At 43.5% G+C, this 144,179-nt stretch overlaps 1 protein-coding gene and 1 long non-coding RNA gene across 2 annotated transcripts in view; both read left to right on the top strand.

Annotated features, from left to right (window-relative positions):
- BRINP2 (BMP/retinoic acid inducible neural specific 2) overlaps positions 1 to 22,737 on the top strand; it is a 141,269-nt gene extending 118,532 nt beyond the window's left edge. Inside the window, exons 4-8 of the mRNA XM_040263916.1 lie at positions 1,533 to 1,741; positions 13,586 to 13,691; positions 16,435 to 16,671; positions 19,352 to 19,574; positions 21,410 to 22,737. Of these exons, the coding sequence (XP_040119850.1) occupies positions 1,533 to 1,741; positions 13,586 to 13,691; positions 16,435 to 16,671; positions 19,352 to 19,574; positions 21,410 to 22,526 (1,892 nt within the window). The 3' untranslated portion in view covers positions 22,527 to 22,737. The remainder of the gene's footprint in view (positions 1 to 1,532; positions 1,742 to 13,585; positions 13,692 to 16,434; positions 16,672 to 19,351; positions 19,575 to 21,409) is intronic.
- A 25,297-nt stretch (positions 22,738 to 48,034) lies between these two features.
- On the top strand, positions 48,035 to 93,915 carry LOC120880538. The gene is made up of 2 exons (XR_005725054.1): positions 48,035 to 48,296; positions 93,715 to 93,915. It is a non-coding gene; the product is annotated as an uncharacterized LOC120880538 (long non-coding RNA).
- The last annotated feature ends 50,264 nt before the right edge of the window (positions 93,916 to 144,179 follow it).

Raw genomic sequence — 144,179 nt, 5'->3', positions numbered from 1 at the left:
CACCTGTTGACTACAGCTTTGACACTCGTCCTGGATCTTTTATTCTTCCTGTCATTTTTTTTGACTGGGAAATGTTCTCATTCTGGTGCATTTGTCAGCAGTGTAATCTCTTGACATCCAATTTCATTGCCAGAACATGGCTCTTTGCTTTTAAGTATCCTCCTGGGGAGGAGTTTGTGGGGTAAGGAGGTTGGGGTACAGACGTCTACTAAGCACTTGCCAGCAGGGGACGCTCCAGTTTTCTTCTGGCTGAGCCGTCTAACCCTGAAGTTTCTCCATATCCTAATATTGGCTGTGGCTACAGTAGTCAGTATGTGTGTTCAGTCGTGTCCAATGCTCTGTGACTCCATGGACTGTAGCCTGCCAAGCTCCTCTGTCCATGGGATTCTATAGGCAAGAATACTGGAATGAGTAGCCATTTCCTCCTCCAGGGGATCTTCCCAACCTGGGAACTGAACCCACATCTCCTGCATGGCAGCCCAGGTGGCACTCGTGGTAAAGAACCAGCCTGCCAATGCAGGAGACTTAAGTAAGACCTGGCTTCAATCCCTGGGTCAGGAAGATCCCCTGGAGGAGGAAATGGCAACCCACTCCAGTATGCTTGTCCAGGGACAGAGGAGCCTGGCTGGCTACTGTCCACAGGGTCACACAGAGTTGGACATGAGAAGCGACTTAGCACCCATGGACTCCTGCATTGCAGGTGGACTCTTTACCGTCTGAGCCACCAGGGAAGCCCAGACACATAGGTAAAAAAGTAAATGTTCGTTACGTTCCTGATCTCTCTGCTTCCACTGGTAACCAGCCAAACAGATTCCAATGATTCTGGGCTGGATGGAGGCAAGGGTGGGGTGGTACAACCTCTGGCCTCTGGATGTAGAGACTGGTAACCAGCCAAACAGATTCCAATGATTCTGGGCTGGATGGAGGCAAGGGTGGGGTGGTACAACCTCTGGCTAGGACCCAGAGCAGAACTGAGAGCTGGAAAGAGGCAGAGTTCTCTCTGTCCTGGAAAGAAGAAAGCAGGCTTTATTATAACACTTAGCTCACTGTCTTATGGACTACAAAGGAACACTCCAAGGTTTCAGGCCAGCTGCTGACATGTCGTAGGTGTTGAGCGTTTGAGGGGGAGAAGGGAGGGTGAGCTTCAAGGCTTTTGCCCTTTCTTAGGGAGCAGAAATATCCATGGTGATTCTTTATAAACAACGTGAGAGAGAGAATTTTATCTTCCCCGTAGAGGTAGATTGCCTGAGACAGAGATCAATAGAGGATGTTAAATGGATGAGCTGGAGGGGCGGGGGATGAACTTTGGGAGATTACAGAAGTGAGGAGGAGGAGGCTGGCCTCTCAGGCAGTGGTGCCCTTATCCTGTGGTGCAGTCTCATGAGAGTGTTCCGAGCATGGTACAGATGGGAAAAGGCTGTCAGCAGGAGCCACAGGCTCCCTCTTAGCTCAGTCTGAGGGTTTCACATTCTTATGGGTAGGGGCTCGGGGAGCTGAAGCCCTCACCAGGACGCCCATGTTGTTTGCTGTAGGAGAAGAGTCCCTGACCATCTTTGTGGACAAGCGGAAACTGAGCCGGAAGTCAGAGACGGCAGGAAGTGCCTCTGTGATCGGGGGCAGTGGGAACAGCTCCGCCGTGTCCCTGGAGACCCTGCACCAGCTGGCAGCCTCCTACTTCATTGACAGAGAGAGCACTCTGCGGCGGCTGCACCACATCCAGATAGCCACGGGGGCCATCAAGGTAAGGGCCTGAGAGGTCCTGGGGGCGGCAGGCAGAGACACCAGGCGGAGACACCAGGCGGAGACACCAGGCGGAGACCTGGGTCTTTGCCAGCTCCACCTCAGCCAGGCCTGACTGAGGGTAGTGGGAAAGCAGCTTTCTGATGTGGGCACAGCCCTAAACCAGCCCTAAAGTCTGGGCAGGCGCTTCCTTCTGCAGCAAACAGCCACATGGCATCTTCCCTTAGGCAGGCTCCAGCTGAGGGAACCTCAGTGAAAGGCAACCAGGACCACTGCTTTCCAGAAGTCACATTGTAGTGGGGGAAGGAACATAATAAACTTGTGAAAATCAGCAGAGTCATTCCAGGCTATGATATAAGGGGGAAACTGAGTCATAGGTGCAGATTTCCTGAGGCAAGAGGGGCAAGGGGAGGGCACTTGGGGTTTAGGCTAGGGTCTGAATCCTTAGAAGCCAGCTGTGTGTAGATCTGAGGGAAAGGTGTTCAGGAGGGGGGGGGGATGGTAAGTGCTAAGGCACTGAGGCAGGAACCAGTGTGGTGCCATGGTGAAACCCAGGACTGCTGTGACTGCAGAGAGGTGAGCAAGAAAGATGCTGGTGCAAGATGACGTTCAGAGGTAGGCTGGAGCTGCTTACATGGCTGTGATAAGACTTTCAATATAAGTCAAAGCACAGTAGAAAACAAGCAGAGGAGTGATGGGGTTTCATGTGTTTTGAAAAACTCAATATTTCCTGTGATTTAAATAACTATAATGTCCATCCCATGTTCTCTAGAAGATTTCTAGGACAGTTCATGTTGTATAAGGGAAGAGTAGTGGTGATACTTGGGATCACTGGAGATTCTACTTCTAAATATAAAGTGAGGCTGTTGAGAATCAATCTTATATTCTGCTTTTATCCCACCTAAGACTCACAAGGAAGTTTTGTTCATTCATTCATTTATTCAATAAGTATTAGAAAATCTTTAAATTTTATATTATAGTTGATTCACAATGTTGTGTTAGTTTCAGGTGTACAGCCAAGTGATTTAGTTATACACATTCAGATATCTATTCTTTTTTGGATCCTTTTCCCATATAAGTTATTCCAGAATATTGAGTAGAGCTCCTTGTGCTATACAGTTGGTCCTCTTTGGCTATCTGTTTTACATACAGCAATTTGCATATGCCAATCTCAACCTTATTGAACACCTATTATGTGTCAGGCGCTCTTCTGGGTACACTGAGTATCCAAAAGTGAGTTACAACATATAAGGTCCCTCCCCTCATGAAGCTGAAATTCTAGTGGTGGAGACATAATTAAACACATAGATAATGTCAGGTGGGATTATTGGTAGAAAGACACAAAGTTGGGAAAGAGTATAGAGGGTGATGGGAACATGGTACTTTAGGGAAGACCAGATCAGAGATATGAGTGAAGTGAGGGCGTGAGTCACAAGGGTATCTTGAGTGACTACATTCAAGACAGAGCAGGGAGGGAGTGCGACTGCCCTGAAGCGGGAGTGTGCTTGGTATGATCCAGGAGCACCCGTGGTGTAGGTGGAGTGGAGTCAGAGGAGTGAAGGGGCAGATCATGAGGGCATTGCTGATGAGAGAAGGGGGTTCCTGCAGCCCAGTGTACCCATTACTGCACTGGCCAAGATGAACAACAGTGACTCGGATGAAGTTGGTGCAATAGTGCTGATGTGAAGTTCCCAGGTCCATGTTATACTTGATGGTAAAGCCTATCCAGGATTAGCTAAGAAACTGGAAGAAAGGAGTCAAGATTAACCACACGATTTTTGGCCTGAGTAACATGATGAACAGTGATTTCATTAACTGAGATAACATTGGCGTGAGGTGCCAATCTGAAAGAAATGAGAAGTCAAGGGTTCAGTTTTAGACATACTGGATTTGACATTCCTATTAGATATCTAACAGGCAATTGGCTATACACACCAGGATTTCAAGAGAAAGGTCGATATTGGAGATGTAAGTTTGGCATGCAAATATATCCACATGTGTAGTTGGTATTTAAAACTATAGGAAAGGATGAAGTGAGATCACTTGAGGACTGAATGCTGCTGATAAACTGGACCTAGGGCTTTGGATCATGAAGGACATCAGTTTTCAGCAGTGGGCTAAATGAGGAGGATTCAACAAAGGAAGCTGAGACAGAGCATAAAGGTAAGAGGAGAACCAAAGTTGGATTACAAAGCCATGTGAAGAAAGGGCTTTACAAAAGAAGGAGCAGGCAACTGGAGCAGTCAGATTGCAAATATGACCTTCAACTTGGCAATGTGGAGGTAACTAGTAACCTAGATAAGACTAGTTTCAGTGGCATGAAAGGTATAAAGGGCTGAGTGGAGAAGGTTCAATAGAGAGAGTGGAGTGAGCATTAGAATCGTGGAGACAGCCCTTTAAAAGTTTTGCTATAAAGGCAAATAGAAAAATAGGTGATAGCTGGAGAGTGATGTGGGATCAAGGGAGCTTGTGTTTTTGTTTTAAAAATGGGAGATAGGCCAAGATATTGGTATGTTAATTACAATGACTCAGTAAATGGGGGGGAAATCATGGTGGGGAAGAGACAGGAGATGATTGCAGAAGCAGTTGAGGAGGTGAGAGAGGTGGCTACTCCAGGCATGAGTGGCGTGGCAGGTCTCACATAGGAGCACAGACACTTCATCCTTTGTAGCACAAGGCAGTACAGAGCACACAGCATACATGCAGTGAGATGACAGATGTGATGGTGGGAGGATACGGATATTCTCTTCCAATTGATTCCATTTCCTTGAAACAAGCAATGTCTGTGGCTAAATGGAAGAAGGAATTGCTGAGAAAAGAATGTATGAAGTGGTTTTTTCAGAGAGTTAAGGTTATCAATTGACTAGATAAATGGAGCCAATTGTTGAGGGGCACAGAAGGCCCATTCGAGGCCCATGGTCATAATTATTACATGAGGCCAGTTAGCAGAGTTGTGAGTTTTATCAGCTATATTCAGCCCTTCATGTTCAGACAAGCATGAGATAGATGGAGAGTTGAATTAAACCAAGATGTGTGTGTGTGTGTGTGTGTGTGTGTGTGTGTGTGTGTGTACAAGATGAAAGAAAAAATAGGCAAGAGAGTTGAGAGTATATAGAAAAGAGTGATTACAGTGATGGATCAAGGGATTTGAAACCATTAGGGGATGATAGAAAGTGAGAAGTTGACTAGGTCAAAAGATTGGAAGTCTAAATAGGTTTGATGACTTGTTACAGGGAAGAGACTAGAGGAGGTACAAGTGTGTGATGTTTAATATAGCAGTTACAGAGGGTCAGGTTCTGGAGCACGACCATAGGCATGGGAGCCAAGATGGGCTTCACGGGAGGACAAGATGAGGAGGTGGGGAGGGCAGGGTGTTAAAGGATCACCTATGTGGATGCTGAAGTCATCAGGAATGATTCAGATCTGTTTGTGGTAAGAGAGACGGTGATAAGCAAGCTAAACTCTGAAAATCCTTAGTGAGGGACAGGGAGTAACCAGAAAAATAGACCGTGACGTGGAGCGGTAGTGAATGAACCTGAGGGTTCTGACTTCAGAGGGCCCAGAGAAGGTTAGAGAGGAAGGAAGACCATTGGTCCTAGAGAAGACTGTTGGGGAGACATGTCCTCAGAAGCTGCTAAGTTGTGCTTAGGACAAAAAGGTGAGGCGGACTCTTGAGAAAAGATTGAGGTTATAGATGTTCTTGCTGAGGACTGATCATGAGATTCAGAGGGCATGATGGAGCATAAGTGGAGAGGAGGGGTCAGGTTAGGGGACGTCCAGGGTCTGGGGTGAGAGTCTGAGAGAGGAGGAAGACGGATGTTCAGGCAGACTTAAGGTACATTTTGGAGGCTGGTATCTTAGCTTAAACTGATGAAAGATGGACTGTAATAGCACGGAGTGGGTTTTACTAAGAAGACAGAACCATGTAGAAGCCCCCTCTCTCTTCAGCCCTCTAGTGGGCTGTGTTAAAGTTGAAGAAGAACTTGTCTTATCCATTCATGAAAGGTAGGCCTAGATGAATAACTCCATGGTCCCATTAATGTCCCTTTCTAGCCTCTGACCTGACCAACTTTTCTCTTTCTATCATTCCTCCAGGGCCTTCTTGCCCATCTTAGGTCTCTAGATCCATCACTAGAAACATTCAGAATGTCATCAACTGTTACCTGATTTTCTTGCATAATTAGTCTTCCCATCCTCATTCTCCACTCTGCTCCCTGATTCATCATCTCTGCTGCTTGCATGAGTACAAATCATATCGTCCCACTGCTTAAAATCCTTCAGTGGTTGGCTCAAAACCACCATCTCCCATTCAGGGAGGCAGTGTGATGCACGGGAAAGAACCCAAGAGTCTGAGCTCTGCTCATGGCAAGGCTTTGAACAACTTACCAAACTTCTCTGAGCCCCAATTAGTTCCCTCTAAAATCGTTGAACAATTAGAATAATTTCTACTGTGAAGGATTTCTGGGAAGATCTAGTAAGAAAATATATAGAAAGCATGAGCAACTGGACCTTGAAAAGGAATAATTCTTCTGTTTAACAAGATGGGAAGGCAATTGAAGACCTACTATGCCTGTTGTCTTCTTAGTTTTAGCTCCAAGCAATCCTTTTAGACTCTTCTCAACCCTTGCTTCCCTGCCCCCACCCCCCAACCCCCATACCCCAGCTCCTGTTGCAACCTTTCACTTACCATTTATACCATTCTCTTATGTCTCCCTTCCCCAGCACCTGCTCTTTTTTGCCTGCAATGGTTGTCTGTTTACCTGAGTGGCTTTTCATACCCCTTCTTTGTTTGGCTCAAAAAGGTAACTCTTGAAGCCATTCCTGACTCCCAAGGTAGTTAAATGACCCTCTTCTGTATTTCAAGCCTGCCTCCTTTATAGGGATTGTCATTTGAACTGAGTGCTCATTAACAAGAGGACCTCTGAGACTCTGAGGTCCTTATGGGAGGGACTGGGTCTTAGGCATCTTTGGTTCCCAGTAGAAGTACAGAGCTTGCCACATTATGGGTCATGAATCAAGGTTTGAATGAGTCACGGACCCTACTTTTCACAAAGGCTGGGCTCTTCTCAGTGTATGTGCAACTGCATGTAAGCATGCTCAGTTGAAAGAAAAAGGTAGCTTGAATGTCAGGATTGTCTGTTAAGAAGATTCTGGTGAAGGATAACAGAGCTCTTAAGAACAAGATACTAGACCCATGGGCATTGTAAAAGGACAGTAACCCCCCCAGGATGCTCTGTTTCTTGTTGTAACACATCTCTACATTTTCATCTCTACCTGCTTCATCTTCCTGCTTCTCTAGTTCAAGTTCTTTCCTCTGTTTATTCTAGCCTTTCTGTATACCGGGACTTCGGCCTGCATTTAGCTTTGTCTTGCTCTGAAGCTGGCCCTGGCTGAACGTTACCTTTCTGTTTTGTCTCAGCCAGTGCCATCAGGACAGAGACCCCTATCTTGTTCATTGCAGCAGTCTCAGTTCCTGGTACATAGTAGGTGCTTTAGTTACTCTGAATTTCATAAGTCTCCATAATCACCCCTTAAGTTTCCCCTCTCCTGCCCAGTATCATAGTTCTGAATTCCCCAGAGAAAGAACCTGGATCAGGATCCACCTTAGTCCAGCACAAAGCCTGGGAGTTATGTAATCTCAGCCATGGCTTCCTAGACTCACCTTTTTAGCAAGGACTGTGGGTGACAATGACAGGTGGGCAGGCACTCAAGTCCTGTCTGTTGTAATGCCTGTAGATGTACGTCCTAGAATTAGAGTTGCTGTCCATCTCCTCCAAAGAGGGGCCACCATCCTCAGAAGCCTATTCTTGGAATTCCTCAGTCACAGGTGGGAAAATGACTGTTCAGCTTGCACTGGCCTTCTTGACCCAGAGTTATTTCTGTTTGGGAGCACCATGGGTGCTCCCCATGGGCTATATAGTTCAGAGAACCATGAAAAACAAGGCATTTAGTGTCTTATTCCACCTCTCAGTATAACCCACAGTCCTTGCTAAAAAGGGCATACCCTAGACTAGAGAACAAAGGGAGGTGTTGGCATCCTATCCCATGGCTCTGCTCCCTCCATATGCTTGACCTGGCCATTCCATCCTGATAGTAATGGTGTCCCACCAGAGACCACCTCTTTGCTTTAACACACAGCATTTGCAAATCCAGACAGCACCCCCTCCCACCCCCAGTAGCACACCCTTGCGAGCTCAGACTCTGCTGCTGGTGCTGCAGCCCCTGCCACATGCTTCCTCTACTGAAGGCTGCTTTACAGAGGATGAGCTGGCTTCCAGCACAGTCAGTATTCTGGGTGGAGGTAGGTGGAGGTGAGAGGGTCTGCCCACCTGCTCAACTTTGGTGAAGAAAAAGCCCTTGAGTAAATCTGCCGGTTTCTTGTTTCTCTAAGCAAAGGCGCTCTTACTTTCTACCCTTTGTTAGCAACTTCTTTTCACTAACAGCAAGAAAGGGGCACCCTACTCCCTTTTGTTAATCCAACACATGCCCGAGACCCCACTGAATACCCCCTCTGGTGCAAGGTTTGCCCTGGGCAGTACGTATCTCTGTTACGGGATGTGTCGCATTAGACTGCAGCTGTTTCTACACCTGTCTCCACCTCCCCACACACAACATCGGGGCTTAGGCAGCAGGGACTGTCATACGCATACAGTTCCAAGTCTCTTCACAGTGTTGGGTGTGTGGTGAGACACTCACTAAAATGCCTGATAGGGGATGGCAGGTATCTGGCTTAATGGGAGACGAACTTCCTCAAGTGAGAAGACCAGGGACTGGGTTTCTGCCTTGATACTTAACTATTCTTGTGACCTTGAGACGTTAGTTATTAAACTTGATGACCTGGATTTACCAACTATTTGACTCACCTGTACAGGACTAAGATTCAGCTGACTTGGCCACCATACAGAGTGGTGAGTCATCTTCATGTAGTCTGCCATGTGCCACTCTAACCACCTTTATCCCTCCCCTGGAACCCCAGGATCTCCCCAGATAGTAACCAGAGGACTGATGTACCTTGGGATCATTGCACCTCACTATGGCCCTATAGCTGACACCTCTTCTGATTAGTGAGCACACCCCTGTCCTCCCTGCTGAGACACACTGTGAATAACAGATTGTGAATATCACCCCTTACTCCACTGTAGGATCGGGTAACACCAAATGATATGGTTTACATGAAAACACTTTGCAAACTGGAAAGGGCTGGATATAGATTCATCCTATTCATAATTCCTGGGAAGGGATAAAAGCCCAGAAGAGGGCAGGGGCATATTTTGTATTTGTAGCTCATGTGTGCGTGCTAAGTCACTGCTGCTGCTGCTGCCGCCAAGTCACCTCAGTCGTGTCCGACTCTGCGCAACCCCATAGACGGCAGCCCACCAGGCTCCCCCGTCCCTGGGATTCTCCAGGCAAGAACACTGGAGTGGGTTGCCATTTCCTTCTCCAATACATGAAAGTGAAAAGTGGAAGTGAAGTCGCTCAGTCATGTCTGACTCTCAGCAACACCTTGGACTGTAGCTCACCAGGCTCTCTATCCATGGGATTTTCCAGGCAAGAGTGGGGTGCCATCGCCTTCTCCGCTAAGTCACTGCAGTCGTGTCTGACTCTTTGCAGACACTATGGACTGTAACCTTCCAGGCTCCTGTGTCCTAGAGATTCTCCAGGCAAGAATATCAGAGTTGGTTCCCAAGTTCTCCTCCAGGGGATCTTCCCCATCCAGGAATTGAATCTGTACTTCTATCTCCTGCACTGGCAGGCAGGTTCTTTGTCACTAGCGCCACCTGGGAAACCCCAGTTGTGACTCATCCTCTACTTAATTGAAGACTGAGGAAAGGATTGGTGGGGGGTCTGAGAGGCTCCTGAGCTGCCTGAAAAGAACCCCCACACAAGTTTGCATAGACCTCAGGATGGCAAGAGGGAGTGGTTCTCATAAGCATCCTTAAATGACTTGTCCAGATTCCTGCCTGCAGCAGCCTGGGACTCAATTTGCAGCTCTTTGAATCCCACACACTCTCAGCCGTGCTTCTCTGGCCAGCCCTATCGCTCACAACTAGAAGCCCAATTTATTGGAGCTTAGCGGTGCAGCAAGCCAGCCCCCCTCCCCACCAGGTAAGATGGGAGCAGCCAGATAGTGAAGGGCAAGGGGAGGAGAGCAGGCTCACCCGAATGAGGCTTTGCACAATCCAGCATTTATGGAAAATTGGGTGTGCTAATGAACCTGAGATCCATCAGGGCTTTCTGAAGGCAGGACCATTTCTGTCAACAGACCAATTAGCACACAATTATTTTCTCTTTCTGAAAGCTTATCTGAGGCTCTCTTTGAGCTGCACTTTCCATTACCTCCGTCGGCCCTCTTTATAATCCACCAAAGCTGTCTGCCTCTTCTACAGGGAGAGACACAGGGTTTCCTGGACCAACCTGCCAGGGACTCTGGGACTTTCATCACTCTGCAGGTTCGGGGGTCCTTGGCTCATCCCGCTTGTCAAGTCAGTACTGGGACCTGGTAAAACCTGAGTGAGCCTTCCTCACTCGTGGAGATCTGGCTTGAATCATTCCCTCTAACAAGAAATGAACAGGGGGATCACAGTTCCTGTCTCTTCCTTGTTCCCATCCTTGTGCTGCAATTAACAAAGTAGAGCTATGCACACCCTTTCAATGACTCACCTAATTGATTGTTCTCTTTAGAACTGACCTTTGGCAATGGGCAAGTAAAGGTCAGAAAATTGCACGGGAGCCAGTCCTAGAATGTTGAACAAGATGGTGGTGGGGTTGGGGAGGGGGCAGATGAATCAGTGGTAGGGAGGGAGGGACGGGGTGGAATGAAAGAGCAGAAAGTTGCTGTGCTCTGTTCGCCCCCTTAGGAGTTGTCCTACTTCTGCATAAGGTGTGTAGCTTTCTCCCTGCATGGACCTGATGCTGGTGAGTGTTCAACTGGGGAGTGGGTGGATAGAGAAGCCATGCAGAACTCAGTGACAGTGTGGTGGCCAGCTTACCTGGAGGCGGGGACAGGCAAACCTCCCAAATACCACACACCCGCATCCCACTCTGTCTTTCAGCCCACACCATTCCAAGAGAGACAGGCTTCCCCGAATAGCTGGGCTAGTCCTTGGCCACACCACCCATAGGAATTTTTGCACCATATAGATAAAGAAAGCTTTACCTTGAAATAATCCTGGTTCTGCCTTCCCACTGCAGTAGCCAAAGTCACCAACTCACTCAGTACAGAGACATTATTCAGCACCAAGTGCCCACCTGTGGAGGGAGGCAGGCTCCTGTATAACACTGGGATTATGTCAGTATAAACATGTTTCCACTTGCCTGTAAACTCCTTATGGTAGGAGTTTTGGATTCACTGTGAGTTTTGGATTCTCCTGGAATATTTCATAAATGAATAAATGAATGAAAGAATGAATGAAAGAGTCAAATGAATCGTAGCCCTGCAGCTGACTGTGTGACCTTGAAGAAATCACTTAACCTATCTGGTCTTGATTGCCTCATCTGTAATCCTAATATCTAAAGTCTTCTGATACAATGCATAAAATAGATGACTCATGAGAACCTACTATATAGCACAGGGAACTCTATCCAATGCTCTGCGGTGACTTAAATGGGAAAAGAATTCCAAAAAAGAGGGAATATGGGTATATGTATAGCAGATTCACTTTGCTGTACAGTAGAAATTAACACTGTGAAGCAAATATATTCAAATAAAAAAATAAGTCTATACAATTTGTCTTAGGCCTTGTTCACCTTCTGCAAAGAGGGTAGATCACTAAAATGTTTTGGATGAGCTGGTCTGTTGACACTTGTGTTTTAGAGTGATCTCGTCTACATGGGTTTAACTCCATTTTCTGCAGCCCTTTGATATGCCCTCGCAGGAGACACTGGGGCCAGGAACTGAAGTCTGAGGATTCAGAAGTCAAAATCCTATCTCATCGACTCAATAGCTCTGAGTCTTTGGGCCCAGTATCTTCCTAAACCTTGCATCTTTCCCTGAAACATGATAGTAGTGCCATCTGTCTCAGAGTTGGTTGAAGGTTAAATGGGATGATCTTGGAGGATGAGCTTGGAAACTGTAAAGGGTTTCCTGCTTCTGTCATGGCCTTGATCCTATTCCCCATCCAGGCTGGGTCTTGCTGCTTCTCATCCACAGGGTCTATTGCTTGTCCTGTAGTCTTTCTCTTCCAATTCTCCTCTTTGCTCTTATCCTTTAAGATCAATTTATGGATCACCTCCTCCATGAAGCCTTCTCATACTACTTTAAGCAACGTTTTTTCCCTTCTCTCTCTTCACTGTATTAGTATCACACTATCTCTCATTTACTCTTTTCCATGTGTAGTTTTCAGGACTAACTATACTAAATTCTCTTTAATGATGTCACTTACACTTTGGAATTCACTGTGATAACTGGCAGAGTGGCAGACACATTACTTCTCACACTATCAAGCCCATATGTTGTAGATCATGCCGCCCCTTCTTTTTCTGAGAGTACTTCCCCTCCATTCTCTTCCTGTCCATATTTTAGTCATCTTGAAGGAACAACTCAGTTGCTTCTCCTCTGAAACTCCTTGCCTTGCTTAGAACTGCGCTTTCCTCAGGGCTCATTATGACATGTTGCCTCTTCCCCACCTGGAGGTGTATCAATCAGTTGGACATGTACCTGTCTTCCCATAGGTTGTAACCTCCTGGAGGACACACAATATAATCTGTACATCTTTGTGCCCACCTCTCCACCCCTCAAATCCTGAAACATATTACACACACTCTAATTTACTGAGTACGTATTAGGTGTCAGCCACTGAGTTAATTGCTGTTGACAACCTCATGAGCAAAATAACTATGAGCTCACCTCTGTGGAGCCTTTCATGTGTGGAGGACTCAGGCTTTAAACACTTGCAGGAAAGGCTGGAAAACACCAAGTCATGTGCTTGCTGCAGAGTAGAGGTGCCTGGAGCTAGGCGAGAAGGTCAGAGGTATTAGAGCCGACTTCCTTGAAGAACTCTGAGAAAGGCACTCTATGAATGTTTGATAAATTGCAGGGAATTGAACAGTGGCTGCCCAATAAATACCAGTTGATTGGTTGATTGATTGTTGGCAGAGCCTCCAGAGATCCTGAAAAGAAAAGGCCTCAGGTCCCCATCAGTCTTATTACATAATTATTTCAGTGCATTTAAAGCTCCCCATTTTTCATCTTATACTTTAAACATCAGGGAAAAACTGATAGTCCAACTTTATAATATTTTAAAATGACTCTGTGGTGTTTTGGAATATTACATAGCTATAAGAGATTATGTATATTTAATATACTTATTAAAATATTCAGTAAGCCCACGGCTGATTTTCTCTAAGGACGTCTCAGTGCTGAGGTGGGACTTAAATGTTTAATATTAATACTCATAACTCATGTTTCTCTAGTGTGTTTCATCTTTGGGATCCCTAAAGCCTGTGAGCACCACATCAAGTGGCTACAGCTGGGCTGGCCAGTGGGCTGACAGCATCCGCATCTGGCCTCCGGTCTTCCTCTTGGGGAGGAGATGGGGAAACTCCAGTGTGGAGGCTCAGCTTCCTCTTCCTACACTGAGTTTCTTTTTTTTCAGACACAAAGTCCCCCTGGCTTCTCTGAAAGGCTTCCACTTCCAGACAGCTGCTGCTGCCAGCCCTACACCACTGATACTCCCTGTCTCAGAACAAGGGGAAAAGTGGCTTCATGCTCCCAGGATAGGAAGAGCCATGACCTTCCTTGGGCCAGTCCAGGACAGGACACAGAGCCTGAGAATGGCTGACCGGAAGAGGGCAGTGCAAAGGGAAAGTCTCGGCTTGTTGTCTAAACCTGCCCTTCCTTCTCTAGGTCACAGAGACCAGGACCGGCCCCCTGGGCTGCAGCAACTACGACAACCTGGACTCAGTCAGCTCTGTTCTGGTACAGAGTCCGGAGAACAAGGTGCAGTTACTCGGTAAGGTACCCAGTGATGATTTTCATACTTTTCATAGCTGGTTAAAAAAAAAAAAGTTTAGATTACCCAAATGAAAAGGTCCCGTCTGCCCCATTTGGCTAAAGCCTTCCAAAGACAAGAACTACCCCTAGTTCTGGGACCTGTAATTAACAACTTCCCATCACTCTTTGGAGAAAACTTCTGACATGGTTTACTTTACACCTCAACCATTGCTCAAACCACTCGACACCCGAATCCTACCTCCCAGTCCTGCCCAAGATCTCTGTCACTATCCTACTGCAAGAGCACACCCATCCTTCTATGCCTTGATCTAGCTGGGCAATCTCTCTTGTTGTCCAAAGAACCCTCTGCTTTATCCTAAGGACACAGTGGGGAACAGCTGGTCTTTGCAGAGTGATCATGGGACATCGTCTCTAGCTCGACTAAGAGCTACACAAAATGTAGGGCTACTGGTTATCCTGAAAATGGTCCCTGCTTTTTGTTACTAGTCTGCATCCTTCCATGGGAGATCAAAGCCAGGAGAAGAGTTTGAAAGGAATGGGAGCCTCGACCAGGAACAGAACAAGCAGAAACAGAAAAGTAAAAGGAACAGGAATGACCCTAGGTCTGGAAGCTGGGAGATAAGGGGATACACTCAGGTGTCCCCCCAGCATCCCAGGGGAAGAGCTATGTAGATGGAGTCAGAGCTGTTTGGCAGTGGGGAACGTTCATTCTTCTTAAGGCCTAACGGAATTGAACTCTGTTTAAGATATGATTGTCTTGGTATTATAAAATCAATAGCCCTCACCCAGGATCTACGATGACAAATTCCAGCCAACCTAAGTCAGATGCAACCCCTGAATGCTTTAGGCATCAAGAAACATAATAAAAAGGAGGAAAAGCCTCCTTTCTTTAAAGCCTCACAATGCAATTAGCATCCCTCTTCTCCTAAGTCCCTGGATGGACTGGGTTTGTGTCTGGAAATTAGCGATGAGTGAAGTTCAGAGTGTCTGGTGGTTCATTTGGAATAGTTTATGCCATTTAATTTTATAGCCCATCACTCATGCAGACATTGCTCAGGGCACTTATTTTATAGCAATAGGAAATGTTATGGGGAGGAGGAGGGAGCTAATGGGGGAGGTGAAAGGAAAGGGCTTGGAGAGGGTGAGTGTGGGAAGCAAGCCCATGTGGACAGGGTACAGGGGGAGGGCTGCTCAAGTGCCACTGCAGGGACATCGTCAAGAAAGAAAAATGTAGGAGCAGTCCTGAACAGGAGTAGATCTCAAACAAGAGCAACGAACATCTACTGCAGCTGCAATTCTAAGTTTTGTTTTAAGGTCTGCTGACACCAGGATACATCCTTTGACTCTCTGATTTCCTGCCAAGGTCAAGGGTGTGATGATAAAGAGCTGGCAGATATTTGATGAAAGGAGAGGCCATCCCATCCAGAAGTCCTCTGATCCCTTACTCTCCTGGCACAGTGTCTCCTAGGGTCCCTATTTAGGGAGCCTCCTGCAGGTCTGACCTCGAACCTGGCCAGCTTGCCTATGATCAAGGCATGCCTGTGATTCATTCACTTCTTCATAGGCTTCCAACAGCCACCCTGTCTGGCTAGAAGCCAACTAGGAGTCTATCCTGCTGCTGATAAACCAATATCCACCACTCCAGTGGTGCTAGTGGTAAAGAACCTGCCTGCCAATGCCAGAGACACAAGAGACATGGGTTCAATCGCTGGATTGGGAGAAGGGCATGGCAACCCACTCCAGTATTCATGCCTGGGAAACCCTATGAACAGAGGGGCCTGGTAGGCTACAGACCATAGGATTGCAAAGAATCAGACATGACTGAAGTGAATTTGCAAGCAGACACCACAGATGGGTAGGGAAGCTGAATCTTGGAGTAACTGAGTGGATTATATTCAAGACCAGAGGCAGCTAATTAGAAAGGAGCTGAGAGGCATTTATATCTAACTTGGGGCATCTACCACCACCTTGCTTTCAAATCTCCTCAAGAGTGAAAGCCTGAGATGGGCAGCCAGTCCCAGTTGTGTAGTAGGACCCGAGGGGACAAGGGCACAGTCTGACACCAAGCTGGCTTCAGTAGCACTGTGACTTGGGCAGACCTCATGCAGATTGGACTTCCTCATCTGTAAAAGCCTCGGCATGACCACAAGTGTTACCTGCGGTCATATATGGGAAGTATTACTTGGTGTCGTACCTGGCCACTACATGCCCACAACACCTGTCCCTACCTCCTAAGCAGGGCAGCCTCCTTGGTCTTCAGGGCTAAGGCGGGAGGCCTAGGAGGGTCAGCACTTAGTAATATCCTAGGAGGCTCGCTGCTCATCTCAGAGAAGTTAGAGATAGAATGGCTCTTGGAGGCAGAGCCGAAAGTCCAACAAGCCTTGATGTTTTCCCCCATGAGGACTCTAAGCTCTTCCTTTATCTGAAACACCGTTGCATTTCCATCCTAGAAATGCTGACGTATAGCCAAGAAGCCCGTTCATTTGATAGGCACGTTCTCAATTTGGCTGATGTGAGGGTTCAACTAAGCCTTGAGCTTTGATGTACCCCATCTGTCACAGGGGTAGCAGTAACCCTCTGTCCCAACCAGCTTAGCAGGATTGGGCCTGGGGTGCCCATCCTTGGACCCAGGATGCACAAGTCATCAGAACTCCAGCCGGGGACTCTGCAGCCTAGGGTGTGGGAAAGCAAGTACCTACTGGTCCCACCTGGCAGTTTTCCCTGATACATCTTTTCCTTAGGCCTGCAGGTGCTGCTGCCTGAGTACTTGCGTGAGCGCTTTGTGGCCGCTGCACTCAGCTACATCACTTGCAGCTCCGAGGGCGAGCTCATCTGCAAGGGGAATGACTGTTGGTGCAAGTGCAGCCCTACCTTCCCAGAATGCAACTGTCCTGACGCCGACATCCAGGCCATGGAGGACAGCCTGCTGCAGATCCAGGACTCCTGGGCAACTCACAACCGGCAGTTCGAGGAGTCAGGTGAGCAGTGGGTTGGCCCAGATTTCCTCCCTGTGAATGGGAGGAGGCCATGAGGTACTCCACGGGACACTCAGCTTGGTTCCTGACTAAGCCACGTCACTGGCCTGTGACATCCAGCAGGTTATATCACCACCCCAAGTCTTAGTCGTTTTCTTTTGTTGTATATGCAAATAGACCTAATACCTACCAAAGAGATGCATTTCAAGGACCTAATAAGCTAAGGTAAATATAATCAAGGCCATAGACCTCATCTATCTTGTTTCCATAGATTCCACAGTACCTGCACATTAGGTGTACAGTGAATATTTGTTGAGTGAGTGAGGTGCGTAGCATGTTTCTAGGAGTCACTAGTTCATGCTGATGACTGCTTAGTGCAAGTATAACTGATATCAGTGTCACCTTGAGACTTAGATTCAGAGGACTGGGTTTTGAGTTCTTATTCTGTGTTATGGATTGAATGTTTGTGTCTCCACCCCCCAATTCATATGTTGAAAATCTAATGCCCAAGGTGATGGTATTAGGAGGTGCGGACCTGGGGAGGTGATTAGGTCATGAGAGCAGAATCCTCATGAATGGGACTGGCACTCTCATATAAAAGGGGTCCCAGGGGATCCCTTACCTTTTCCACCACGTGAGGACCCAGCAGGAATTCGGCCATTTTCAGCCCAGGAGAGGACCTTCGCCAGAACCTGGCCGCAGCCTCTTGACCTTGGACTTCCAGCCCCTGGAAGTACATTTTGGTTGTTTATAAGCCATCCATTCTGTTGTATTTTGCTGTAACATCTTGGGAAAACCTAATACTCTCTATTACTGACCCTTTGTATGACTTTGATTTAGCCATGCAGCCACTCAGTGCCTCCATTTCTTCATCTGTAAATGTAGGAAAATGATAGCAATTGGTGGATGGAAGACTCATATGGAACAATGTGGGTAAAATTATAAAGAACTCTGCATGATATACATTTCACTCCTACGTGAATAATAGTTATGTGGATATGTCTCAGAAAACAATATTAGATAAAACAAGGCAAATGAAAAAGGCTATGTGTTACATACATATTTATATTTATGTAATACTATATATAATACTATAATATAATAAAGTATTAACATAATGCATATTTAGTACTATTTATTTGATATTTAAAAACATACTAGCCAACACTTAATATTTTCATGGATAAATGTATTCAGAGAAAATGTTAAAAAAAATATGATAACAATAAAACATTTAAGAAAGTAGTGACATCTAGATAAAGACAGAGGGGAAGTTTAGAGCCTTCAAGTATATTTGCTTTGCCTATTTCTTAAAAAAAAAAATCTGAATTCAATATAGCAAGATGGCAGATCTAGGTGGTGGACTTGCGGGAGTTTATTTTGTTATTCTCTGTGCTGTTGTGTATACTTAAGTGTCTTATGAGAAGAAGTATGCACATACTAGTTGTTAATGTCATTACTAGGTGTGATTTTTCCAGTCATCTGGGTGGGGGGCGAAGAACCAGGGGCTGGAGAAATCAGAATCAGAGTGGAGGACCCAGGCACTGCCAGCTCAAGTCTTAGACGAGGTATTCAGTAGCTGAGGAGAATAGCAACCCTGGCTGCATTGGACCGGGGTGGTGGCATTGGGATGGTAGTATGGGAAGGTAGTTCAGACGGTAGTGGGATGCTTGCATATGTAGGCAAGGACTTTGGGCTCTCAGCACTATGAGTTACTGCTAATGAGTGAAGGAGGGCTATTCGGACCGCTATCAGGAGACCTGATGGCTTCAGGTCCTAAGTGAAAGCAGATTTGTGGACAGAGATCTGAGCATGACTTCAGAAAACACATTGTTCCCAGGAAGCTCTGAGGAGAACTCAGACTTGTAGTAGGAGCTAAGAACCAGAAAGCACTCTGCTTCTGGACTAACTTCAAAAAAGTATGGATATCTAGCCAAGGTGTGTGTGTTCGTCGCTCAGTCACATCCGACTCTTTGCAACCCCACAGACTATAGCCTGCCAGGCTCCTCTGTCCATGGGATTCTCCAGGCAGGAATACTGGATGGTCTGCCATTCCCTTCTCCAGAGGATCTTCGCGCCCTGGTCTCCTGCATTACACGCAGATTCTTTACTGTTTGAGCTACAGGAAGCCCTTAATCTGGTCAAGGGGTGAATCTCAAAAGAGAGGAAGGATGTGCTAGAGTCAGAGAGTAGGATGTTGGGTAGAGAGGCTGGTCTCAGGAACTGAAAGCCTTCTAAGACTGCTGAGGTGGGTGTTCTGTCTTCTGTGCCCACATTTGCCAGTCTTGCCCACCCTCACCTTAACCAGCGTCCCTAAGGGGGCTATGGTGTGATCCAAGAAGGTTGTGCATAATTTATAAGGAAGTATTAATGCCAAAAGAGATGCGTCCCAAGGTTACTGGCCACATGGGTGGTGACAGAGGTGTGTTTTGAAATTCAGAAGCATATTAGAGAGAGGATGGAGGGGAAAGAATCCTGGAGCCTTATCTTATGGTATGTCAATCATTTCTCAATAAAGCTGTTTAAAAAGAAAGAAATCAAAAGTCCTGGGAGAATGGCGTGAAGCCTCCTGCCTCATACAGTGATGGATAGGCAAGCTGGGTCTTGGGGGTAGAGGGGCCTCTTGCCCAGCCAGGGTCTGAAGGGCACCCCCTCAGCTCAGCCCATGTGTCCTTACCCACAGAGGAATTCCAGGCCCTGCTGAAGCGGCTGCCGGATGACAGATTCCTGAACTCCACAGCCATCTCCCAGTTCTGGGCGGTGGACACCAACCTGCAGCACCGCTACCAGCAGCTGGGAGCCAGCTTGCGAGTGCTGTTCAAGAAGACGCATCGCATCGTCCGCCGGCTCTTCAACCTCTGCAAGCGTTGTCACCGGCAGCCCCGCTTCCGTCTGCCCAAGGAGAGGTGAGCACCCCTGTGTCTGAGCCAGAGCCACGCCGCCCACGACAGTGGCTGAGGCCCTGGAGGGCCCCTGTCCAACACGGCAGAGCTGGGCGTGCTGACCCACATGTGGCCTTCCAGAGGCTCCCGTTATCTTGACCTACTTGCACTTCAGTCTCAATTATGAGATGTGTCTGAAGTGGAAAAAAAAAAAAGAGAAGCTAATTTTACTTTTATATAAATTATAGTCAATTCGAATGTTGCTCTAATAATACTCTAATTCTCACTCACTCATTTCCATTTTAATAAGTCTTTGAGGAAACGAAAGGGTGGAGTTAAAGCTCACACACTGATTATGTATGATGAGAAACACACACAGTAGATCATTTCCAACAGCAACTCTGCTCTGAGTCACAGGAGCGAAGGGAGCTGAAGCCCTGTGCCCTTAGGAACAGAGGGGGCTGGGTCATCACTGGCCTTCAAGCATCCATCACTCATTCACACATGCATTCAACAAGCCTTTGTTGAATCTACCTTATATGGCCTAAGATTAACCCGTGAGAGCATTTGTTAATTGGAAAGATATAATAAATATATAGGAACATCAAAACTAGAAAATTATTACTATGCAGCAGCTACTTAATTTCATGGTGCATGCTTAGTTGCTTCAGTTGTATTCAACTCTTATGACCCCATGGACTGTAGCCCACCAGTCTCCTCTGTCTATGGGGATTTTCCAGACAAGAATACTGGAGTGGGTTGTCATGCCCTCCTCCAGGGGATCTTGCCGACCCAGGTATTGAAGCAGCATCTCTTATGTCTCTTGCATTGGCAGGCAGGTTCTTTAACACTAGCACCACCTGGGAAGCCGAAATTCATGTTGGTAGAACATAAATCAAAGACATGTCCTAATAATAGCAAAGGTCCAAGAGAAAAGCCTCCTGGGAGAAGGACATCTTGACCAGATTGTCCAGGAGGAGATGAAAGTGGGCTGGTGCTTGTGAGCCAGAGCCTCCCAGGAGAGGGTGCTGCCCTCACAGGAACCCAGAGGCACACCTCTGACTGAGGCACAGGTGACAAGGGGCACACGAGTGGAGAGGACAGACCAGCAAGGGCTTTTGAGAAAGGTTCTTTTTCTCCCAAGAAATAGTTAAGAAATGCTTACCAGGCCCCAGAAACAAGCCTAGTTTCTGAAGACACGTTGGTGAAGAATGCAGTTTCCCTGCTGTCGTGGCATTTGCAGGGGAGCCGTCTGTGAACAAGTCAACGGTAAACAAACACAATCCATTTTGATACTGATCGTGGCTGGATCACATCAAAGCAGCGTGATATGAGAGAGGGGCTGGGTGGTGCTTTTGAGGGGAATCACGGAAGACCTCTTTGAGGAGGTATCATAAGAACTGAAATTTAAATCTTGAGAGAGGGAACCAACCATAGAGAAGTCCTGTCCTTGACAGGAGAGTTCTAGAAAGGACAGATCTGGATTGTGAAGAGGGAAAGAGGTGGGCACATCGTTGGGAGGTTTGGAGAGCCAGTTGTTGGAAGATCTTACGTAAGAGGCTGAAAACTGGATACGGAAGACGCTGAGCTCTTCTGTAGGCTTTTGAATGGGGGAATGAGGTGGTACTTGGGAGGATGAGTGCACGTTTGATGTCAGACCTTTCTGATGCTCATCCATTGGACACCCAGCTCCAGGCCTTGCTGGTCATCCCAAAGTGGTACAGTAGGGTTCCCGCATTCAGAGAACCTGGGGCTTTTATCTTCCTCATCAACTTCCCTATTAGCCTCCTGGCACCTCAGGGAAGCAGCAGTGTGTGGCTTCCTGTGACTCTTGGTTCATTTCTGTCTCCCTCCCACAGGTCCTTGCCCTACTGGTGGAACCGTATCCAATCCCTCCTCTACTGTGGGGAGAGCACCTTCCCTGGCACCTTCCTGGAACAGAGCCACAGCTGCACCTGCCCCTATGACCAGTCTTCCTGCCAGGGCCCCATCCCCTGTGCCTTGGGCGAAGGGCCCGCCTGTGCCCACTGTGCCCCAGACAACAGCACCCGCTGTGGGAGCTGCAACCCGGGCTATGTGCTCGCCCAGGGGTTGTGCCGCCCTGAAGTGGCCGAGTCCCTGGAGAACTTTCTGGGGCTGGAGACGGACCTGCAGGACCTGGAGCTGAAGTACCTGCTGCAGAAGCGGGACAGCCGCATCGAGGTGCACTCCATCTTCATCAGCAACGACATGCGTCTGGGCACCTGGTTCGACCCCTCCTGGAGGAAGCGCATGCTGCTCACCCTCAAGAGCAACAAGTACAAGCCTGGGCTGGTGCACGTGATGCTGGCCCTGTCCCTGCAGATCTGCCTCACCAAGAACAGCACCCTGGAGCCTGTCATGGCCATCTACGTCAACCCCTTTGGGGGCAGCCACTCCGAGAGCTGGTTCATGCCCGTGAATGAGGGCAACTTCCCTGACTGGGAGAGGACTAACGTGGACGCAGCCGCCCAGTGCCAGAACTGGACTGTCACCTTGGGCAACAGGTGGAAGACCTTCTTTGAGACGGTCCACGTTTACCTGCGGAGCCGAATCAAGTCCCTGGACGACAACTCCAACGAGACAATCTACTACGAGCCCCTGGAGATGACCGATCCCTCCAAGAACTTGGGCTACATGAAAATCAACACCTTGCAGGTCTTTGGTTACAGCCTGCCCTTTGACCCGGATGCCATCCGGGACTTAATTCTCCAGTTAGACTACCCATACACACAAGGTTCCCAGGACTCTGCCCTCTTGCAGCTCATCGAGCTTAGGGACCGGGTCAACCAGCTTTCTCCACCTGGCAAGGTCCGGCTTGACCTTTTTTCCTGCTTGCTCCGGCATCGGCTCAAGTTGGCCAACAACGAGGTGGGCAGGATCCAGTCTTCTCTGAGGGCTTTCAACTCCAAGCTGCCAAACCCTGTGGAATACGAGACTGGCAAACTCTGTAGCTAATAGGGGACCCACTCCAGCACTGGGCAGGGAAGGGAGCCACAAATCCGGGGTGCGGAGATCATCCAAGCCCTGACCTTAGTGCCAACAGGGTGCTCCCTGAAGACTGTCAGCACCCAGAAGATGGGACCTTGGGGCTTGGACTGAAGCAGGCAGGAGAGAGAGAAACAATCACTGCACACATGCACAACACACGTACCCACACACACACACACACACACACACACACACACACACACACTCTCACACCAGGAGGTGACCACTCAGCAGCCCTGAAGCTGTAAAGTCGGTGCTTTCTCAAATGAATGCAGTTGAAGGAGAGGAGCCAAGGGAGAGATTCAGTAAAAGAACCAGCCAAACCCAGCAACACACAAATCCTTGAAAGTGATTCTTATCATTTAAGAGAGCAAGACAGAACAACAACGAGAGGGGTAGGAACACCGCCCCCCGCCTCTGCGGAGTCATTTTTGTATTCTTTTTAACCAGATTTCTTAAAATGGCGCTGTTTCGTGATTCCCCCATGTTGGTTCTTACTCTTTTGTATGCTGCCTACACTGAGCTCTCCAGACACGGACTGCTCCTCAAGCTGGCTCCCTTGGGAAACAAGTGTCACCCACAGAGGACTGCTCAGGGCAGGCAGGCAGCCGAGTTTCCCACCCCTCCCTTAGCTCCTCTGCTTCCTTGACCTCCCCAGTTTCAGGGCCTGGCTGCCTCCATGTTCTGCTCATGATCCAGCCAGAGCGTCTCTTCTAACAGCATCTGTTCTGTCCAAGAAAGCAGCTCTGTCAAGTTAGAGACCATGTATAGGGAAATTTTTTTTTTTTTTAAGAAAAAAGAAAAAACAAAAATATTCATTTTGTGATTGTTTTTCTTGTCAATCAGCTCCAGCCACATGAACATATGAGGTAAAACTGATCCGGTTTAATACATATATTTTTTAAAAAGACCTTTTTTAGGGGAAAAATGAGAGCGGAAAGAAGAAAACGATAGTTTCCTGGGCTGCTTGGATTTTTAAAAATTGCTCTGTGTGTGACATGTGGGCGCCCCATGGATGGAGGATATTGCTGTGTAGGAGGCTGGGTGATTAGTGAACACGCAAGTGAAGGCATGTCTGGCTTGACTGTGTGTGTGTGAGAGAGAGACAGAGACAGACAGGTTGGGATGGACATTCGATAAAGAATGGAGTGAGGCAGAACTCTTCCAGAGAATTATCGGCTCATCCCACACCTTTTATCCCAGGTGTGAGGGCTGACACAGGTCCTAGAACCAAGACCACCTACCATCAGGAGAAGAGTATGAAAGCTCTTACTCTTTCGGAAAACTGCAGCCATTGGTCTAGGGTAGATGCCTGCTGAGGGTGGGGGTGGGGGGGGGCTCCCCTTGCCCACCATGCTGCGGACATCAGGAGCATTTTCCATACTCTGCATCTTGTGGTGTGGGATCTCCCTTTGCTAAAATTGGGAACCATGCAGCTATGGCCTTGGTTTTCTCCCTTCTGTCTGATGACTACTTCCCCAGCCTTAAAAGCAGGCTTGACATAAGCCACACAGAATAATTCATCCTTCTCCCTTAGTGCCTCCCTCAGGTGGTATGAGAAGCATTTCATAGCAAATCTTTTGGAGAACCAATTCCCTGTCTATTCTCCACATGATCCAAGTACAATGCGTAGGCATGACAACCCCCATTTTATTCAGGCAGAAGTCACCAGGTACATACTAAGTACCTCATTCCCTACCTGTGGTACATCTCGGTTGGTACAAAATGAACTGGGAGACAGAAAGGATGGTCATGTGTCTCTGCCCAGGGCTGTCTACATTTATTGTTGTATAGAGAGAAGAATTCAGCATTCTAATACTATACCATCAATCCAAGACGACTTGAAATCCTTGGTAGACATAAGCAGCCTAGGGCATTTCTTTCTTTACAACTCCCCTAAAGGCTTTTAGTGTAGAAATCTAGAGTGATGGAATGATGTGGGGACGAACGCAGGTATTGGGTGCCTATTAATGTTTCAATCACTGCTTGCTTCAGGGAGTATCAAGTTCCTCTTCTGTGGAACATGGAGCCAGCAGATGTCATTTTCATCGGTGGGGGTGTTGATGTGCCAGAGCAGTGTGCTTTTGTTGAGAAAGGGATTGCAACTAGTTGTAAGGCTTTGATAGCTTTCCTGGATGGGGTTTGAGAGGTGTAAGACAGGAGAGTCTGGTTGTCTGCATGCCATCGGATTGGGTGGGCAAAGGGTTTCACCCACAGATGAAAGGCACATCGTGCATAGCAATGTTCAGAGTGTGGAGGACAGCAATCGAGAAAGTGTTGTGCACAAAATTAGCAGTTGGATCCTCAGCACCACGAAGGTCATTGGCCCAGTGGGAACTGAGTCAGTACATGTGGGCTCACGTCCCTCCTGAGCCAGTGTCCCAGCTGAGGGTGGGGGAGATTTCAGCTGTCAGTCTCTGAATTGGAGAGCAGACCAGGGAAGAGCCCACCTACAGGGTTATTAGGAAGGATGCTACATCTCCTTATCTCAGACTCTCTGTCTTAGGAAAGCTCTGGGAAGATTCTGGTGTGAAATGGTTTTGAAAATATGTGCATTCGGTTACAAAAATTTTCACATCTTGCCTGCTTCAAGGTTTAAACCATGAAGCTGAGTGTACCAACTCCATCTAAAAGTAGTATTTGTTTTTGTTGTTTGGTTGCTAAGTTGTGTTTGACTCTTATGCGACCCCATGGACTGTAGCCCACCAGGTCCCACTGTCCATGGGACTTACCAGGCAAGAATACTACAGTAGATCGCTATTTCCTCCTCCAGGAGATCTTCCCAACCCAGGGACTGAACATGCGTCTCCTGCATTGGGAGGTGTATTCTTTACCGCTGAGCCACCAGGGAAGCCCAAAAGTACTATTATAGGTTGGTAAGTATTTAGGAGTGCCCATCTGAGCCAAGAAGTAAGCACCATTTTGATAGAAGGCCTAAAAGACATTACTAATTATAGTAGTAGACAAGTTTATATTTGACCTACTCACCTGTTATCTGTGATGGATGCCTGACACCTCTGTTCTGAGACAGTGATGGGGTAGCTGGTATAGAAGAGCTTAGATCAAAGCAGCAGACCAAAGACTCAGGTTCTAGAAGAAGAGGGAGAGTCAAGGATGTGTAGGTTTTCTTATGAGGCTTTTAAAGGCTTGAATTCAGTATGTGTTTCTCAGACAGCTAGGCTGAGAAATGCCATAATAAGGAAAGGCCATCCCCAAATGTTTGCCTAAAGATTCTACAATAATCAGAAGATGTGACTTACCCATTCTCAGACAATTGCAAATAAAGAATCGTCACTAATCAGTATTAGGTTGTCAATGTTGGTGAACTCATTGTGGAATTAAAAGCCAAATCATAATTCAGTTAGTGGATATAACAATTGGAAATTCAAGCTTTAATTGTAACCCCTGAAGAACTAATACATCAAATGCTAATCTGCCCTAATACTTGAGACTAATACCACTAATACTAAATTATATATTTAACACCTTCTACTGATAATATGGAGAAGGCAATGGCACCCCACTCCAGTACTCTTGCCTGGAGAATCCCATGGATGGAGGAGCCTGGTGGGCTGCAGTCCATGGGGTCGCTAAGAGTCGGACATGACTGAGCGACTTCACTTTCACTTTTCACTGTCATGCATTGAAGGCAATGGCACCCCACTCCAGTACTCTTCATTGGAGAATCCCATGGATGGAGGAGCCTGGTGGGCTGCCATCTATGGGGTCGCACAGAGTCAGACATGACTGAAGCAACTTAGCAGCAGCAGCAGCTGATAATATAATACATACTTATGCATTCATAGCCAAAAACAGAAATGAAGATTGCTCCTAATACTGAATATCAGATACAGTTCAGATCTGGTTCCTGATATGAAAATGGTGAAATTTTTCTAAATTTCACTAAATATGAAAATAGTGATCATGATGGGCAGAACTGCCTTGAGTGGACAGAAGACATTGCCTACATGATGTCTTGCCCCAAAATAGCACTTCTAGTGGCTGTAATTTCATCATGTAAGTTTATTCTCTTGCATACAAAAGAGACCTTTTTGCTATTATATTTTGTTTAAAAAATATGCTGAGGAAGAAATAGTCAAGTTTAGCTCAATGGCAAACTGGAGGATTACATTTTTGGAACTAGAAGTTTTTTAGAGGTCATCCAGTCTACTGATTTCTGACATGAGGAAGAGGTAACGGAACTTTGCCAAGGTTGTATCTATTAACAGGACTAGGAATGGCAGTCGAATCTGCTTTCTCTACCTCTTTCTCTGCCAGTAAATGACATCTGCATCTTGGGAGATGACAAGGACCCAGTTCAGGGCTTGGAAGTATGAGGGTGGAGAAGCAAAGACCATTTTCCAGAAAGCAGAAGAGGACTACTAAAGAGGCAAGAATGGGACTTCCCTGGTGGCCCAGTGGTTGAGATTTGTCTTGTTAATGCAGAGAACACAGGTTCGATTCCTGGTCAGGAAATTGAGGTCCCACATGCCACAGGGCTACTAAGCCCATGCACTGCAACTAGAGAAACCCCTGTACACTGCAATGAAGACCCAGCACAGACTAAATAAGTAAATAGGTGAAAGAATCCTTACATCTTTTCTTGGGATTTTTTTCTAGCAAAAATAATCAGTGGCTATAACAAATAAAAGAGAAAAGACTTAAGTTTCTCCCGTGGGAAGCTCTAAACACAGAGTAGACATGTTTCCATCTGAGATGGAGGGATGAACTTTCTAGTTTCCTGATGACTCTATCAGTTCAGTGGTTTTTAATTATAGCATCCTGTCACTAATTAGACTTTGAATATCTTCACAAATCTGATAGTTTCTGCAAAACATCTTCCATGTAAAGGTTAAAGGCATCTGGGTACCACTAACCTCCAAAGGCCTTAAACTATATAATCACCATGGCAACACTCTGCTGTGCACTAAGAGTCCTTGCTTCTTGCAGAGGAAGAGCAAGAGTCTGTGGACTGAAGGAGCCATCCAAGACACAAAGCTAAGGCCTGCACTCCAGATCCGGAAAGATAAGATGGGGAAATCCAGGTGCTATGACTAGGTTGAAGACATATACCTTTCTTCTGGTTTCTTATTCTGGTTCTGCCACCAGCCAGTTCTGTAACTGTGGACAAGTCACTCCACCTCTCTGGGAGTTTGTATCCCTGTGGATGAGGGAGTTGGGTGTGCTCTGTGGGTACTGGAGAAAACTTCTAGGGCTATCCTTTTATGATATTCAAAGCAGGGTGATACCGAAGACACATAAGCCATCCATCACACAGACCTGGATTCCCATGTTGGCTCCACACTTATATTTAAGTGACCTTAATTCTTAGTTTATTCTCTTATCTCTAACCCAACAGCTTCATTCCTACCTCCCTAAGGTATTTTTTTTTCCTCTCTCTCTCTGAACACTCACTTCTCAGCATACTTTCAACATATTTTCCAACATCCAGGATATTTGTGTACCTTCAGTTCTCTAAAACTCAAGTCCATTACTTCTTTCCCTCTCTCCTTTCTTCCTTTCCTCCTTCTTTTATATATTCATCTGGGTCATGAAGAGTTGTACAATATAAAGTGAGGGATGGGAATGCATAAACCAATCACAGTGGTGCGTTCTCTAGCAGAGATGTGCAGTCTTGATGGAGCACAGGAAGGGAGCAAATCCCTTCCTGGATGACACATGGGTGACATCAGTTATGAACCTTCTAAGAGCTATGGAAGCAACACTCCATGTCTCCAGATGACCTACATAGTTATGAGGCAAAGACTGAGCACCTAACGTGTATCTCCCCTCCCAGAGGGCACAGAAGAGCAACGACAGTAGCAGAGCCTCACTGAAGGCTCACACTTCATCTGGCTGGTACCCTTATTTACAGCTCCTGAGCCCCATGTCAGCAGCTTGTAATGCACTCCAAGACACTCATAGCACCGCCCTGGGCGATCTGTTTGGTGGAGGAGATGCCTCCTCCCCTGGAGGGTGAAGAGTTCTAAAATCAAGGCTCCCCAACTTTAATGTGTATATGATTCACCTGTAATTTGAACTCAGCTGGTCTCTAGGCATCCAGATTCTGTGTTTCTAGGAAGCTCCCAGGTGCTGCTGCTGCTGCTGAGCTGAAGATCACACTTGGAGGAGCACTCTTTTAGAGAGGATGTCTGTCATCCTCCTTCAGTGCTCAGGACTCAAAAAAAAAAAAAAAAGCCTCCAAGAAAGAACAGGGGCTAAGGAAGCAAAGGGTCAATGGTGTGATGACTTGCTTATGAAAATCTTGGAGTTCCCTTTGCCTTTAATCTCTCAACTGGTTAGGGGGCAGATGCCTGACCTATATATACCAGTAGTCTAAGAAAAAGAGAGAGAGAGAGAAAGGAGAAAGGAAACTTAACTAAATCAAAATCCTATGGGCTGAGAGCTAGCCTGCTTGTGAATGTGTTTACAGGTAAGCAGTCTCACAGACTGGCTGAATCATGCTGGCTGAGTAAAAGGCTTTTCCCCCCAAGCCTATCAGAGTAAATCTGTTCAGAAGTGGGATAGGGAGTACCTGTCACTCTACAGAAACATACATCAGATGAGATGATTAAATCTGCAGCAGCAATGTGCAAGCACCCAGAGGCCCCAGACTTCAGACTGCTAAGGTGCCATGCCACCTCCAGGCACCTAATCTAAGAAATAAAATGAATTATTTCTGCTTTTCAATTCTGTCCTCCTCTCTTCCAGTCTGTGTGATTACTGCCCTTGCATCATTAATAAAAACAGCCACCAGGATTTATGTAGGGTCATTCTTCCAAGGATCTCAAACTTGGAGGAATACATCAATCAGTGTTATTTATTGAGCATTTTCAGATAGGAGAACTGGGGAGCTAAAAACACCCATGTATTTAGTATGTACATTCCCTTAATTCAAAAATTTTGCAGGTGAATTATAGAATGAAACGTAGGAGAGGCTGTACAGCTAAGTGAAAGCAGAAGCTGGATTTAGCATGCTTTCGGTAGTCAGGCTGCTTTGGTTCAGATCCCATCCCTGTCATTTACAATTGTGAAGGGCGGGATATGTCATTTCATCTGTTTTAGCCTCAATCTGCACATCTGTAAAAGCGGGGCGATAACTCTGTGTATATCATAGGATGTTGTGATGGTCAAATAAGGTCAGTCCTGGAAAGGGTAGAGTAAGATTTAGTTGCTAAGTCGTGTCCTACTTTTTGCAACTCCATGGACCATAGCCCCCTAGGTTCCTCTGTCCATGAGATTTTTCAGGCAAGAATACTGGAGTGGGTTACCATTTGCTCCTCCACGGTATCTTCCTAACCCAGGGATTGAACCTACATCTTCTGTATGTTCTGCATTGCAGACAGATTCTTTACCTGCTGAGCCATCAGGGAAGCGCAAGCTCACAGCACATATTATATTAGATAGTTTCCACGTTTAGAGGAAAGAAAAGGAAAGGGAAGCAAAGGAAAGGGAAAAGAAATATTCATACTACTCACAGGCAAACTTCGTCCTCGAAACAGAAAACTTCTTCATCTGGGGCCCTTACATCAGTAGAAAGGTCTTCAATGACAGTTTTGTGGCAGACATAGATAAGTCATTCAAACAGATATTTCTTAGATAAATCCTCTAAAAAAAAGCAGAGAATATAATATTATAACATCACTTATCAAAATGCCCGTGTCTGACTAGGTTACATGGCCCAGGTACATTGTTTCTGATGATATAAATTATTAGAATGATAGAGCTTGAAGCATCCGAGAGAATGGCTAGTTAACATTCCCATTAGACCGTCTCTTTCAAAGATGTGTGTCTTTTTCAAGAGTGCACATCTTAAGTGCACTTCTAGCAAGTACCGGATTGCAGGCAATTCCTAGTTGAATTCCATGATGGAAAACCAGGATATTTTTAGATACAGACAGAGGGAGGCAGAGTGTCTCCTCCAGTTCCATTAGAAGTAGAAGACATATGTGAATAGACAGAAAGGTGGGGAAAGTGGTACCTAAGAAGTGGTAGCACCATGAGCCTAGGCACATATTCCTAGACACAGTGACAAGTCAGCCTGATGTTCACATTCCAGACCCATCCTCCTGCCCTCCATTCTTTTCTTTTTAAAACACCAGTTCTGGGACTTCCCTGGTGGTTCAGTGGCTAAGACTCCATGCTCCCAATGCAGGAGGCCTGGGTTCGTTTCCTGGTTGGGGAACTAGATAGATCTCACATGCCACGACTAGAAGATCCTGCATCATGCAATGAAGATCAAAGGTCCAATATGCTGCAACTAAGACCTGGCACAGTCAAATAAATAAATATTAAAATAAAATACTAGCTTTATTGAGATGCAATTCACATACTATGAATTTCACTTCTCGAAAGTGTACAATTCAGTAGTTCTTATTCAAAAATTTGTGCATCAAGCACTACTAATTCCAGAACATTCACCTGACCCAAGAAAGAAATCCTGTAACTACTGTCAGCAGTCACTCTGCATTCCTCACTGATCCTCAGCCCCTGACAACGACTAATCTCTTTTCTGTTTCAGTGGATTTGCCTATTTTGAACATTTCATATAAATGGAATCATATAATATGTATGATTTTCTTTTCACTTGCTTGAGAGAACCCTTTGAAGCACACACTTTAAAATTTTGATGAAGTCCAATTTGTTTTTTTCTTTTGTTGCTTTGGTGTCCTATCTAAAACTCTACTGCCTAATCTAAGGTCATATAGATTTATACCTGTGTTTTCCTTTAAGAGTCTTATAGCTATTACATTTAGACTTCTGATCCATTTTGAGTTAATGTTTGTATATATTTGAGATGGGAGTCCAGCTTTATACTTTTATATGTGTATATCCACTTGTCCCAAAATTTGTTGAAAAGATTTTTTCCCCCATGGAATTGTCTTAGCACATGCGCTAAAAATTTATTTATTGACCGTATATGTATAGCTCAATTCTATTTGATTGATCTCTATGTTTATCTTAATGCCAGTACCACACTGCATTCATTACTGTAACTTTGTACTGAGTTTGGAAATCAGGAAATGTGTGACCTCTAACTTTTTCTTTGTCAATATATTATGACTATTCTGGTTTTTTTTGAAGTTCACCTTGTCATTTTCTATAAAAAATACAGCTGAAATTTGATAGGAATTGTGGTGAATCTGTAAATCAATTTGCCCAGTATTGCCATCTTAACAACATTAAATCTTCTGGTCTATAAATATGGAACGTCTTTCCATTTAAATTTTTAATTTAATGACATTTTGTAGTTTTGGTATTAAATTCTCACACTTCTGCTAAATTTATCCTAAATATTTTATTCTTTTTGATGCTGTTATAAATGGGGTTGCTTCCTTAATTTTGTTTTTGGATTGTTCAGTGTGTGTACCATATATAGAACTAAAATAGATCTCCATACATTGATCTTACAACCTGAAACCTTGCTGAACTAATAAGTTCTAATTTTTTGTGGATCCTTCAGAATTTTCTATTTACAAAGGCATATCATCTTCAAACACAGTCTTATTGTGCCCCTTATTTTTAATGACTCTTCTTCAGCCAATGCATTCTTGCTTTTGCTGTCAAGGTGCATTCTTGTTGCCTCCTGTGAAGGCAAAAGAATTTTTTCTTTATGATCCTATTGGGAGCACCTGAGAAAATTGTTTTACTGCAGGGTCAGATTGGTCTATAGAAAAATATATCACTCTTAGCACTATTTGTGAGCACACAAATGCATCCAAAGGGCTTCCCAGGTGCCTCAGTGGTAAAGAATCTGCCTGCCAATGCAGGAGATGCGGGTTCGATCCCTGGGTCAGGAAGATCTCTTGGAGGAGGAAATGGCAACCCAATCCAGTATCCTTGTCTGGAGAATCCCAAGGACAGAGGAGCCTGGTGGGCTTCAGTCTGTGGGGTCACAAAGAGTCAGACCCAACTGAGCAACTGAGCACACCTACACAAATGCATCCAAAAGCTAACATGATGAAAAAGTGAGAATAATCAATACTCTTATCCCATCTCCAAAGTTCTCAGCTGCCTCCAAGAACCATTCAACAGCAGCAGTGACCAGACCAGCATGGGAAACCACACACACAGCCTCCATGCTTATTCCCATGACTGTTTAGTTCATGCAGCCACTGTGCCAGCACTAGAGTGACAAATGACAGATATTGGCTTTGACCAGCTGACCAATTCATATGTCTAAATGTTTAGTATCTCTTCCAGAGTAGAACCTCTCTGCTGAGCATTAATACGTAGTTCAAAACCCTTCACACTTCCTGTTCACTTCTACAGATCCATCCACACACCTTTTTTCTAGACTTCTTTGTCTCCGATCTTTCAATCTTTCTCCTTCCAGGACCGTGACCAACCAAGCATGCCATTCATGACTACCCATGATTTTCTCTATATTTTTATCTCAGACCTATTGACTGCACCTGCTATCAAAATTCTTCTCACTAAGAGGATTTGCCCTCATCACCATCTATCACCACCACCCTACAAATTAAGGTTGGCCTTTTAATTTCTCTGCTATCTGGTTACAAAGGCCTCCCATTAGGCCACAGATGTGAGCTATGGGAGGTACACTAGTGCAACACGGATGGATGCCACTTGGGTCTGGACACCTACTCAACTGGTTTACTTGTGCTCTCTTAACTTTGCTTGTTCCCAGTCTTGGAGATACCACATCCACGTTAGAGTGGACTGCTGTGGGACTAGGCAGCTTTGACTGAATCCAGCTCATGATGGATACTCTGGTCACAGTGTCTTTGGTATCTCATAGTGAGAAGCTATCTATTTGCTAAAGTCAATTAGCACTTCAGAAACTGCTTCCTAAGGCTGACAGTCCTCTGCTGTAGATGTTAGGGACTCTCTTCAGAACCCCAGGGGTCCATATTGTGATTCTTCTATTTAGGTTTTCTATAAACTCTACACACTATCTTCACCCACCAGAGATGCTGTTAGTCTTATAGGGTCTCCTGGGTCATATGGCTCAGGGTCAAGACCAATGTACACGGCCTGGCCCTTCTGATGAGTTTTCCTGACTGAGACACTATTCTAACGTCACTCATTAGAAGGGAAGCAGTGCTGCCAGGGACGGAATATGCTCCCTCGAGAACCTGAAGAGGCTACTAACATTTATGCTTAGTAGTGGGAGATATAATATCTTGTTGTTTAATTTGGAGAGGATGGTCTAGCTTTCTTCAGATCCAAACGTTTGGATCCCTCAATAGTTCATTAATGTGCTGGGGTTCTGAAGTTTGAATCTCCACCCTCCAGCGCACATCTGTTTTGCCAAGACTTCCAACATATCTGCTATTTCTTGCTCATCTGGTCTGATTAGCATGGCACTGTCAATATAATGGGCCAACATGCTATCCTGTAGAATGTCAGACACTTCATTTCCCTACCAGCAATATTACAACACAGAGGGTCAAAGTATTAATATGAACTGACATAATAACTGTATACTTTTGACCGTCTCACATAAATATGAACTGTATCTGGTCTTCTTCCTACAGGGATAGAAAAGAATGCACTCATCAGATCAGTGGCTACTTAGTGTGCGCTGGAGGCTACATTAATCTGCTTTAGTGAAATCACACCTGGGGCAGCAGCTGCATGCAATTGGAACCACTGCATTTGCATTTTTGGAGCTATTTGCATTATTCAGTTGCAATTCATTCTATTTTTGTGGGGGACATTCTAGTGAATTAAATGGGGATTTGTCACAGACCGTCACCCTTGTATTCCTTACTTCTTTTAAGATAACACTAATGTTTACCATTCTCCTCAGGTTGCAATATCATTGTTTTATTTACTATCTTGGCTTGATTGGAAGTTGCATCCAGTTTTTACTACTATATTTCATTGTTGTTGTTGTTGTTCACTCATTCAGTTGTGTCTGACTCTTTGCGACCCCATGGACTGCAGCATGCCAGGCTTCCTTGTCCTTCACCATCTCCTGGACCTTGTTCAAACTCATATCCATTGAGTCAGTGATGCCATCCAGCCATCTCGTACTCTGTCATCCCCTTCTCCTCCTGCCTTCACTCTTTTCCCTATATTTCTTACTCTATGGATTAAAGAATGAGTGCCAAATCCAAATTTCTGCCAAATGCCAAGCATGCTAATTTCAATTATACCAGCAGATGACCATCAGGTGTATCTTTAAATCCTGTAGACCCATTGTGAGCCAGACCAAGGATTCCAGAATTTCATTTATTTTCTGGCACATACAGCATCACTGTATGGCAATACTTCCCAAATTGACCTCTGAATTCAACTCTAACAGAAAGGCTCTTTTGCCATATTGAAGACTTTGGGTATTCTCTTCTACCAAATGCATGTCAATAAGTAAAACAGTTATGGTCCCTCAGAGAAGGACTAGAGGAGGTTTCAACTGAACACAAATGCATGATTCCTTTTCACAGGGAACCAGAATCTCTTTCTGCCTTTGGTGTTCTTGTTCTGAGAACTGACTCCAGTTTGGAAACTTGAGGATTTCTCTGGTAGTACAGTGGATAAAAGTCCACCTGCCAGTGCAGTGGACACAGACTTGATCCCTGGACCCAGGAAGATTCCACATCCTGCAGAGTAACTAAACCTGTATAACTTAACTACTGAACCCACACTCTAGAGCCCACCAGCTGCCACAACTACTGAAACCCACTTGCCCTAGGACCCACGTGCTCTAGGACCCACAAGCCACAGCTACTGAGCCTGCATGCTGCAAGGACTGAAGCTCATGCACCTAAAGCCTGTGCTCTGCAACAAGAGAAGTCACTGCAATGAGAAGCCCGTGCACAGCAATGAAGAGTAGCCCCCACTTGCCACAACTAGAGAAAGCCTGCACACAGCAACAAAGACCCAGCACAACCCAAGAAAAGGTTTGGAAATGGCAAATAATTAAGAATTTTAATTTGAGAAGTTGCCTTCATCCCTTCCTATCATCCATCCTAGATACCTTTTGTATACAACTAAGAAATATCCGCTTTGCCTAATTATCCCCTAACTTTCTTCTGAAAACATCAAGTTTCCATTAATATTTCCTTAGCTAATTTGGAAGTTAAATTTCCTCTCCAGCCCAATCCAAAGGCCCTTGGATTTTGCCACATAATGTGGCATCTGTGGGCATCTTTCCTCATTACAGTAATTGCAACTACCTTGCTTCAGAGGGTTTGAGGGTCACCATGTGAACCTTTACTGTTTGGAGGTCTAGTCTCTACAGTAGCCTCTCGTATCATCAGCCTTGATCTATAGACAACTGTCATCACTAAGCTGATCTGACTTTCACCAGTGTGTTCCTTATTGCTGTGACACTTGGAGTATCATTCAGGCCCTCTCATGGAACATATTCAACAGGTGGGTTTCTAACCTTATATAGTATATGAAGTCTCACGTGCCAACTTCCTTGAAATTTTTGATCTGTTCCTTCAACATACTCCATGGAAATTTTAGTGTTTCTACTTCACAATATGTGTGCCTAGCCTTTTTCCAGAGAAGGCTATGGCACTCCACTCCAGTATTCTTGCCTGGAAAATCCCATGGGCAGAGAAGCCTGGTAGGCTGCAGTCCATGGGGTCGAGAAGAGCTGGACATGACTAAGCGACTTCCCTTTCACTTTTCACTTTCATGCATTGGAGAAGGAAATGGCAACCCACTCCAGTGTTCTTGCCTGGAGAATCCCAGGGACGGGGGAGCCTGGTGGGCTGCCGTCTATGGGGTCACACAGAGTCAAACACGACTGAAGCAACTTAGCAGCAGCAGCCTTTTTCCAGATCCTACAGTCCCTCTTGGAGAAGGAAATGGCAACCCACTCCAGTATTCTTGCCTAGAGAATCCCAGGGATGAGGGAGCCTGGTGGGCTGCCGTCTCTGGGGTCGCACAGAGTGGGACACGACTGAAGTGACTTAGCACCATTATCTCATCTTATGTTCTGTCCTTCTAGATCCAGGACTCCAGGATTCAGTCCCATGCATTTGGTATCAGCTACTACAAGTACCAATTAGCCATGCCTTACAGATCCTTTGGAATATGCCCTCTCTCTTCTATATCAGGCTTAGCACATCTCTAGTCTGGTTTACTGAGATTCAATCTTCCTTATTGGATTGGTTGCCAAGAGGGGTGCTGGGAGTGATCCTGAGGCAGGCAAGCATTGCCTTATAAAGTGCATGTCTCATTTGAGGTCTCTGCAAATCTTCAAGCAAAGGCAGGGATACTGTCTTCTAACAAGGCAGAGAGGAGGAGGGGACTTCTGAAGGCCTAGCAAGTCAAGGTCTTTACTGTATCTACTTAGCCCATTTCAAGTCTCAGCATCCTATTTCTTCCCCATTAGGGCCCTGTATTTGGCATAGGGACTTACTGAGGCTGAGAATTCAATCCAATCTGAAGCTCTACTGCTTTAATGATTAAGTCCTGAGCCTAGGATTTTATTCTCTTGCTATGTACTCTGGTTTTAGGAGACCAGGGTTTCTCTAAGTGCAGCTAAGAAGGCCCTCTAGCTTTCATGTTTTGTCTTGAAATGGTGATTAATCATCTGAGCCTGTCATTATTTATCTTTTAAAAATCAATGGTGCTCAGCAACAGGCACCCAATTCCATGGTCCTTATAATTACATTTCCCTTATCCCTTCAATCATGAGAAACACTGCACCAGGGCATGTATCCCCTTCTATGGATATCCCATATCATTCTACTGCTGGTGATCATCTTAACAGCTGCACAGAAATCTCCCTGATTCTAACTGTACTGCCATAGCATCTCAGGGGTAAATTCAACCCTATCTACTACCAGTGATGGGTTTTTCCTTGCCAGAGATCCAGTGACAGACCTATCTCCAAAACCCATTTTGAAAGTCAGCTTCCTACAACTGTTCTTTGTAACAATGAATTCCTAGATTAGAAGCTTCATGCAGAAGCTTTAATGGGAGCAGTTCTTGAGGGATACATACGTAAGCAAGTGAAGACGGAAAGTTTGAGCAGAAGCAGCGGATGTCTTATAATGAGGTTGTCCCTGCTGGCTCAGACAGTACAGAATCTACCTGCCATGCGGGAGACCTGGGCTCGATCCCTACACTGGGAAGATCCCCTGGAGAAAGGAATGGCACTCCAGTATTCTTGCCTGGAGAATTCCATGGACAGAGGAGCCTGGCAGGCTACAGTTCATGGGGTCACAAAGAGTCAGATACGACTGAGCAACTAATACTTTCACTTTTTAACTGAGACCTAAGCAGACTCTATGAGGAGTTTTGGAGCATGAATGCCTTTCAGAACTGTCCCAAATTGAGGAAAGACAGCCAGGTTTTTAAATCTCTAGGTAGACAGTCATTAGCCACAGGTTACCTGGAAGGAGGTATGCATGGGAAGAGGCATAACTTTGGTCAATGAAATTCCGAGTGAGAGGCATAGCTGTGATCTGTGAGTAGCCAGCAGTTAGTACCCCAAGAAGCAAGGGGATACGTCATCAACCCTGAAGATGGAACCTCCCTGGCACATCACAGCGTCTCTTACAATGACATCTCTATTATCACCCAACCAGGACCACTGCCTGCATTTCACAGTATCTTACTAGACTGGCATCTTCACACCCTTGCAGCTATAGTTGTTTATTCTAGACATTCAGGGTGCTTTCTTCCCTCCAGGATAGATTTTTTTAGTAAAAAGAAAATACTCTGCACTTGCCTGGATCCAAAAGATACTTGGCTGCTAATAGGGGTCCTGGGTGTGATCATATCAGGTATTTTTGTCATAAGCATTTTTACTGTGAGTGTTTCTGCCACAGATATTTTCACCACAACTAATTGGACATAAAGTGATTTAGTTGTAAAAAATAAAATAATAAAACATAAAAGAAGGCTATAATTAAACATGAAAAATGAGTAACAAAATTAAAAAGACTATTAAAAAATATAAAGTATTTGAATATATTTTAAATGGGTAAAGATTCATGGCAAGATTTTGTAAATAACTGATTTTATTTTGTGGGTTGTCTCCCAAGTCTTTTGTTCCTAGTTTTTATATGTGTGTGTGTGTGTGTGTGTGTGTGTGTGTGTGTGTATGTACATTGATTTGTCTCCTCATTCAGCATTGCACTTTTCCTTTTTTGCTTAAATTTCTTCCTTCATTAGAAAGTGAAAGTGAAAGTGAAGTTGCTCAGTCATGTCCGACTCTTAGCAACCCCATGGACTGCAGCCTACCAGGTTCCTCCATCCATGGGATTCTCCAGGCAAGAGTACTGGAGTGGGTTGCCATTTCCTTCTCCCCTCCATTAAGAAGAGGTATCAGTTTCCCAATACTAGGATGAATGTTTGTAATCAAGCTTTATATTGTGTTGTGAAAGCCTCTGAACTGTTGTTTGTCCTTAATATCTTGTCAATGAAGGGAACTTCATAGACTACAAAGTTCTATGGGAAATACAGGCTCAACCATGTGTCTTCGGGGCCCTTGGTTTCTCTCTCCTCCAATGTAGTGAGTTTCAAAATAAGAAACCAGTTTGAACTGTGGTGTTGGAGAAGACTCTTGAGAGTCCCTTGGACTGCAAGGAGATCCAACCAGTCCACTCTAAAGGAGATCAGCCCTGGGATTTCTTTGGAAGGACTGATGCTAAAGCTGAAACTCCAATACTTTGGCCACCTGATGTGAAAAACTGACTCATTGGAAAAGACCGTGATGCTGGGAGAAACTGAAGGTAGGAGGAAAAGGGGACGACAGAGGATGAGATGGTTGGATGGCATTGCTAACTCAGTGGACATGACTCTGAGTAAGCTCTGGGAGTTGGTGATGGACAGAGAGGCCTGGTGTGCTGGAGTCCATGGGGTTGCAAAGAGTCAGACACGACTGAGCAAGTGAACTGAACTGACCTTGGGGGTGATTCATTGTCACTTGACAGCTGGATAAAGCCATCAATAAAGCTGATAACTGGAAGAAATACTAACTCATTTCCATCAGTTGAAACCAAACTGTCAAGCAAAACCCATCAACCAGTTATCTTATCTTTTACAGCAAAATTGCCTTATGGCCAATTAATTCTGTGGTGAAAATGTTTGTGGCAAAGATGCTTATGGCAAAAGTATCTAGAACCCTAGATGACAACATGGTGCCAATTAGTGATGAAAGACTAGACCAGCCCACCACTCTGTTGGCACACTGGTTGCAACTCCTTTCCTTTCTTTGGCTCAGAAACTGACAAAATAGGTCCGGAATACAGAGGAAAAAAAAATATAAATTGGCATTTCAACTTCGTGCCCATGACATTTTGCTGATTAATAATCACCTTGAAACTACAGAGCATTGCCCTCTAATTAAAGTTGCCCCTTTCCTGCAGTCTTCTGACCCCCAAACCTTCAGGGTCAAGTCAGAGCCCGAAACTGTCCATTTTATTCTCATCAGAGAAAGAGAGAGAAAGAAAGAGTAACAAAGACTGACTAGTGGCTAGCAAACCTTTTCCTATTTCTCCTTCACACATAGTCTATATATTTTGCCAGCCTCCTCAAGTTAAGTGCAGCCATGTGCCTGAACCGTGGACAAAGGAATTAGGCAGAGATGATGCACCTCCCCCCATGCCTGCCCCATGGACACTCCACAAATGCAATTCTCTTTTTCCTTTCCTCTCCTATGAGAAGGCAGGAAATTGTTCTGAGGGCTGACGGTTAGAGCCATGACATGTAAGGTCTCCTTGGAAGAAAGTTGTCCAGGGAAACTGCTTCTCTAAATCAGACTGTGACACAAGCATTTGTTATGCTATATCCCAGTGGAATTTGGAGGTTGTTTGTTACAACAGTTGGCTTACACTGACTAATACAGAGATAAGCAAATTCATGTGAATCAGAGGGAACCCAAGGGAACCTGAGCTGTACTTCTCTGCAGCTCTAGGTATTTATTACTTGGTCACTTTTAAAAATCCTCAGCACCTACCCAATGACTTCAGCTGATCAAAATCATCATTTTGGAAATGAACAAAGATTCATCTGAAAGTTACCCTGGTGGAAGATGAGGTTAGTTGGACTGTGATGAGAAGGGTCTTAAGGCAGCTGAGGTTTCTGTGTAGCCCCTGTCTTACTCTTTGGACACCCCACATGCAGATGGAGTTCTCATGGAGCACAGAATGACCTATCTTCTCTCCATCCTACTCCCCACCCCTTTCTTCAATATAATCAACTCTGTCTGGAGGGCTGTATCTTACATCTACCCGGAAAGGGTTTTGTTTTGTTTTTTAATTAATTCCAAGGAACACAGATCTGTTCACAGAGTTTTGGCTGCGGGTATTCCCCAAGAAAATACACGTTTATCAACCTAAGGCAAGGAAAGTGGACTGTAGGGAAACACTCTTGCACTTAGCCATGCCAGGCTGACACTCCACAGTGTCTGTGCTCTTGCAATTAAGCTGTTCAGTTCTCAATCATCTGGAGCTGCTGCCAACTGCTGGCTGCTGATAGTCAGAGTGGCTGCTGCCCAGAATGTCAGCAATTCCACTTTTCTGCCTGTCCTGGACTGGCTTCGTGTACTCTTCCAGCCTTCCCATGACAGTCAGGAACAAACTTCCCTTCACTTGGGTGACATCGAGGGAGACACCTTTGAAGGTGCAGTGAGGTTACTGTGCCATCATTTTTTTAGGGACTGCAGTCTATGCATGTTACTGCACCATTCCGGTGCTTTAAAACCCCACCTTATCCAAGTCAGATGTCAATTCTTATTTCTGAGAGAGCATACAGCTTGGGTTGTGGGGAGAATGATGGCTGAACCTACTTTCCCTGTCTGCCTGGGCTGGTGCTTTATACGCGCTCAATTGCTCAGTCATGTCTGACTCTCTGTGGCCTCAGAAACTGTAGCCCACCAGGTTCCACTGCCCATGGAATTTTCCAGGCAAGAATACTAGAGTGGGTTGCCATTTCCTCCTCCAGGGGATCTTTCCTGCCCAGGGATCAAAACTGCCTCTCTTGCATCTTCTGTATTAGTAGGCAGATTCTTTACCACCAGCTCCACCTGGGAAGCTCAGTGCTTTATATACTTCATCTCAAAGATTCTTTGCATCATCCAGGAAGGTAAATGCTGTATCCTGATTTCACAAAAAAAAGAAGCTAGGAGAAGCTAAGTTACTGGACAATCTATCACCTTCTCTCCATTTCCATTAGCAACACCCTGGATTAGAAACCTATCATCTTCCCCCAAACCTTGTAAAAGCCTGCTTCAGTATTTTAGCATCTGGAGTCCATGCTTGAGACATGCGTAATTCAATATTGTAGCCTGTAGCCACTAGCCAGCTACCGAGCACTGGAAATGTGGTTCTTCAGAAGTGAGATGTGCTATAAGCATGAATTACACACTGGATTTTGAGGTCTTGGTACAATAAAAAAGGTATATAAAATATCTCCTTAATAATGTTTACTATTGATTACATGCTGAAATGGTTATAATGATTCTATTGAATATGTCAAGTCAAATAAAATATTCAAAGTAGTTTCTCCTTTTCCTCTCCCTTTTTAAATGTGGCCACTACCAAATTTAAGTTTATACATGTGGCTTGCATTTATGGTGCATAATATCTGTGAATTGGATGGCACAGAAGTTGACCAGAATGTTCTGTTTGAAGTACAAACAGAGCATGTTACTCTCCTGCTTCCACAGCCAGGGGCATAAATCCCAAGGTCATTACCAAGACTGACAAGACACCGCCATGTTCTGTTTCTCCCTGTCTCATGCCTCCTCACCCTCCACTTGCTACCTCAACGGGGGTCAGGGAGGGGTCATTCTTCATTCACATCATAATGTTTCTAGCACCTCTGCTTTGTTTATATTCTTCATTCTGCCTGGAATAACTTTCTCTTAAGAGGCCCTTGCATGGAGAAGGCAGTGGCACCCCACTCCAGTACTCTTGCTTGGAAAATCCCATGGACAGAGGAGCCTGGTAGGCTGCAGTCCATGGGGTTGCTAAGAGTCAGACATGACTGAACGACTTCACTTTCATTTTCATGCATTGGAAAAGGAAATGGCAATCCACTCCAGTGTTTTTGCCTGGAGAATCCCAGGGACGGGGGAGCCTGGTGGGCTGCTGTCTATGGGATCGCACAGAGTCAGACACGACTGAAGCGACTTAGCAGCAGCAGCAGCAAGAGACCCTTGCAAGACTACTTCCTGTTCATTTTTTCAGACTTAATGATTCCTTCCAGAAACCTTCTCCAACCCTTCTCCTTACCTCAGGGCCAGACCTAGGGTAAGGGAGGCAGGGCCCCTATAGCACAAAATTCAAATGGCTTCTACAAATCTAAGAGGAGCGCCTCCTTAACCCTGTTGCCCCAGATACCCAGCTGGCCTCAGCCTAGCCAGCCTTGCACCATCTTGTTGGATATTCTTCCCCTTGGAGTAACGTCCCTATGTAAGTCTATGGCTGCACTGTAGCAATGTCTTAAAATCATCTTTCAATGTGACACAGCGTCCTGGAAACAATTCTTTCTGTGTCCCCCATCTCTTGTAGCAGGGAATAGACTCCAGCCTCCAAGACCTTTCCTGAGTTCCAGAGGGCAGATTCCAACAGTTGTTAATCAGGAAAAGGAGATGCAGGGACAAGGGAGGAGCAGCCAAGAAACAAGAGTCCAGCCTTGGGGCAGGCTCCTGATTCCATCTCAGGTGACAGCGTAACACTGTCTTGGCGCTTTCGTCAAGGCTGTATACTGTCACCCTGCTTATTTAACTTCTAGCAGAGTACATCATGAGAAATGCTGGGCTGGAAGTAACACAAGCTGGAATCAAGATTGCCGGGAGAAATATCAATAACCTCAGATATGCAGATGACACCACCCTTATGGCAGAAAGTGAAGAGGAACTAAAAAGCCTCTTGATGAAAGTGAAAGAGAAGAGTGAAAAAGTTGGCTTAAAAGTCAACATTCAGAAAAAAGATCATGGCATCTGGTCCCATCACTTCATGGGAAATAGATGGGGAAACAGTGGAAACAGTGTCAGACTTTATTTTGGGGGGGCTCCAAAATCACTGCAGATGGTGATGGCAGCTATGAAATCAAAAGACGCTTACTCCTTGGAAGAAAAGTTATGACCAACCTAGATAGCATATTGAAAAGCAGAGACATTACTTTGCCAACTAAGGTCCATCTAGTCAAGGCTATTGTTTTTCCAGTGGTCATGTATGGATGTGAGAGTTGGACTGTGAAGAAGGATGAGTGCTGAAGAATTGATGCTTTTGAACTGTGGTGTTGGAGAAGACTCTTGAGGGTCCCTTGGACTGCAAGGAGATCCAACCAGTCCATTCTGAAGGAGATCAGCCCTGGGATTTCTTTGGAAGGACTGATGCTAAAGCTGAAGCTCCAGTACTTTGGCCACCTCATGTGAAGAGTTGACTCATTGGAAAAGACTCTGATGCTGGGAGGGATTGGGGGCAGGAGGAGAAGGGGATGACAGAGGATGAGATGGCTGGATGGCATCACCAACTCGATGGATGTGAGTCTGAGTGAACTCCGGGAGTTGGTGATGGACAGGGAGGCCTGCCGTGCTGCAATTCATGGGGTTGCAAAGAGTCGGACATGACTGAGCGACTGAACTGAACTGAACTGAAGAACTCAGAGAAATCAGATTGATCATATTCTTTGCAGCTGAAGATGGAGAAGCTTGATACAGTCAGCAAAAACAAGACTGGGAGCTGACTGTGGCTCAGATCATGAGCTCCTTATTGTAAAATTCATACTTAAATTGGAGAAAGTAGGGAAAACCACTAGACCACTCAAGTATGATCTAAATCAAATCCCTTACTATTAAACAGTGGAAGTGACAATCAGATTCAAGGGATTAGATCTGATAGACACAGTTCCTGAAGAACTATGGACAGAGGTTTGTGACATTGTACAGGAGGCAGTGATCAAAACTATCCCCAAGAGAAAGAAATGCAAAAAGGCAAACTGGTTGTCTGAGGAGGCCTTACAAATAGCTGAGAAAAAAAGAGAAGCAAAGGCAAAGGAGAAAAGGAAAGAATACTCATCTGAAAGCAGAGTTCCAAGGACGGCAAGGAGAGATAAGAAAGCCTTCCTCAGTGATCAGTGCAAAGAGATAGAGGAAAACAATAGGATGTGAAAGACTAGGGATCTCTTTAAGAAAATTAGAGATAGCAAGGGAACATTTACTGAATATAAACACAATAAAGTACAGAAATGGTATGGACCTAACAGAAACAGAAGATGTTAAGAAGAGGTAGCAAGAATACACAGAAGAACTGTTCAAAAAAGATCTTCATGACCCAGAAAACCACGATGGTGTGATCACTCACCTAGAGCCAGACATCCTGAAATGTGAAGTCAGTGGGCCTAAGGAAGCATCACCACAAACAAACCTAGTGAAAGTGATGGAATTCCTGCTGAGCTATTTCAAATCCTCAGAGATGATACTGTGGAAGTGCTGCACTCAATATGCCAGCAAATTTGGAAAACCCAGCAGTGGCCACAGGACTGGAAAAGGTCAGTTTTCATTCCAATCCCAAAGAAGGGCAATGCCAAAGAATGTTCAAACTACCACACAATTGCCCTCATCTCACATGCCAGCAAAGTAATGCTCAAAATTCCCCAAGCCAGGCTTCAACACTATGTGAACCAAGAACTTCCAGATGTTCAAGCTGGATTTAGAAAAGGCAGAAGAACCAGACATCAAATTGCCAACACCCACTGGATCATAGAAAAAGCAACAGAATTCCAGAAAAACATCTATGTCTGCTTTATTGACTACATCAAAGACTTTGACTGTTTGGTCACAACAAACTGTAGAAAATTCTTCAAGAGATGGGGATACCAGAACATCTTACCTGCCTCCTGAGAAATTTGTATGCGGGTCAGGAAGCAACAGTTAGAACTGGACATGGAAGAACGGACTGGTTTCAAACTGGGAAAGGAGTATGTCAAGACTGTATATTGCCACCTTGCTTATTTAACTTATATGCAGAATACATCATGAGAAATGCCAGGTTGGATGAAGGACAGGCTGGAATTAAGATTGCCAGGAGAAATATTAATAACCTCAGATATACAGATGACACCACCCTATGGCAGAAAGTGAAGAGGAACTAAAGAGCCTCTTGATGAAAGTGAAAGAGGAAAGAGAAAAAGTTGTTTTAAAACTCAACGTTCAAAAAATGAAGATCATGGCATCTGGTCCCATCACTTCATGCCAAATAGATGGGGAAACAATGGAAACAGTGACAGATTTTATTTTCTTGGGCTCCAAAATCACTGTGGATGGTGACTGTGGCCATGAAATTAAGACATTTGTGCCTTGGAAGAAAAGCTATGACAAACCTAGAGAGCATATTAAAAAGCAGGGACATTACTTTGCCAACAAAGGTCCTCTGGTCAAAGCTATGGTTTTTCCAGCAGTCATGTATGAATGTGAAAGTTAAACTATAAAGGGAGCTGAGCACCGGAGAATTGATGCTTTTGAACTGTGGTGTTGGAGAAGACTTTTGAGAGTCCTTTGGACTGCAAGGAGATCAAACCAGTCAATCCTAAAGGATATCAGTCCTGAATATTCATTGGAAAGACTGATGCTGAAGCTAAAGCTCCAATACGTTGGCCACCTGATGGAAGAACTGACTCATCGGAAAAGACCCTGATGCTGGGAAAGATTTAAGGCAGGAGGAGAAGTGGATGACAGAAGATGAGATGGTTGTACGGCATCACCAACTTGATGGACATGAGTTTGAGCAAGTTCCGGGAGTTGGTGACAGACAGGGAAGCCTGGCATGCTGTAGTCCAGGAGTTTGCAAAGAGTTGGGCATGACTCAGTGACTGAACTGAACTGACTGAAGAACTAATAACCCCAACCAACAGAAGATGTTAATACTTGATGAAACATTTCATTCCAGAGAGATGGTACAGTGTGATAACCTTGGGAACCACAGAAGTTCATCAGGAAGCCACCTGAGGCTAGATAAAAGAGTTCATGCCCGGCACCAACCCTGACCTTTATCAGCAATCCTGTCCTGCCCTTGACCCACTGGTATAAAACTCCTCACCAAAACCTCTCGGGTTGGGATGCACAATTTTGCGGGCACAAGCCCACTAAGTCCCTCTTGCCTGGCAAAGCAATAGTTATTCTTTTCTGCATCGCCCAAAACTCTGTCTCCAAAATTCAATTTAGCAGTGGTACACAGAGGCTGAGTTTTTTGCATCAATCATTACTGAAACTTCAGAAACCTGCTTTCCACCAAAACATCGTAACATTCATGAAATAAAAATTTGTCCTGAATGTCAGTCTGTTGTTTTTCAGGCACTGTGCTGTGTGCTGGGGATTCAACAATGATGTTCCATGCCCTTTAATAGCAATAACAACAAAATCACAAAACCCTGTTGTACGTTCTCCACTTTCCCATTTGGAGGAGAAATTTCCCAGGTTTGAAACACTGACTACCCGTGCAACCAGCTATCGTACAGATTCCCAGGTCCCATTTCAGAGTTCCCAAGTCGAGGTTTGCTGTGAGTTCAGACATTCCATAATCAAATTTAGAGAAACATTTCTCTCCTACATCCCTTCATCCTCTTATTTATTTGCTCATTTGACTATCATTGAGTGCCTACTCTGTGTAAGTCTTTGTGCCAGGCTGTCAGGGAAAAACAAAGATAAATCAGGGAAGAATAATGTCTTATATAAGACTCCTATAGTTTATGAAATGTCTCTGTATGTGTATTTTGTTTGCTCAGTGGATTAAGGATTATCTCCCTCTTTGAGATAAGGCTTATTTGCTCAAAATCACACATAAGTAGGTAGTGGGAACTAGGATGAAGGTCACATAGTCAGTAGTGGGGACTGAGACCAAGGTCACAAAACCAGTGGTGGAGACTGGGATGAGGGTTGCAGTGAATAAACTGGGGAATAGGATGAAGGTCACACAATAAGCAGTGGGGACTAGGATCAAGGTCACAGAGTCATTACATAGTGGGAACTGGAACAGAGCCCAGCTATGTCTTCCCAGTTGACACAAGAGTCTGTTCTCAAAAGGTGATCTTGAGATTCACCGGAATTTCAAACCTAGGAATTTGGGTCCAGCAGAAAGAAAGGGAGGAGGGGCAAGATAGAGGGATCCTGGAAGCTGGGGTGCGTGGATAAGAAAAGGGAAAGGCCAGCTCATTCCTGTAGTGACTGCTAGCTAACCCGAAGGCTGTTACTCAGTCCTGAGGTGACAGGGGTCAAAGGTGGGGTCCCTGCACCTGTGTGCCTGCAGTGAGCTCTGGAAATCTCTCAGCTTCCTCTGCCCCCTTGCCTCCTTCACCTCCACCCTCCCTAGTTCTGAGGCAGCTGTCCTATTCCAGGTAAGAGAGGGTGTCCGGAGAGGTCCTGATTCCCCTCCACACAGCTACCTTTATACCCTGAGTCCCCTGCTTCCCCTGGTTGACTACAGACACAGGACACACCCCCACCTCGCTGCCCACTGGTTGGCAGCCAGCCCTGTCCTCTCCCGGGGCTGGGCTCCCAGGGCTCTGCTTGTCAGTTAAGCGGCCCTGACAGCTGACAGCTTTCCAGAGCAGCCGGAGCCCAGTTAGCATTCCTTCTCTCTCTCTCTCTTTTTTTTTTCTCCTCTTCCTTTCCCCTGGTGTTGTTGCAAGACTGGAAGCCTGACTGGAATTTAAAGCAAGGCTTTGGGATAAAAATGTATGCTAGCACCAAGCCGTGCTCTCCCAGCTTCCCCACTCAGACTGACAGCTGCCCACTTTCCGGGTCTGAGCACAGAACACCTGCAGATTGTTAGAGGAAAGGTCTGGAGCACGAAGAAGGTGAGCGGTCACTGAGATGCCTGAGTAATCCTCTCTGTAACCCTCTCTGTCTGGGTGCTAGTTGTCTTTTTATTCGGGGTATAGGAGGGGTGGGAATCCTCCAGGGAAGTGTTTGGAATCTGTCCTCCAGGTCCCAAATCCCCTTCCCTCTCCTGAAGTCTGGGATGCCAGAAGGCACCTGTGCCTGCCACTAATCCATCCTACTCATGTTATCTGTCTGTTCCCCTATCTTAGGACAGATAGATAAATAGATGGATAGATAAGGAGGAGAGAGTCTAAACAGCTTAGATAAACTATCCTATTTACATCTCCGGGTCCAATCCATCAATCCATCGTTCTGTCTATTGTGTTTGTGCTCTCTCTCAATCTGCCACTTCAGCCCCCATTAACCATTCATCTGTCTTCCTTCTGCCCTACACTTTCGCCTTCCACCCCCTGTTTCCCGGCATCAGAATAAACCCAAAGCTGAGACTCTATGAGACATGTGCTTCCACTCCAGTTATCCTAGAAGGGTGGCCGTGGCCGCTGACACTGGTGGCTTCCTAGGATGCTTCTCCCTTGGGACATATGCAAATAGCTCTGTGAACACTCTGGGAGACAAACACCAAGGGACTGGTCTGCTGCTGGGCTGGTCCCAAATTCACAGGTTTACAAATAGAGCCAAAAGTTGCTTAATCTAGGCTCTCTTGGGATCAGGGAGGTGGTGGGTGATGACAGTGGGCTGGGGTCAGGGAAGAAAAGGAAGGCTTTGTATATTTGTACACAAAACAGTTTTATCCCCTTTCAAGTGATTTGGACAAACTGGGTGAAGTGAGAGAGAGGAGGAGAGAGAGAGAAAAGATGGGAATTTTATATGTTTCATAAATGGTACTATTTGTTGGCATTCAGTTAATTTCTTTAGATTCTCTGAACTTTAGATTTCACTGCTAACAGCATGAAGGGACTATTTTGAATGACTACATGCATATTAATTTGCTTCAGTCGTGTCCGACTCTTTGCGACCCCATGGACTGTAGCCTTCCCTGTCCATGGGATTCCCCAGGCAAGAATACTGGAGTGGGTTGCCATTTCCTCCTCTAGGAGATCTTCTCCACCCAGGGATCAAACCTGTATCTCCTGTGGCTACTGCATTGCAGGTGGATTCTTAATAATTAGATTTCCAGAAAATGGAGTGAAAATTCATGATACTATTGGTATATACAAATATCAGTAATTTAAAAGGAAGATTGAAAGAAAAAGACAAAAGAATACCACCCTCATCTAATCAAGAGTCTCTTCCATATGCTAGCTAGGTGCACACACACACACACACACAAAGTAGAGTATCTTGCCTTTTCCTGGGGCCAACAGGCATCTAATTATATTTGGCTCAGACAATGCAGCAAATCTCAAACTTCTCATTGCCCTTACAAAGACCATTACAATCCTGTTCCCATAAGCTATCCCAGGATTTGAGTCCACATTTGATGGCCCGGAGGCCTTTGGTGCTTACACATCCCTCTGTTGACTTCTGGATGGATGTGAGCAAAGGAGGGCAGATTAGAGAATCTACTCTGTCCAGAAACTCTTTTTAACAAGAACACAATGCGATATGGTAGACTTTGTTTAAACTGAAAATATTAATTCTGATTAGCTCAATACCCTGACACACAGGTCAGAGATATGGGTCCACTCCCTTGCTCCCCAAAGGGTGTGATTTGCCACAGGATGGCAGCACCATTTGACCCTGTGAAGTTCCTATCAAGGACCCAGAGGAACAGGGACAGCAGGGCTCCCAGCTGCTGCAGCCCTATTCCAGCAGAGCCCCTGACAGCTTCTGGAATTGCCTGGAGACCTCTTTCCTCATCAGTGTTGGAGACTGCTGGTGACAGGTGAGCAGAGCATCCTTGGAACAGAGACACAATAAAGACAGGAGGAGCAGAGCTTGGGGAAGCACTGTTATCCTCTAGGGCTAGAGAGACTCTGAAAAACATTTGCGGCCCCATGTAGCCTAGGAAAATAAAGTTCAGCTAACATTTCACTCATCCACCATGTAATAGACATTGGCTGGCTCAGACTGGGAGAATGTGATATTTATCTATAAGCCAACAGGGAGAATATCAGAAGGTGTCAATAAGTAATTATGAACCCTGAAGAAGAAGGCCCATTCCCTAAGCCAGCTAGATGAACATATGAAAGGAACTGTTTTTTTAATGGGAGAATATTGCTTCCACATACTTTAGTTTAGAATAAAAAGTTTTGAATAAATATTATTTTAAGAAATAAAAGGGAGATATCTAAGCCCTACATTTCTTGATTCTGATGCTGGGAAAATCATTTAGGGCTCCTGACTTCTATTTAGTTTATTTTGTGAATGGGGAAATAAGGCTGATGCTCCCTTACCTTTTTGAGGACTGGGTCTCTTGAGGCCCCTCCCAACTGTCTGATCCATGAATCCGAGGCATTCAAGATTTCACCACTGAAGGGAAGAAAACTTCCTTCTTACATTAAAGATAATCCCTGGAAAGAGAAAAGCAAACAGTGAAGCAGAAAGGCAAGTCGTCTTACTTCTCTACTTATTCAAGTCAGAAAAGAAGAAATCAAAGGCTTTAAATCATGAGCTTCATGTGGACTAAGGAGCTTCTGAAAAGGAATACAGTGGAATAAATTAACACTGTGCCAGGCACATCGTAGGTGCAAAATAAATGTCTGTATGAATGGACAAATGAGTGAATACATGAATCATGAAGATGCACTGAGCTGTGGCTGACTCATACGACTACTTGATAAAAAGAGCATCTCTAGTAAAGGAAGGTGCAAAAATTCCATGGAGATCTTTAAAAAGAAATAGACTATTTCGTGTGATACTTTAGGAGTGGTTCCATATGAAGATAGTGGGAAGGCTTGATTAGTATATGGACAAGCTGTATCACCTCTCCCAGGGAACTTAATTAAAGTACAGGTTCCTGGGTGCCCCCTTGGATCTACTGAATCAGAATCCTCAGAGTGGTGCCTGGCAACTGTATTTAATACACTGCCAGCTGGTTCTCATGTAGCCATCCATTAACAGTTCCCAGATCAGCACTGGGGAACTACTGTTCTAGATGACATCTCAAGGGCCTTTCCATCCCAAGGATTCCACAATTGTGTAAAACTGACCCTGGGGGTAGTGATCCACGCAACGGGAGTTCACTCATGCCATATGAGCCCTCACCAGATGTCAAGTATTGGACATGTAACAGTAGATAAGAAAGTATAATCAGGTTTCTACGGTCCCTCACTGAGTAAAAACAACCTGACCTCCAGAGAAGTCCAGGAGAAATCTACTCCCACCACCATCATTATCATCAACCAGTAGGACAAGATTTTCTTTTTTCAACTTTGGGTCTCAGAGAATAGAAATAATTAGTTAGATTATATAAACTTTCACATTTAATAAAGTGCTTTTACACACTCCAGTGGTCATGTATGGATGTGAGAGTTGCACTGTGAAGAAGGCTGAGTGCCGAAGAATTGATGCTTTTGAACTGTGGTGTTGGAGAAGACTCTTGAGAGTCCCTTGGACTACAAGGAGATCCAACCAGTCCATTCTGAAGGAGATCAGCCCTGGGTGTTCTTTGGAAGGACTGATGCTAAAGCTGAAACTCCAGTACTTTGGCCACCTCATGCGAAGAGCTGACTCATTGGAAAAGACTCTGATACTGGGAGGGATTGGGGGCAGGAGGAGAAGGGGACGACTGAGGATGAGATGGCTGGATGGCATCACCGACTTGATGGACGTGAGTTTGAGTGAACTCTGGGAGTTGGTGATGGACAGGGAGGCCTGGCATGCTGCGATTCATGGGGTCGCAGAGTCAGACATGGCCGAGTGACTGAACTGAACACACAGCAGTTACATGTTACAACAAGGCAGCTATGGTTATTATCCCAATTTCATATATGAGAAAACCAAGGCTTAGAAAAGTTTAATTACTTCCCCAGCATCATTTAGCTCTTATGTAGGAGGACCAGGAATCCAATCCAGGTTTTGAAACTCCAAATACAATGCTATTTTAACCATTCCCTAGAGACACTTCATCTGTGGAGTTTGGCTTAGATGTCCCTGTGAAATTGCTGATATTTTTTTCATATTTTATCTGTGCAATAATATCATCTCCTAAGGCGAGGAAAGTGCCATCTTCCTCAGTAAAATAAAACCTAGATCTACAAGGAGAAGGGCAGCAAGACGGATTGGCCTTCATTTTTCCCCAAGATTCATCTTCCCTTGGTAAAATTTCTTAAAAAGTGTGTTCTTCAGAACACTGATCCTACAAAAATTTCCTGAAAAGAGGGTTGTTTTATCATAGAGGTTTAAGAAACATTTCACAACACTTACCTCATCCTAGAGATGCACACTGCTTATAATGTAGTCTGGGCTTTAGTGTGTTAAATGGTGACCCTGTGAAAAGATATATTCACTTCCAAACCCCTGGTGCCTGTGAATATTACTTAATATGGCAAAAGATGTGATTAAGTTAAGGATCTAGAGAGGAGTAGTATATCCTAGGTGGGTTCTAACTGCAATCACATGTATCCTCATAAGAGGGAAGCAAAAGGAGGTTAAATACACACATACACACACACACACACACACACACACACACACACACACACAGAGTAAGAAGAAGATGCTGTGAAGATGGAGAAGAGAGAGATTTGAAGATGCTATTGTTGAAGATTGGAATGATGTGGACAGAAGTCAAAAAATATGGACACCTACCAGAGCTGAAAGAGGCAAGGAAAAGATTCTCTCTTAGAACTTGTGGGGAGGACACAGCCCTGCCAACACCTTGATTTCAGGTCAGTTATACTGACTTTAGACTTCTGAGCTCCAGAACTGTGAGAATGAAAGTTACCAGGTGTAAGCAATTAAGTTACAGGCGCTACAGGAAACTAGTGAAAAAGCCTTGATTGAGGAGTCTTGCTAGGAATCAACTCATTTAAAATGCTTTACCCAGCATTCCCCAAACCTGGTTAGCCATGGTGCTCTTTATCCCTACAAGGCTTATTAATATCCAAACAGAAGTCACATTATATGCAACCCACTTTGGAAAACACTGCCTAAGGGAAATCTTTTGTTAATTACCAGGGCCACCACTGCTCATCTGGGGACAGAGCTGCTCCTACTTCATTTTCTGACCAAACATGAGCCAGGATACTGTCCTGCCAACTCTATAGCACAGCTAAAACCAGGGGGAGTATTTAAACAAGACTTTCTGAAGGCTGGGGACAACAAAAGGGGAATGCCAAGAGGGCTATAAACATAAAATTAGATGATGATGTTGCCAAAGAACTTTGCAGGGAGGGTCCATCAGGTTCCCTGATGGGATATTGCCTTGCTTAGCTTCTCACCAATGGCATCACTTCAGTCAGTTCAGTCGCTCAGTCGTGTCCGACTCTTTGCGACCCCTTGAGTCACAGCACGCCAAGCCTCCCTGTCCATCACCAACTCCTGGAGTTCACTCAAATCCATGTCCATCGAGTCAGGGATGCCATCCAACCATCTCATCCTCTGTCGTCCCCTTCTCCTCCTGCCCCCAATCCCTCCCAGCATCAGAGTCTTTTCCAATGAGTCAGCTCTTCGCATGAGGTGGCCAAAGTACTGGAGTTTCAGCTTTAGCATGACTCCTTCCATAGAACACCCAGGGCTGATCTCTTTTAGAATGGACTGGTTGGCACTCCTTGCAGTCCAAGGGATTCTCAAGAGTCTTCTCCAACACCACAGTTCAAAACCATCGATTCTTCGGCACTCAGCTTTCTTCACAGTCCAGCTCTCACATCCATACATGACCACTGGAAAAACCATAGCCTTGACTAGACGGACCTTTGTTGGCAAAATCTCTGCTTTTCAATATGCTATCTAATGCATAGGGCCCTAAATATAAACCCAATACCCTAGAGCATAGTGAAATGCCTCTAGGCTTTGCTCTTGAGAGAAAAACTCATGTGTAAAGAAAGAGGTGCTCTGTGCTGACCTAGATGGTGGGGTGGGAGGGGAGAGGGAGGGAGGTCCAAGAGAGAGAGGATATACATGGCTGATTCACTTTGTTGTACAGCGGAAACTAACACTGTAAAGCAATTATACTCCAATAAAAAAAAAAAGGGAGAGAGAATGTAAACAACAAGGTCTTACTCCTATAGCACAGGAACTATTGATATATTCAGTATCCTGAAATAAATCAAAATGGATGGGATGGGGTGGGAGATTGGAGGGAGGGGACATATGTATAACTATGGCTGATCCACGTTGATGTATGGCAGAAACCAACATAATATTGTAATTACCCTTCAATTAAAAATAAAGAAAAAACATAATGAAAAGAATATGAAAAATAATATATATATATACACATATATATAACTGAATCACTTTGCTGTACACTAGAAACATGACATTGTAAATCAACTATACTTCAATAAAATGAATTTTTAAAAAAAGAGTCTGTCTGAGATGGCTCTTCTGTAATAACAAAACTTGTTCAGTGGTTGTTGGGCCTTGCATAATAACTGTGTCCAACCATGGTGGGGGTATCTTTGGTAGTAGGGCAAGAGATAAACATGGCAGAAAGCAATGCAACCCACTTCTTCCTTTCATCTAATTCCAGATGACACCCTCATCCTCACCACGCATCTGTGTGTAATCAAGGACCAAGTCAAAACACAAGGCATAAGGTCAGCATGGTCATGCCCCAGCCCAGGAAGGAAGTGCCCCCCTCTTGTTTTGTAGGAGTTACATACAGAATTGCAATAATGGGAAAGATGTGTTTTATTATAGCCCCCGGTTCCATCCTGACTGCCCTAATATCTACTTGTTGTTATGACTATTAGCATTATTTTACACACCTCTTTCACATGAATGGTTGGCTATAAAGCAGCACTCGTTTTGCTTTATGGCCATTTGCCTTATGTAGGCCATTAAGACTTTACCACTCAAGCAAGGAGGCCTAACTTTATTTTTAAATAAGAACGTGCTATGACTTCAAGACATTTGTACACTCCAGCTGGAAAGTATCTGGCCTTTCTGTGAAGGACAAAGGACTTGGTGTCCTGGCCACTGAGTCTTTGACCATGACATTCCAGCAGCCTCTATATGAGTTCCCCTGTCTATGGATTCTTAGGGAAATATTTGGAAAGAAAGCAAGCAACAGAGCAAGATGACTTCAAGAAGGAAGAATGTTTACAGAAGGGACCCACAAAGGACATGTGACAGACACAGAAGAAAAGTGGCTGCAGGGCTCAAGAGGCCAGGTTTCAGAACAATTGCTTAAAGCTAGGCTGCCCATGCTCTTCACTGAGCTGATTCCTCCTGACAAGGAAGGGAAAGGGCCCAGGGAGGGAAACAGACTTATTGTCCCCACCAAGCTGCTGAATATTCTATGAATGCTCCTTTATGATAGGGAGAATGGCTATGTGAACTCGATTGATATTCGTGATGTGCAGAAGCCAGCCTCCTGGTAATAGACTCTAAAAGCATTCACAAAAGTCTTAGCAAGGGGTACTGAGAGGCGTGTGCATCCCTTCTTGAGATCTGAATGGAATCTTTTTTTCAGAGTGACCTCAGGCTCCTGGAAGGCCATTTCACCCCCAGAAGCTACAGAATTGCTTTATTAATAAATCTGAACAGGTCAGCCCAAGGGGTACATCTTTAAAGAAGTTTCTGTAATTTCCATTCAATGATGGGAGAGGAAGCCACTTCTTCCTGCCAGGGTAAAGGAGGGCAAACTCCCCAGGCAACCTGAAGAAGGAAGGAGAGTACGTCCTAGGGGCAGGGAGGGTGGTGAGAGAAGGAAAAAAATATTAACTCTGGAGGCCGAGCAGCAGGCAACCGCCTCCTCTCTGGCTGAGCACTTGGCAGCTTTGTGGATGTGCCTCAGAATGGTGACAGCTGGAAACAGGTGGATTGGTGCAGATAAAAGAGCCCACCCCGCCTCTGGAAACACGGGAACGCTCTCCACTAACCTTTACATGAGGCATTTGTTCTCTCCCCATCATTGTCTCTGCCTTTCTGAAGCCCTGGATGGAGCCAGTGTCGTAAATACCAACGTGCCAATTAGAAATGTAAGGATGCAAGCCCAACTGTGCCAAAGTCCGTGGGTCTGCCATGGGCCAGTGATGGAGGGAAGACAATTGAAATCTAATGGACGCCCCTGGGGATCACCTGCCTCTCCACACTGTTTGCTGCCATCGTCACTGACCCCAAGTGGGACCATCTGACAGGGAATGGGCTGTGCAATCCGCAGACAGAGTCCGCGCCATATGGAACAGGCATTCCAGTTGCCCATTGCAATACATAAAAACAATTCAGGATTCTAACTCGATTTCCTTGGCAATCGAGTTTAACTATCACTGGGCTCACTCTAATCGGATTCTGCTGCTGTATTTATTAAATATAAGTTGCTAAACATATGGCTCAAGGGATGGGTAATAGGATGTGGAGTCAGGCTTAGCAGGAGGATCATTTTTCAGGTCTGCCCCCCAGGTATTCAAGGCAGGCAGTGTGAAGCAGCTTACCACTGCTCAGAACCAGTGAAGAATGGACCTCTGTCACGGAAGTGGGTTCTCTTAAGGCTGTATGTAGATGGTTAGAAGTTCCAACTAAGGAGGTCAAGATTATGGGTTCAATCCTGGTGTCAGATAGCTTTGTTTCCTCTGTAGTCAGTCAACATTTTAGTGAACAACTATTATATACCATGCCGAGGACTAGGACTTGATGATACCAAGCTAAGTAAATCACGACCGACATGCCTGCCCAGAAGCTGCTCAGTCTAACATAGGAGAAGGACAGAAAAATAGGCATTTTACTCTAGTGCAGTTTGTATTGTAAAATAAATAAATAAATAAATGTGCACAGATTGATATGTTTGGGAGCCAAGAAAGGGGAGCAATGAAAATATAATGTTTCCCATCAATTATACAGAGCTTTACCTGGTGGCTCAGTGGGTAAAGAATCTGCCTGCAATGCAGGAGGTCTGGGTTTGATTTCTGGGTCGGGAAGATCCCCTGGAGAAGGGCATGGCAACCCACTCCAGTACTCTTGCCTGGAGAATTTCATGGGCAGACCGCCCCGGCAGCCTATAGTCCATGGGTCACAAAGAATCGGACACGACTAATACTATCAGTTTCAATTATAGTAACAATTTCTAAGCCTAACACAAAATATGGAAGCAGAGATGTGTTTGCTTCACAAGGGAAAGAACTGACATCAGATGTTTTAATTGTCCAAGGTCATACAGACATGAATCACCATCATGGGAAAACACTGTTCCCCTGAGCCTTGCTAACCAGTTTACACGTGTGAACTGCTGATCACACACCGAGAGCCTGTCGGCTGATCAGAAAAATTCCCTCTCAAGACTCATAGCTCAAATCCCTCACCGATGACTTGCAGCAGCAGCTTCACAGACTAAGGTAACCCATTTATTAATTATCTGGATGGCAGCCCTCATTATTTATAGCCCCAAATGGCAGAACCCAGGATCCTGAGAAATGCATTGAGAAGTATAATTGTGAAGAGTGGCAGACAAACACACTTGCATATCTCTGCATCTCCCTGAAAATCCACAAATAGGATGAGTTTTTAAAGGCAGCATTTGGTCATAAGATCAAGAAAAATAAAGTGGGGGAAAAGGCCATAAAACTTTACCTCTAGAGGGAATAGATGAACAAGTGGTAATAAACTTAGCATGTTAGAGAAGGGCAAAAACAGAGCTTGCCATGAGAAAAGTTCAGAAGCAAGCAGGTCTGTAGCCCTGAAGCCTAGAAAAGCCCAGGAATAGTAAGCAGTGATACTTTCATAAGTGGGAGTACAGGCAGGGCTTAAAAAAAAAAAAAAAGCATTTGTTAAATGACTATGTAAGAGGCAGATAAGTTCCCAGAGGCCCTCTCTTACTCTGCAAAACTAGGCGACTGTCAACCCCAAACCAGATGTGGTCAGATGGGCAATCTGTAAAGAGATGCTTCTAGTTAAGGAATACGAGGCTCAGCAGAGGCAACAAGCCAACGTGTGGAACACAGTGGGCTGTAGGAAAGCCAGCAGAGTGCCCTGGAGCATCTGGGCCCCTTACCCAGCTCAGTGTCAAGAACACTGGCTATCAGGTTTAGACCCCACAACCCAGGCAAGAGATTAAGCAGCCTAAGACCTATACCCCTCAGGAGCTCTACATTGAAATGTCCAGATTACCCACGGTGAAACCCACCTATGCACAAGCCAAGTGTAAACACCAGAGTATCTAATCATCATGTGAATTTCTCACTGTTACAAGATCCTGAAATGTTGGAGGAAAGCCTCATGAAAAAAAAAGGAGAGAGAGAGAGAGAAAGACCAAACAAACAGAAAAAAAAAGCAGAGACAAAGCAGGAAGCATAAAGGAATTTTCAAGGAAAAAATTCCTGTAATTAATATTTGCAAAAAGATGAAAGAAGAGATAACATACCTAATAAGAGCTGACATGTACTGAGCACTCTATATGCTGGGCAAGTACTCTCAAAGTAACTTACTGAGTCCTTACACTAACCCTGCATGAAGTGGATGCTGTTACTATCCCTATTTTACAGTTGAGAAAACTGAGCCACAGAGGGTGTAAGTATGTTGTCAAATGTTAACACAGCTGGTTAAGCAGTTGAGCTGCAGTTTTCACCCAGGCAATATGCTTGTTCAGTTTATGAGCTCAACCATCATGCAAACTATGCTGCTCTAAGAGGCCATAAAAAGGAGCATTCAGAGAACAAAAAAGAGTTACTGGGAATTAAAACTACAATTGCAGAAATGAAACATTCTTTACTGAAAAATAAAGTCAAGGAAATCTTCCAGAAAGCAAAACACAGAGGTATAGAATGAGAAACAAAAGGAGGGAATATGTAGGAACAAACAAAGAAAATAACCCACTTCTCTGCCCCTAAATCTATAGGATCAACCCAACAACCCCATCTGAAAAAAAAAGGGGGAAAAAAACCCCAAACAATTAATGCTCCAAAAAAAGAAAAGAGAATGTGGAAGGAAGAAATTATTAGAGAAGTAATTTGAGAAAAATTTTCCAGAACTCAAAGACCTGAGTTTCTAGAATGAAAGTACCTACTAGAATGAAAAAGAACAGGCAGACACTTTATTACAAAATGCCAGGGTTTCTGGGAAAGTGATAAGATCTTAAATACTTTCCAAAAAGAAAAAAATAGCCTAAATGTTAAAAATTGGGATTAAAAACAATCTGAGATTTTTTTGATAGTCACATAGGCAACTAGAAGACAATGGATAGATGAGTTCAAGACAATGGATAGATGAGTTTTTCTTGAGGAAAAACTATTTCAAATAGATTGCGCTCAATCTATTTGAATAGAATAATGATTTTTTTCAGATATAAAAGTTATCTAAAATTTATCTTCAATTCATGTACCCTTTTTGGAAAACTACTGTGTAGATTTGAGAGTAAACTGAGAAAGAGGGGAAAAAAGGGATCTAGGGAATCAGGGACCCAGCACAGAGGAAAATGTCATTCCTGCCTGCAACTGTAAGTTAAAGATGCTGTCAGGAGGGCAGTTGGAAGCAGATCCAGAGAACAACTATCTAATGGCAGGAGAGGATGCAGGCTCCAGGAAGGATACTTCCAAAAAAAAGGAGTGACAAGGAGAGATTATACCCCATGTGTTTTGAAACATTTGAGAGGTGATCTGGTTGGGGGATGAATTAAAGGTAGTTGCATGTATAACTGATAGAAAGGATAACCTAGTCAAAATACTTCAGGGAAAAAACTACAAGAAAAATAAATCCCAGTGTTCTATATGACTCAACAGTATAAGCATCTTATTTATAACTTCACAGTAAGTAAACAATGTGTATTGATCCCATGAAAAGTCATGATATTCTTTCAAATCATTCCACACTCTCCTTCTTCCACTGAGTCCAAAAGTCTGTTCTTTGTGTCTCCTTTGCTGCCCTGCATGTAGGATTGTTGGTACCGTGTTTCTAGATTCCATATATATACACACACATATATATATATAGTCACATACAATATTTGTCTTTCTCTTTCTGATTTATTTCACTCTGTATAATAGGCTCTAGGTTCATCCACCTCATTAGAACTGACTCAAATGCATTCCTTTTTATAGCTGAGTAATACTTCATTGGGGAGAAGGCAATAGCACCCCATTCCAGTACTCCTGCCTGGAAAATCCCATGGGTGGAGGAGCCTGGTAGGCTGCAGTCTATGGGGTCACTGAGGGTCTGACATGACTGAGCGGCTTCCCTTTCACTTTTCACTTTCATGCATTGGAGAAGGAAACGGCAACCCACTCCAGTGTTCTTGCCTGGAGAATCCCAGGACCGGGGGAGCCTGGTGGACTGCCGTCTATGGGGTCACACAGAGTCGGACACGACTGAAGTGACCTAGCAGCAATACTTCATAGTGTATATATACCACAACTTCCTTATCCATTCAATGGGAAGAAGGAGAGGGTGGAATGATTTGAGAGAATAGTACTGAAACATAAATATTACTATATGTAAAATAGACAGCCAGTGGGAGTTTGATATATGATGCACCCAAAGCTGGAGCTCTATGACAGCCTGGAGGGATGAGGTGAGGAGGGAGGTGGGGGGGTGGTTCTGGAGGGAGGGGACAAATGTAAGCCTATGACTGATTCATGTTGATATATGGCAAAACCATCATAATATTGTAAAGTAATTACCTGCATATTAAAAAAAGAAGTCATAGCTGTAGTAGGATAATGAAGGGAAGAGGGGTATGTATGTGAGTGTGTGTGTATGCACACGCATGCATGCTTGTGAGCACATGTGTGTGTATGTATATGTATGCATCAGAGAGTTAAATTCAATTTTTAGTAGTAGTAAAATCAGTAGATTATGCATACCATTGAAAAACTAGCAGTGTAAGCATGTTATTTAAAATTACTGAGGTAACTACGAAAGGAAGGATTAAATGATTGAAAGCAAAAATTGTCTCTAGGGAGTAAGAATTTGGAGCTGGGGCAGGGCAGTAAGGGTTCTAGTCTAAACTTCACAGAACTATGTGGGCTTTCTGAATCATGTACATCTTGTCAAAATTAAAACTTTTTTTTTTTAAAAAACAATAATTGTCTTACTGAGGGCAGTATCCAGTGGACACTAAAGGGTCATTTAGACTGGACTACTACAGTTTCTTTCGTGAGAACACTGCTTCCAACTAGTTACCAGGGAGCTTCTCTGTGCTGAATTTCAACCCTCAGTGGACTGGAGCTTGCTGGGCCTGGGTGATCTCATTTCTGCCAGCCACAAATGCCAAGAAATTCACTGCTAATGGATCCTGGGGGACGCAACAGGAAACACTGGGATAAGCAGGATTTCATTGCGTGTGAATCAGAGCGAGCCTGGCCTGCTTTCCCAAAGGATAAAGGGCTCTTTTCACTTTAACTACGATTTTTTTCCCCTTTCAAGGCAGGTTGTTTCACAGCAACCACAGTACTAAGGAAGACGGATTAAGGTTTTGAATGAAATAGGGAAGAGGTTATTTTTCTCATTGGCCTGAGCCCAACAAGGTGGACCAGCTCTGTTTTTTACCTTATTAATCAGCAGGTCAAACAGCAAAGATAGAATTTCTATAATGGAATGAGACACTATGGATAGATATAGAAGCAGCCAATGAGATTTACACACTAATGGAGGGACAGGGAATGCACATGGGCCAGGCACACACCTGCGTGCATTTAACCACAGTAGGGTGACTTCAGAGGCATAGGAATCATCTAAGGCATTTAACTTAAATCCTGATGGACAGTGTTTCCCCTTGCACATCTGGTTTAGCCATAACTGGATTAAAACTGAAATAGAGCTCTACCTTATCCATCTCTGCCATCATCTCTGATGGGTGCCTTTGGTTGGCACCATCCAAAGATAAAAATATTGGTGAAGGTTGTGAGGGATTTCACCCATCAAAAGCCACAGTCTTTTCCCATTTCATTGCAGTATCTTATTTCTTCCTTTCTGCCTTCTCTAGACCAAACACACAGTGAGGTACTAATCCAAGGAGCTGTTGTGCAGGAACCACCTTATTTCGTTTCAAGTTTCCCAATGAAGGGACCTCATTTGGTAATGCATAAATTACCAAATGCGTAAGCCTCCTGGCCTCTGCTTTCAGGAAGAATGATCTCTTTGTTTGGCGGGTTTGGGAGAAGGAACTGAGTTATGTATGTGGTCCAGTCTTATTTTTTCTCTCTTTTGGGGTTAGCAGCCTACTCAATGGCAAGCCTCATCCTCTGTTTCTCTATGGGGTAAAATGCAGATCCAGGTCCAGGAGGCCTTCTCAGGTGGCACTAGTGGTAAAGAACTTGCCTGCCAATGCAGGAGACATAAGAGACAGGAGTTCGATCCCTGGGTGGGGAAGATCCCCTGGAGGGCATGGCAATCTTCTCTAGTATTCGTTCCTGGAGAGTCCCATGGACAGAGGAGCCTGATGGGTTACAGTTCATAGGGTCATGAAGAGTCAGACATGACTGAAGTGACTTAGCGCGTACACACATTCCAGTGGGATGCTGGTATCTTTAAACCAGGCTTGGATAGGCAAGTTTAATTCTGAGGTGTATTAGCAAGCCCCTTACCCAGAGAGCCAGGCCATACCCTCTAATCTGCCTTTTTTCAGCAATAAAGCTTCCGTTTTTATCTCCAACTGCCTACTGTTCCCTCATCCTTCAACAGTATCACATATCTCCCACCAGGCTGCCTGCTGCTAGTTTCTAGAACATACCAAGCTGTCTCACCCTCTGGGCCACTGTGCCTGCTGTCTCCTTTGCCTTCATGGTTTGGAACTCCCTGCTCACAACTCTTTTTATGACTGATTCCTTACTTTTCAGTTCTCCCAGGGAGGTCTTCCCAAACCACTCTATCTCGTAAACCTCTCTCTACTCATCTTTCTTAATCATGGCTCTCTGTGTGTTATCCTCATGGTGCTAATGATAACATATATTCTTAGATATCTGTTGATGTATTGTGTTAAATCTGCCCTCTATGATGAAAACTCTATGGGGCAGGGTCTTTATCTTATTCTTGATTGTTTCTAGCACCTACCATAATGCCTTCCACATAGCAAGTCCTCTGTAAGTATCTGTTGAATCAATTAATGAAGTTACTGTTTTCTATAAAAAAAATTTTTTTTTACACCTTTAGGTATTAAATCATGTAATAGCTCTGTTTGCTAATATTGGTCAATAGCTCAACAAATAATACTCCTCCAGGGATCTCTTTCCCTCTGCTTCATTAAACCACCAGTCAGTTCTGATCAACAGAATGTTGATTGCAGTGGGGCTTCCCAGACTAGCATGTGAACCTGGATCTTACCAGGGACATTTTGACTTTTCTGTTGCCTTTCTTCAACCTGTGACATGAGTTCTCACACAGACTGCATTGAGCTTCTATGCAATCCAGGCACCATTTCAGTTATTATTTGCCATGTCATTGTATTCAAACCTATCTTTCGTTTCTCCATTCCTTTCACATTCAAGTTTGCTTTTGTTACCCTCTGTCTCTCTGTCCAAAAGGAAGCAGTAACACTCCCTTCTCAACTCTTCCTTCAATTTAGAGATCATTTTTCCCTTGCGATTTCTCCTTCAAGGCCTCATGGCATTCTGCATTTAAAAATTAATATCCATATGGATATTAAGGTATATACTTTTAAAACTTTTTATATTTTGATAGAAATAATCCTCATTCACAGTCTAGGTGGATTCTCTGGAATTTTTAACCATAGTTCTAGGAAGAGTCTATGCTACGTCTTACAGAGTTCTTGAGTAAAACTGCAGCTAGAGGATACAACTGAGATTAAAGGGCTGCCTCCGGATCTAGAAAGATCTATGACCATCTGTCTTAGATGGCCCTGCCAGGACAAAGACAAGGGACAAAATCAATCATGGGAGGTTTTGTTCTCATGAGATTTTGAGTTTAGCCCAACTGTACTTGATCTGTAAGGCTCTTCAGTAGTTCAAAGTCATTCTTAGACTTCCCTAGTTTGAGATGTAAAGTTTATAAAGGTTTTACCCATTGTGACTCATTGTCTTAAAAGCATTCTGCCTGTGAATTATATTTATATATAATCATATATATATATATGAATCATAAAATATATATGATCATATATGAGACTTATTTAAGGCAGAGCTGTAAATGGCATTTGAAAATTATATCTCCAATTGCAAGTGGTGTTCCAAATTAGAGTATTCTGAATTTGGAGTGTTTTTTTTCATCTCTCCTTCCTGAGAGGAGAGGTCTAGGGACAGACTGCCATCACAGTAGACTTTTTTGAATTTCAGGAAATTTTTATCCTTCTTACCCTGAATTTCTTTGGACCTGAGCAGCCCAGAGTCTTAAACAGATGATAGTATGGAATATTCTGATTTAAGACACAAATGGGCCTAAATGTTATACCTAATGATGTCTAGGTAGCCTAAGAAAACTACTGGCTGGGTTCATGCTCTACACAAGAAGAAAACATGTAGCAAGATAAATGTATTCAATTAGCTTTCCCTATTTTACCTTAATTTTTATTTTTCATCCTAATATCTTGTGAACTGAGTCTATTTCTATTTCGTCCGTGCTGTATCTAATATTATAGACAGGCAAAAGCAATATTTACATTGTCTTATGTAATATTATATAAAATCCCATGGACATAGGAGCCTGCGAGCTACACTATATGAAGTTGCAAAGAGTCAGACATGACTTAGCTACTGAGCACACACACACATACATATGTGTGTATATATATATGTATATATATATCTAAAACATGTACTTATCTGTGTATGTATATGTATATACACACAAATTGAGAGGTAATCCTATAATAAATATTTGAGTCCAATAACATGTCCCTGTCATGGCGATTTGATCTGACAAAAAAAAACTTTGTCTCCCATTTGTTAAGATTCATTGTCTCCTATTTATACATGTTGGAAAATGTTCTGTGGTAAGAGATACAAGCTTATGGAAAACAAATCTTGAAAGGAGAAGGTATGCCTGATGATATGCTTAAGTTAATACTGTTGCTAGAGGCAACCTGAGTCACTGATTGCAAATAAAGTACTGATCAGGAAGACAGAAACTTGAAGGACTTCCCAAGGTGGGGCGGAGAATATATATATCGTTGTCATTTCAGAGGAAGTGGTCTTGAGGCTCTGTTATGTGGCTTTTCTCGCCCTTTCTATGTCAGCCTAGCCTATGGGAGAGAACACACAGGGCTGTCAGAAAGAATATGAGACACAGATTTAAAAGACAAATGAAGTTTGTCCCTCTAATTTAAAAGAAGCCGGGTTGCTGGTAATAAAGGGCTAGAGGACTCTCGGGACTCAGGGTTCTGTCTTTCCTCAACCACTGTGCCCTGTGCTATTCCTGAGCAGTGAGATACAAGCACCCCCAGTGCCTAACACGAGAAGGGGTGTAAGCCACACACTTCAGGCCTTCTCAGAGCAGTCCATGCTCTAACTGACATCCTAGGAAAAAGAGGACCACAAAAGAAAGATCCCCAAAGAGAAGAGTAGACTCAGACTGCAGCTCTATAAATTCCTTGACTTGGGTTGATTATATCATATCATCCCTTCTTCACTATGGGATGGGGTGAGTCAAGGGAGAAGCTGCTAGAGAGGACATCTGGTTACTCCTGAGCCTAGCATCTAGCTCTAAACTGCAGACAGGGTGAATAGACCAATAATAAAGGGGACAAAGCAAAAGAAGTCCCTGAATCTCTGGGATTCCCAGCCCCTGAGGGGTTGCTGTTGCAAAAAGATTCCAAAGTAATATGCCGGTTCTGAAGAATGGCACCATGATGGGATTCAGAGTTCATTACAAAGGAAGGAGGCAATTTTAATCAAGGTATGAGGATAAGATGAGAATTAGATTACCATAATTTGTGAGAAATGTTCCCTAAGAGCCTGTTCTTTCTGATTAGGTGCATCATCAATAAATTAGAAATTGATAGTATAAAGTTTCTATATTATTGCCATAAGTATATGATTACTTTCATGTAAGGCAAAATTTCTAGGATGTAAGTAATTTTGCCTGGCAATGTTCCAGGCACATGGTAGGTTTACTAAATATCCACTGAGTTAATGACTTGCTAAATGAATAAGATCTATTCTGTATTTTTAACCTCATGGTTTTATGACCATGAGTAGCCCAGAGGCTTAAACAAGTGATCATATGGAATGTTCTGATTCAGCACACAAACAGGCTTAAATGATATACCTAATGAGGTCCAGGTAGCCTAAGAAACTACTGGCTGCTTCACTAATTGTAAGCAAAGTAGGCAAAGTGCCAGATGTGAAGAAATGCAATAACATTGAAGTATTAGTAAGTAATACTGGCAAGGGGTTTGTGGGTTTGTTTTATTTTTGTTGTGTTTAATAGGAAATACACTAACGAAGGCTTCCTCAATGGCTCAGTGTGTAAAGAATCCATCTGCAATGCAGGAGACACAGGAGGCTAGTGTTTGATCCTTGGGTCAGGAAGATTCCCCCGGAGAAGGAAATGGCAACCCACTCCAGTATTCTTGCCTGGGAAATCCCATGGACAGAGAAGCCTGGCAGGCTACAGTCCACGGGGTCACAAAGAGTTAGACACGACTGAGCGACTAAGTACATGCTAATGATAGCTTGTATAAAGGTTTGTATTATTATTCTAAATGATCAGGAGAGCCAAAAGAAAAAATTCTCTCTGAAGTCCTACCTTATTTACTTGGAATTTATCTTGGCTTCTGGAGCATTTTCTCATATTTAGAAGTTTGAAACAGTAGAACTCTTTCTTATAATATCCCTTGACTCATAAGTCATAGAAAAACTAATAACACTCTAAACTTTTCTAAAGAGTTTAAGGCAATATTCATTCTCTAGCATCAGGAGATGAGCATATGGGTCCAGTGGGCTTTCGGAACCACCTCCTCACTGACAAGGATGGACTTTACTTCTAGCCAAGAAGAGAATAGAGGGAGCTGACACAGGCTTTCTATTTTTTACTCTAATGAATGCTATTTTCATTTGTGTTAGAGAGCAGTCCCCAAGAAGCCTAGTGACAAGATGAAGGTTCACTGGTTTCCTTTTTCCCTGACAGGTTCAAAAGTGCTGAGCAGGTGGCAAATTAGACTTGGCTTCCCATTAATTGGTAGGAAGAAACTTTCTCTCCTGCTGTTCAGATTGTCATTGGATCCTTTAGCACACACTGAGGTTTTGTGAAATTATCATTATTATATTTATCACTGCCTCTGCTAGTGCTGTAGGCAATATTTCGGAGAAAATGGTGAAGGGCTGATATCAATTAGAGCCCTTCAAGTAACTAGAAACTGGAGATAACTCTCAGTGGGGTGAAGAGAAAACCAGCTGATAGAAATTCTGAGCTCTGGCTTTGGGTAAAGAACTTATTCTATGGTTGTCCTCAAAGACTTAAAGAAAATTGAAAAGTATTGAGATGATGATTATGATGTTCAGTGTAGGCAGCACAGTGTTTTACCTCTATTTTGTCACTTGAGCTACAGAGCAACCCTAAGAGGGGATTATTCTTTGAACCCTGGGGATGTAAGGGATTGGCCCAACTTTATAGCTTGTAAGTGGAAAAGCCATTATTCAAGCCCAGTTCATACCTGGAAGGACTGCAACAAAGCAAACCACAAAGATAAGAGGATTGGTCCATCCTTTCTAGGACATTCCAGCAAACAGAGTCAAAAACCTACGTGGTGAAACCAGACAGGATTCACACCCAAGAAGGACAACTAAAGGAAGAACAGAAGAGAAGAATGTGTCTTTCTAAAGGTTAATGGTCCTTTCCATGGAATTCAGGGAAGAATTTCTTGATAGACCAGCCCTATGTCTGCTGTGGGATTAAAAACATGAGAGAGCAGAACATATGTAAGTGTTGAACATTACGATAGTTTTGTAACATGTCGAGCTGGCTAAACTAAACTACATTCCCTAGAATTCCTTTTCTAGTATGCTTCCGGCCATGGTGGGCTACAAGGGAGATTCTTCAGGAGAAATGGAGTGTCAAAGGGAGACAGTAGCCATTTTGTTACATACAAACATCTGCTCCCAGTTATTTAACCAAACATGTCTTAGGGGCTACAGTGAAGGGGTTTTTCAGATGCAATTGAATCCCCAAATCAGTTGATTTTGAACTAATGAAAAGCAAGAGTATTGTGGATAGGCCCGACTGAATTAGATGCAAGCCTTTTGAAGATTAAGCCCTCCTTGAATAGCAAAGATTCCAGGCAGTAGAGAAAGTAAACAGTAAAATATCGCCACATTCTGAGATTTCTACACTCACATCATTGTTGCAGGTCTGCCAATTCACCTCATTGACATGAAGCAGCAGCTGGAGCTATAATTGTTCTCTTCCTTCCTGATTGCCTGCCCTGTGGACTTCAGGATTATGAAGCCAGCTCCTATATTACATAAGCCTATATCTTGTAACTAATCATATGTATACAATTAATACACACAAACTTATACATATACACAGCCACATACACATGCTTCTCTGGTGGCACTGACACAAACACTGAGAGACACTAGAACTACAGCACATTTGAAAACCATTCCTGTCCACCAGCTAAATAGCCTTATATAAAGAGTTAAGATGACAGGAGAGGAGAGGACACTGATTGGAACAGTATGCTAGGTAAAAGAATAAGTGGGAAAAATTACTATGAATCCATATCCAACACTGACAGAGAGCGTGTTCTTTAAATGGAACAACACATTGTATTAGCCTGCTCAGGCTGCCGTGACAAAATACCATAGACTTAGTGGTTCAACCAATAGAAATGTCTTCTCTCACAGTTGTGGAGGCTGGAAGTCCAAGGTCAAGTTGCCATCAGGGCTGGTTTAAGGAAGAGGCTCCTCCTTTTGGCTTGTATACAGCTGCCTTCTCATTTTGTCCTCTTACAGCCTTTCCTTTGTGTGTGCAAAGAGACAGAACTCTCTGGTGTCTCTTCTTCTGCTTATAAGGACACCAATCTTATCAGATTAGGGCCCCACTCTTACAACCTCATTGAACTCGTTACCTCACCGAAGTGTCTATCTCCACTTTCTATCACATTGGAGCTCAAAGTTTCAACTTATGTATTTTGGAAGGACACAGTTCAGTCTACAATGTACATCTTGTGAACAAAAATGTTTCCAAAATTAGGACAGTCATTCTTACTAAGGATTAGCTAATTACTGTTAGAAAGAAGAGTTCTACTGTTTACATTGTCACTGGGTAGCTCAGCTCTTTTTTTATTCAAATTCTCTCCTGCCCTCTGGTTTCCACCAACTGGGCAGAATGTCTTTGTCTTGTCTTTACCAGACTGTATGTCAATATCAGCTTCTTCATTGTTTTTCAAAAGAAATCCTGTTCATGTTTGTGAATAGATTTTATTGAAGAACCATAAGCAAAACAGAAAGCAGAGTTATATTTCACCCCCTGCCCCATAGCAAAGTACCTCTTCTTACCAGATATAACTCTCTCATACTTCCACTGTGTGCCTCATACAGAATTCCCACACCCAGAGTCATCCCTTTTGTCCTCTAATATCCCATGTAATTCTGCCTCAAATTTGAATACTCCACCAGGCTACTGTTATGTAATGTAACATAAATGTGACGTCTCATCTCACCAGCCTAAGTGATTCGTTTCAAATGCACAATGGTCTCCCTTGAAGAAGTTCTGGTAAAACATAGTTTCTCCTTCTGCTTGAAGAAAAATAGAAGTGTCCGAGGAGTTTGAGGCCTGTACAAGACAGCTACACTCCATCAAAAGGACACCCCTAAATGGATGACTGTGACACAGCTGGTTAGTCATTGTGGAGGTGGGATGATTCAGGCAAGGGACAGGGCGGAGGAAGAGGTGGACTTCAAGTGATCAAAGACAAGCTGATACTGTTTCATGAAGGCCGGATTAAGTTCTTTAAGAAAGAAGAAATAGGGCTTCCTTGGTGGTTCAGGGGCTAGGACTCTGCACTCCCAAAGCAGGGGGCTCAGATTCAGTCCCTGGTCAGGGAACTATATGCCACAAGCCTCAACTCAGAAACCACAAGCCTCAACTCAGAATTCACAAGCTGCAACTAAAGATCCCACGTGCCACAAATAAGACCCGAGACAGCTAAATAAATATTTTAAAAAAGAAAGAAAAAAATGCAGCAAACCTGGTGTCATTGTAGCCATGGCTCCTAATCACCAGACAGAAACAGGCACTGTCTTGACAGCCTGTTGGGACAGTTGGGCTCACGGCATATCTCACTGCAGCTCCCCCTGAAGGAATGCTCTCTGCTGCCCACAAAAATGACCAAATTAACACCGTAGCAAATTAATAATGGAACACAACTTTGCCACAGCACCAAAGGCCTCATATTTGTCCTCATATTTGTCCCTCATGTTGGGACATGGCCTCTCCATGCCCTTCTCTCATCTCACTACACAAATACCTCTTTCCAGATCTCACTGAGAACCATAGCTTGTGGAACTCTGATACTTGGGTGTCTGAAAAATGTTTCAGCATTCAGTTTAGGAGAGGCAACGTGGTGTAACAGGGAGAGTTTGGGGAAAAATATATGTGAATGTGTTTTGTTAATGAAAAAGATAATGCATGTACGTACATTGTATTTTTAATGAGTCAGGAGCCAAGGGTACTAGTACCCACTTAACTAATGTGCCTCAGAAAGTCACTTTACCTCTGGAGAATTGAGTTTCCTTATTTGTAAAAATGGTATTATTTAACTAGATGCTCTGTAATATCCCTTCTGGATGAATAATGACCATCATCCTAGTGATGACTTGCTATTTATTGCATGCCCAACATACCAGGGCAGTCTTCTAATCCTTGCACATGTACTATCTCATTTATTCCCCCAAATAATCTTATTAAAATATTATTATCATCATCCCTATTTTTCAAATTGACAGAAGCTGAGGCACAATTGCATCAAGTAGCTTGTTTAAAGTCATTCAGCTAAAGAGAAGAGCTAGGATTTTAACCCAGCAATGTGGGTTGCCTACACTCAGCCACTATGCTATACTGCTATTATGAGTATGTTTTAATGATGTGCTCTATAGAAACAAAAACAAACAGATAAAAAAAAAGCTTTGAGATTGCCAACACAACATGGGTAAACAGCCAGTGTAAAACTGTGGATATTTTTACAGTGGTGGCAGATTCTTCACAACTCATTTATGTTCTCTAGACTTCTTATATCTAACATGGAACAGTTGACCTGATATTAGAAAGCACACACTTATGTTGTGAAACAGGCAGAGCCAACTGGTCTACCCAGGATTGAACAGTTGACCTTGGGCACTTGATCATTTGGAAATATTTCACTTCCCATTTGGCGTAGCTATTTGCTCATGCTGTGCATGGAGAACCAGGCTCTGAGATCACCAGCACGGACAGTGTTGATGGCCTGCTCGTGGGCAAATGGCTTCTTGTCTCACCTTCACCTTGGGAGCCACCTGAAGGTACAAAATACAATTCAAAAGAGGCAGCCTTTCACTCAGTGCTTAGAGACAGCTCAGAGCATCAGCTTTGAGTTAGCTCTGATCCCTACTGTAGTTGAGCACATTTTCCATACATTGAATGGCTTGCCCCTTCTGCCTGTCAACTGCTAACCCACTCACCCTCCAGAATAGCCATTCATATTGATTGATCCCACTTTGAACTTGTGTAGTATTGTCAGCTCTGCAACAGAATTTAGTGTCTGATTTTGAGTTTTATCCTACTGCTCTGTGGCCATTTCAGATGTTGTCAAATCTCATCTGCACCAACAGGTGCCTTGAAGAAAACAAGACATACCTCTTTCATTCCTCTGTAGTACCTGGGTCCGTGATGTACCAGAACACAGCTCTGTTACTACCAGCAACATATTTGCTGGATTAGATTGAAAAGAAGAATTGCATACAGGTATCATCTTTTGAAGAAAGCTTTAGAATTTAGGAGTCTTTGTAGAAATGAGAACTCCTGATCACCATTTGCATGTGGTTCCTATAGACCTAACTCTGTCGTCACAGCCACAATCGCCATTTCTTCAGATTTCAAAACCAACAAAAGTTTTAAAGGATAATGTCACCTGGGAATGATACTAGCACAAAAACTTGCAACATGAAACAGCCAGCCATGGTTAACTCAATTCCAATTAGGCTGGTAGAAAGCAAGCAGAACTTTAGATCCTCATGGAATCACCTCAGGAAGGAACAAAAGGTCAGGTCTAAAGAGGGTATCATTCTTGGACAACAACACAGAAGGTAGGAAGGCAGGAAAGTGGGAATGCCAAAACGGAAGGGAGAAAGCCACCAGAAACTGTGTGTCATTAGGCCAACCTTTGGGGATGCCTCTTGGGTATATTTCTGTGATAACGTGTGCATGTGGAGATTCAAGACGTTTCCTCCAGCAGGAGACACCAGATAGTATCTCATCGATTCATAGTCTAAGGAGTCAAGGAGTTTGCTTGTGTTGTCTTGATCTGATTGGCATTCTAGGCTGCAACAGAATAGTGATGTCTTAATTTGAAGAAACTGCTTTTCAATCATCCATCTCTTTCTGTAAAGCCATTATAACCATGATTCTCAAAGAAGACTTACTAGGTGGAAGAGATGTTTGTGCATTTTCCCTTCCTGAAGTTTCCTAGGGTAGATAGTGGAACATCTGATCTGCTCAGTTGAGTGTGTATATGCTCAGAGTACAGCAGAAGAGAGACCATTTGATTGCTCCTGTCAGGGTATGTGTGAGGTTGACTGTGAAACAAATGTAGGCAGTCCTGAGCCAAATGTCCATTGCAGTCCAAGGCATCTGCAAGGCACATTTGTTTTTTGGCTGTGATGGAAAGGGGTTGGCTATGTCTGTCGTGTCTTCCTTTACAGCTCTGATCCCCTGAGCTAGAGGAAGGTGTTGCCATTGATGTCTTTCCCAGGTTCGGTTTTTTCGTTTTGTTTCTTGTTTTTATTTTTTTGTAGATTTTATGCATTGACAGCCCAAAGCCTTGAGTAAGGAAATGATTCTTTAGGAACAAAAAAGCTCTTTTTTGTCTGTGACATTTAGGACATCAGGCAGAATGGTCTTTCCAGATAAAGTTGGCTGGTGATGGGAAGACTGGCATCTACGGGTCATAAAGCACCATGTCTGTACATATTTCCTGCCGACAGGCACTTACTCTGTGTGCCAATCCCACGTGTTAATGTCACTACTTCCTTCTCCACGGGGCTTCCAGGCTTCTTTGCTGAATAATTCTGCCTGTGGAGCTTCTGTTTGTAGAACTGGGAAGGAAAACTGTGCTGACATGAACACCTTCTTCAATGAGTTTATTTTTTCAGTTGGCTATTTCCAAATATCTAAAATTTTCTAACAAGCAGAAGGAAAAGGTAGAGTAAGAGGAAATAAACAGCAGTTAACTACACATTATTATAATTTTTTTTTTTTTTGCTGGATTCAGAACTTAGAATTTGACTGGGTATTGAATCTGGTGCTAATGCATACATTTAATAAACTTTTTAGAATACAACAAGAGAGACAAGGAAGTCCCAAGCCCCTAGTTCTACCAGAGGTGTCACCAACTAAGTGAACACAATTATGATCCAAGTGCTGGAAGAGGAGTGGGCTTCCCAGGAGGTGCAGGTGGTAAAGAATCCACATGCCAGTGAAGGAGATGTGGGTTCAATCCCTGGGTAGGGAAGATCCCCTGGAGAAGGAAATGGCAACCTACTCTAGTATTTTTGCCTGGAGAATCTCATGGCCAGAGGGGCCACAGGCCATGGGGTCATAAAAGAGTTGGACACAACCTAATGAATAAACAACAAGAGGAGGACCATGTGGTCAAAGTGACTTAACTGTGGATGGAGATCTCTGCTCCTCTCTGTTAGCCTTGTTGTAGCTCCCAAAGATGTGTCCCCCCCCACCACCCTGCCCCGACCCAGGGCATTACTGTGATCTTTTATGACATGAGGAAATATACACAAGAACATTCTTTTTAAGTCCAAACTAGAATTACCTCCTAGGGATTTGGTAAAATAAATAGTTTGGGTTATTTTGTATGGGGGTAGGGAGAGAGGGTGTTTTCTCACTTTTTACTTGACACTTTCTTTCTTGTAAGAGGGGAAAGAGGTTACAGAAAAGTGAGAAAAAATATGAGCTTGTCTGACTCACCCTTCCCTCTAGGTATTGGGCAGCTGTAAATCTGGATTGAGCAATGGGTAAAAGAAGTCTGGTCACTTTCAGTGATTTTTGTAGTATATCACTGTGATCAGTGATTTTAAAATTTGTTTTCAGTTTTATATGCTTTATAACTTTAGGTTAGGTTTTTAAAAAATGAAATATAGGGCAACAAACGGAAATTGAAATGTATGTTTTCTTAAGTGAAATTAGTGTGAGTCTTTAAGAATATTAATCAAAATTTATCACATCAAAAAAATAAATGTATATCTTCAGGACGTCTCTCTGAAGTTCTCCTCAGGGTCCACAACTCAGAATTGCCTTAGTCTAAAAATACTTCATAACTCTGATGCTACAAGGGCAAGAAATCAGTCTGAGGTAGAAGATTCTGAAGAAAGAAGAGGTGCTTTCAATTACAGGGACTGCTATTACAAGAAAGATGGCAATCATATGTTCTCTATTCCTAATGATGAGAAAATTAATTTAAAAAAAACACTTGAATAAAGAAAAGCTATAGCTAGACATAAGGAAGAATGAGCTAACAGTGAGGTTTGTGGAAAATGAGAGCCAACAAGGGGTATTTTCCTGTTTCTGTTGTTGAATAGTCACTGTATGGATTAAAGACACCAGTGTCTTAGAGGAGGCTTAGGGGTTTCACCTCAGTTCACAGAAGGGACATTGCTGCTGCTGCTGCTGCTGCTGCTGCTACTAAGTCGCTTCAGTTGTGTCCGACTCTGTGTGACCCCATAGACGGCAGCCCACCAGGCTCCCCCGTCCCTGGGATTCTCCAGGCAAGAACACTGGAGTGGGTTGCCATTTCCTTCTCCAATGCATGAAAGTGAAAAGTGAAAGTGAAGTCGCTCAGTCATGTCCGACTCTTCGAGACCCAATGGACTGCAGCCTACCAGGCTCCTCCGCCCATGGGATTTTCCAGGCAAGAGTACTGGAGTGGGTTGCCATTGCTCTCTGGGGACATGTCTAAGTAGCCAAAAAACAAGAAAATAGTGCAAATGTTCACAAACTTGGTGCCAGGACAAAGCATCCCCAATCCCAGAAACAGTGATACAGTGGATGTGGGGTGGTCTCTGGAAATCTGTACTGCTTTTGAAGAATAACAAAACTTGTGAAGCACAGTTGCAGTGCTGAAGTCTCTGACTTAGGTACCAGGAGCCCAGGTTCATCCCCTAGTCTGTCCCTAATTCAATAAATGATCCTGGCAAGTGGCAGTTTCTTTGCCTGGAACATCCATACTTCATTTGGTCCTTCTGTCTTACGAGAAAAGAGCTGCAGAAGGTTTTCTAAGGTAGAAAAGCACTTTACAAATCTGATGGCAAAATTAAAAATAAATAAATAAATTTAAAAAAAAGAATATTAAAAAAAAAAACAAATCTGATGGCATCTTCTTTTTATCAAATTTTACATCCCTCATTAATCACTCTCCCAAATTAATCAGAGAAAGCCTTCTCTTCCCCCAGCTACTATGACACACGGGTTTCAAATCCACAGATACTAATTAGAAGCCTGTGTGCACACCTGTGGAATCCAGTCTGCTACTTCCCACCTTTGTGATCTCGGGGAAATTATTCAAATTTTCCGAGTTCCTGTAACCGCATTTGTGAAATGGAGATGCTTTTACTTGCCCTCCCCTCTCCGGTTGTCATGAGGATAAAATCTGTAAAGTTCTTGCTACCCTTCATAGCAGTCTGAGTCTTCTCACCCAGAAATCCTTTCCTTCTCTTTCAAAAGTTCCTTCTTCTACTTTCAAATGTGACTGTCTTATGGCAGAGACTGAATGGCAAAATTGGACTGGAAAAAAGTTAAGGTGAACAGAAAATGGCCCACAATTAACAGAAATAAGTGTTTTACTTTCGCCAAAAGCTATATATATATATTTGAGAAGGAAATAGCGACCCACTCCAGTATTCTTGCCTGGAAGGGAGAAGGAGAAGCCTGGAGGGCTACAGTCCATGAGGGTCACAGAGAGTTGGACATGACTGAGCGACTAACACACACACACACACACACTGAGAAAAGAGTCAGTGGTGCCTGTCCCTGGGTGTGTGGTGAGGGACATAAAATTCCCTTGGAGCATCTGTAAACTCAACTTCATTGAGAACTCAAGGCTCTTCGGCAAATAGAACACATGGAATTTCTAGAGGCTCCTATAATGATGTTTAAAAAGCAAACAGATATATTCAGTGAGGTCTTTTCTGGCCTCAGCTCTGGAATGATTCTTGCCCTTTTTCTGTTAAGAAGGGACTTATGGGAGAGAATAGAAACTGTAGTGTCAGGCAGAAGAACAATGGAGCCATGTTTTAGGTGGTATTTTAAAAATTACAGCTATGGAACACTTCATTCCTAAAAATCTCTGGCATCAACAGAGAATAGATACAGCAGGTGCCTCTGAAAACATAAGTTTTCTTTTTTTTGGCAGTGGGGTGGGTGAGTCCTTGTTTAAAATAGGTTAGTGATATAACTGCAGTCCTCAAAGAGAGTATAATACCCTGCTAGAGATCGCCTACTCTTTTCTTTTATTGCAGACAAGCTCAACATGATGGGAGGAATGTCCTTGAAGCTTTGACTTGAGAGTGTCTTCATAGGTGGAGGTGGCATTGCCATCTGACAATCAATTAGGCACTTGAGAAGTTGTTTTTGAAGCCACCCTTGTATCCCAAATGCTTAGTGGCAGAAGAGATTCTGTGGCAGTGACTGGCTGGTCACTTCCTTGAGTCTAGAAGTCTGGGTGTGACAAGAAGACCAGACTCTCCAGTGTGACACCTGAGGGCTTTCCTGATATGCCACAGGCTTTCCTCTCTATTATCCTTTACTTGCCCCTCTTCCATAACCCACTGTCCCCCTCACCGAAAGAATGAATAAATGAATAAATCATTTCCAGTAACTCCTTAAAAGCAAAAATCCGACCCTTCCCTACCTCCATCTCTCACAACTCTACATTTTGAAAGATGGAACTATGGTACTTTGTTCTAGAACCAAGAAGTTTTGAGGGGTAAGGATTTGCTGACAAATGGTCCTTTGAGTTCTTGTGAGATAAAGACTCTAATCCCATTGCCCAACCACAGTTATAGAGCGTATCTTATCTATGTGCATGTGTGCTTAGCTGCATTCAACTCTTTGCGACCCCATGGACTGTAGTCTGCCAGGCTCCTCTGTCTGTGGGACTTTTCAGGCAAGAATACGGGAGTGAGTTGCCATTTCCTCTTCCAGGGGATGTTCCTGATCCAGGGATTCAATTTGCATCTCCTGCATTGGTAGATGGACTCTTTACCACTGAGTCACCTGGGAAGCCCTTACCTATGGGTATAGAATGAATATTTGTGTTCCCTCAAGAATTCATGCATTGAAGCCCTCATCCCCATTGCACTAGCATTCGGAGAGAAGGCCTTTGGGAGAGGCATTAGAGTTACATGAGGTTATGAGAGGACCTCATCATGGGACTACTGCCCTTATAAGGAAAGGAAGAGACATGAGATCTCTGTCTGCCGTGTGAGGTACAACAAGAAGACAGCCATCTGCAAGGGAGCCCTCCCCAAACAGAACCAACTATGACAGCACCTTGATCTTAGATTTCCCAGCCTCCAGAACTGTGAGAAATAAATTCCTGTTGTATAAGCCACCCGGTCTGTGGTATTTTGTTATAGCAGCCTCAGCAGACTAAGACAGAAATTGGTATTGATCGTGGGATACTGCTGTAACAAATACCTAACAATGTGGGTGTGGAACTGGGCAGAGAGCAGAAACTGGAAGTCTTGAGGTGCTTGCTGGAAAGAGCCCATATTACCAAAAAAGGAGAGTTAAAGGTATTCTGGTGCGGGCTCAGACAGTATGGGACAAGGAGCGTGGCCATGTTCCTTGAAGGCTTTGAGATCCGCTCACATCCGTGGCTCCTCTACGTGGAAGCCCTTGGGCAACATGGGCAACAATGGAAAAGGAGAGGGCCTGGATCCTCCTTGAGCTGGGGGCAAAGCCTGGCTTCCAGGTGCTAGCTTTGACAGGGGGATAGTGTCCTAGAAAGCTAACTTGGCATAGGTTTAGTCTGGAAAATAGAAATTTTTAAATGGAAAGGGACAATTCCTGGGGAATCCTGCGAGAGATAAAAGTGGGGAAAATTGAGAGAGAGGGCAAGTAGAGGAATGAACTCTAAAGGAAAGCCAGGGACTTCCCTAGTAGTCCAGTGGTTAAGCATCCATCTACCAATGTAGGGGACATGAGTTCAATTCCTAGTCAGGGACTGTCCCCCACATGCTGCGGGGCAACTAAACCCAGGCACCACAACTACTGAAGCCCACATGCTCTAGAACCCGTGCTCTGCAACAAGAGGAGCTACCGCAATGAGAAGCCTGTGCCCCACATCTAGAAGACTGCGCCCAGCAACGAAGACCCAGTGCAGCCAAAAACAAACAAAGAAACAAGGAACCATTTTGTTGTGTGGTGTTTTTAAGAGATGTCAGATAGCTCAGGTCCACTGCCGCCAGGTGAGGAGCAGAGAACTCATTTGCTAATCTTTCCCACCACCAAACCCCACCCTCCAACTTGTTATACTACTTGTAGTCATCCAACAAGTAGTGATGCCTCTTTCTGGCACATTAAGCGTTGTGCTAAACCTTATCGGTCATATAGAAAATGCAGGAGACACAGGTAGGTAAAAAACTAGCTCTAATGGAAAAAAGAATCCAAGCTGTACATTCATTACCTCTGTAATCTTGGACTAGCCAATGATAATTCTGGGGCCTGACTATTCCAAAGATTTTTGTAAGTCCCATGAAGAGCACTTTATGTCTCCAGTAATTAGCATAATGACTGCCACATAGAAGGTACCCAACAAAGATGCATTTATTTGAATGGATAATATTGGAAGAGTTATTTAATAAGCTTGCAAATTCATAACAGAACTATTTGCAAAAGGTGGTCTAGTAATAATATGCGTAGTAAAAGTTGTGGTGATTCAGAGTCCAAGGTAAACAGTAGAGTGAAGGCCCACAGTTTAACATGGTGGCTGTTCATAGTGATGTACCACACATGTTTGCTAAATTGAGAAGTGCCTTGGGTGGATTGAAAGAATCAAGAGTAAAGCCTTTTAGTTCACCTTGGGAAATTATCTGCTTCATTGCTCTGGTCTCTGTCCATCTGTCCATGTACCACAGAGAGGCCAAGCCAATAAGCCTATGGCAGATGTCCAGGAAAGTACAGAGGACATGGGAAAGCTAGAGAGATGGAAGGAGGGACAGAAAAGGAGGGAGAAGACAGGAGTACGGGGAGGGTGGGTAGTAGGAAGTGAGGGTTTTTGGTGAAGGAGGAAGAGGGGTATACGACAGCATACCAAAAAGGAATTAAGAGAGGTTGGGAGGATGGAGAGTGATGGGAAGGACAGTGAAATGCTGGCTGGGCCAATGGTTCAAGGCAATGAGATGACAATAAAGGTTTGGCTTCATGATGATTTGAAGGTCCCAGGAGATGAGGGCCGAGAAGAGAGAGGGGGACTTGTCAAAGGAGCTGAAAAACCATGAGAATTCAAAGAATGTGGCTATATAGCCCACCAACAGCAGGTCAGGTTTTCCTTTGCCGGCACCTTGAAAGCCTGAAGGTTGTTAAATTGCCTCCCATTCCTGAAAAAGCCCAGGCAGGCAGCTCCCTCTGGGACTTGCATTAACCCTCGTGCTCCACTGCCAGAAACACAAGCTCACTCCTCTGGTCTGTCTGCAGTCCTAGCCTAGCAAGCACGATCAAACTTTATGAGGCTTGTTACAAGCAAATTACATGGGACGCTGCAAAGGGTTGGAGGGAGGAGGATGGCAGTAGGGGGCCAAGTACACTGCTGAGAAAGGGGCGCCAGGGTAGGGATACTGGGCTCAGCCTTGACTTGGAAGGCATTAGAGCCCATCACAGAGCAGCTGGCGGCTCCCGCCTCCAGGGCCCAATTTTCCAACTGATGACTTGAGCGTTCACACCTGCACTGCACTGGCTGGGACCGAGGCCCTCCTTCTGCAGAGTTAATGGAGCAAGCAGAACCGAGGAATGCTTTTGGCCACGACAACCATTTCTCTCCTCCTTGGCCCCACCCTCTCTACTGGCAGAGCAGGTTTCTCTCCAGCCCCATGTCAGCTTCTCCTTCCATGCCTTTCTGCTGCTGAGGTGTGCAGTCCCCACGCTGGCCCCCCACTCCACTCACTAGGCAGCTTCAGAGAGACCTGCTCCAAGACACACAAGAATCCCAGCACCTCTCCCCTGAGATGAGCTGCTGGTCCTGGTCTCCCCCTTCCCCAGTGGCTTCCTCTTCCCCTTCCAAACGTACAGACCCAAAACTATTCATTGGACATTGTCCTGTATAACACAGCCTTGGACAATTCTGCTTACTTTTATTTGGCTTCCTCAGTATATTCCACTGGAAAACAGACTGGGTATGGAACAACTACAAATATCCCTGGAGCTGGGATTCCTGTGGCTTAATGTAACTTTTACAGAGAAGGAAAAAACCTCATGCAGATAATTTTGCTTGAACACTTTCCTATAGGAATTGAATCTTTGGAGAGTCTTTACAACCAGAGTTCTCTCTTTTCAGCACTACACACTTTGTGTGTGTGTGTGTGTCTGTCTGTCTGTGTGTGTCTGTCTCTGTGTGTGTCTGTGTGTGTGTGTCTGTGTGTGTCTGTGTGTCTGTATGTGTCTGTGTGTGTGTCTGTATGTGTGTCTCTCTGTGTGTGTGTGTGTGTGTGTGTGTGTGTGTGTGTGTGTGTGTGTGGCTTCCCAGGTGGCTCAGTGGTAAAGAATCTGCCTGCCAATGCAGAAGTCGCTAGAGATGCGGGTTTGATCCCTGGGTCAAGCAGATTCTCTGGAGTAGGAAATGACAACCAACTCCAGCATTCTTGCTCAGAGAGAGGAGCCTGGTGGGCTACAGTCCAGGGAGTCACAAAAAGTTGGACATGGCTGAGAGACTGAACGGGCACATGTTTTGCCATCACACATGTGTATACACATACACACACACACATTCAAATGAAAACACGGTCACTCACAATCTTGCTGGAGCAGGACCAAATCAGAGTGTCCAAACAGGACTGATGGTTTTGGACAATTTAGGAAATGGATGCAGGGTAAGTTCAACCCTGGGCAGTTTTGGACAGATGCTTTAGACCAATCTGAGATGCAGGAAACCAGGGAAGCAGAGGAAAGATGCTATGTGAATGATGTTATATAAATTTTCTCTCCCGGCACAGCCTGAGGTGGTTAGATGCTGTTTCTATCCAATGGGAGCTCCTTATGCTCTCCCACTAACGCTGGAAAAACATTCATTTAGCAGGCTTGTCCAAACAATTCCCTTTTTAATTCAGACATGATGAACAGCAAGGGGGAAGCAGAGCCCCAGGGCTGTCCACCTCAATACCATCACTCCTGACAGGGCACAGAGCCACGCGTCCACCTCAACGGTCCATTAAAAAGCCTGATGGGGAAACTGTGTTTATGGTCAGGTTATAGAACAGGCGAGAAGCAATTAATGCCTTTCCCCACAGCCCTTTTCCTTCTATTTTCTCTCCTTCCCAATGCCCACACAATGTGTGCTCACAAATCCAACTCCATCCCTGGCCTTAAATACTCTTTGACAAGCTCTTTCTCTGGCACACCCAACCTCTTTGCACAGTGGTTCTCTCCGAGCACACCTAGCAGGAAAAACCATATTCGCATGTGGACCACTCTGTCTCAGATCACATCTAGACCCACAGACTCTTCCTTCTTTTCCTTTCACACTTTCGTCTAAACATGTTCTGGTGCAGCAGTGAAGAACTGCCTGCCAGTGCAGGAGACAGGAGAGACGGATGCAGATTCGATCCCTGGGCTGGGAAGATCCCCTGGAAAAGGAAATGGCAGCCCACTCCAGTATTCTTGTTTGGAAAATTCCATGGACAGATGAGCCTAGTGGGCTACAAGCCATGGGATTGCAAAGAGTCGAACACGACTGAGCACACATCATTTGCCATTTCATCTCTCTGACCTTAAACCTGCTCCCATCTTCTTTTCATACACAGTTGTTCAGAAAAACATCCCTGCCTCTCTTCCTTCCCTAACCCAACCGTCCACCATGGCTCTGATTTCCCTCCACCTCTTAGCGGCCAATTCAGCACCTGCCCACTCGCCTCCTGGAGCTCACAAGAAGCTTCTATGCGAGGCAGTCTTATAACTATTTTATTGCTCCCTCTTTCTCTCTCTCAATATATTCCTGTCCTTCCAACTGAACTAGATTCCCCTGAGTTAAAAAACCTGCCTTTGGATTATGTAACAAGTTCCTCAGGGAATACATGAGGATTCAGCCAGTCAAAAGCAAAGCGAACTGCCAGAAAAAAAAAAAAAAACTATTAAAAAAAATGGCTAGTTTACACAGGAACCTAATTAGAGAGAGATCTAGTTGGTGGAAAGTAGTGGGAATCAAGACAGTTCTAGGTTGGGGAATGTTAGTTTCTTATCCAACAGCCATTTTGCAAGTGTTAACAGGATGAAAAATGCCACTAGGGAGAACAGGCATCTTTGAATACCTAATATGTGCTTTCCGAGGTACAGCAACTGTTCAAATATAGCGGTATTCACTGCAGCAATACAAAACATATACCACAAGTGTGATTAATTAGCCAGAGACCATCTATACCATATGCTATCAGACAGTCACTATTATGATGAAGTTTAATAACATGACATATCGTACTGTGATTAATATACATTCAATTATTCAAATATGGCTGTGCTGCGCTTATAGTTTCTTTGTAAGAAATGGAAATCATTGTAACACGTTTCACACATATTTCCATATATAACTTTATTTTTCTGTGATATTTCAAGAAGTTGGATATTGTCCTCATGGGATTGCTCAAATAAAAATCTCGCGTACATTGGAAGCAGGCTGGCTTCCAAAAAGAGCAGTGTGAGATGTACCTACGAGGAATGCAGGTGGCTGAGGGTCAGGGCAGAGCCAGAGAGAGAACGTGAAGGCCTTTCTGTTTGGGTTTTTGCAGCACTGGCCCTCTCGATTTACCAGAAAAGATACATAATAACAAAGAGCTGCTAAGCACTTCTTGTGGGAAATTGAGACTGCTAAATTCAATGGACAGACCAATGTTTAAGATGCTATCTAATGCAGGGGTCAGCAGATAGCAAATCTGCCAGGAAAGGGGCAGATAGTCAATTTTGTTGATTTGGGGGCCATACAGCCTCTGTCCACCTGCTCAACTCTGCTGCTGGGGCGCCGGGGCGCAAAGGCGGTGGTAGTTAATAACCAATGGGTACAGCCCCACTCCAAGAGAACTTTATTTATGGACACTGACATTCGGAGCTCATATAATTTTCACACGGCACCAAATATTATTCCTCAGTTGATTTTTTTCATTTAAATATGCAGAAACGATTTGTAACTCATGGGCTGTGGAAAAACAGGTGGTGGGCTGGATTTGGCTTATGGGCTGCGGTTGCTGACTCTGATTTCAAGTGTTTTACTGCAGACGTTTACTGACTCTCTAACTCCCTCCCTGCCCTGCCCTCTTCTCTCACCCCTCTCTACTTCTCTCTCTTTTCTTTCTCCACCTCCAGCTTCTGCCTGTTTCACCTCCAAAAGTTATCAAGGGCATCCTGATATGCCAGATACTGTATCTATGGGATCCTTCTCTGTTTTTTCTCTTTTCTATTTCCAAAGAGTGGGGATTTCTGTTATTTCTTCTAGGGGAAAATAACACTGAAGGGATACCTTTCTAGATACCCTTCTCAAAGAAGCTCCTTCTTCTCACCTCCAGAGAATGGGAACTCTTACTCCTGTTCAGGAGTGGGGTGTGAGCAAAAGCCTTCACATATCTTGTGTCTTAGCATCAGCTATGTTCCTCTACATGTTCCTGCCAGACAACCATGGCCAGCCCTTCAGGAAGTGTGTGGAGTTGGACAGGAACCCTGTCAGTCATTTGGGCCCCTGAATAGGGACTCACGAAGCATAGGTACCATCACCCACATGTCTGTGTGCTTCGTCGCTCAGTTGCATCCAACTCTTTGTGACCCCATGGACTGTAGCCAGGCAGGCTCTCTGTCCATGGAATTTTTTAGGCAAGAATACTGCGGTGGGTTGCCATTTCCTCCTCCAAGGGATCGTCCCTATCCAGAGATCGAAACTGTTTCTCCTGCATTGGCAGGCAGACTTTTTACTGCACCACTGTTTGGGCAGCTGCTCCCCATACCAATCTTACCAACCCCCAAACTGTATCACCCATGTCCTATGCCAATTTCCTGCTGGGGGATCCCTGGAATCCAATTTGACATTCATTCTGCACCCGAGAGCTGGAGGTAAAGTGGAGACATTCAGAGGTTCACTGTGTCTTGTCTCTGAGTTCTCATCCAGAAGCACAGAATTGGCATTGGAAGTGGACTTCCAAGCAATATGCATGTGAACACTTTTGCCTCAGGCCAACCCTGACCTCTATAGGCTATAATGAGCTAAATGATATGTGAGGAGCCAGGCAAAGTGCTAAATTGCCCCCAGTTTACAAAGAGGGACACTGAGGTTCAAAGTCAGGAAGTAAAATGTCCACAGTCACAACATGAGATACAGCTGCTGTAGAAAATCACAAAGGCTTCTCTCTATCACCAGTCCTTGGTCTCTATTATAGGAGTCCTGTATAAATATCTGTTTCTTTATTTGTCCACTGTGAGCACTCCAACATTTCTGTAGCCATGACATTTGCCAAAACGCAATGGCACGAGGTCAATTAATGTCATACACGAAGCACCCCCTCTTCCACCCCCAGATTCTGGGAATGGGAGAAATTCTACTAGATCTAAAACAAGCAAAATCACTGAACTAAAGACAAGTACACGTTGTACACAAAAAGTCTTCGTCCCTACTCTGGTGCTGTCCTTCCCCTGTGATCTATGTTGTCTGCTTAATGATACTCGCCTGTGAGAAGCCAGTGAGCAATAGGAGGTTCCTGAGAGCTGGGGAAAGTCTGAACACGTTCACAGCATTTTAAATCTCTCTACATAGTCTGATACCGCTGCAAGCCCACACTCTCCCTCCAACTAGTTATTTTTAACAGCAGCAAAACAACAGCAGCATAGCTGTAGGGATGGGCAGCCGGGAAGTGCTGTACCAACCGCCAAACCTCCCTTCTGCCTGCAAGCAGACAAGCAAAGCATCCTTCTTTTGAATGAGAACTCATCTCTCTAAGGGCCTACAATCCATATCAATATTAACCAACTGGTCGTCTACTCAAACTGTTGGAAAAACAAAGGTGCCTTGATATTCTGCATTGCAATTGCAAGAGGTCAAGGTAATTTAATCAAAGCTCATATCATGTGAGCAAAATGCAGGAATCAATATAAGAAACAAAACTGATATGCAGAAAGGGGTAATGATCGGCCAGTGTCTAATTACTCTAAATCAAAGCACATGATCCTGTGAAGAGCAGCTAGGATTGCCAAGATATAGCCGAGAAGACCCCAGCAGGAGTTTGTAATGATATTCCTCTACAGTATGAGTTATATGTTAAGCAAATGTCCTCAAATATTTCATGAAACAAGCTATCAAAAGCCAACTGTTGACCGTGTGTGCTTTCCTTTGAAAGAACCAGAACGTATTATATGATTAGTTCAGAGGCTCAATATTTAGGACATGGAGGAGGAGATACGGGTATATCCAAATCATAACTTAAAAGATAAGACTTGCAAAGCCAGTGGAACAGAATTATGCCTAAGCATCTCTTTAAAGAAATGGTTCTAACATTTAAGACTCAAATGAGAATGCAGTTTACTTTTGGACAATGTGGCACCCCACCCCTCCATTTTCCATGCAAAGAAAATCTGAGTTACAGTCTGCTCTGGGCATCTGTGGTTCTGCATCTACATATTCAGTCAACCTCCGATTGTATAGTATGCAATTAGTGCAAAAAAAAAAAATCCACTTGTAAGTGAACCCACACAATTCAAAGTTATGTGGTTCAAGGGTCAACTATACTTAATAAATTCCTCATGGGAACATTTCAATTGATTACAAAACCAGCAATGAAAAAATGTTGACATGAACAAACAACTCTTGTCTCCACCATCAATTAGTTTACAGTCTAATATGGAAGCTGACATGAAAATAAACAATTATAGTACAACACAATTAGATAATCTCTACAAAAAAAGGCATGAAACGGAAATAGCTACCATTAGTGTTAAGCTCAGCAAGTGACTTAGGGACAGATTATTTATATTATTTACATAAAATTTAAAAGGTATGAGAGTCTAGGATAAGTGTCTTAATCTTCTTAAGAAGGTCAGGGAAGGCTTCTTAGAGGAGATACTACTTATACTTAAGTTTTCCAAAAAGGCATGCAGGTTGCATCCCAGACAGAAGAGACTGCCACACAAAGGCATGGTGACACAAGAGCATGGTGTATACGAACAGTTACTAGTAGATCAGAGGCTTTTGGAGGAACTTAGCAAAGTGAGAATCTCCCCTATATGACTCTTCCCTCTAAGGACATTTGTTGTTGTTTAGTCTCTAGGTTGTGTCTGACTCTTTTGCGACCACATGGATTGGGGCTTGCGAGGTTCCTCTGTTCATGAGATTTCCTAGGGAAGAATACTGGGGTGGGTTTCAATTTCCTCCTCCAGGGGAACTTTCCAGCTCAGGGATCAAACCTGTGTCTCCTGCACTGGCAGGTGGATTCTTCACCACTGAGCCACCTGGGAAGGACATAAGTGATTCTTCAAACCCTGACAGCTTTTCTCCAGTGGGAGGCATGGTTATCCCAGTTGACCTCTTGCAGATCCATGAGTAAGCTCTCCATACCCTGTTTCTTTACCTGTTCTGTACCCCTAGCTGGTGATGATCTGTCCTGGTAGAAGCAATAGATTACATGCTGTTTTTCAGCCAGTAGGCAGAGATAATCAAGCTATTTCAAATCCTAAAAGATGATGCTCTGTAAATGCTGCACTCAATATACCAGCAAATTTGGAAAACTCAGCAGTGGCCACAGGACTGGAAAAGGTCAGTTTTCATTCCAATCCCAAAGAAAGGCAATGCCAAAGAATGTTCAAACTACTGCACAATTGAACTCATCTCACATGCTAGCAATGTAATGCTCAAAATTCTCCAAGCCAAGTTTCAATAGTATGTGAACTATGAATTTCCAGATGTTCAAGCTGGATCTAGAAAGGCAGAAGAACCAGAGAGCAAATTGCCAACATCTGTTGGATCAAAAAAAAAGCAAGAGTTCCAAAAAAACATACACTTCTGCTTTATTGACTGTCAAAGCCTTTGACTGTGTGGACTACAACAAATTGTGGAAAATTCTGAAAGAGATGGGAATACCAGACCATCTTACCTGCCTCCTGAGAAATCAGTATGCAGGTCAAGAAGCAACAGTAAGAACCAGACATGGAAAAATGGACTAGTTCCAAATTGGGAAAGGAGTATGTCAAGGCTGTATACTGCCACCCTGCTTATTTAACTTATATGCACAGTAGATCATGTGAAATGCCGGGCTGGAATCAAGAAGCACAAGCTGGAATCAAGATTGCCAGGAGAAATATCAATAACCTCAGATATGCAGATGACACCACCCTTAGGGCAGAAAGAGAAGAAAAACTAAAGAGCCTCTTGAAGAAAGTGAAAGAATAGAGTGAAAATGTGGGCTTAAAACTCAACATTCAGAAAACTAAGCTCATGGCATTTGGTGTCATCAGTTCAGTTCATTTCAGTCACTCAGTTGTGTCCGACTCTTTGCGACCCCATGAATCGCAGCACACCAGGCCTCCCTGTCCATCACCCACTCCCAGAGTTCACTCAAACTCACGTCCTTCGAGTCGATGATGCCATCCAGCCATCTCATCCTCTGTTGTCCCCTTCTCCTCCTGCCTCCAATCCCTCCCAGCATCAGAGTCTTTTCCAATGAGTCAACTCTTCTCATCAGGTGGCCAAAGTACTGGAGTTTCAGCTTTAGCATCATTCCTTCCAAAGAACACCCAGGGCTGATCTCCTTTAGAATGGACTGGTTGGATCTCCTTGCAGTCCAAGGGACTCTGAAGAGTCTTCTCCAACACCACAGTTCAAAAGCATCAATTCTTCAGTGCTCAGCTTTCTTCACAGTTCAACTCTCACATCCATACATGAGTACTGGAAAAACCAAAGCCTTGACTAGACAGACCTTTGTTGGCAAAGTAATATCTCTGCTTTTGAATATGCTATCTAGGTTGGTCATAACTTTCCTTCCAAGGAGTAAGCGTCTTTTAATTTCATGGCTGCAGTCACAATCTGCAGTGATTTTGGAGCCCCAGAAAATACAGTCTGACACTATTTGCACTGTTTCCCCATCTATTTGCCATAAAGTGATGGGACCGGATGCCATGATCTTCGTTTTCATCACTTCGTGGCAAATAGATGGGGAAACAATGGAAACAGTGACAGACTATTTTTTGGGTCCCCAAATTATTGCATATGGTGATTACAGCCATGAAATTAAAAGATGCTTGCTCCTGGGAAGAAAAGCTATGACAAACCTGGACAGCATATTAAAAAGCAGAGACATTACTTTGACAACAAAGGTCTGTCAAGGCTATGGTTTTTCCTGTAGTCATGCATGGATGTAGGAGTTGGTGGTTGGTTCTTGGTCAAATTGGTTCTTGACTATAAAGAAAGCTGAGCATCGAAGAATTGATGCTTTTGAACTGTGGTGTTGGAAAAGACTCTTGAGAGTCCTCTTGACTGCAAGGAGATCAAACCAGCCTATCCTAAAGGAAATCATCCTGAATATTCATTGGTAGGGCTGATGCTTGAAGCTCCAATATTTTGGCTACCTGATGTGAAGAACTGACTCATTGGAAAAGACAATGATGCTGGGAAAGATTGAAGGCAGGAGGAGAAGGGGACAATAGAGGATGAGATGGTTGGATGGCATCACCGACTCAATGGACATGAGTTTGAGCAAGTTCAGGAGTTGGTGATGAACAGGAAAGCCTGGCATGCTGTAGTCCATGGGGTCACAGAGAGTCAGACACAACTGAGCAGCTGAACTGAATTGAGGCAGTGACAGGCCAAGCAGTACTGCCACAAACTTGCCTCACACTCACAACTTTGACCACAGCCATGGGAAAACATGCTCCAAGGGCCTGCTGCTGCTAAGTCATTTCAGTTGTGTCCAACTCTGTGTGACCCCATAGACAGCAGCCTACCAGGCTCCCCCGTCCCTGGGATTCTCCAGGCAAGAACACTGGAGTGGGTTGCCATTTCCTTCTCCAATGCATAAAAGTGAAAAGTGAAAGTGAAGCCACTCAGTCATGTCCAACTCTTCACGACCCCATGGACTGCAGCCTACCAGGCTCCTCCATCCATGGACTTTTCCAGGCAAGGGTACTGGAGTAGGGTGCCATCACCTTCTCCCTGAGGGCCTAGGGTCCAAGCATATTTACCAACTGTTACATCTAACCCTTACCCCTAGAAATCTGATATTTCTGTTGACTAGGAAAGCAGCAGTTTTAGAACAGTCTGATGCATTGGGAAGAGCACTGGATTAGAAGTGAGGAGGTCCATCTGTGGCGGTCCACCCACATCTGTGGGTCTATCATTAATTAGCATCATTCTTCTGCCTTGTCTCTTAACCTCTCTGGACCTTGGTTTCCACATCTGTAGAATGGATGGATTGGCATAGGTCACTCTCATGGTCCTTTCTAGCTCTAAGATTCTGAGTTACTATTACTTACGGAATACAGTGGGTAGCGGTTGTCACTAAACACACAGTTCAGCCAGCCTCTGTGTCATGAAAGATTATTCTAGAACAGGGGCTGACAAACTACAGCCCATGGGTCAAACCTGGTCTGCAGCCTGTTTTGGTATAGTCCACAGTCTGAAAATGGTTAGAACATTTTTTTTAAAAAAAATTGAAAATAAAACAAAAAAGAATATGTGACAGAGACTATATGTGGCTCACAAAGCATAATATATTTACTATTTGGCCCTTTACACAAAAACTTTGCTGATCTCTGCTCTAGAATACCCAGAAACTGTCCATATTGGAGGCTTTAGCCATTTAATATTCTTGAAAAACAGTTATTTCCTAACTTTTCTTAGGTTATGTGGCAGATTAAATATGGTCATAATTTTTTTACATTCTTCCCATTGGTCTGTGTTTCTGCCTATTGGCTCTGGGTGGGATCTGTGACTCCAATAAGACACTGAGGACATGTACTAAGCCAGTGTTGGGACCAAACCCTTGAGAAATTGGCAGGTTCCTCTGTTTCTTGGGACACTCTTTCTGGGAGACTGAAATTCCCAGATAGGAGACATCTATATATATGAAGTGAAGCCACCTGGGCCCTCCAGACTGGCTCATCTGCTACCTGACCACCACCAAGGATCCTTGGTCAGCATCCCATGGAACAGAAGATCTAGCTAGTCAAGTCTTGCCTAAATTCATGACCCACAAAACCTGTACACGTAATAACATGACTGTTGTATAGACCCTCTATGTTTTGAGGGAGTCTGTCACATAATAAGAGATAAAAGGAAATAGGACCAATGTGCCATGCTAATGAAATACACATCAGGAGCTTCCTCTGTCTTGGGTGGTGCCCTGAGTCTATATTTTAATAAGGCCTTTCAGGCGATTCATATTCTCAAGTTGGAGAATTAATCTTCACAGTGACTCTATGATTTTCTGAAATATGCTTGGGATCATGCATAAAAGCACCTAGAGTCTTCTGTTGTACCTTCTGGAGGACTCTAGGTAAGGCCTGGGTGTGGCCATAACCCACTGCCCAATACTAGTCACTCCAAGACACTGAGTCCCTTCTTTGGACAGAACACTGCCCCAGGCACCATGGGAGATTGGATTGATTGTAAATCCCTGAAGGCTAGGTCTTGGTGTCATTTGTCATCCTACCCTAGCACCTAGCATAGATCCTAACTGGGCACAGAGTAATTGCTTAATACCTGCTTATGAGTTAAAAGCAAGTAATAATTGCCATATACCTGGGCTGCAGTCCATGGGGTCGTGAAGAGTCGGACATGGCTGAGTGACTTCACTTTCACTTTTCATTTTCATGCATTGGAGAAGGAAATGGCAGCCCACTCCAGCGTTCTTGCCTGGAGAATCCCAGGGACAGGGGAGCCGGGTGGGCTGCCGTCTATGGGGTCGCACAGAGTCAGACATGACTGAAGCGACTCAGCAGCAGCAGCAGCAGCATTTAGTTTCCTATGATTGTTTCATTTAATCCTTACAGTGATCCTGAGAGGTAGTTGTTATTTGCTTTATCTTAAGAATAACAAACATAAAATTCAGGGGATGAATTTGCCTGAAGTAGCTGATAGAACAGAATCAGCTATTTAGATAAAATGCTTGACTTTAGTGTTCATAACCACCCCACAATCCCCCCTTAGGTGAGACATTCATAGTCCCCAACTTTGAGGGGCTTCAAAGCTATGACAAACCTAGGCAGCATATTACAAAGCAGAGACACTACTTTGCTGACCAAGGTCCACATTGTCAAAGCTACGGTTTTTCCAGTAGTCATGTATGGGTATGAGAGTAGAACCATAAAGAAGGCTGAGTGCCGAAGAATTGATGCTTTTGAACTGTGATGCTGGAGAAAAATCTTGAGAGTCCCTTGGACAGCAAGGAGATCAAACCAATCAATCCTAAAGGAAATCAACCCTGAATATTCAGTGGAAGGACTGATGCTGACGCTGAAGCTCCAATTCTTTGGCCGCCTGATGTGAAGAGTCGACTCAGTGGAAAAGACCCTGATGCTGGGAAAGAATGAAGGTGGGAGAAGGGGACAACAGAGGATGAGATGGTTAAATGGCATCACTGACTCAACTGACATGAGTTTGAGCAAACTCTAGAAGATGGTGAAGGACAGGAAGGCTTCCAGCAGATCATGAAGTTGCAAAGAGACATGACTTAGCAACTAAAAAACAACAAACCTGCGAGAGCCATGGCACAAGGGCACACCTGGAAACACTGCACAGAGTGGACTGTGTCAGTGGTCTGGCTCTGTTGGCAGACGGCTGTGGGGGTCCATGAGAGCTCAGTCAGTTGACTGTTGCTTCACAGCAAACAACCACATGCTTCAGTTCCGCTGCTCGGTCGTGTCCGACTCTTTGCGACCCCATGGACTTCAGCACGCCAGGCTTCCCTGTCCATCGCCAACTCCAACAGCTTGCTCAAACTCATGTCCATCAAGTTGGTGATGCCATCCAACCATCTCAACTACAGTCTTAATGGTTTTAAAAACTCATTCATCAGCTCACAGTTCTGAATGATGTCAGAGGTCCTAGCACAGCATGGGTGTGTTCTCTGCACATGGGTCCCTCAAGGCTAAACTCAAGGTATCAGCCAGGCTGCAGTCTCATCTGAAGCTCAGGGACCTTTTCTAAGCTCATGTGGTTGTGGCAGAATTCAGTTTCTTAAGGTCACAGCACTGACTAAGGCCCCTGGGTCCTTGTTGACTATCAGCCACGGGCTCCTCACAGCTCCTAGAGGTCACCCATAATTCTCATTCCCTGGCCCCTCCATTTTCAAAGCCAGTGATGGAGAGCCTCCCTGCTGTTAAATCCCTCTCATACTTCAAACTCTTTAGGAACAACCCAGTGCCTTTTAAGAGTTCCTCTGGTTAGGTCAGATTTCCCCAGCATACTCTTTTCTTTAAAGTCAATTGATTTTGGACCTTAATGATGTCTGCAAGATCCTTTCACAACACGCTTCAAAGACCTAGATCGGTGCTTGCCTGAATATGTGGGAAAGGATGGGGATCTTGGAGACCATCCTGGAATCCTGCCCAGCAGGAGAGCACAGAAGAGAGTGAAGAACAGAAGCTGCTTCATAGGCGTGTCCTCTTACAAAGACGCTCCCTTTCTCTGTGCTCAGAGGTCCCAGTGGAGAGGAATCCATTCTGGAACCTTAAGGCATGTGATTATACAGTGACTTCTTAATCTGAGAGTGGGATTTGGGGAGGAGGGAGTACTGGCCCATAAAACAATGACTCTGCATATTAATGTGCTGTACAGAGGTAGAGAGCCTGTGAAGAGTGGTACCGCATGCTGGTTCCCCATCTTCCTCCTCTTAGTAAGGTCTCTGTGGAGAGCATCTGCCCCAGAGGTGTAAGCTGGGCAGAGTCTGAGTTTGCCTCCCCGCCGACCCAACCCACATCCCTGTGTTCTCTGCAGAATCTGCTGTGTTTGCCAGAGAAGTTGATTACTGAATAATGAATTATCGTTCTTTTTTCATTTTCCAGCCCTCTTCAGAAATGTGCCGCTACTTTTCTACTTATTGAGGCTCAAAATGGAAAGAAAAAGAGAAGATTCTTCTTTCATCCAGAGAGAGGAAGGAAAAAAAAAAAAAAAAACAACCACAATCTTACCTAACAGCTCCATCTCACTCCCAGGGATGATAGTGATAATTGTTTTAATTAATTCAATTTCTAACTTCAGAGTAATTTCATTTCTTCCTTGACTGGGTGATAATGTCTCCAATGAAGTGAAGTTTCACTAGATAATACCAGGCAGGGTCACTTGGTCAGATCAGAAAAGTCCTTGCCCTCTTGGCAGGGGGTAGGGTGTGGGGGGGGCATAGCCCAGAAATGAGCGTTCCACTCTAAGAGAATAGAGCTGTTCCTGCATCAGAGAACAGAGTCGTGCTCGGAAGTCTTCCCAGGGCAGTGGTGGAGGGTTCCCGAGAGTTATTCTCCTGGGAAAAGGGATGTATACAGGGAACTCAGAGGAGGCAGGTAGCCATAGGTGAGAAAGGGTAATGTCACAGACCAGAATTCATGCAGAGCAGAGTGAGCAGAAGGAGCTTCAGGTGCATCATAAAATTGACCTATGACCCAAGACCAGTCCTTAAGTTACTGTACCCCCAAATGAGAGCCCGAGGAAGGAAAAGCTGACAGACAACTGGTTCTGGGATATCACTGCCCCAGGGCCCTTCTTCAAGGGCCCAGTATAAGCTGCACAGCATTGGTGAGGTTCTACCATAGGGACCTTGGTATGCGTGAGAACATGTGTGTGAAGGGGAGTGTGCGTGAGAATAAATGTGTGAGAGACTGAGTGTATGTGCATATATGTGAGAGGGTGTTGTGAGGGTGTGTGTGAGAGAGTGGATGTTAAGTCTGTGTGTGTGTTTGTGTGTGTGTGTGTGTGTGTGTGTGTGTGATGCTGGAAGGAATCCTGACATAAGCCAGGTTGCCTGAGTGACCTTTATACCAGATTAAAATCCCCAAGGTGAAGGAATGGTAGGACCCGGCAGGGCACTGGTGGGAAGAAGCAGGAATGGATTCAGTACTTAGTAAACAGAGGCAACTGAATCAGGTGACTGGGGAAAGAGAGGTGGGGTGTGGAAGTCAGGAGGCATCTGAGCTTCTGACTTGAGCAGCTGGGTGAATAGCAGCCCCCAAAGGGAGGGAGGCTCAAGAGGGAGTGGAGATATATATATATATATATGTATGTATGTACGTATATGTATATGTATGTATGTATATATGTGTGTGTGTGTGTGTGTGTGTGTGTGTGTGTGTATATATAAAGAGGGCATGGCAACCCACTCAGGTATTCTTGCTGGAAAATCCCATGGACAGAGGGACCTGGTGGGCTACAGCCCATGGGGTTACAAAGAGTCAGACACAACTGAGCAACTGCTGCTGCTGCTGCTAAGTCGCTTCAGTCGTGTCCGACTCTTGCGACCCCATAGACGGCAGCCCACCAGGCTCCCCCGTCCCTGGGATTCTCCAGGCAAGAACACTGGAGTGGGTTGTCATTTCCTTCTCCAATGCATGAAAGTGAAAACTGAAAGGGAAGTCGCTCAGTTGTGTCCGACTCTTAGCGACCCCATGGACTGCAGCCCACCAGGCTCCTCTGTCCATGGGATTTTCCAGGCAAGAGTACTGGAGTGGGGTGCCATTGCCCTCTCTGGGGCAACTAAACATATATATATATATAGTTATAGTTATAGACTGATTTGCAAAGTTGTATGGCAGAAATCAACACAACATTGTAAAGCAATTATTTTCCAATTAAAAATAAAACAGATAATAGAGAAAAATGAAAGCAAGGTTGATGGGACATCATTTGAAACAAGTGTATGCTTTTCAGGAAACTACATGGGTCTTCAAGAAATACTTCCTGTCTTCAGAGTCTGCAAAAGCCTTGTGTCTGCCATCATTCACACATTGAACTACCAAGAATATAATAAAGCATGCTTCTAATATGCTTTAATCAGTTTCCTGTCTCTTGATCTGTCTTCCTCTGTGTCTACCAGACTTCTCTTTCTATCCTGTCTTTTGAGCACCCCACCTCGGTGATCGTGTGTACCCTTCCTGTTAAGTCAGCATCTTCTCCACAGTTTGTTAGCTCAAAACTGAATGCAAGCACAGCCAGGGCATCTGGAGATACCCCCAGCTGTTTGCTGACTTGAACTTCATACAACTAAGGATCCAAGACAGATCCAAACTTTTCTGTAGCTTTTATATGGTTTAAAACTTTGTTAGCTTGATACCTACTAGGGAAGCTCCAGAATATAAAAAATTAAATAGAAACTAAAATAAAAGCCAAGGTTTCCTTTGTGAGATCTTGCTCCTCTCCATTATTAGCATATTCAGGTAAGTACCTCAATAGAACCTGGTCTTTGAAGTGAGCTGGTAGCTCCTGGGAGGTTAAAAACATTGTTGGGAATGGAGAGGTGATGAGATGGCATCACTCTCCAACTTCAGTTAGAAATATCCTGGAAAAGACAAGGAACAACGAGACTTGGAGACCAGGGGAAGTGGGAGAAGACAGCTTCCTTGAAAGGTGAGCAGGCAAGCACGGGACAGGACACGTGACATGCTGCTGTGTCACAGGAGGCTCCAACTGAGAGAGAGACTGTCTTTTCAGATGGTCCATTACTGGAGGATTACAATTTTAAAAATTAACTAACCCCCTTATGAGAGGGACCAGATTGAAGGCAATATGCTGCTTTGTTTCCTAGTTCTCTTCCATGGCAAACAAGGCTTTAAAAATGCTCTGCAGAACTAAATCATGAATCATGCAAGAGAGAGCAGTAAAGTCCAGATGAAGGGCAGGCTGCTGTAATAAACTCCCAGAAAAACCTCGGGAAGGCTACCACCGGCAGGAGTTGAAGGGTAAAACATTGTGCAGCGAGAGTTGTGGAAATGTATAGAAAGATAAGGGCAAGAAACCTGAGGACTGAGAAAATTAGGGGTGAGGGAGGTGGGAGGATCAGGTTATAAGGAGCAAAAACAGAGGCCATGAATCTCATCCTATGAACTGTGAGGTATCCCTGTAACAGGTCTGGATCATGGTGGATTGGTGTGCCTTGAAGGGCATATGAAGAGCTTACTTGCAGACACAGGTCAGATCACCCCTGGCAACCCCAACCTCTTTCTCTGGCATCTAGATCATCAGTGTCATAGAGATGAGCAGCCTCCAACTCAGACCTCACAGAAGCAAAACTCTAGGCAGGCCAAGTGAGTGAACCCAGTTAGGCACAGGAAAAGCCATTTATCTGGATTTCACAATTGATGGAAATGTGGATGCAGACAAATATTTCTCTACCATCAGGAAGTCTGCAGTGTGAGAGAATGGCCGAGGGCCCCTGGCACTCAGCCTCAGTGTTGGAAACCAACAGGATGTGGAGGGAGAGGTGGCAAGCTGGATGGCAATGATGTGGCCACAGTCCCTACAATCCACTGCCAGCAAAGGAGATTGAGTGGCCTATGGCTGCCACATCCAACTGTCCAAAGAAGCTGTGCTAATTTTCGTATTGTGTCTGCCAATTTTTTAAAAGTTCAGATTTTAAAGGTAGAAATAAAACACCTAGGAAGGTTGCATTCAACCTGTATGCAGTCAGTTTTAAATTTCTTATCTGGTTCAATACTCTTATTTTAAAATAAGGAAACTGAGGCCCATGGAGAAGTGTCTGATCTTCTGCTACACTGTGAATTGAGGCCAAGGCTATACCTAGAGCTTAGATCTTCCCTTCTGCAGGCCTCCTGCCATCTCCCAGCTTCTCTGGCGGCATTAGGATCCTCTCTCATAATCTGTTTCAGCCTCTTTACTGCCCCCTGGCAGTCAGAAGCATCATTGCACTACTCCACTCACTGTGGCAGATAGATGGGGAGATAATGGAAACAGAGACAGAGCTTAACTTGGGGGCTCCAGAATCACTGCAGATGGTGATTGCAGCCATGAAATTAAATGAACTCAATGAACATGAGACTGAGCAAGCTCCAGCTGATGGTGATGGACAGGGAAGCTTGGCGTCCTGCAGTGCATGGGGTCACAGTATCAGACATGACTGAGTGTCTGAATCACAAAAACCCCACTCAGGAATCTTCTGTGTACCTCACATATTCTACCTGTCCAAAGGAAACAAAACAAGATATTTTACCCATTCCTCCAGGACCTACAGTGGTTTAAATGATGCCCCCTAAAGATATTCATGTTCTAATCCTCAGAACCTATAAATGCCATCTTATGTAGAAGGAGTATCTTTTCACATGTCAAGTTAACGACATTGAGATGAGACCATTTTGGGTTAGCCATGTGGGCCTGAAACCCACTGATGAGCATTCTTATAAGAGGGAGGCAAAAGAAGATTATGTGGACAACAGAGGTGGAGGTTGGAGTGATGTGGCCCTAAGTTAAGGAATGCTGGCAGCCACCAGCAGCTAGAAGAGGCAAAGCGTGCATTTCCTCCAGGTCCTCCAGGGGAAGTACATGCCTGCCAAGACTTGACAAATCTGGCCTCTAGAACTATGAGAGAATAAATTGTGATTTGTTATGGCAGCCACAGAAAACCAACAGAGGATGCTTCCTTCTCCAGGGAATAGGAATTTCCTGTGAGACTAAAAACAATTTGTTGAGTACTTCATTTATACCGGGCACATATGTTTTTTCCAATCCCTGTATCCCTCATTCCCTGAAGGAGAGCAGGTCAACCCACTCCAGTATTCTTGCCTGGAGAATCCCATGGACAGAGGAGCCTGGTGGGCTGCAGTCCATGGGGTCGCAAAGAGCTGGACTCGACTGAGCAACTAAGCACACGTGTAACTCTTAGATTACCCAGGACTGATCTCCTTTACAACGTGTAACTCTTTACAACTCTTTACAAGGAGGTGTTATCTCCTCTCCCACCCCTAACGCCAACTCATGACACAAATAGGGAAATGGAGAAGCCTACAGCTCCTAAGCAGTATAGCCAAGACTTTGAAACTGTACAGCCCCTGTGTCCTTGTCTTTTGAAGGAAAAGACTGACTCCAGAGTTAATGACTGAGAAATGTGAAGACGTAGAAACAAACAACAGCTATTGGGCTGGGGAGCTGGTAGCAATTTAGACCATAATTCTGTCACATAGCAGAATCAGTGAACTCCCAGTTCCCTGAAAGATAGAAATAAAGGCCTGACACACATTCCTAAATTGTGTTTGTACGAAGCAGACCCCCTCTAGATGAAAACTGCTGACTACAAGAACATAGAGCCTAAACTAGTTGAAACCAGAAGGTAGATGATGCTTGAAACTTCACTTTGATACCAACCAATCTGAGCACTGTCCATGAGCTGATCACGCCCTGCTCCTTGAACACCATAAAACTTCTCACTACCCCCTCCAGGGTGGGTCAAACAGTCTCGAGGGCATGAGCCCACTGTGGCCCCCTTTGCCTGGCAAAGCAATAACAAATATTCTTCTCTACTCTGCCCCAAACCTTGTCTTTGTGTTTCTATTAGGCCTCGGTGAACAGAGGCCAGATTTCAGCAACAATTTGAAGCCCACGCTTTTTATTCTCACCACCCTGCTCATATGGAACTTCCTCAAATAAACTCTTGTAATGTAATACTGAGCTTCCTTAGCTCCACAAAGCAGCTCTGAAGGTGGGAATCTCCTATTGTTAGAACAGATCAGTGCAAACATTTTTTTTAACAATGGCCAAGTTTTAAAAATTTAATATTTTAGGCAAAATGATGCCAATATTACAGAAAGAGCAGTGCTTGGTGGGCAAGTGCACATCACTTTCAGATGCAGGCACTACGGAACTGTATCCTGAATCATCACGAGGAGAGTCTCAATTCATGCACTGATAACTTGATTTTTTTCAGACTCTGAGAATAACCACCACACGAATGTATGAAGTAAGGAAAACATAACTTCACATGAATAGAGTAGAGGCAAAGCACAGATTGACCAAAACTGGGATGGGCTTTACTAGAGAAAAGGGAAACACCTAGAATCATCTGATGTTTAAGTAACTAGAAATATTTTGAGAAGTTGATTCTGATCCAGAGAAATAAGACCTAAGTGTGGATGTTAAATAGTAATCTTCAGTGTTTAGATAATTGAATTTAGTCTCTTTGAGACTCAATTTTCAAATCTATAAAATGTGAGAATAGAAATAATGTGTATATATCATAAGATCAGGTTGTAGCACACATCTGGTTCCTGATAAACAATAGCTATTAAATAATTACTATCACTGTTGTTCATTGTCCTGACTCTTCCCTATTTTATCATATAAAAATTTAATTCAAATATTCTATAAGAGGATATAATGAAAATTATCCAATCACCAGTTTAATTTCTCTTTTTATAGTTACACAGAGAATTGTAATTCCACACCAGAAATAAGCACCCTTTCAAATTATCCTTTAAAATAACTTGTTGCGAGCATACATAAATTCACTCCATGTATAATATTCTTTCAATTGACTTAGAGATGTGAAGGCAGACTTGTTAGAAGGGAAAAAAAATCTTTAAAGGCTACACTCATTCATCCACTAGATATTTATGGAAGAATGTCTCCAGAATCAATGCAAAGTACAGTAATTGCCCTAAGAGTTTTGAGTAAAATGCTATGGGATTATAAAGAGAAATAACACAGTCAAGATTGTTAATTAGAAAAATGTGAATTCCAAAGAGGCAGAATGCCTTTCCAATACTTTATGGGACTGAGAGAGGGGAAATGAATGATGGGGAAGAAAGTATAGCATACAGAGAAACTCTGCAAAGGAGATAGTTTCCAGTTGAACCTTAAAGGAGAAGGCAGATTTCAACATGGGAAGCAAGAGTTTTCTACACAAAAAGATAGAACCAAAAATTCTAGGTGACTGTGGGAAGTACCAAATAAGTTTGTTTTGATAAGGCAAAGAGTATATAAAAGTGAATATTTGATTTGCTATTGGACAGGTAGGTAATAGAGAACTCACATATGACCTGAGCATTTTGAACCTATTTGTTAGATACTGATGTCCTTAACACCCTTAATAGAGCAGAGATATAATTGGAAACAGGCATTTTGTAATTTGGAGGTGTAGCCTGTGTTGGTGGGAATGGAAGCAGAGGGGCCATGTAGGAGGCTTGGTCATCATCTAAGTGAAAGGAGAATGAATGATCAGCTAGCCAGGAGAGAGTGAGGTAGGAAGGGAGTGAGAGACAAGAAGGAATAGCCAGGAGATGTGGTGGTCCAAGCAAGGATGCCCAAGAAAATCTCCTGGTAGTAACAAGAATAAGGAACACAGAACAGAGTAGACTCGTCTGGAAGAATTGCTATGCTTAGTTTGGGATGCATAGAGATGCCCACCATACAAATGAAAACAAAACAAAACACCCTTAGTTTAGAAGAACGCTTGACCTTGGAGACAGAAAATAGCATTCTGCAAAAGGTAGTGGTTTTTAGCCTTGAGAAAACTCAGATTACTAACGGAGACTACAAGGAGAAAGCAAAAGAGGAGACAGGCAGGCTCTAGGTGGCAACGTCTGATTTCATAGAGGTAGGAGTAGACTAACAAGGGTAGTCTGAGAAATAGAAGGAAACTGAAACTTGTCCATTGTCTCTAGTCTTTGAAAATGAGGAAGGTAGAGCTATTTGACAGGCCAAGATCTAAGAGAAAGCTGTTGCTTTTGCCAATGCTGTTTCTGTCTGAAATGCCTACCTCACCTCTACCTTCCTCCATCTATCCAAGTCCAATTAAACTATGAGGCTCACTGCGAATGCCACCTCCTCTGTGAAACCATCCTAAGTCAGGTCCTAAGAAAAAGTGATGTTGTCCTCTCTCTGTTATAGGAATTCTCAGTCTACATTATCATTGCTTCCACTCATGTGGTCATACGGTAGACTTTCTCCAAATGCTTGCTGATGGGAGCAGGGCCAAGATTGAAGGCATAAGAGAAGGAGCTAGTCTTGGCCAGCAGGAAAGATACTCTTATTCTAATATAGGAGACAAGGGAAGTCTTCTATGCTTAGTATCTAGGGTTGACAGGCTTCTCAAGGGCTTCCATAATATTTGGGACCAAAAAACTAACAAAATAATCCCTCCAAAATATGAAAAAATGAAAAGGAAAAATAATAAACATTTAAATATCTACAAATGTTATTATATCAAATAGTCAGAAAATTCAAGTCACCTCTTTGATAATCATACATAAGTGTGATTTCATGTGAGGTATGGTGCATTAAATACATACATATAGATAAACAGGTTTGATATGATTTGAGGTGGTGCATCCACCTCAAAGAGTAGGCATGCCAAGAAGCCAGGAATGCCTGAACCCATCCTGAGAGAAGGCCACCAGAGGAATTTTGAAGTGGAGAGGACAGAAGTAACAATGCCTACTTTACAGGCCATCTATGCAGGCTTGTATTTCACACACGTCATTAAAATAAGGGTGTGATGTTATGGTAAAGACTGAGAAACTAATCCCATACAAATATTCTCCTTCTGGGCCTGGTTACTACTTCCGACTCATCCTTGTTTCATTTGCAGCAATGACAGGGAGGCAGGTCTACCAATCAAGTCTTTGACCTTTGGGAGCAAAGATCAGCATCTGTGATCCTGGCAATCTAGTGATCTCAGCCCAAACCTTACAAAGAAGAACTTGATTATGATAAAATTGCAATTATTAATAAAGAAATATAGACAAAACAAGCTACATAGAATAGCCACAAAGAATGATTATGATATTTTCAGAAACAAGCTACCACTTGCCAGACAACTCACTAGGCAACTTACAGCCTGCAGTAAATCTATACACTTAGCTTTGCTGTCTTTATAAAATACATTAACGAAGTAATAGCAATATGGCTGCTGAAAAGATGCAATGTCTAGATGAAGCCCTCAGGGAATTTTATAAAGTAAAGCAATCAGATGAAGATAAACAGTGCCCTTTCCCTTAAAAAAATTGCTATGGAGTTTTTTTTAATTAATGATGATGGGAGAGGGGTTCAGGATTGAGAACTCATGTACACCCGTGGTGGATTCATGTCAATGTATGGCAAAACCAATACAGTATTGTAAAGTAAAAAAAATTTAAAAATAAATAAATAAATAAAATAAGTAAAGAGGAAAAAATAAAAATAAAAATTATTAAAAATGGGACTACTTCAAAAAATATAATCTCATTTATGAAAATGACAGCCTCAAATCCTATTTCAAGCCCAATTTTCAATACATGGAAGTTGTTCATGAGCATGAGTCATATTAGGATATTCTTATGAAAATTACCACAGTCTGTGGAGAAAATTAGCTTTCTGAAGTATCCTTTAGGTGCAAAAATTTAAGTTTTAAAATTAGCATTCAATTTTCTGAAATATATTGCTGGGTTTCCTAAGACTGTACATTGGAATAAAATAGGTACCATATATATTCAGTTCAGTTTAGTTCAGTCCAGTCGCTCCGTCGTGTCCGACTCTTTGCGACCCCATGAATTGCAGCATGCCAGGCCTCCCTGTCCATCACCAACTCCCAGAGTTCACCCAAACTCACGTCCTGCGAGTCGGTGATGCCATCCAGCCATCTCATCCTCTGTCGGCCCCTTCTCCTCTTGCCCCTGATTCCTCCCAGCATCAGTCTTTTCCAATGAGTCAGCTCTTCACATGAGGTGGACAAAGTACTGCAGTTTCAGCTTTAGCATCATTCCTTCCAAAGAAATCCCAGGGTTGATCTCCTTTAGAATGGACTGGTTGGATCTCCTTGAAGTCCAAGGGACTCTCAAGAGTCTTCTCCAACACCACAGTTCAAAAGCATCAATTCTTAAGCGCTCAGCTTTCTTCACAGTCCAACTCTCACATCCATACATGACCACTGGAAAAACCATAGCCTTGACTAGACAGACCTTTGTTGTACTAAATATATATAAATTTAAAGTTTTATACAGTTCTTCAGTTCAGTTCAGTCGCTCAGTCATGACAGAATCCTTGCGACCCCATGAATTGTAGCACTCCAGACTTCCCTGTCCATCGCCAACCCCCGGAGTTCACTCAAACTCATGTCCATTGAGTTGGTGATGCCATCCAGCCATCTTATCCTCTGTTGTCCCCTTCTCCTCCCACCTTCAATCTTTCCCAGCATCAGGGTCTTTTCAAATGAGTCAGTTCTTTGCATCAGATGGCCAAAGTATTGGAGATTCAGCTTCAACATTAGTCCTTTCCATGGATATTCAGGACTGATTTCCTTCAGGATGGACTGTTTGGATCTCCTTGCTGTCCGAGGGACTCTTAAGAGTCGTCAACACCATAGTTTATTTATTATTTATTTATTTTTTTAGAGCTTGAACTTCTTTTTTATTTTATTTTTTTACACCACAGTTTAAAAGCATCAGTTCTTCAGTGCTCAGCCTTCTTTATGGTCCAACTTTCACATCCATATGTGACTACGGAAAAACCATAGCTTTGACTAGATGGGCCTTTTTTGGCAAAGTAATGTTTCTGTTTTTTAATATGCTGTCTAGGTTTGTCATAACTTTTCTTCCAAGGAGCAAGCGTCCTTTAATTTCATGGCTACAGTAACCATCTGCAATGATTTTGAAGCCCCCCCAAAACAAAGTCTCTCACTGTTTCCACTGTTTCCCCACCTATTTCCCACGAAGTGATGGGACCAGATGCCATGATCTTAGTTTTCTGAATGTTGAGCTTTAAACCAACTTTTTCACTCTCCTATTTCACTTAAAGAGGCTCTTTAGTTCTTTTTTGCTTTCTGCCATAAGGGTGATGTCATCTGCATATCTGAGGTTATTGATATTTCTCCTGGCAATCTTGATTCCAGCTTGTGCTTCTTCCAGCCCAGCATTTTTCATGATGTACTGTGCATATAAGTTAAATAAGCAGGGTGACAATATATATAGAATATACGTACTCCTTTCCCGATTTGGAAGCAGTCTGTTGTTCCATGTCCAGTTCTATCTATTGCTTCCTGACCTGCATATAGATGCAGTTCTTAATAGAATTATATGATCATTTTATATTCCATATCTGAGATTGATTCAGTTTCTCTACATATGCATCTTTCTCTCTGACTATTTAAAATGAAAAATCTCACTGATGTTTTATTGCTGTCTCTCTAAGAAGAGAAACACAGAGGCAACTGCCTTCCCTGGCTGGCCGTCAACCACTGCCACATTCTTTTCACATTTTCCTCAAGAAATTGCATTTATGAAAATCAGCAGCCATGGGGGTAGGTATTATAGGAATCTGAAATGAGGAGGCAAAGATAAAGTTTGAAACCAATGGTCATTTCAAAGGGCAAATATAAGGCCAGGCTTAATTTTTCTTTTAAAATCAGGCATTTTCTCAACCTCTTGTGTATTGTCCTAGATATAAAGCTGTGCCTTGGAATATCTCCCTTCCCTGAAACCACACCAAAGAATCAAGAATATATGTCAGCTTCTTCAGACTACTGTGGAATTGGCAAAGGGGCGGCAGTCATGCAGAGTGACAGGGAGAGTCAGGCTGGCAGTCTGTAATTGCCCCATTTGCACTTTAATGGTTCTCTCTGCTGACTTCCATTTTGCAGAACTTCTTTTAATGATCAACAGGCTATATACAAGGTACTTACTGTGCTTTTAAAACTTTTAAAACTACTTAGAGCCACTTACACATTTAGGAAGTATTCCATTTGCAGGGACCACGCTACAACATTAGTTGGGTGAATATGCATTTTAAAGATTACACATTAATGAGACCAAGTAAAATTTGGTCATTTGAACAACTGACCAGGCATGCAAATACTGGGACTCTGTGTACAAAAGGAAGTTCTTAATTGGGTCATTGATTTGCATAATTAAAGCAATTCCCTTGGTGTTCTGCTTTAGTCTGACCATAAAATTCACTAGACCATGGAAGAGGGTCTGCGTGTCAATCAGAATGATGACAGATCTTAACCCTTTCCCTGCCCAAACTGTACCTGCAGGTTATTTGGTTATCTCCCTGTGATGCACCCAGTATACTAGATCACTGAGGATTTTTTCCTTATGTTTAGTTTGGGGAAACACAGAGTCAGAGTCACAAGTTTTGAGTCTTGATTTCTTGACTACACTCACTGAACTCAGGAAAAGAGTGTGGAAGGGAGGCCAAAAGAGTGGACCACGTAGAAGTTAAGAGAATACGTTTTTGATCTAAAGTGTATGGCTACTGGGCTGTGTAACTCTCATCAGTCATGTCCCCTTCTCCATCCCTCAGAAGACCTTAGGTAGAATGACCAGAGGTACCAAAGTGAGGGACAAGGGAAAGGATCTGGATTAGATAAAATCACTTCCTAAAGCTTGAATGTGGCTGAGCTCATCAGAGTGGGTTCGGAGGACCCTGCTCAAGTATCAGAATGAATCATATGAAAAGGCCATTTTCTCTGACAAAACAAGTGGCCATTTTATATGGTTCAATTTGGTTATAAAATGTGTTTTGCTGGAGTTTCCTAACTGGGTCTTAGCGGTTCAGATGCTGATCTCCTTCAATACATTTTCTCAATGTATGTTGGTTTTAAATAACAACTTTATAAGTAAAAGCTGGTATAGCATTTGATAGCTTATGAATTGCTTCAACACATTTAATCTGATTGAATCCTCACAGCCTTATCAGAAAAAAAAAAAACCCATTATCATTTCTGGGCTCCCAACACATGGCACTATTCTATTTATTCTCCTTTTCATGGTCCATTCTTTTTCTAACTTCCTAACAGGCTTTTCTGTGTTGGCTGCTTGTTTAAGGGTGAGCATTTCTCAAGGCCCCAGCCTCATTTCTCTTCTCTATCCCAGAAACATCATCCATTTTTACACTAATGATCACATTTTTATCTCCTACCTGGACCTTTTCTCTAAACTCTACTTCCACTATTCAAACTGCCAGATGGACAGCTGGTATTTAATTTTGCAGTCTGACCTCAAACTCAACTACTTTATAACTGAATTCATCATTCTTTTCCCTCCTCCCTTCAACCCTTGTTCTTCCATCTGACTTTTGTACTCCATTAATAGTATCGTCCTTCTCAAACAGGAACCGAAATTCCATATGGACATCATCCTGGACTCCTCTTTCTCCCTTGTCTTCTATATTTCATCAGTTACCAAGGTGTTCTCATCATTTCTTCATAATTTCTCTCCAGCCACAGGGTCAGAACATAGAGACAATCACAAGATGATTTACCCATTATTATCTGAATGCACTCTTACTTCACTAGCCCCAGGAAGACACTGATGAGTTTCCCCATGTTCCATAACCTTTGTGCCCTTTGAGGGGTAAAGTGAAAAAAGTTCAAGTGTTAGTCACTCAGTCGTGTCCGACTCTTTACAACCCCATGGACCGTAGCCCACCAGGCTCCCCTGTCCATAGTATTTACCAGGCAAGGATACTGGAGTAGGTTGCCATTTCCTTCTCCAGGGGATCTTCCTGATCCAGGGATCGAACTGAGTCTCCTGCATGAGACATGAGGGAAGCCCCTTCAAATTCAAGAGCATCAGGTAAAAAAAAATAAGAAGACAAAGCCTTTCCTGGAGGCTGTTTAGCTTGGGGCTGCTGGGTTGGGGAACTGAGGTAGAGAGGGGCTTTTGGACAGTTAACCTGGGGAATCCAGACGTTAAATTCACAACACTAAATAAATGGGAGACCCCAAGGAATTCCAAGGAAGTATACAGAATTACAGAGGAAGATTGATTTGGCTCTGAGATCCTAATTTCCTGCAATTTCAAACATTATTTTAGCCCTCAAGACAAAGAAAGTGATACATTGCAACTGTCAGAACAACAAAGCAACCCCTATTTCATTTTTTTTTTTTCTATTTCTTCTTCCTGAGTAGAAGTAGAGGTACACATTGCTAATTTCAGACTAGGTTGATGAGAAAGATAATGTAAAAATTTAAATAAGTAAACTAATTTAATTAGATGATTGGGAACAATGCAAACGTGACCATAAAGACAAGCAGAGAAAGAGTGGTCACCAAGGAGATGCTCCATACGCTTCAGCTCAGTTCAGCCCATTGGCTCAGTCGTGTCCGACTCTTTGTGACCCTGTGAATCGCAGCACGCCAGGCCTCCCTGTCCATCACCAACTCCCCGAGTTCACTCAAACTCATGTCCATCGAGTCAGTGATGCCATCCAGCCATCTCATCCTCTGTCGTCCCCTTCTCCTCTTGCCCCCAATCCCTCCCAGCATCAGGGTCTGGGTCTCAGCAATTTGTTGCAGAATTATTATAATAATCAATTTATACATATAATGTATGTAAAGATTAAGTCAGGGGACACAAGGCTGATGTATACATTAGGGAGAGCAATGATGTTTCAGATATCAAAACCATACATGTCCAGGTGATATTTGTAAGCTCTATACATTGACACTTTATTCCCAAAGGGGTGATAGAGCAGTGAGGTTCAGACAGACTTGGAATTGTGCTTTTCCATTGCCAATTGCCATTTTACTTCATTTTTAGGTTTCAGCTTCTTCCGTGGACTGTAGCCTATCAGGCTTCTCCGTCCATGGGATTCTCCAGGCAAGAATACTGGAGTGGGTTACCATTTCCTTCTCCAGGGGATCTTCCCGACCCAGGGATTGAACCCCGGTTTCCCGCATTGGAGGCAGACGCTTTAACCTCTGAGCCAGTCCCTTTTTTCTTTATCTCTACAACATGGGAATTAATGATGATGTCTACTTCATAAGTTGTAAGGATTTAGTGAAATAATGCATGGAAAGCACTTAGCTTTAGTAGACTTTAGTAAGAATCCAATTACTCATAACTTTATCATGATAGTGTTATTATCCTGTTTTCATGTAAATGTGCACTGAGAAATAAAGTCAAGCTGAGGAGAGTGCTATTGTTAGGCAAATACTCATACTTCTTAACCTGCAGTCATAGTTATTCAGGTGGAATGAGGATAGATGCTAGTGAATTGGTAATAGTTTGAGCAGGTGAGTGCAGACCTCTTTTGTGTTTAAGCACCATAATTTAGTGTGTTTGAAAAACCCACAATAACTTACGGCAAATTATTATTCATTATGGTATATTACATGATGGAATACTCTAACAAAAGCATGATGCTTGTCAGTCCTAAGCCTTAGGGTGAGTCTCATTTGATTCAAAAAGCCATGGTTGGTGTCCAGCTAAAGCAGGTCTCCCTAATCTCTATGATAGAAATGCCAGTGGTTCCCAAGGAGAAGACAAGAAGATTAATGCCTCATCATACCTACTTGAACTACTATAAAAGTTATTCAAAGGGCACCCCAATAGGATGCAAGTAATACAGGAAGGGGGGAGGGGCCCTTTTGTATATTCCGCTCATGAGATGGAAGGAATGGAGGATTCTCTTTTCAGGGACAGTGTTATAACACCAACATACTGATCATCCAGCACATAAGCAAGGTGTGGGAGAGGAGACCATAAGACTTCAATATCTCACAAGGAAAAGGCTTATAAGAGGTTAGAGAACTTTTTTCAAACTATAAATACATTTATATTATTATTGTTTATTCCAGAGAGCAGAATTTGTTAAAGCTAAATGAACAGTTAATGGGCTGCTTCATGTTTTATCTTTGTATCATGATTAAATTACAGAGTTTTCTCTTAAGGATGCTAGAAGGCAAGATGGTTTCAGTTTTTTGTATTTATTGTTATTGTTCTTTCATTAATATCCAATGAATTATTCCTAAAGAATTAACAAAGGCACTGATGATACCAGGTTCCTCTTTTCCACTATCTCAAGTGTAGAAAATAGCATTTTTGGAAACCTTTTTTTTCCCCCCCAAACTCTTTTCTTTGATCTTCATTTGGCCTCAAATTGATCCCTCCCCACCCTCCAATGAACATTAGGAGGAGGAGGAGGCTGGAGAGGAAGTGAGAAGGTTGGAAGAATATCATGGTATTCACAGCCTTTCCCTACTCATGCCCAGCACTTAGAGGAGGAAGCTCCAATACATAACCAAGACAACACCACACCTTCATTCCTTTGTCCTTTTATATACAACTGCTTAAATTAGTTTTATGTTCCCAGAAGATAGAAATAAGGTCTATTTTCAAACTGTGTTCAGGATCTAGCACCTTGCTTAATCAATGTTAAATAGTAACAGTGCATTTTAATTGGCCTACTTTCAGAGCATCAGATTAAATTATTCTGCTAATTAATTGGTTGATCTTATATTTCACTTGTATTGTCAGGTTATTATTTTTCCCTTAAGGACTCAAGATACCACTGACAGTTCAAATACTTCTTCATTAATTACCATGTCTTAGATTTCACATAATCTTATTATAATTATTTTGATATCATATTTATTGAGGACCAGCATGTATTATGAGTGATTAAGAACAGAGAATTAGTTTCACCTCTTCTCACTAATATACACATTGGTTCATTGCTCAAAATCCAATGAAAGGTATACTTGGCTTGGCAGAAGACAGCCTTCAATTAGGTTTAATTGGTTAGACATTAAACTAGTTTCATGTAAGTGATCGATAAACATTTTATAACATTGGATCAAGTTTTTGTTTCACTAGCCAAATGTTTCCTGTTAATCGGCTCATCCTGTCTTCCCTAGGTAGCTGTGATATATAACTAGACCAATCGCTGCACTTTAAGAGAGAACCAGGCAAATTGGTAGGTTTTAAGGGAAAAAGAAGCAAGTCAGAGAAGGATTTTAAAGTCAACACAGGTCAAATGGCTAAAGAAACTAAGTTTAGCTTGGAAAACAGAAAATGTAGTGAGACACAAAAGCTACATGAAGTATTTAGAAGAATTTACATAGATAACAAATGGATTGATTTCATGTAACAGAACAAAGTCCAATGGGTGGATGTTACAGGGAGAAAACATTTTGCACAATATAAGAAAAAAATAAGCAAAATGCTAGGATAATATATACATTGGAGGACCCTTATACAGAGTCCTCTGTCACTCCTGGAGGTGCTAAAGAGGATAATTTTTAAAAATTCAATTAGTAATTATGAATGCCTACTATGTGAGAACCATTTATAATTTGCATGTAAGGCAATAAATAAATAAATAAAAAGCTATTAAAAAAAAAATAACCACAGGATCTACCTTCAGCAGGTGCTCAGTAAATGTCAGTGGATTCCCAAAGTCTAATTTCCTTGAGGATGAGAAAAATACACCAAGCATAGTTCTACAGTGTACCCTGAGGAGATACTCAGCTCTGCCTATGAAGCTGCTTCTTTTTATGAGTCTCATAGGAATTAGTCCTTCATGTCACAGTCTCTACGTGTTTGCTTTAACTCACTCTAGATAAATTGCTTCTTGGTGTTAATATTTTTGTTAAATGTCTAACTACCCAATAGGTTCCCAAGGACCAACAGCAGTCTTTCTAGAGGCCTCCTGTGCCTGCTCTCCCCCTCTTCCTCATACACACTGGGCTACTTCTTTTGTTTCACCTAATCCACAGTTTGTTTGCCCCTCTTGTACTATGAGGCAGAGGGGAAAATAACAATGACCCAACACTCATCTGCACTTGCAACAAACAGAAGTTGTTGCCAAGGCAACCGCACCAGAGAGTCCTGCATCCAGCCAACAGGGTGTGAAGGGAGTTTGAGATGAGCTCACTTGAGGAGCAAGGGGACCCTTCAGGAGAAAAGCTGCCCTGATAAAGGAACCAAGGATTTGTCATTCCAAGGGATAGCTTTATCTCTTTCTCAATAAAGAGAAGAGCTTGTGAAAGCCCTGAAAGCAGGCAGGTTGGGTAAACAAGATGGGATTTCAAAGGATCTCGTTCAATTAATCTGACTGCAGGCAGATCAGAACAGTTGTGCTTGTGGGAACATGTAGAGGGAAGACTTTAGGGCAAGGAGACACAAGAACAGGGGGCGAGGCATTAAACACACTTCTGAACCATAGTGTACACTCATAGGAGTGCCTGCCTTTATGTCTACAATGCCTTTTGTCCAGGATCCTGCGAGCACAGCATAGACATTACCTCCCTGGGCTTCCAAACTCCCCTGCGAGCCTCAGCAGATCCAGGGTGGGGATTATTTTACACATGCGAAAATTGGCACTCAAAAGCAGCACATGTGCCAAGGCCCATCCACAAAGCAGTGGCACAGCCAGAGACAGGAAGAGGTAAAAATAACAATACATTTCCTTCTTTTTTTGTTGCTTCTTAACATCTTCCCTGCTGGGTCAAGATCTAGTTCACAAAACGAGTTTAAAGAGCCAAATTCTTCCTTTTCCCCCAACATGGTGACTTTATATTCTCTGAAAGTAATTGTTTAAGCCCTGACACTGCGGACGGAGAGGAGGGTCAAGGGTGGGCTTGTGGACTACAGAGATCACGTGAACATGTCCCTGAATAGTACTGCAGCTGCTCTGGACTTTGCTCTCCTGGTTTACTGGCAGTAAGTTTAGGGGATGCATTTTGGCACCTCCCAACCATGCAGATTCTCAATCTGGGAATCTTAATCAATAAACAAATGTTTATTGATTTCCTACCATGTTCAGACCTAGTGCTATGACTAAATAACAAATGTTAGCTTTGGTACTCTCCTGCCCCAAAATACTATATATCTACCACAGAGCCTTCTACAGAAGAAGTACTAAAAATATGTAGTGAACAGTAAATAAACAAAGAGAAAATGAAAACGAAGACACCATAGACCATATGGCAGAGCGCAGCAGGGTTCTGAACAAGTGGAGTACTGGGACTTGAAGCCAGGGGACCCTTGATCCAAGAGGGGTCCTTGAACCAACTGTCAGAGGCTCGTCCTCTGAACGGAATCGTATGGCACCAGCCACAGATGAAACAGAGCAGAGCTGTACACACACCATTTGACAGTATCTTTCACGTGTGCTTCAGTGAAAACATATGATGAATAAATGGATGGGTGAATCAACATCCCAAGATAGTCATCACCATCAGCATCATCAGCATGACCAGCACCATCATCTAATGCTACTTTCCACTGCAGCAGAAATTCATAGCTGATACTCAATTAATGAGACCTCTAAGTTCTCACACAGTACAGAAGGCCAAGTCTTGCCTCTGCCCCTTTATACCCTTCTGTCCTTAAGACAAGGCTCCAAGTCTCTGCCTATTCCTTTATAAAATATGAATGAAATAATTATATTTACCTCAGTGGTTTTGGTAGGAATGAAATTAAATAATGCATGCAAAGATGCCTTGCAAACTGTAAAACAGTGTACAAATCTCAGTCATTATTGCCATCAATAATGTAACTTAGCATGTCATGAATTGATGTCACATGTTCCATACTTTTCCCACCAAAGTACTGTCATATATCACAGGCCATTTAAGATAAGTAAGTCAAAGTTGATGTAAAATTATTTTGTTCCAAGGTCTAACAGCCAAAAGTGGGGTCATGTTTCAGACTCCTGGCCTGAACCCCTTCCACAAAGCAGCTCCTAGAAGGCCAACTTAGCAGATTCCTGTTGTAAGGATAGAAGCTGAATGTTTGCCTTTTCTCCCTTCTCTGTTCTCATCTCTCAGTGTTACCACATCCAAGCAGAATTGGAAACATTTTTTCAGTTGTTTCTTGTCTCTATCCTCACTCAAGGCCAGATGCTGCTCCTCTTTACTAAAGACTGTGGCAGTCCTCAGTCAGCCTCTGAGCTGGAGTCCTTCCCCTATCTCACTCCAGTCTGGACTCTGATGTTAAGTTAGCTTTCTCAAGCATCATATGAACAGGTGACTGTCCTTCTCACCCCCTTCAAGAAGCTTCAGATTGCTTCTTTTCCTAAAGGCCCCCTTCGTGCAGTTTGAACCTTTTATTGGATGCCCTCCAGCTTTCACAGAGCCCAGAGTTTAGGTGGGGTGGGACTATGTCCAGTTATCATTGTATTTACCAGCTCCTTGTAGAGTACTAGTCCCCACTAGATCCTTGATATGAATTTATTCACTTAGAGGAATCAGATTGAACCCTACAAAGCAGCCACTCTTCCAACTTCCCCTCTGTGTCCTTACACACAATCTCACAAATTCCCAACCACACCTCATATCCACAAATTTCATAGTAGGTATTCAAAAAACACTTGATACAGGCAGCTCCAATGGGGGTGATAATTCATGATTTTTACCCTTCTTCTCCCTTCCTGTACACCAGTAGGTGTCTTCTTCATCACCTTTCCTGGCTTGGTAGCAGCAATTCCCTCACCCACCAATCCCACACAGGCATCCATTATCCTTCACATTTTGCACGATATATTTGCTGTCACCCCACAGAACTACCCTCCCCAGTCTTCTCCAGCAAGACATGGGCCCATCTCCCAGTTAGAACTGTGTTCGAGTCCCCTCCAGCAGAAGCCCCTCCAAACACCCTCCCAAATATTCTTCCATGGGGTCTATTTCAAAATGGGACTGTCTTCCACAGCAGCCAATTGGTATTGAGTGCCTGTTATTTATAGGTCCTACTATGAGATGCCAAGAAAGTTACTTGATGTGTGTTTTAATCCCCCTTTGGGGACCTTAAGATGAAGTTGGTGATACAAGAAGGATACATCAGATAGTTATGATGGCTTACAAGATCCTTACATCTGTAGGCATTTCTTCTCTACCTTTACATGTGATCTATTTATGCAGCTGGAGCTAGCTGCCCACTGGTTGTTTTTATATCTGTATTCCTTCTGCACTCTGCTTGTTTGTAAAGATTTCTGAGTGTCAGTTCTACTCAGGGGTCATTGTATACATTTTTAATCAGAGGATAATTGCTTTATAATATTGTGTTGATTTCTGCTGTACAAAAACATTAATTAGCTATAAGGATACATATGTTTCCTCCCTCTTGAGCCTCCTGCCTACCCCACTGTGTAATTTTTTTTTTTATGACTGCCTAAGCTAATGGCACCCCACTCCAGTACTCTTGCCTGGAAAATCCCATGGACGGAGGAGCCTGGTAGGCTACAGTGCATGGGGTCGCTAAGAGTCGGACATGACTGAGTGACTTCACTTTCACTTTTCACTTTCATGCATTGGAGAAGGAAACGGCGACCCACTCCAGTGTACTTGCCTGGAGAATCCCGGGGACAGGGGAGCCTGGTGGGCTGCCGTCTCTGGGGTCGCACAGAGTTGGATGTGACTTAGCAGCAGCAGCAGCAAGCTCTCCTACCAGAACGGAAGTAGAGGGTTGTTACATGTAGGTACTTTCTGTCACTCCACAGACTGCTACATGCAATGGCTTTCAGGAAGTGCTGGTGATGGAAGCTGGCTAAAAGAGGTCCATCTGACCTTGTTATCATTGCCACACACACAGAGAGATCTGGAAGCATTGACCTCCATTAGAATCTCAATGCCACCCTTTCCAGAAGAATGTTAATCAACTCATATCGTTAATCATCTCATATCAACTTCCTTGTGACTGAGGGACTCCATAACTTAATCTGACACCAGATTTTGAGATATGACTATGCCTGCAAACAGGTGCCTAGGATCACAAAAATCTCCACAATTTTACCATAGTTCTTCAAGATATTGCTTTCTTCATCCCCTTCTAAATTCTTTCAGAATATGTTGTCTCTCTTATGCTCTTAACACATAACATACATTACCTCCTAGTTGATTGACTGATTTCATTCAAAAATATTTATTATCTCTCTATATTGTATACTGGTGATAAAACAACATGGTCATCTCTGATGAAAATAATTTACTGTCCAAAAAAGTAAATAGCTTACTTTCTAATGAGAAAAACGGGTAAAAACACAGGAAACTCAAAGTGCAAAGGTGAAGGTAGGAAAAGAGTTCAATTAAAGCCAATGAGTGGGTGACCTAACCCAGGAAGGGCTGATTTCCTCAAAAAGGTAGCCACAAAATTGGATCTGAGGATGAATAAGTCTTTAGTGAGATACAGGAAGAAGGAGAGAAACACCTGATGATGTAAGGAATTTGTAAGCCATGTAGCTAGGTTATGCATATTCCTTGTATCACCAACTTCATCGTAAGGTCCTTAAAGGCAGGAAATAAAACACATATCATGTCACTTCCTTGGCACCTAATATGAAGACCTGTCTCTAGCAGGCAAACTATATCTACTGGCTACTGTGAGAATCTCATTTTGATGTGTCTTAGTTGTCAAATTCTGAGGAAAAGTACTAGCCTTCAGGGGAAACAGCCTGCTCATCCACTGGCATAACTGACAAAAAGATGGTCATAATATGCAGGTGATGGGGAATCCTCCAGTCTTTCCTTGTTAGAAAGTCTAGAAGAGAATGGGATATCTCCACCCTCAACTATAATCCTGTACACTGTCAATATCCTGAGACAGGGAAGTCAGGAGATCTGGGAAACCTAGCCACATCAGAAAGTGAGGAGAGCAATGTCTGAAGACCCTTTTGCAGGCCTCTTGCCTGGCTCAGGGCCTGGAGGTTTGAAAGAAGCACCTAGAAAGGTCACTATCTACTCCCAGTTAGGAACCTATTCATAATCATGTGTGTTCTAAAGAGCTTCTCTTTGTTCTCATGATTAGGAAAAGGAGGTAGAAGGATGATGCCCACATTCAGATGGGCCTGTCCAGTGATCTTCCCCCGAGAGAGCAGAGAACCAGCTCAGGGAGGAGCAGAGAGATGGCAGAGATATCAGAGACTCACCCTCGTTCCCTCCCCTCAGCCCTACCTGGCTCTTTACCAAGTCAGACTAGAAGTACTACTTGCTCCAGTCCCAAGCTACTCAGATGATTTACTCATAATCCAATGGTGTAAATGTAGGAGAACATAGATTCTAAAATGCTTGACTTTTCTGAAAATGCCTGGATAACATGAGCTGTAAATAACTAATACTCAGCAAGTAAAACCTGCTACTTGAACAGCAGGATTTTTGGCTCTTAGGAGATTCTACCCATAAGTCTCCCAAGTCTCTCAAGGCAAGAGTCTTTACAAAGTCATCTTCAACTAAGCTAGGAAATCTATGAAGAGAAATGGAAAAGACATGTATAGGGGCAGCTGGGAGCAAGTGGGAGTGAGAAAGTTAGCACAGGAGGTCTTCATCACCTGCATAGCTTCAGACCGGTATTCTGCTGAGGCATTACAGAATGTGGAAAATGGTAAGAAAGAAGAAAAAGAATATGTATATGTGTATAACTGTGTCACTTTGCTGTACAGCAGAGATGGAAGTAACAATTTAAATTAATTATATTCAATAAAAAATAAACATATCTAAAACCAATAAATCAAGACAAAAATTTTAAAGGGAAAAAAACAAAGATCGTTTAAAAAAACAGATGAGGGTTTCCCCGGTGGTCCAGTGGTTGGGAATTGCCTGCCAATGCAGGAAATACGGGTTTGGTTCCTGTTCTGGCAAGTAAGAGGTGAACCACAACTACAGAGCCTGTGTGCTGTAAATACTGAAGCCTGAGGGTCCTGGAACTCGGGCTCCACAACAAGAGAAGTCGCTGCAGTGAGAAAACCGCACACAGCAGCTACAGAGTAGCCCCTGCTCTCCACAACTAGAGAAAGCCCACGCATAGCAATGAAGACTCCCAGGGTCCAAAAAAAAAAAAAAAAAACCAGATAAAATACAGACTAGAAATAAAAGAGCAGAAACGTTAAAAGGAATAACAGATAACAGGAAGCAACAAGCCAAAAGAAAGACTTAAAGTTTAGGCTAAACATCTCAAATGATTAAGGGCTGCAAAATAAGGCGGAGCCAAATAACTGGTGAGAAAACAAAAGCCCTGAGCTATCAAGTCAAGAGATTAAAATGTGGAGTTAAAAGATGTAAGAATGTGATAAAGCTAAAATCCAAAGATAAACTTAGAGCTTTGGGGAACCAGGGCTAAAAATCAATAGAAAGAAAGAACAAGCTCATATGCCAGGAGGTGGGGGGAAGGGCAGAGAAGAAGAGGAAAAAGAGCTGGTGAGAAGCAGATAAGAGAGGGTCTGATGGGAGGGTCTTGAAACCTCAGCTTCTGAACCGGAAGCAGGCTGCTCTGGCCACAGCATCCTTGTTGCTTATCAGAGACAAATGCATCTAGAGTCAAATGCAGCCATTTCTATCTTGACCCTAGGGTGCTTCTGGAGATTTCTGACACAATATCAGGCTTCAGTTTCACTCTGCCTATGAGGAAGAGGAAAGAGTCAAACACGACTGAACAAGTGAACTGAACTGAACCAGGCTTCAGTTTCATTCTGCCTATGAGGAAGAGGAAAGATGTATAGGTCTTCCAGAGCTGGGCCATAGGTAACTAACCTCCTCAGATCCCACGAGCTTTGATGACATTACCTTTTCCCAGAGGAAAATCTACTCTCAGCCCTAGGTCAGCTCTGCATCAGAGCACTTGGCTTGAGAGTCAGGAATCTGGTACTCGTGACCCCACACTGCCCCCACAGCGACCTGACTGTTGCTGCCAGTCTCCTAACCACTCTTGCTTGTCTGATGTTGAAAAACCACTCAGCACGTCTGATGTTGAAAAACATATCAGTAGCTCAATTATACCCAGTGCATCAAAAACCAAGCTGGGCCAAGGCGAGGCTGTCAAATGGAGCCACTAGGGTCTCCCTAGGTCCTGTCTCCCAGAGTCCCAGCTGTTTTCCCCTTTCTGCTTCCCAGGTCTTTCTCCTAACAGTGCACTCCCACCCTGTGACCCTGCTTTTTGGATCATGAGCTAAGCTAAACATCTTTCTGGTACTCTAGGGCACACCTGAATATCCCATAGTGTTGACCTTATTCCTGTGGAAGCCTGGGCAAGGCAGCTTCTCTTTCTTCCAGTAATAACATACTCTGACTCTAATTCCAACTCGCTGTCTTACAGCATTGGTCACAAGGGAGGCCAGGAGAGTATGTTTGTGATTCTGCGTAAAACCATCCTGACTGCTAGAAAAAACAAAGCAGAACACATGCTGTATGAAGAATAAGCCCATCACATCATGGTCCTGAGTGAGGGCAGGCCAATTCATTTTTAAAAATCGAGACACTTCATGGGGAAGCAAATCTCTTATATTTCTCTTGTTCTTTGCCCTCAACTAATTCTTCGAAATGGAAAGACAGCACCACGGGAGAAATATGTCCTGGTGTTACTAACACAGAGAGATCCTAGGAAACAAGAGAAGGTTTTGTTAGCATTGAGGTGATGTCCATTCAGAGCTGTCATGTCTGACACTGCTTCCTGTCTCTTCACCTTAATAATGAGTTTCCAGAAATCAGATGATGAAGGTTCCCTGAGTAATGCAATGGGAGAGTAATCCGTCTGTGATGCTGCAAGTGACAACACGGACTGGTTTTCATGTTGCTTAAAGCACGCGATATGCCATTCTCCTAGTACAACAGCTCACGAAACCTGTCCATGGAGAGGACACTGGAGGAGCCTGTCAGCTCTAGAACACCAAAGCTTACTCCGATAAACTACACTTGCAGATGGAGCAACTAATTAGGTCCCATGTGCTGAATGCAGAGAACTTTAAAATAATCTTGTTTTTTTTTTTTTTTCAGGGTAACCTGAGGCTGGAGAAAACAATGGGCAATTTAATGTAGATGACTGTGAAGTGTTGACTTCAGCAGGGGATCCATGGAGTGAGCCCAGTGTGAGAGTTTATGGGTCCAGAGTGGGCCAGGCAAGTGAGCGAATGTTTTGCTTGGCTAATTACACTCCTAGAGTGTCCTCCTGACAAAGGCTGACCTCCTTTGGAGATTTGGGTCAAGGTGGGGAGGAAATATCTTTTGTTTGTTAATCCCAGTGCTGCTTATTTCCCCTGGGGCTGGATTAGTGTCCTTTCAAAGAGGAGCCAGAAAAACAGTAATCAGTGTGTCAGCTTATCAACTGAGGGCTCACAGCTTTACCATTCAACAAACAACAGTCACTCAAGGGCGAATTTAGGTAGGGATGTAGTCTTTTTTAAAATGCCATGAATGTAAATTGGTGCAGCCACTATGGAGAACAGTATGGTTCCCTAAAAACATTAAAAATAGAGCTACCCTGTGATCTACTCCTGGGCATATATCCAGAGAGAACCATGGTTCAACGGTCATGTACATCTCAAGGTTTATTGCAGCACAAGTTTACGACAGCCAAGACATGGGAGCAACCTAAATGTCCATCTACAGCTGAGTGGATAAAGAATATGGGGTGCATATATACAATGGAATATTACTCAGCCGTTACAAAAGGAAACAATGCCATTTGTAGCAACACAGAGGGACCTGGAGATTATTAACCAAATGAAGTAAGTCAGAGAAAGATAAATATCATATGATACCATTTATATGAGAAGTCTAAAAACAGGGATACAGATGTTTACTTACAAACAGAAACAGATTCATAGACATAGAAAAGGAGCTTATGGTCACCAGAGAAAAGGTGAGGGATAGGGATAAGTTGGGAATTTGGGATTGACATAGTACACTCCTATATTTAAAATAGACAACCAACAAAGATCTACTGTATGGCACAGGAAACTGCTCAATAATCTGTAATAACTTAAACGGGAAAAGAATCTGGAAAAGAATAGATATATGGGCACATGCATGCATGCTCAGTCGCTTCAGTTAAGTCCAACTCTTTGTCACCCTATGGACTGTAGCTCACCAGGCTCCTCGGTCCATGAGATTTTCTAGGCAAGAATACTGGAGTGGGGTGCCATGCCCTCTTCCAGGGGATCTTCCCAACCCTGGGGCTGAACCTGCATCTCCTGCATTGAAAGGCAGAGTCTTTTCTGCTGAGCCACCAAGGAAGTCCCAGATATATGAGTATGTATAACCAAATCACTTTGCTGTATAACTGAAACTAAGATAACATTGTAAATCAACTATAGTCCAATATAAAATAAAAATTTAAATAAATAAATTCCACATACAAGAAATATATAGGAAAAAATCTATTGATTGCTTGATCTATCTATTGAGAGTCAGGAGAAAATGCAAATGTGATAAAAAAAATTTAGAATAAAATTCCCAGATTTTCTCTTTAACCAGAAGCTCCCACTCCCAACTTTTAGGAAGCACATGCACATCCAGACACCAGAGGGCACACACCACTGCCCTGGCTGAATCTTATTTGAGATACAACCATATCTGAGCCTATAAGAAGTAATGACTCATTATTCAGTTCAGTTTGGCAGCCATGAAGTCCACACACATCAGGTTTTTGACATCTCCATTTTTCCTTCCAGGCTTTTCTATAGGTAGAAATCTAGAGCAATGCCTCAACCTTCTTAGTGACTGAGGAATTCAACTCAACTGTGTCTCAGTTTTGTAGAAACCGTACTCAGCTGACTCACCTCCCATTCTCTCAGAACTCAGCCTGGACACATTCCTACTTTCTGTCCACAGAACTTCTTTGAACCTCCGTGGATATGAGTGCTGTCAATGACCCATAAGTGTCTGTGTTTTGGGGTGTTTGTGAACATACTCTCAACCTTTTGTATCTTCTTCTGTTACGAATTACTTCACACATTTTGACTCACAGTCAGAAAGGGACTGCACCTGAATTCATCTATTTTAAGAATGTTCTCTCTGCTAAACACTAGATGAGGTTTTGCACTTCTCTTAGGTCCAAGCACATGTTCCTTCTATACAGGGATTTTCCACCAGTGGAAACAAACCTCAGCACAAATATTGTAACAACCCTGCTTTTTTTTTTTTTTTCTTATACCTACTGCCCCAACAGTAGTGGGGTGAAGAATGGGAATTCTTAATCCATAAAGAAAATTTAGCTTAGAGAGAATCATTGAGGATTTCAAAAGGGAAAACAAACAAACAAAAAAAACAGACAAGTTTATAAAATCTATTAATATGGAGTAAAATGTTCGGACTGTGTGGGCATTAACCAAACTCTCCTTCTTAAGCCTCAGTATTGTTAATAAGGCACTTGATACAGAGTGGCAGGGAAAGAAAGAGACGGGCTGAATTGAGGGTGTAAAAAGTTCAGTTTCCCATGGTGAGTGACAAGCCAAACAAGCAATGATCCTTTTAGGAAGCCACCACTTGGAATACATCAGCTGGAATATGCTATTGTTTAAAAATAAAGAAAAGAAAAAGTCAAGCAACTCAATTTCCTTTTACAAGTGGGATTCATCTAGGGTAGCTGTGCAGGATGGGGACGTCTATTTTATTTTCAGATGCACGTATTATGGAAAGAGTCCACACGAGAGCCATGAATGTTACCATAATTCTTGAAGGAGCCATCAAAGAGAACGGGTTATGGAGCTGGATGACGGATGTGCACGTCCTTCTAGCAGTCCCACTTATGAACAATGTGACAAGGACTGGAGTTCTGCATGCAGATTGCCGATACAACTGTTTGCATATTAAATGTCTCTGTGCCCTTCTATTGCCTGCCTGCCTTAAATCACCATTTCCTAGGTACCTACACCAAACGCTTATCTGCTCTGACCCAACATCTAGTGGGCAATCACATAGATGTAATCCATTTGGACTCCTAGAATTGTAGGCTGGAGGAAACCTTAGAGATACTTTTATAACTCAATTCTTATTCAATAACATGTATTTCCCTCAAATTATAAAATTAGCATGGACTCATTTTAAGGAATGTGAAAAACAGTGTGAAAGTGAAATAACCTATAATTCACTTATCCTTTCTGAATTTCTTCTTAGGTTGTTTTGGTGGGAGGATGGTGTATATACATATAAAAATATTTGCATATATAGTAAATATATATGTGTTCATATATATATACAAACATACGCATATGCACATGCTCACACATTTTTAACTTTACAAAACTGAGATTATACTGTAAGTCCAGCTTTTAACAATATGTACATGATGTGAATTTTCCTATATCAGTAAATATTCGTCAAAAGCCACAATTAAAAAAAATAATTTAGTGAGGTGAAATACCCATAGTATAAAATTAACCTTTTTAAAATGAACAATTCAGTGGCATCTAGTACATTCAGCATGCTGTGCAACCGCCACCTTTCTCTAGCTCCACCGCATTTTTGTCACTCCAAGATAAAACCCCATATCCATTCAATAGTCTTTCTCCATTCTTCCCTCCCCTGCTTCCATAACCTGTACACTACCAATCTACATTCTGTCTCCATGAATTACCTATTCTGAATATTTCATATACATGGAATCATGCAACCTGTGACCCTTTTGTGCCTGACTTCCTTCCCTCAGAATAAAATTTTTGAGGTTCATCCACATTGTACAGTGTATCAGTACTTCATACTTTTTTATGGCTGAGAAGCAGTTCACAGCATGTATATATCACAATTCATTCTGCCATTCACCCAGTTAATGGTATTTGGACTGTTTGCACCTTTTGGTTATTATGAACAGTGCTGCTGTGAACATGTGTATACATAAACTTCTTTGAGTCCTTGTTTTCAGGTTTTTTTTGGTAAATATGAAAAAGAGGTATTATAGGATCATATGATAATTCCATTTAACTCCTTAAGTAACCACAAAATTATTTTTCATAGCGTTTGGATCATTTAACATTTCTACCAGCAATGTACCAGGGGCTCCCTGTTGGCTGAAATGGTAAAGAATCTGCCTGCAGTGCAGGAGACCTGGGTTTGATCCTTGGGTCGGGAAGATCTCCTGGAGGAGGAAATGACAAACCATTCTAGTATTCTTGCCTGGAAAAGCCCATGGACAGAGGAGCCTGGTGGGCCATAGTCCATGGGGTCACAAACAGCTGGACACAACTGAGCAACTAACACTTTCGCTTTCACACTTTCCAGCAATGCACAAGGGTTCTATTTTCTCCACATCCTCACCATTACTTGCTATCTTATGTTTTAAAAAAAATCTATAGTAGCCATCTCTTATTGTGGGCATTAAATGATACCTCATTGTGGTAAAACCACAATTTTTAAATGTCATCTGGTTTTTCCATAATATGTTAACCAGTTCCTACCCTTTCTTGGCATTTAGTTTGTATTGAAATTGTCCCTACTGTAAAGAGATATATGATGAAATCCTTCGGTTCAGTTCAGTTACTCAGTCGTGCCTGACTCTTCGCGACCCCATGAATTGCACCACATGCAATTGCAGCCAGGCCTCCCTGTCCATCACCAGCCCCCGGAGTCCACCCAAAGTCATGTCCATCAAGTCGGTGATGCCATCCAGCCATCTCATCCTCTGTCGGCCCCTTCTCCTCCTGCCCCCAATCCCTCCCAGCATCAGGGTCTTTTCCAATGAGTCAACTCTTCACATGAGGTGGCCAAAGTATTGGAGTTTCAGCTTTAGCATCATTCCTTCCAATGAAATCCCAGGGCTGATCTCCTTCAGAATGGACTGGTTGGATCTCCTTGCAGTCCAAGGGACTCTCAAGAGTCGTCTCCAACACCACAGTTCAAAAGCATCAATTCTTCGGCGCTCAGCCTTCTTCACAGTCCAAATCTCACATCCATATATGATCACTGGAAAAACCATAGCCTTGACTAGATGGGCCTTTGTTAGCAAAGTAATGTCTCTGCTTTTGAATATACTATCTAGGTTGGTCATAACTTTCCTTCCAAGGAGTAAGCGTCTTTTAATTTCATAGCTGCAATCACCATCTGCAGTGATGAAATCCTTACACGATACATAAATCTTTAATTAAATCTCATTATTTCTTAGTGAAAGTTCCTGGGGTCAGTCATCTGATTTTGCAGATGAAGAAGCTAACATTTTCTGGGACCATAACTTGGGTTGCCTTATACCTCAGCCTGTGCTTTCCATTGATTTTTTTTATGAGGTTAGATCAGATTTTCACATGTCAGATGTGTCACCAATTGGGTAAAACTCAGCTAAAAAACAGTGAATTCTTCAGTGTCGGGTCTGATGTTCTGTGGAACTGATGAATCCAAGGCTATTTGTAGCACTATTTTAACTCATTCTGGTTTTGTTCTACATAGAAAAAGGGCTGTAAACACAGAGAAACAGTGTGCTCACACACGGTGTTATGCACTGGATACCATCAACAAATTAACATGCATCGCCTTAAATAAAGTCTACCATAACTCCATCAATTCTGCATGTGCTAGAGACTCCTAGTGGAGCACGCTCAGCTCAGCCACACTGCGTCACGTGCCCTTCTGCGACATTGTTTTGCCACCTTCATGGTGTTCTGTGGGTGGATAGGAGAATGATGTGTAGATTGGTGCTGTCATTGGTAGACCTCTATTTAAATGGCATTTTCAATGAGGTTTGAGGTGGGAAGAGAGGGAGATGCAGTGATACATTTTGAAGTTTTTAGTGCGATCCCAAAAAGAAATATATCCAGCCACATACAGTGCATAAAACTACAGTCTGTTTCCCCTCTAATTGGTAATAAATGTAAATGTTTAGTTATGCCTGACTAGGGAGCTATGAACAACACATCTGTCTGACTGCTTTTGCAGGCTTCACAAGGACTGCGGCATTTATACCATCTGTAGCTTGCGAAGGAAGAGACAGAGAGAAAGTGAGGCTGAAATATAGAGAATGGATATTACTAGAGGTGCATAGGGAATTGACTCATTCAACAAATATTTATTGAACATCTATTATGGCCTGGGAACCAGGCAAGAAAAAAGAGGGAGATAATAAATATCTTCCCTTCCAAAATTCTAAATCAATTGATGGAGTGAGGATCAGGCAAATGAAGATATAAATGCCAAATTTGTTACTGAAAACAAATTCTCTAGTATCCATTATTGGGTTGGGGTAAGAATGGGTTTCCTAATGGTAAACTCTAGGATTAAACAAGTCCATCTGCCCTGATGCAGACAGCACTGGAGGACAGCAAGCTTACCTACAAGGGCAGAGCCCTGACTGTTTATCACAAGGCCTCTCCAGGAGCAGAGCAGGTCAGCAGGGCAGGGCAGGAGAGGAGGGCTAGGAGTGGCTACAGGCCAGTCTTCCTCTTCTACTCAGTCAGATGAGTGAGAGAGTAACAGGGAAAGACCAGACATACACACGAACACTCTGACTCTCTGCCCTACCTGTAGGTTAGGATCACCTGGGAGCTTTAGCAAAACGTAGATTCAGTCCCCCAGACCAGAGCTTCTGATTCTATCAGACATAGATTGTGCATAGGTGTGAATTTTTTAAAACTCCCCACATAATTTTATGTGCATCAGGGTTTGAGCATCACCTAATAGGGAGTGAGGGGAAAAGAGCCCTCATTCTACACAGCCTGCCTGCGAGCTTAGTTGTGCCTGACCTTTTGTGAGCCCATGGACTATAGCCTGCCAGGCTCCTCTGTCCATGGGGTTTTCCAGGCCAAAACACTGGAGCGGGTTGCTATTTTCTTCTCCAGGGGATTTTCCTGACCCAGAGATTGAACCCACGTCTCCTGTGTCTCCTGCATTGCAGACAGATTCTTTACCATCTGAGGCATCGGGGAAGTCCAGATGTTATAAAGATACATGAGGGACAGTCCCTCTCTTCCAGAATCTCTCACTCTCCTGAGACTAAGTCACGAAAGCAGCCACAGTGCCCTTTGCTGGGTGCACTGGTACTCAGAGGGTAGAAAGACAAAAGACCCAGGGTTTCAGAGACCTTCCCAGGACCATGGGGGCCCAGGTTCAGAAGATCACCCTGGCAGTTGTGGAAGAGGCAATAAGAGGAAGGCTGATGACCCAAGAGGTTACCATAAATTGAGAGAGAATAAAGTAAAAAGGAAGCAAGGCAGCTAGGGACACAGACTGCTCATTAATGAGCATCCTTCCAGTTTCAGACTTGGAATAAGAAACCTTCCTTTTTCAAGCAGGCTGTGGTCTGCCTTAGCCACACTGGGCACTGTGGTTCTGCACTGAGGAGCTCAAGTTCCTTGGGGTTACACTGAGAATTAGAGGAGAGGATGTCTATCAAGGGCACAGCCTAGAGCCTGGCAAAGAGGATGTCTTTATTAGATGTTAGGTGTTCCTGTTTGTTTTAGGAAGCCATAGAAACTACAGCAACAAAGTCTTACCCTGGCTTGTTTGCTCTGAGCTCTGATTCATCTGTGTGAAAGTGGAGATTTATAAGGCTTATCACAAACTAACAGTTTTGCAAAAATTCCAGATACTTTAGTCAATTTAAAAAATATTTATTCTTTTGAATTTATTTGACTGTGCTGGGTCTTACTTGCAGCATGCAGAAACTTTTTTGGGATCTTCAGCTGTGGCTTGTGGACTCTTAGTTGCAGCATGTGGGATCTAGTTCCCTGACCAGGGATGGAACCCAGCCTCCCTGTATTGGGGGCACAGAGTCTTAGCCACTGGACCAAATATCAGTAATTGGCAATAAAGAAAAAAAAAGTTGTGGATTTCTGAACAATATATCTTAATGAGTTTTACTGGTCACCAGACCCCAAATCAGGATTCAATACCAAACAAATGTTTTTTTTTTTTTTCTTTTTATTTAACCCTCATAGCTACAGAGTGAGGTGAATTTATGATTCCATTTTGCAGATGAGAAGTCTGAGGTTTGGACAAGTTAAATAATATTTCTGTCAGCTTTTAACAAAAGAAAGATGAAAAGTAAAGGGTTGTTTTGTTTCCATATCTGGCTCTGTTTCAATTATATAACACCAACTTAACGGTGCTCATTGCCTTTAAGGACAAGGAGGACAAAGGTATGATTCTTAAGTCCTCTGGAAGCGCTGCATACAAATTGCCTTTGTGATGTATGGAGATAGGGCTTTACCTTGAGAATTCTTGCTATGCTCTATTTCCCAGAAAAGTCACTGTTTCTTGTCTATATATTACCGGAATTCCTTACATGAAGGCGAGAGTAAGTTAATATTCATACTCTCCAAGAATTTGTTCTCCAAGCAGTCTATGGAGTCTCTGAAGACTATGAGAACTTTTTGAACTCAGAGTCACTCATTTCTCTAATTTAATTGCTTGTCTCCTTTAGACGAGTATCCTCATTTTATGTATTATGTGCCTTCAGACAATCCATGGGAAATACCATGAAGAATGTCAGCCATAAATTCCTTAAATTTACACTTGTGACTTGTATTTAATGGATGACTTTTGACCAAATGAATGAGTGAGTGAATGTTGGGGAAGATTCATATTTTTGAATTGAAAATGTGGCAGAGATACTGTGCTTCACTTACGAGATATTTTAGAGCATGGGAGGGTCTGAGCAGCTGGAGTCTGACAGCACAAGGGAAAGCTGAGAAGGGACGAAAAGGGTCCTCCTCTCCCCCAGGGCCTGGTCACAAAGACCTTCACTATGACTGTAAGCACTTGATGCCATTCCTCATCTTAATTTCAAATTGATTCTTCACTTTGCAGCAGTTAGACATTGAGTGTTAGCCGTGCAGCACAATACCACTTGTCTTCCAGGCCTTCCCAGAGGTCATACCTTGGCAGTACTTCCAGCTGACTTGCAATTATCTTCACCTGGCTTTTAAAGAGGCACTTGACAAGGAAACTCACTGTAACGAGAAGGAAATGGTCGCTCCACTTTTTCCCATGACTGATGGCAATGAAAGTGGTACCTCAAAGTAACTTTGTCCCACTTTGCAGTCTCAGTTCAATTCAGTCCACATTTATGGAGGCCATTCTCTGTGTGGGACCCTGTGATAGAGTCTCTCAGCGTCTCAAGGATAAATGAGTCCTGAGCCTGTCTTCCAGGTGGAAACACTGGAGCAGACACTAAGACATGTTACGTAAATAACAAGAGAACACTGGAGCCTCTACTGTCTACTAACTCGACACAGTTAGATCATGGGAAGTTTCATCGCCCAGGCCATGGACATGTATCTTACCAACCTCTTATTTAATATAGGTTTAGCCACAGGGTTTTCCAGGCGGCTCTACTGGTAAAGAACCTGGCCTGCCAATGCAGGAGACAAAAGAGATGTGGCTTTCATCCCTAGGTCTGGGGGATCCTCTAGAGTAGGAAATGTCAACTTGCTCTAGTATTCTTGCCTGGAGAATCACATGGACAGAGGAGCCTGGCAGGCTACAGTCTATAGGGTCGCAGAGTTGGACACACTGAAGTGACTTAGTATGCATACCATAGATAAAAAGGTGAAAAAGAGCGGTTAGTGCTCTGCAATTGCTGCAGAGTCCTGTCCGACTCTTTGCGACCCCATGGACTGTAGCCTGCTAGGCTCCTCTGTCCGTGGGATTCTCCAGGCAACAATACTGGAGTGGGTTGCTATTTCCTCCTCCAGGGGATCTTCCTGACCCAGGGATCAAACCCGCATCTCCTGTGTCTCCTGCATTGCAGGTGGATTCTCTATCACTGAGCCACCTGGGAAGCCCTGGTTAGTGCTCTAACTATATGCTGAGTCCTCTGAATCCTGCTGTGGTGGTGGGGGGAAGTCATGGTAAGTGTTTTTGAATACAAGGTTTGAAATATTAGAAACTATGAATTCTGGAGAATTCCAGACACTTTTATTTATTTTTTATTTTTTAATATAAATTTATTTATTTAATTGGAGGCTAATTACTTTACAATATTGTACTGGTTTTGCCATACATCAACATGAATCTGCCACAGGTGTACACGTGTTCCCCATCCTGAACCTCCCTCCCTCCTCCCTCCCCATACCATCCCTCTGGGTCATCCCAGTGCACCAGCCCCAAGCATCCAGTTTCATGCATCGAACCTGGACTGGCGATTCGTTTCTTATATGATAGTATACATGTTTCAATGCCATTCTCCCAAGTCATCCCACCCTCTCCCTCTCCCACAGAGTCCAAAAGACTGTTCTATACATCTGTGTCTCTTTTGCTGTCTCGCAAACAGGGTCATTGTTACCATCTTTCTAAATTCCATATATATGCATTAGTATACTGTAATGGTGTTTTTCTTTCTGGCTTACTTCACTCTGTATAATCGGCTCCAGTTTCATCCACCTGATTAGAACTGATTTAAATGTATTCTTTTTAATGGCTGAGTAATACTCCACTGTGTATATGTACCACAGCTTTCTTATCCATTCATCTGCTGATGGACATCTAGGTTGCTTCCATGTCCTGGCTATTATAAATAGTGCTGCAACGAACATTGGGGTACATGTGTCTCTTTAAATTCTGGTTTCCTAGCGTGTATGCCCAGCAGTGGGATTGCTGGGTCATAAGGCAGTTCTATTTCCAGTTTTTTAAGGAATCTCCACACTGTTCTCCATAGTGGCTGTACTAGTTTGCATTCCCACCAACAGTGTGAGAGGGTTCCCTTTTCTCTACACCCTCTCCAGCATTTATTGCTTGTAGACTTTTGGATCGCAGCCATTCTGACTGGCGTGAGATGGTACCTCATTGTGGTTTTGATTTGTATTTCTCTGATAATGAGTGATATTGAGCATCTTTTCATGTGTTTATTAGCCATCTGTATGTCTTCTTTGGAGAAATGTCTATTTAGTTCTTTGGCCCATTTTTTTATTGGGTCATTTATTTTTCTGTAATTGAGTTGCAGGAGTTGCTTGTATATCTTTGAGATTAGTTGTTTGTCAGTTGCTTCATTTGCTATCATTTTCTCCCATTCTGAAGGCTGTCTTTTAATTTGAGGGTAGGGATGTCCTGATGTTATGTTAGGTGTAAACATACCATATCTAAAACTCAAAGTTTCTCCCTCCTAAAGCATCTTTTGGATCAGCAAACATTTGTGGACTACCTACCATGAGCTGCTCATTTAGCTGGGTCCTGGGGAGTAGGTACTAAGATAATTAAGACACATTTCCTGCCTCAAAGGAGTTTTCAACCTTGCAAGTGGTGCAAAAACATAATTTCAATAACTAATGTTAGACAGTTAGGCAGAGAAGCACACAGAACACTATCCCAGCAGAAAAGGGGAGTGCATAGTCCAGGCAGAGGGTTTGAAAGGTTTGCTGAAGAAGCAGCTGTTCTCAGCTTTGAGGTTTGGTCAGGTGGAGAAAGGTGTGAAGGGAAGTCTAGGTACAGGGAGAAGACAAGCCACGGAGGATAAAAGTATGTGGTGTCATAAATCAAACCAGTATTGTAAAGCAGTCATCAATCTATAAGAAGTAAATAAATATAATTAAGAAAAAAAAAAGTATGTGGTGTTTTGGGGAGGATTCCTAGTTAGTTATTTTTTTTAGAATGAAGTGCAAGTCAGGACATGGTGGATGCTGCTGGAAAAACAGGTGGGCCAGGCTTAAGGAGGTTTGGGTACCATGGAAGGAAGTTTAGGTCCCATGATAGCAGAGCTGCGCTGAAAGTCACTGAGACTGTAACATGGGGAATGGGGTTAAATGGAGCAAAGCAGTGGGTGGGAAAACAGGGAGCTTGGTTCAGGAAAGGTAAAAGTTTAGTCGCTCAGTCGTGTCCAACTCTTTGCAACCCCATGGACTGTAGCCCACTAGGCCCCTCCGACCATGGGATTTTCCAGGCAAGAGTACTGGAGTGGGTTGCCATTTCCTTCTCCAGAGGCTCTTCCTGACCCAGGGATCGAACCTGGGTCTCCCACATTGTAGGCAGACGCTTAAGAGACTGTGAAGATGTGAGCTACGCTACGACAATAAAGGTGAAGAGGAGGGTAAAACTTTGGAGTTGAAAACTGGGTGTGACTATTGAGGAAGAAGAAGGAGTCTAATGACTCTGAAGTTTAACTTGGAGGACAAGATGGATGGTGGTATCACTTACAGGCACCGGAAATACAAGAACAGGAAGGATTAGGGCGAGGAAGAGAAGTCCACTTTGGGATATGTGTTGAATCTGAGGCACCTAACAGACAACTGTGGGAGATACCAAATAGGATATTGGATGGACAAGTCAAAAGTTCAGAGGAGAGGCTAGGGCTGGAAATACAGGCAGAGAACGTGTCTTCTAATTCTCTCTTAGATCAGAGCTTGGGAGGTAGGAAGGAAGGAAGCAAATGTTTCAAGTTTAAGGCTGACTTCTTCGGGGCCAAAGGACAGAGCTATTTGCTATAGAAAAGAAGAGTAAAGAAAATCTTTTAAGATTTTCTATGCCTTAGATTCTGAAGTACAGGAAAATATACTTTAGATCAGGACAGGAGTTGGCTGTTAATCCCAGCCTGAAAGCATTTTTTTCCCCTTTACCTATTTTTGGTGTCATTCAGTTTATTTTTAGACACCATCGGAATTAATTTTGGAGAATCTTCTCTTGAATTTTATCCAGGGGAAGGTGACCTGGATAGTGAACTATCTGGGAATCTTTTCATATTAGTATCGATTTAAATACCTTCAGATATTCATCCAGAGAAACACACATACAAACAGACACACTCACACAGATAGTTGCATATATAATAAAGTGAAAGTGAAAGTTGCTCAGTCGTGTCCAACTCTTTGCTACCCCATGGACTATACAGTCCATGGAATTCTCCAGGCCAGAATACTGGAGTGGGTAGCCTTTCCCTTCTCCAGGGGATTTTCCCAACCCAGGGATCAAACCCAGGTCTCTTGCATTGCAGGCAGATTCTTTACCGGCTAAGCCACAAGGGAAGGCCATATATAATAAAGGCATCCTCCAAATATTTAAATAGTCATCACATAGAACATATCTCCAGCAGATCAATGAATGAAAGTCATATGCAGTTAGAGTTAATATCTAGAAGGCAATGGCACCCCACTCCAGTACTTTTGTTTGGAAAATCCCGTGGACGGAGGAGCCTGGTAGGCTGCAGTCCATGGGATTGCGAAGAGTCGGACACGATTGAGTGAATTCACTTTCACTTTTCACTTTCATGCATTGGAGAAGGAAATGGCAACCCACTCCAGTGTTCTTGCCTGGAGAATCCCAGGGAGAGAAGAGCCTGATAGGCTGCCATCTCTGGAGTCACCCAGAGTCGGACACGACTGAAGCAACTTAGCAGCAGTAGCAGCAGCAAGGGCCTATGTTTAGTAAGCACGGTTTCTAGGTACAGGTACAGGACTCTAATGAGGAACTTGATAGATAAAGTCCCTTTTCTCCTGAAGTCCATATTCTAGTGATAGGACTAGACAGATAATCAAGAAGATAAATGGCTTTAGGTATTGGTAAGAGCTATGAGGAATGGAGTGCACACAAAGAAAGAGAGTGGGGGGGTGGGTGCAAAATGGGGGACACACTCCTTAGATTGGATGCTGGGGAAGACCTTCCGAGGAAGTGACATGCTGAAGTCAGAATGACAAGAAGAAGCCAGTCTTAGGAAGAGCTTTCTGGGCAGCGTCAACATCCAGTGAAAGGCTACAACTCAGGATTTAGCCCCAGCTCATGAAGAAAAGAAAGTAGGCCAATGTGATTGAAGGAGGAGAATGGGAAATCAGATGAAGTCAGATAGTAGATAGATAATGCTCATCCAGTCTTTTTGTTTGTCTGTTTTTTTCCCCAAGTGTGATGGGAGACCAGATATTGTGAAAGTTTTGGATAGGATTTGTTCAAGAAGTAAAATGATCAAAACTATATTTTGAATGATCACTCTGGCCATTGGGCATAGAATGGAGTGTGAGGGTTGATGCTATGGCAGAATTCCAGGGGACAAAAGCCAGTAGCTTGAAACAAGTTGGGAATACTGTAGAAAGAGAAAAATGGATGGATTCCAGAAACATTTAAAAATAGAAATGTGAGGAGCTACTGGTGAAAATGTTGTGGGGAGGTATTGGTGAAGAAAAGAGAAAATTAAGGATGACTCTTGGGTTTTTGGCTATTCAGTTGAATGGTGCTGACCCTTATTAAGATGAAGAAATACTAGGAGGAACAAATTCTGGACACTAAACAGGGTTAAGAGTTATGTTTTGGATATATTGTGCTGAAATCTCAATTGACTCTCAAGGGAATATATCATGTAGGAAGTCAGATACAGGAGCTCACAAGAGAGGTCACAGCTGCAGAAATAGAGATTGAAAATCATCAACACATAGATGAGACATGATTCATGGGACCAGGAATAGGAGGAAATAAAAGAGATCCCAAACTGAGCTTTAGGGACTTTTACTATTTAGAGATCAGTTACAGAAGGCAGAATCAGTAAAAGGATAACTAATGAGATAAGAGACAAACCAGGAGAAGGTATTAATAGAATAATGAAAATTGAAAGAAGAAAGTGTTTGAAGAAGAACTCACTCCATTTAAGGAAAATTCCATGAAAATTAGATTTTTTCCTACTGTAGAAGGAAACTCGCAGTCCCCTGTGAAGACCTTACTGTTACCTATCTCTCCTCTTCTGGATGATGAAGACAAGTTTGCCAGCAGGCAAAGAGCACCCAGACCAGGACTGGTGCTGAAGAAGGGACAGAGAAACTCTTACTGGTTGTTCAAGACTTGGCCTCCGGGCAGTATTGTTAGAGATATTGCTGTGCCCTTGGAAACTCATTTCCCTAAAGCTGGGTCCCTTCCTTGTTTCCAGGTCTCAGGAAGGCTTTTCTCATCTATTGCAGGACTCTACCCTCAGTTAGATTCTGATTCCTGCTGTCAGACCTCACTACCACCACCACTTCTCTGATGGTCTAACTTCTCAAGTCCTTCATTACAACCATCATTACAACCGGGGTTGCCTCCTGACTACAGATCAACTCTCAGACTCATGTCATGTGTCTTGTCAAAGAGCCTTAACCTTTGCCCAGTATCATAAATCTTTCTAGATCCCATCACTGGGTTGCATTTGGTCTGGGGCTACTCATGGCACTAGAACCAGGTTACCATCAGCATGAGTGGCCAAGCTTAGGTATAACGAAGAACACAGAAAGGGTCCTGCTCTTAGGAGGACACTTGCCCCACGTGGGGGTGAAGTATGGATGGCCTTTGAGGACCCTTCCAAGACCCTAGATTCTGTGATATTTTCAGACATTATGTAAAACAACAAATCCTGGGTCATTTGTGGGGAATCATTTGGAAAGCAGACATTTCATGAAATAAAATTATTTCTTTTTCCCTAGTATATGTCTATTCTCATCCTAAAATTCTGTTTTTCGATTTCTTTCATTTTTGTGGGGAGGAAGGGTTGACAAAGCTCTTATTAGGCCGGCATGAGATTTCGCTGGAGGCTAGCAAATTGCTACTCAGGCATAATTCCAAGTGACAAAATTGTAGAGAGTTCAGATCCTTTTGGTCAACACTGACCTCCTAATATTTGCTTGCACGTAGTAGGTGCTTGGTAAATACTTAATGAGTCTAACAGAAACCTTTTTAAAAGTGGTTTCCTTACTAAAGCAAATGGCTTGTGTTGGTGTTCATTACCAGGACCTAGCAGAGTATGGGGAAATGTATCTTGTTGAGCACCCTTTCTGTTTCTTCCCTCATCTAACCTCTTATTAATGTGGAAATGACAGGTTGATGCTTTCTTATTTGTACCAAGAATGTTGACAAGAAATTATAAATTATAGATTTGGAAAATTCCAAAATATTTATACACCTACCTAGAAAATGGCATTACCTTAGTATGTCAGAATGTGAGGTGGGTTCATGTGACACTGCCTTGTCCCTTGTGCCCGTCCATGGGCACACTTGGCACAGTGTTAGCTTGCGGTGCCCAGGGTAGGGGAAGGGTTATGTCTAACACCTCACATAAAAGTCATCAACCAGTGGTCTCCATGTTTAGGGCACTTGACCGACAGAGGGTTCCTAAAACATTTAGGAGCCAAGCATTGTCCAGGTTCTATTCTTTTCCACTGTATTGCTCTTGGCCTGAATCATTCATTTTTTCTACCTGCTAGGTTTGGGATGCTTTTCAATGTGCAAACCTGGTCTGCTGCTGCTGCTGCTGTGTCCCTTCAGTCGTGTCTGACTCTGTGCAACCCCATAGACGGCAGCCCACCAGGCTCCCCCGGCCCTGGGATTCTCCAAGCAAGAACACTGGAGTGGGTTGCCATTTCCTTCTCCAATGCATGAAAGCGAAAAGTGAAAGGGAAGTCGCTCAGTCGTGTCCGACTCTTCAAGATCCCATGGACTGCAGCCCGCCAGGCTCCTCCATCCATGGGATTTTCCAGGCAAGAGTACTGGAGTGGGGTGCCAATCTGGTCTAAAACATGATAAAACAGGAAATATGGCAATGGTTGTAAACTGCCATACCCAGGTTTTATTTGGACTGCAACAGTGTAAGACAGAAAACTCTGTAAACGGAGTTTCAAGACAGAAACAAATGTAAAGGATAACCAGTTCAGTTTACTGATCCAGCTGGAATGAGAAAGGGGAAGGCAGAAAGCAACTCTGTTCTCTCACCACTGCCCCCTTTGCTCCTTCTGTGGAATTATTCCTCCCAGCATTGGATGACTCTTGGACATGTCCTTATGTTTTCCATCACTTTAAGGCATTAATGAAAAACCTGACTTATATAGTATTTAGAAAGTTCAGTCCAGTCTGACACTTTCTTGTCCAACAGAAGTGCCCCGCTGCTGGCCTCATCCATCAATTGGAGGCTCACTCAGGCCCAAAAGCCTGGGATGAAGCAGGCTAAGATTACTTTCTTCATTCTTTGTCCTCTTCTACTTTTTTCTTCTCTACCTCTTTCCAACTCTCTAAATCCCATTTCTGCTCTCCTCACAGGCTGGACATAGGAGAAGAGTGATCAGAGAAAAGGTCACAATATTCCTTTGATGGTATGTTTGTATTAGGGTATGAGGGCCCTCTGTGTATCAGAAGCCCAAATTTGAGTCTTTTCCTTAAAAGTCAATTTTGTGGGTGTGTCTGACACATAATTCCCACCCACAGCTTCCCATTTGTGGGAGATATCTTCCCCAAAGGGATTTTTATGATTCCCTTATCATTTCTCGATCCTGGCCCATCAGCACAGACTTTGTCTCTTGAAAACAGTACCTTATTTCTTCGGAGTGTCCCAAAAGGAAAGTTTCTCTTACAAAATCCTAAGACTACCCACTTTTTTGTGAGGTTGATATATGACTGACAGGGCTTCCCAGGGGGTTCACTGATAAAGAATCTGCTTGCTCAGGCAGAAGACACAGGTGATGCGGGTTTGATCCCTGAAGAAGGAAATATCAACCCACTCCAGTATTCTTGCCTGGGAAATCCCATGGACAGAAGAGCCTGGTGGTTACAGTCCATGGGGTCACAAAGAGTCGGGCATAACTTAGCAACTGAGCATGCACATATGACTCATGGGGGAAAAATATTTTAAATCTGACGAATATGGAAGTGCAAGCCATCCTCCATGAAGCCCTCTCTGTTCTGCTGCTACCAATCACTCCATGCAGCCTTGCAGCTGTTGACTTTTTCGGGTGTAGTCAGGTAGCCCCCGAGTGCTCCAAGCTTCAGGGAATACATATCAAGTTTTTTGGGTTGTTATATAAAGACTTTCCCTCATTAACTTGAAGTGGAGAAGAAAACATGCCCTGATCTCTCATGTCTGGGGGGAACAGCAAATTGACACTCTCCAAAGATTCCAAACTCACCACCAACTTCTCCTACATTCCCTGGAGTTGGTTGATGGGCTAATGGGACAAGACAGGTTTGGATCTGCCTCTTTCTAGACCTTGCATTGGAGAAAGCAATGGCACCCCACTCCAGTCCTCTTGCCTGGAAAATCCCATGGACGGAGGAGCCTGATAGGCTGCAGTCCATGGGGTCGCTAAGAGTCGGGCACAACTGAGCGACTTCACTTTCAGTTTTCACTTTCATGCATTGGAGAAGGAAATGGCAACCCACTCCAGTGTTCTTGCCTGGAGAATCCCAGGGACAGGGGAGACTGGTGGGCTGCCGTCGATGGGGTCGCACAGAGTCAGACACGACTGAAGCGACTTAGCAGCAGCAGCAGCAGAACTTGCATAAATGATGCCATGCCTTAGTTGAGAATGTAGGAATATTCACCATCTCTTGTTTTCAGATTTGGGGCCTAAGCAGCAAAATAAGAGATGTAAGTACTCTTGCCACCCTGCATCAGTGAAATAAAATTTCTCCTTTCCATATCTAATCACTTTGCTTCTACTTTGGATCCTGTTCTCTATCAAGTTTCAAAGGCATCCTCCCCTCATTTTCTACACAAGCTCTCTCTCTCTACTGAAATAGTACTGTCAGTATAAAGCAAGCTCCATAATCTCCCATCTTAAAAAACAACAACAAAAAAAATTGGTAAGTCCTTCGCCACCCCATGTACCTCTCTATTATTGCAACATTTTTCTGCTCCTCTTCACAAACTTCCTAAAAAGGTTTTTCCACACAAGCCATCTCCACTTTCTATGTCTGCAATTTACTCTTCACCCAAGTCTGATTCTGTCTCCATTACTCAAACTGAAACTACTCTTGTCAAAGTTAACAACCTCCATGTTGCCAAATGCAATCGACACTGCTCTGTCCTCATCTTTTGGAGTGTACCAGTATTCAACCTGACAAACTTCCCATTAGAAACATTTTCCTCCTTTGTCCCCAGGATATCACACAGTCCCAGATTTCCTCTTACTCACCTTTGTCAAATTGCCCCCCATGTCTCTCCTCTTCTACTTGATCGAGGCTGTTAGACTTCCCCAGCACCTCTTTCAGGCATGTATCCTCCTCTCTAGTCTTTCCTAGGTGATGACCTTCATTTCATAGCCACAAATACCATCTATATTCTTATGGAAACAAAATTGCAATCTCCAGTTCAGACTTCCCTTTTGTACCCACTTGCATATTCAACTATCCACATAACATGATGAGCAATAGCCATCTTGTACTTTATATGTTCAAATCAGAAGTGAATTTTCCTCTCCAAGCTTCATCCCCATCTTCTCTGGAAACAATACCCTTCCTCCTTGTTGTGAAATCCAAACATTTAGGAAATCTTTTTTTTTTTTTTCCTGCCTCCCCCGCCCTGGTTTCAATTTGATCACACATTTTTCTGATCTGTCACATTCCTAGCCCTGGGTACCCACATTCCATTCTTCTCCAGCTCCTATTGATTCTACCTCCAAAATCTATCTCTAATGTGACTACATCTTTCCCTTCCCTGGCCTCCACTTGTTTTCAAGCCTCCATCATTTCCAGTTCAAACATCACACTCACCTTCTAACTGAACTCCTTGCTTTCATTCTGATCCCAGCCTCACACCCATCCTTTGTTTCACTCAGCCTCCACAGAAATTTTTGCCACAGAATGATTTCACTAAACCCAAAATATTTCAATGTTTTACAATCAATATAAAATAGAATACCCATTGTGGGTAAGCCCCGGTTATCCAGCTCTGCTTCTCTTTTCATTTCTAGCTGTTAAATGAGGCTCCTATCCCTCAGTCACAACTCTGTAGCCGTGTAAGTCATTTAGTCCTCTGAACAAGCTTATCTCTTTCCTGCCTCAGAATCTTTTCCCTTGACATACTCTTTACCCTTTACCGCTCATTTTCATCCTGCAGGCCTCAGCATAAAGTCATCTCTTCAGACATGCTACTTGTAACTAGCTTTTATAATATTTCATTACCATTCTCTGTCTCAGCACTCTATACCTCTCCTCAGCAGCAGCATAATTACTTGTTGCTGTTTAACATTTATAATTTCCACAGGATGGTAAGTCTCATGAAAGTAGAAAGTGTGTCTGATTTGCTCACAGTTGCATTCTTACCTACTACAGCATCTGATTGATAGAAGGCAAGTAAAAATGTTTAGCTTCATCAATTATTGGGTGAATATTAGCATATCTCACAGAAAGACATCTCCTCCCAATTGCCTTTCTCATTGCAATGGGTTTGGACATTATAACATGGGAGAAATATGTCAGAATATTGGAACCATTAATTCATTCCACAAAGGTTTAAGGAATATTTATTTCCTGTGTGCCCACCACTGTTATCTTCACTGGGGTTGCAGTTAACAAAGTGTCAGTGCAGTCTCTGCCCTCATGGAGGAAATAGATCACAATATATTTGACAACAGAGATCTATTAGCTTGTCATTTCATGAGATATACGAATATGTCAAGAATAAAAGTAAAGCAGGCAGCAGGATAGAAAATGACGGGAATGGGGCCGTTTTAGACAAGGGGGTTGGTGAGAAAGTCCTCTCTGAAGAGGAAACATGAATAGAGACGCAGAGAAAGAGCACTTCTGATAAGGGAGCGGCAAACATAAAGGCCGTGATACAGGAAGGAGTTTGAGAAGTTAAAGGAATAGAGGGAAGTGTGAAGACTGTGAGTGTGGAGTGAGGTAAGAGTGGGAGAGGATGAGGTTGAAGAGGTGGTTAGGGGGCTGATTACAAGTGATCTTAAAGGACACAACATGTTGGAATTTTATTCTGAGTGTCATAGGAAATTTTGCAGAGGTTAGAGAGGGAGAGTAATGAGATCTCTTTGATATCTTGGACAAACTCGCTGGCAGCCCTCTGGGAACAGGCCAAAGGCAAGAGTAGAAACAGGAAGATGGGTTAGGAGGTTGTTGTAGTATTATAGTATTAGAGTGCAGAGATGAGCTGTGAACACAGAGAAAAGTGCACAAGCTGAGGATATTCTTTGAAGGCAGGATCCAGACAACCATTGGTGGATAGGCTGTGGGTGCGAGGCAAGGCACTGTATTTGGGCCAGAGCAACCGGATGAATTCTGCTGCCATTTACTGCGGAGGGGAAACCTGAGGGAGAGCACAGGCATTTACAGCGGAGGGTGGTGGTGAATAAAGAGTTCTAATTTGGCCATGTTATGTTTGAGCTGTGTTGAAACCTGACATAAACCAGTTTGATAATGCAAACCTCTTAGGTTCACTGCGGTACACAACTATAGACTCAGAAAAGCTGCAATGGATAAATCAGCAACCTCATTACCAAGCTATAATGAACGCAGGCTCAGATCAGATTTTACCCCATATGCAGACATAACAAGGAGGCACAAAGCAATTTATACACCTGCTTTGTAAGCCTGATGTAGTCCCAACTCACTGGCTTCCCAGTACTCCAAGGCCTGCCTTGCGTGGGGTGTTCACCCTGCAGAAGACCATATTTCAGGGCAGTCAGACATCCAGAAATCCTTTGCTCTAATGACTGGAAACAGAACTGTTTAAGAACTGATTGTAAGAATCAGGTCCTATCCCTAAAGGGACAGACTATCAGCTTTGTTAGACATTTACATCTTGTTTTCATATGGGTAGAGAATGTCCCTAAAATATTTCAGCCAATTCCCATATCTTGATTACCTCTAATTTGACCTATGAAAGCCCATTTCTAACATCCATTATGCTGATTAACAAGCCACTAATTTCACAAATGAAAACCCAGTTTTGACTTCGGCATGCTAATTAGCAAAATGTCTGGTGTTGATCAGAGTTAAAGATAGCTGAAGTGCTTGTAGGAGCTGCCTCTGGAGAATGGCCTCTCTGTAATGAAGCAGCTGTAGTGAACAGTCCTGATTAGAGCGACTGTCTTTACCTTGAAGCAAGTATTGGAGAACTCTCTCTTGGTTGCAGTATTATACAGCAGATGACAGACAATATCACAAGTGGCTTCATAGATATCCTCATGGAGGCTATTAGAGGTGGTTGGATACGCAAGAATGATGCTCAGGACTGCAGGGGTACATTTTTGAGTCCTCAGCATACGAATCATGTTTAAAGCCATGGAGCTACATGAGCTCATCCAGGGAGTGAGAACATATAAGAAGGAAAGCAGTCGACTGAGATCTGGGACACTGAAACTTGTAGGAATCAATTAAACTAAAAGTGTATAGCCAAGGAGATCAAGAAGTGGCCAGTGATGTAGGCAGATGGTCCAAAAAGTTTGTTGACATGAAAGCTAAGTGAAAAATGTTTCAAAAAAGAGAAATGAGCAAAAATGTCAAATGTTCCAAGAGATTAGGTAATGAGATTGAGAACTGACCATTGTGTTTTCTCAGATTGAAATGATTGACATTCTGACAGGGATAGTTCCCATATGGGCAGAGACAGAAACCAGATTGGAGTGGATTAAGGAGAAAATGAGGAGTAGGGAAGTAGAAGCAGAGTCTGCACAACTATTTGGAATCATTTCCTATGGAAGGAAAAAGAGGAATGGAGTGGCAGTTGGAGAGTACAAGTGGTCTAAGAGGCATTCATTTGGGTTGTTGTTATTTTTACCGTGTGAGGCAACAGACTGTTTATACGTCAGCAGGATTGATCCACCTCAGAGAAGATATGAAATAAAATGAGCACCCCATCTTGCTGCTATACCATGTGTATGCTAAGTCGCTTCAGTTGTGTCTGACTCTTCGGGACCCTATGGACTGTAGTCTGCTAGGCTCCTCCGTCCATGGGATTCTCCAGGCAACAGTATTGGAGTAGGTTGCCATTTCCTTCTCCAGGAGATCTTCCTGACCCAGGAATCAAACCTACATCTCCTGAGGCTCCCGCATTGCAGGCAGATTCTTTACGACTGATTCATCAGGGAACCTCTGCTATACCATGGGTGGGACACTACTTGCATTCCAGTTAGTAAATATCTTGCCACCAAATTCCCCTCCTAGAGTAGAGTTGTAGGAGCTGCTTGGTTATTAGGGTGGGAAAAAAAAATTCCAGAGTACTTAGAATTCTAAAATAGAAGACCACCGAGGAACAATACTCCAGTCTCGTCACCTCTACGTAGACCATGAGTCAGGAGTAGATGAGAGTCTTCTCCTCTGCTACCCACTGGCAGTGGGTTTTGCCTGAGAAATGATCTAACTGACCCAATCCTCAACGCCGAGACCCTTCCTAACCACCTGTTACATCAGCCTCAGGAACTGCAGAAACAGCCGCTGCCTCTGGTAACAAGATCAGGAACTGGCCAGTGTCAGAGTGAAAGTGAAGAGAAGAAACATCCAACCATGAAAGAGAACAATGCACTCCATGCTCCAGTGAGGTGCAGAGGCTGTTTCCATCTCTTTCTGAGACCACAAATTATTAATAACTTGGGAGTCTCTTTGGAAAGGATGAACATGACAGAACCCTGGAAAGCCCAGGAAGTAAGGAAGTTGAATGCAAACCTCTCATCCCTCCCTACGCAGAGGGCTCTGGCCTTCTGGGTTGTGGGGTTTGATATGTGCCCAACTAGCCTCACTCTGCCACTCAGTCATCACCACAAGTTCACTTCTGTGTATTGCTGACTCTGACTAGGGACTTCTGGATGAAATGTGACCTCACACAGGCCCCTCTAGCCCTGTAGCACTGCATCCACGTCCAGTGTGATTTAGCTAGGAATGCAGTATCTTCCGGAGAAGGCAATGGCGCCCCACTCCAGTACTCTTGCCTGGAAAATCCCATGGACGGAGGAGCCTGGTAGGCTATAGTCCATGGGGTCGCCAAGAGTCAGACACGACTGAGCGACTTCCCTTTCACTTTTCACTTTCATGCATTGGAGAAGGAAATGGCAACCCACTCCAGTGTTCTTGCCTGGAGAATCCCAGGGACAGGGGAGCCTGGCGGGCTGCCGTCTATGGGGTCGCACAGAGTTGGACACGACTGAAGCAACTTAGCAGCAGCAGCAGCAGTGTCTTCTACCTGAAACTTCCTGCTGTCTTTTTGCTGCCAGTCTCGCCATTCTTCTATGCTCCAGTTTATGGAGTTCACCAGCCTGAGAGAAATTTTGCCCCACATTCCCTGTGATAAAACAAAAACTGCCATTGGTTCTCCATGGCCTACAGACTGAAAACCAAAACTTTACATGGGATGTAAGGCCATTCCTAGAGTGCCCCCACCTCTTTTAAGCCCTCTTTGTCTCTTTCCATTTTGCTGCCACATAGCTGCCACCACAGATGTCCAGGGTGTCTGGTTCTTGGGCAAAAGCACAGCTATTTCCTAGTCTGAAAACATACTCTGATCCTTCTTTGCCTCACGAACTCTTATTTGTCATTAATACCCAGCTCAGATGTCATTTTCCCTCTGAATCCTACTGCTGTGGACTTTGTTGGTTATTCACCCAGGATCTATTTTCTTCCTCCTTGATACCACTTCCTATAGCATGCGTGAGTATGCTCGGTCACTAAGTGGTATCTGACTCTTTGAGGGCCCATGGATTATAGCCCATCAGGCTCCTCTGTCCATGGGATTCTTGAGGCAAGAATACTGGATGGGGTAGCTATTTCCTCCTCCAGGAAATCTCCCCAAACCTAGGGTTGAACCCACATCTCCCGCATAGGCAGGCATCTTCTTTACCACTGAGCCACCTGGGAAACCATGCGTATGACTCAAGAAAAGTTTACTTCAGGAAAAGGACCTTTTCAGTTAAAGCCCATCATGATAACCCCCATCCCCATCAATATTTCAGATGACTGTTATTGTCCTTAGAGTGGGTATATGACCTGAAATGACTGAAGGAAAGAAATGTTTTTCTACAGTTGAAGTAGAATTTTGACTCTCATTCCTACTGGATACAAACAAAGAAGCTGCTGGCCATTATCTTGCAGCCAGTTAGGGAACCTGAGGTCACATTCAGCCTTGAAAGGAGGGCAGAGCTGAGAGAACAGCAGAGAAATGGAGCTGGTACCCTGGTCAGGCTATAATTTTTGCTTTCCATGACTTGGATGTTGTGTTTTGTGAGAGATGATTTTCTTATTGTTTAACTTGATTTGACTTGGGTTTTCTGGTACTGGCAGCTGAATGCTTCCTACATAATGTATCTGCTCTCCTTAGCCTTGAGAGAGTTCACATTCCATGATGCTCCCCATGCCCACCACTGGAGTATGTCATAGCAGTTTACAGACTATGACCTCATCAATATCTTTAGTGTCTCGTACAGTTCCCTGTACACCATCGGCTGATGAATGTATAAGGTATGAACAGAGGAATGGATAAATCCCTTGATAATCCTGAAA

This window comes from Oryx dammah, unplaced genomic scaffold (genome assembly GCF_014754425.2).
Source record: "Oryx dammah isolate SB20612 unplaced genomic scaffold, SCBI_Odam_1.1 HiC_scaffold_21, whole genome shotgun sequence".
NCBI lineage: Eukaryota > Metazoa > Chordata > Mammalia > Artiodactyla > Bovidae > Oryx > Oryx dammah.
The sequence above is the reverse complement of the archived record's forward strand: the minus strand, read 5'-3'. Positions and strand labels throughout refer to the sequence as shown.